The sequence below is a fragment of the Benincasa hispida genome, chromosome 3, assembly GCF_027475165.1.
Source record: "Benincasa hispida cultivar pf3 chromosome 3, pf3_genome.v1.1, whole genome shotgun sequence".
In the NCBI taxonomy this organism is placed as follows: domain Eukaryota; kingdom Viridiplantae; phylum Streptophyta; class Magnoliopsida; order Cucurbitales; family Cucurbitaceae; genus Benincasa; species Benincasa hispida.
In genome coordinates this window covers 21137308-21281486 of record NC_143480.1, presented here as the reverse complement: position 1 = coordinate 21281486, position 144179 = coordinate 21137308, and the positions used below count along the sequence as shown (strand labels likewise).

The following is a 144179-nucleotide window of genomic DNA, read 5'->3' as shown; positions in this document are numbered from 1 at the left end:
GAAACACCCAAACCTACTCAAAATTCCATTCCTTATTTTCATCTCTTTTCTCTCTCTCGGTTCTTTTCATCTACCGAGTCCCACAACTCGGGTCTGAGCCCAGAGTATAGTAGGTCAACTCTAGTGGTGGTCCAAAAGAGTTCGGGTCGAGATTCAACAAGGAGAAGCGGCTTTCGGGAACTTCAAAGGTAGCATCTCTACACTTTTAATTCACTGTTTTTCCTTTAATTGCATGCTATTTTCCTTTAATTTAGAAGCAATTAGAGTGTAATTAGGTCCCAATTCCACTGCGTATGTCTCATATTCCATCAATCGTCACCGTGATCATTCTCACTTGTCACTGTGATCACCCTGATCGTGGCCATCATCACTCTCAGCACGAGATCGTCAATCTCACCAATAGGCCTCAACGAGAGGACATGTACTTTAAGGGCAGGAACTATGCAGTGCGTGTGAGCTACCTCATCCTCTGTTGGTACCAGTTGTACCATTATAACGGGGTTTTCCTGTATGTGACTAGTTAGGGTCATAAGCAACATAAACTTAGAACAATATATCAAAAGAATTTCAAATCCATTACCTGTCGTGGATTGAAAATCTCTCTGCCCAATAAGGCGTATGTTGGGGTTTTCCTGCTTCTCCCATCGAGACAAACATGGAATGGCTATCTCACTAGTATGAGTTTCCACAAGGTTTCTGAGCGAAGAAATCGTCTCATACGCCCACACCTGTAAACAGGAAGATAGAATCAAATCATGAAAACAATTGACAATAATGGAGAAAGAAGCACACGTAGAATACGTATATGGACTACCCTGTAAGGCGAATGGGAATCTGTACAGGCTATATCCAGCTAACGTCCAGGGTTTTGCTCAATCGATAGCATTGGTGAGAGCGCTCTTAAGATTACCGATTGTCTTCTTGAAAATCACATTACTCTAGACATAGTTGCAAAAAATCTCCAAATCATCCACAATACTGAGGAGTTAAACACCTACTTCTTTCCCCTCCCCATCATGACCAACTCTGTGAAATAGGAAAGTGCCACTTTCACCGCATCCTTGTCACTACTAAAGTCCATAGCAAGAAAATGTTTCTTGGCTTGAGTCTGTTTCAATCTAGGCCTATTGTTGAAGTATAGGTTTCTAAGCCTGGTAGGGTTAGGATTATTCAGTACCACTCGTGTCCGTACCCTAAATCTAGTGATAAGGTCAAACTAATCCTTACCTAATGAAACCCTAGACCCAACCAGATTAAAGGAAATCATGTTCGGTTTATCATTTATAACCTCCCTGAGAACTAGGTGATGTATCAGTTATCCATTGAGGGAGAGAGTACTATCTAAGATGGGTCCAAATATGGTATGCCTAAACATGTCTAACTGGACCCTCGTTAACTTCATACGGATCACCATATAAGTCTTAGCGAGATGAGAACATGAAGATAATGAAGCCTTAAAGTATCCTACTGGCTCGATCCTCGACTCCGTAATAATTACCTATATGTGCCATAAAACATGATATAATGTTAAAATCCTTAGTGAAAGAATATACTCTACTAGCTCGAACTGCAGAAGAAAGAAGCCAGAGAGCCATCACCAAAGTTATTTGGATGTATTCGCAACGTGAAGTTTGTAAAATAGCTTGAGTTATGCTTTCTGTTGTTTGTCTCGTAATGTTTTAAATGTCTTGTGAAGTTATTTCACGATAAAATACAGAATCAACTCAACTTTACGAGACTATAGACTATCTTTTATCTCGTAAAGTTGAGTTTGTAAGTAAGTCTTTTCTCTCGCGAAGTAACTTCACAAGACAAACTTACAACATTACGAGAAGAACGAGATAGTCCGTCGTTTGTCTTGTAAAGTTATATATATGTCTTGTGAAGTACTACACAAGACAAAAGACATAAATCAACTCAAGTTTACGAGAAAAAAGACCGACTTTTGTCTCTCGTAAAGTTAAGTTGATTTCTATCTTTTGCCTCATAAAGTAACTTCACAAGACAAACTTACAACATTACGAGACAAATGAGATAGTCTATGTTTGTCTCGTAAAGTTATATATATGCCTTGTGAAGTTACTAATAGAGTAAACATACATGCAATGGAAGAAATCAGAATTAATAAGCACTCTAATTACACTTAATTTGAGTTTAAAAACATGCATGAAAACTGATTTCAAGGAAGAGGGTTTCAAGAATACAATACCTTTGAAGAACCACTGAAATTCTTGCTCCTCTCCACAAATTCAACCTCCAAATCAACAGTGAACCACTAAGAGGATCTTTTCTACTATCCTCTAACTTGAGTTGTGTGATGGAAACACTAAATTGAAATCAATTGAGTAAGGGAACCAAGAGGGTTTGGGAAAAAGTGGTTTCTACAAAATTCCAAAAATTCAGCACTTCATTCATTTCAATCTCTGAAATTTGATGTATTTATACATCTCTTTCATGTCAGCACTCAATGAAATAGCCAAATGACACTTCTATTGGCACTATTATGGTGGGATAGGTGTTAATCAATGGATTAATCCACTAACTTTCGTTTTTTTAAAAAAATTATTTTCAATTTCTTTTAAATTTTAATAAAAAATAAGATTAAATTTAATCAAAAAATTCAAATCGGAATTTGAATTTTATAAAATTGAAAATGTTTTATTAAACTAAACAAATTTAATTAATTAAATAAATAATAATTTAATATTAAAAATTAAATTAATAAAACACCTAATTTATACATAAATCCTAATCATGTTAATTAATATTTAAATAAATATTTAAATATTGTAAACTCTCCAATTTACGTTTAATTTTGATAAATTTAAACATTTAATTATATCAAATATAATTAAGCAAACCCTAAATTTAATTTGAACACTTCAAATTCAAAACCTTAATTTCGATTTTGAACATTTCAAATCCGCTCAATTCACTAATCCAAGAAGTAATTTTACAAGCTAGTTGAGCGACCTTATGGACCTACAGATCATGAGCTCCAACAATTTGAGATTAATTGGCTAAACTCTTTAGATTGAATTAATCAATAGTTGTTAACTATCAAGACATACTACTATAGCTCGATAGTTGCACTCTTCTCACTGTAGATATATTTCTGTCCACTTTAACCAATCAGTAAATCGATCCTTCACAGGTCGTTCGTATTTACAGTAGGTCAAAATTACCGTTTTACCTCTGTAAATACATCTTGCTCCTTAAGCTCCCAATAATCTTCCATTAAACAATTGGTTTATAGTCCAACTAATAAACCATATCCCTCTCGGCTATGAGAGGGTAGGGCCCCTATAAAACCCTCACCTTACTTTCTCCTTATTAATTATGTTTATTGTTTAAGTTAAGCAAAATATGGGGTTAAATATCTAAGTTAGATTGTATTTGTGCATCCCGTAGTAAAGGATGACTTTGAAGAAGGAAAAATGGTTAAGTAAGGAAGTTTAGCTTTCAGTACTTATTAATCTGGCTTTACAAGAGAAATTCTGGCTAAGTGTTGATCGTGCTGAAGGGTGTTTGAGCATCGAGTAAATGATGTCAAGCGTTGAGTATAAGTAATCAAGAAGGGTTGAGCATCGAGTAAAGGCTGTCAAGTGTCGAGTATAAGTGAGCGAGGAAGGAGGCGAGCGTCGAAGGTAAGCGAGGAAGAATCACGAGTCGAGTTCAAGCATCGAGTGAGGAGCATGAGTCGAGCGAGCTCCAAGCATCGAGTTTCCCCATCGAGTAGCAAGTCCTCCCATAGAGTATTTAACAGAGAAGTCTTGAAATTTTCTGTCGAGTAAGGACCCTTCTCCATCGAGTTTTCCCAGTGAGGATTGAGTTGCTCGAAACGCTCAGATTTAAATGCTCTATTTTAGACTTCCCTTTTAGTTACTTGGATAGAGGGCTTAATCTAGACATTTGATCTCCACTAGTGGGTGAGGTGGCTTAAGAAGATTTCATGTAAAGGGTTAGACAATAGTATAAAAAGAAAGAGAAATTTAAGGACTAGTTTTGGACGATTTGCTCAAGTAAACTAGATGAAATTGGTACCATTAGAAAGCTCAACGACTTTAGTTTATGAAATCGAGCCTAAAGGGGAGATTCACTTGAAAGAGGGCCGGAGAAGGAAGGAAGAGTCAAAGGTTTATTTCAGGCATTTTCGGGCACTCGATGAAGAAACATAAATCTAGACCGAACCTCTTGGATTTTCAAGCCGAGAATTTAAGGTAAGACACCATCTCAAATAAGTTTGTAGAAGGAACCTTGGAAAGAAAAGGTCTATGGTTCGAGTTATATATTTTAGGAAGTTAACCCTACGATCTTTACTCAAGTAGGGAGTTACAGTTAGGGCTATTGGGAAAGATTTGAGGGCCCAGGTTAAACCACAAGAAGTTTCACAACGAAAATTTGAGGTAACATTGGTAACGAAATTTCGAACATGTTTGGAGAAGGAACTTTCTTAAAATGGGTTCTAGTTTTCAAGTTATTTACGTTAGAAATTGAATCTGGAAAATGTTGGACAATTAGGAAACCCTTTGCTAAGTACGAGCTTAGTTAAAAGAGTAGTCTCAAAAGGGAGACCAAGTAGCAACAAAACTCTTATTCTTCTATGTGTAGGAGCTACGTCCATTGGAGAGGCCTACAAAGCTTAGGAAGAACCAAGCCCAAAGATCCGTGAGTGATTAAATGTTTTCAAATGTGTTCACAAAAAGGGACATGTGTTTCAAATGAATTTCATGCTAACGTCCATGGGTTTTCCAAACAACTAAAGTTTATACTTATATTTTAAATGAGTTTTGTTAATCCTAGCGTATGTTAAGAATGTATGAAAAGTAATGAAACTACATGTTATTAATTGTGAAGTATGCATGTTGACTGATAATGATGCTCGAATCTTCCATGGATGTTATGTTTATAATATATCGGGTACCGAAGATATAGAAGGTATTTGAGGAAGTACCTAAGGTGTTGATGATACTTAGTATACTCCATGTGCACGTAGGTAGTTCTTTATGAGAGGCCGAAGTATGGGTTGATAACATGCAGAAATGCATGTCATCTTAGGCCTTTTATTTAGAATTATGAGGGCTGTTAAGTAGAATATGCAACAATTATGTTAGGAATTCAAGAGAAAATGAGCTTGCGTCGTTCAGCATGATGAATCTCGGCTAACCCATTATTATGCGTTATTATGCATTCAATGTTCTATTTTTGTAGCTAACGTAGGAAGTGGACGCAAACGCGGAAGTCGAACCACCACATAGACGACCGCATGCGGAGAAACTCTCCATCGCAAAGGTGAACGCGTTCGATCAACACATGGGTGTTGTGGTAATCAGCCGCATGCGTCCATTGCATGGGAGTTGCGCTCATCATCGATAACGCATGGGTGTTGTGGTCATCGTGTAGAGTTGCGGTATTAAGCAAATGCGGTCACTGCATGATTGCGACTACACGATAATGCATGATAAAGGGATTAACGCAAGGTTGGTTGAATGAATGCATCAACGCATCTCTCAGGAAAATAAAAAAGATGATGTTGACATCTCACCTACCACGCCGTTAGCAGCAGAGATTTAGAAAGGACTAAACGTGCCACAAATGTCAGAATCAGAGCAGTCCATTAATGCTATCCACGATCCAGGCTCTATATAAAGAAGCCGATGAGTAGAATTTCAATTGATCCAAGGTTTTCGCCTGAGGTTCACCTAGGGCGGATCCTTGTGATCCAGAAAAATGCGTGAGAAGAAGCTTGAGAGTTCTTCACCTCCTTCCTCATTTCCGAGTGACGACCGGAGCCTTCGATTGGAGCTAGATCTCTAGAGAGTCAGCTCCTCTGCCCATCCATGAAACCACCGGCAGCCTTGACGCACATCTGCTAGAACCAGCCGGTCATTTCATTTTCTCTTCGTTTCTTATATTGTATTGTATTACATTTTATGATTAAGGAATTAATACATGATGTGTTCAATGCATTTCTGTGTTTCCTTCGACTCCATCTCCATCTTCTTTACTTAACATTTTTAACTTTCATTGCATCACTTAGTGAGATTGCTAGAGTATCGCATACTTAGTCATGCAGATTAGGGATATGAAGCATGGAGCAAACCACCAAGAGGTGTGCGTTGCGTGAGTATATGAGTAAACCTTATTTGCTTAGTGTGAAGCTGTAGGAACGCCTGTCTATAGGCGGATGCAACGCTTGTCTATGAGTAAAGTCAGCAACAACTAACTGCCTGGGAGGGTAAGTGGTTGATCACATTAAGCAATATAAGCTATTGTTCACTAGAGATAGGAATAATCTTATGTCAACAAAGTTCATGCGCTTACCTTGTCTTATGAGCACATCATTCATTATTTAGGCATACTTGAGAGAGTAGTCTAAAACCCAAATCTAAGACTCGAGAGAGCAGATTGGAACGCATAAGCAAGAATGGGGAACTTAGAGACAAGCTCCGTTTCTATCACACAACGTATGCACCCTACGGATAGGATATTGCATACGTCCAGGAAGTAGGATACGGTGGTATGCGGCTAGCACGCTCATGCGTCGAGAGCACGTGAGGTTATGGAGGTCTAGGCAGGCATAGGCTTCCTGGTAATATCGCAGATACATCGCATACGTCCTAGTCTCCTGGCTACAATCTTTATTATAGGATCGAAGTATGGGTCTCACGAACTTGAATGGACATTGGGAGCTTGAGCTATGAATGCTCGTTCTCAACTAAGATTTAGTAGCATGGTTGATTATAACACTGTGATTAATGTATGATATTATGCAAGTTTCTTGAGATAATTTTCCAGCATGTTATTTATTTTACATTAAAGCATATGAAAGGTTTGAGAAGAAATGTATTTCCATGTGTCACTCATTGGGCAACCAGCTCACAGTTTTCAAATGTTTTCTTTTTTTTCTGGGTAGCGGCCAGTTCCCTCGCGGTTGAACCCACTGCAGCTCGCAATCCAAAGTTTGGTAACCTTAGGAAGAAGCTTTGGTTAAACTTGTTTTGATGTACACACATTTGGAAAGGAGTCGGGAATTTGTGATACTTATTTTCTCCTGGGACACATGTTTATTTTGGTCATCTTATTTCGTTGGACATATGTTTGTTTTTGGAACTATAATTAAGACTTGCACTGTTTAATTTCATGGATGTGTTTTGTGCCATGTCGTTGCGTATTCAGGTTTAAGCAGATTCACTTAAGTTCGACAGTAAGTGCTGGCACCTAGGTCGGTAACTGTTGCTGTCATATCCTCTTTCGGTTTTAGAGGGTAAACCGGGAAGGGGTGTGATAGCCCCTTTGTTCAAAACCAGGAGTCGGTACTGAAGAGAACAACCTATCTGCTAACTTAAATTAGGTAGGAGTGAATTCCATCTTGCAGGACTGTGTCCTCAGCTATCTATCCAATCTTATCCCTAAAATAAGAGTCTTATTGAGCAGTGTTATTGAATTACTCTCACCTATGTAGATCAAAGGATAATCCCGAATAGACAAGAGTTCATAACTAGCTCAGGATTAAGATTGAGTTACCCTAGGTCATCGAATTTGAAATAGTCAGTTTTAACAGTAAACGGTCGTTATAAAGAAAAGTGACTATTTCGTGGTCCGATCTTATGCAAACATCCTTTGCATAGGATGCCCTCACGCGCATGTCTCCACGTGAATGATTTTAGGATCACATCATTTGTATCAGTATACAAAGTGAGCCGCATCCAATAGTGTCTCCAGGATGAGGTACCCAATCGCATCTATATACTTATAGACCATTTTGGCTATATACTAAAACTTGATGCACTTTTATGTCACCGCATAAAGTTAAATTATTCATATTATAGCCATAGATTAGTTTATTGGATTTTTATAACAGAATGCATTATCAAATAACATTTTATTGAATGAACAACTCAAAAATAGAAAATGTTTCTAATATTTACGAATTGCGAGTTTTAGGACATTTCCAACAGTTACTTCATGAGACAAAAGACAAAAATCAACTCAACTTCATGAGACAAACTTATAACATTACGAGATAAACGCCAGAGAGCTTTTAAGTTATTTACAAACTTCTCACTGTTGCAAATACTTCACGAGACAAATATTCACAATAAATTCACGAGATATTTGTCTTGTAAAGTTCAATACATCCAAAAAAAATGTGAAATCAAACATAGACGAACATTTACCCCTTTATCCCACATATTTTATAGGATGAAATGACAAATATGTTGTTGATAAAAAAATGTTTTGGGTTTCACTACACATTCCTATCATAGATCACACAGACATCCCCCAACAAACAATAGAATCGATTAATCATTTAGAAACAAAGAAGATGGAAAGGGTACTTGTGTATCTTTTGTCAAAATCCGAATTGGATGAAGGGAAAATAGAAGACGTCCAATAACCACGAAAGATGGGTCTTCTTTACAGAGGTAGGAGAGTCTAACAATGTTGAAAACTCAATGAGAAGAAGAAAAAGTAGAAAACCCTAACTTCCACAGGAAGAAGGAGAAAACCCTAACTTCCACGAGAAGAAGAACTCTTTGCGATAACATTTGTACTTTCGAATTCTATTGAGGTGCAAAATTGTATTTTTACAAGTTAGGTCCCTCCATTTAAAGTATGAAAATTTGGAAAAAAAGTTAAAAAAGTAGATTTTAAATATGAGATTACTTTTGAATGAAAAAAAAAAAAAATTGGGTCAAAATCGACAATTTTTCGCAAATATCATAACCTCAAAGGTCCCAATCAGTTTTTTCCTCTTTTTGTAAGGATCTCGTCAACTTTCGTTTTTTTGCAAATGTCTCATCACTTTTTCCCTTTCCAAGAAAACTTTAGTAAAAAAAAAAAAATTCTCTCTTTCTCCCAATTATTCACACACATAATCCATTTTCTCTTCTCTCTGTTTTCTTATCTTTTAGCCACTACTTCTCGGTTCTCTTTTCTCTTCCCTCCTCCCACTGCCACGACCTTCGCTGCTCTCCTCCTTCTTTCTCTTTGCTCTTCAGTTTTTTATCTCTTCTATTTTCCCTTTGTTCCTTTTTCCTTTTACTTTTCTTCTCCATTTCCTTTTCAATCTCGATCCTTCTTTTTTCTTTTAGTTCTCTCTTCTTCTTTTTTTTTTTTCCCTCTATTCTCCTTTTGTTTTTTTTCCCTCTTCTTTCCCATTTTTTCACCAAAGATATAAAATCGACTGATTGATTGTGTGGTCGGCTAGCCGGCATCACCAACCTCTCAAAAACCGACGACCACCAATCAAACAAAACCAACATGTTTGTGGTCGGTGCTAGTTTGAGTTCAAAACTGACAGTCGATGGATCCATGATCACCCCAACAATTTTTTTGTATGTTTAGGTTGAAAGGCCACTTAGAAGTATTTGAATTCTAACTTTTAAAACCATAACAATTCAATTCTATCTTTTTCCAAATTATATAGACCCAATTTATAATATAAACTTCAATCAATATGGTAACAATTATTTTTTGAGTAATACTTGATCTTTATATATTTCAATTTCATAACATAAAAAATAAATTAAATTTTTTCCATACTTGATCCTTACCCATTTCAATCAAATAATATCAAAATAAATTAAATTTTTTTTTATTAAGATGAAATTATTTGATAGGATGTAGAAATAGAGTTTTTTCCCATACATAACTCAACAAGTAGTTAGATTTCCATCAATCAGAAACTTATCCTTATCCCATCTTTACTGATTTCTTCTTCTTCATCATTTTCTCTGATATTCCACAGTTCACACTTCCATTGATTCTCTAAAAATGGATTCCACCATTTTTGAAACTCCTCAACTCACCCACTTCGCGGCATTACCCTACCCCGGCAGAGGCCACATTAACGCCCTCATGAACTTCTGCAAGCTCCTCTCTCTAAAAAATCCCGACATTCAAATCTCCTTCATCATCTCCGACGAGTGGCTCACCTTCCTCGCCGCCGACCCCAAACCCCAAAATCTCTATTTCGTCACTTTCCCCAATGTCATCCCCTCTGAGCTTGGCCGCGCCAAGGACTTCCCTGGTTTCTTCCGATCAGTCAACACCGTAATGGAACCTCCAATTCAGACTCTGCTCACTCACCTCCACCCGTTGCCGTCGATCATCGTTGCTGATTCCTTCCTCACGTGGGCCGTTCGGTTAGGCAACCGCCTTAACATTTCGGTGGCTTCCTTCTGGCCCATGTCCGCTACAGTTCTCTCCATTTATTACCATTTCGACCTTCTTACAGAAAATGGGCATTTCCCGGCTGATCTCTCAGGTACTGCAAAAATTTCCCTTGTTCTGAATTTTTTAATTTATGAGAAAAATCTTTGACGGAAAAAGTTGTTTCTTTTTCTTAAAGAGCGTGGTGAAGAGATTGTCGATTACATTCCCGGAGTTTCCGAGACTCGTCTTGCATATCTTCCCACTTTCTTCTCCGGCGATGGCCATGAAGTCATTGATTTAACATTGGAAGCTGCACGTTCTATTGACAAAGCTCAATTTCTCATCTCCACTTCTGTTTACGAGCTTGAACCCTTTGTAATCGATATTTTGAAACTGAAATTTCCATTTCCAGTTTACACAGTCGGACCCTGTACACCATATTTCGACGCCCCAAACGGCTGCACGGACGACTATCTTCGGTGGCTGGACTCCCAAGCAGAGGGCTCTGTTTTGTACATTTCGCAGGGGAGTTTTCTTTCAGTTTCAAGGGCGCAAATGGACGAGATCGTCGCCGGCGTGAAAGCCAGTGGCGTTCGGTTCTTGTGGGTGGCGCGCGGGGACGACGTCCAGTTGAAGGGCGTAGGTAGAGAAACGGGGATGGTGGTTCGATGGTGCAACCAATTGAGGGTTCTTTGCCATAGCGCCGTTGGGGGATTTTGGACTCACTGCGGTTGGAATTCGACTCTAGAAGGGGTTTTCGCGGGGGTTCCGATGCTGACGTGGCCGATATTCTGCGACCAAGTTCCGAACAGTAAGAAAATTGTGGAGGATTGGAAAGTTGGTGTGCGACTGAAAGCAGTTGGGGTTGGGGATTTGGTGACGGGAGAGGAAATTGCAGAGTTTGTGAAGAGATTTATGAACTCAGAGAGAGTTGAAGGAAGGAAGATGAGGAACAGAGTGATGGAATTGCGAGAAATTTTCCGACGAGCGGTGGCGAAAGGCGGTTCCTCTTATTCTAACATTGATGAATTTCTCAACCATATTACTGCTATTACTGCTTGATCTGGTGGTTCATTCGAGGCACAATTTATATCTATGTACACTCATTTAGACCTAGTTTAGTAATCATTTATCTTTTTTACTTAGTTTTTTAAACCATTAAAAATTAGATAATAAAGAAAAAAAATTGGTGATAGAAGTAATGGTCTACCTTAATTTTCAAAAACAAAGACAAAAAACAAAATAGTTATTAAATGGGATCTTAGTAAATATGTTTTCAAATTTATAATAATTTAATAAGTGAACACTAATATATGACACTAGGGTGTGTTAAAAATACATTTTTAGCTATTTAATTTAAAAAAAATTATTTTGAAAAAAATTATAGTGTTTGACAATTACTCAAAATAATTTTTGAACTGTATATTTTTTCAATTTTTATAAAAAATGTTTAAATAATAATGAGTTTTTTTTTTCTAAGTCAATTCAAATGGACTCCTAGTCCATGTAATTTAAGATTTGCAACAATTTGATCTATATTATAAAATATGTCAAGTTTTAATAGGGTTTCTTATAATTATAAATGGACAAATCGATTAATAATAAAACGTAAATCATACTAGGGCCAAATAGTTATGACCCCTTTGTAACCATTTTGATTAATTAAGCATATGCACATTCCTTCCATATCCAATTGGAAGGTCCGGATGATTGCCTTCCTTGACAGCAAGTCTTGGAAGGCAGTTCTTAGTTGGTTGGTCACATCCTACAATTACTGAGAAAGATAAAATTGTAAGTTAGAAACCTGAAAAGGATTGGACTAAAGAGGAAAATCAAGTTTCGCTTGACAAACTCGCGAACCTTAAATGCTATCTTCAATGATGTCGATCGAGACATCTTCCAGTTAATCAACACATATGTTACTACGAAAGAAGCATGAGAGATCTTTGAAGTGGCCCATGAAGGAACCTCGAAAGTAAAGATGTCAAGGTTGTAGCTCTTGAGAATCCAATTTAAGTCACTTAAGATGCACGATAATGAGAGTATTGCGGAGTTCAATGTGCACCTCCTCGATATTGCTAATGAAGTTTTTGCCCTTGGAGATGAAATTTTCAAAGGAGAAACTCGTTCGTAAAGTGTTATGATCTTTACCTAAAAGATTCGATATGAATGTTAGTGCTATTGAAAAGGCACAAGATATTAGTATCATGAAAATCGATGAATTATTCAGTTCTTTCCGAACATTTGAAATGACCATCGATGACAAACTAGAAAGAAAGGTCAAAGGAATAGCCTTGCAATCCTTGGTGAATGATGGTGAACCGTCAAGCAAAGTTAAAGAGTCTGATGAGAGTCTAGCAGAATCCATATCCCTTTTAGCTAAACAGTTTGGGAAAGCTCTTAGATGATGAGAGACAAGTATGACAAAGACAAACAACAACAACAATAACAACGCTCCAAGATAGGGAAACCAATTTCCCAAAAAGACTAAAAGCAATAAAGGAGGTAGTAGTGGTCAGGTCCTTTCGAAAGGAACTTTAGATGTTGTGAATGTAAAGGTTTTGAGCACTTCCAGACTAAATGTCCTAACTTTTTAGAAGGTAGAAAAAAGGCTTTCAACTATTTTCTCAGATGAGGAAATAGATTTTGGTAGTGAGTTAGATGAGGAAGTACATGCTCTTGTGGGACACTCACCTGCCAGTTGATAACTTGACCTTTTAATTAAAATAATTTAGGAAAATAAGAAGCAAATTCATTAACTCGAGAAGAATTCAGAAAAATAATTTAAGTTACGCGATCACATATTAACAAGAGATAATATCTTGGAAATAAAATTTTTTAACATCTTTCAATGCAGATTTGATAAAAAAAAGAAAGAAAAAAAAAAGGAGTAAGCGCCTTGTGGAAAAATGAAAGCTGCAACCCTAATAATAGAGACAAAAGGAAAGCGATGCAAAACTTGCATGCATAGAACAACCATGCGAGGAAAATTCTAGTACGCGAAGAAACCACAAAGCAACAGGTGATTGGCAAATTGTCAAATCACAAAGCAAGTTGGTAATCGACCTCAACTGAAGCAAGCCAAATCCAAATGAATCTGTGACATGATCAACCGGTGCAGTAGGGCATAGAATTAAATGTAAAAGTGTCAGATCTTCATTAGAGAGATGTTCAGGATACACTTTTAGCACCTATAAATTGCCTATGGCAGCTCATGCAATATATACGGAGGGCTCTACAAGAGATTACAAAAGCTCTGCAAAAAAAAAAAAAAAAAAAAAAAAAAAACCTCCATCTTCGATCTCATAAGTCCTAGGTGAAGATTTTAGGTGAGAGCTTAGTCTCTTCTCTAGAAGTGAGGGAGAGTTCATCCATTATCGCAAAGCAATCATGAGTAGCAGGCAGTATCGGGGCCAAAGGAAGCAAGAGATTGCAACCGATGGTTTGACATCTGTATCTATCATTTTTATTCTTGCCTTTTATTTTATGTTTTGTATTAAGAATCACACTTGATAATTTTTTTATTTTAAATATGAATATGATTACTTGACATTTCATCTCACTCATATTCTTCATCTCTTTTATCATGAGCAATTAAATTCTCAAAGGGTTGAGAAGATAACCTAACATTTTCCAAAAGTATGCATACGGAAAAAAAAAACTCATCTTGTTTAATCTACATTTATTTCAACACCTAATTCAGTGATAAATTGATTAGGTATAAGTGGTCAACTACTCGAGAGAGCAAGTGACTTAGACTTAAGAATCAGCTTTAGAGATAAAGTTAGATCTTTTGTGAAACAATCAACTCAACATGCATTTTAGATATAGAACAAATGTGGCTTCTGACATCGAGAGGTCGGTTCATTAACAAAGTTGATATATGAATGCTTACATATTCTATGCTTAAGGAATTGTTTGCAAATCTTCTTGACCCTACTTCATTCATTGCTTTTTAAGCTCATTCCATCCCTTTTTTTTTTTTTTTTAGTGCTTGCCTAGTTACCATCTCACATTCATCTCATCATCATCACCATCACCATTGTAATCATCAACATACTTAGTATAAACACATTATCATTGCTTACGAATTACACTTCACCATAAGAGATCATTAAAACATTCAACAAGTTGTGTTACCAAATTCCTGTATTTAACCCTGACTTACCAGCAAACCTTGTTTAGATTTATACTTGGGTTCAAACATAGAAAATTGTGCTATGTCATTGTATTTATTACACATTTCATCTAGGCACAACTTAAGCTTTAGGTTAAATATACATACACTTACGCACATCAAAGGTCGAATTTAAGGTGACGAATAATTTTTTGGCGTCATTGCCGGGGATTTGGAAATTAACCGACTATTGAATTTTTCCTTGATCTTTTGTAAGGCATAAATTTTTAGTTTCTACAAACGTGCAGCGAAAGAAAACATAATCATTAAGCACTCTAATTCATCAATTTTAGGTCTAAAACCAACATGCTCATTAAATAACAATAGGTTTTCAAACATACCTTTGAAGATATACTTCAAACTCAAAATTCAACTACAACGCCCTTCTTCTGGCTTGTGAACTACCACTAGAGTTTTTCTACTATCCTCTAGGAGTTTAGATTGAGTTGTGTGACTCAAAATAAGTTGGAATTTAGGGAATTAAAAATAAAGATCACTAGTCTTCACAGTTGAAGACCTTCTTCAACCTTAAGACCTTTTCAGTAAAATCCACTAGATTGCATGAGATTTTTCACTTAAAACTGAATATTTTTATCCAGCCAACCCATGCAATCAGATTGCATGCATAGATTCCAGCCCCTTCTTCAAAATTGAGCTGGAATTGGAAGGGCAATGGTGACTAAGAAGCTTGCTTGAAAGTGGGAAAATACCACATTTGAGATTTTTCCAAATTTTCAATTTCTTTTTAATTTTGAAACTTTTCAAAATTAAAACTAATTATCTTAGTTTTAATTCATTAGTTAACACTAAAAATTTATTAATTATACAAAAATTAACTCAATAATTATTTTTGCTAATAAAATTAATAAGTAATAATTAATTAAATAATTTAATCAATTCTATTAATTTAATATCAAATATTAAATTAATTTATCACCAATTCCACCATCATGAATCTCTATTCATGAAATTAATATTTAAATCATATTTAAATATTAATTGATTCTCCAATTTTGTTTAATTCCATAATTAAACGTGTAATTATATCACATATAATTACTAATTCCCTTAATTCAAATTTGAACGATTCAAATTAACTTACTCTAAGAGTATATCAACATGCAGCGGAAGCAACAAGAATCAATAAGAATTCTAATTCATTCATTTTGGCTATAAATAAAGCCTCATACAGGGTTTCAAGCCATACCTTTGTAGAACACCTTGAATCACGATTCTCAGCTGCAAATCTTCTCCAATTCTTCTTGTGAACCATCTCAAGATCCTCCCTATTATTCTCTTGAGGCTTTAGATTGAGTTGAAGGACTCAAAATAAGTTTGAATGAAGGAAATTTCGAGAAGAAGCTCACTAATGCAACTTGAAGAACACTTCTTCAACCTTGCAAGTTTTCAACAAAACTTCAGCAAGTTCATCAGCTATTGCATGCTAGATTTCTACTTCCATCTTCTCTATTTATTGCAGGATATTCATGCAAAGAAGAAGGCTGCATGAGGTGCAGCTCGTGCTTGAAGATTGAATCAAGATTCAAGTGGACAAATGAGTGAGCTGCTTGATGAAGGTGAGTGGAAAAATCCCATATTTCTCATTTTGTGTTTTTCCAATTAATTAATTTCTAAAATAAATTTATTTTTCAAAATTAAAAATTTTACAAGTTTTACGAAATTAATTTCTTAACTTAATTTTCTAATAAAATTAATAATTAATAATTAATTAAATAATTTAATTAATTCTAATTAATTTAATATCAAATATAAAATTAATTTTACACAAATTCCACCTTTCATGAATTTAATATTTAAATCATATTTAAATATTGATTAATTCTCCAATTCCATTTAATTCTAAAATTACACGCGTAATTATAACACATAATTACTAATTCCATTAATTCTAATTTGAATGTTTCAAATTAACTTATCACGCTACTCTAAAGCTAATCCATTTACGAGCTAGTAGGAGGACCTTGTGGACCTACAGATCATGGGCTCCAACGATCCGAGATTAATTGACTAAACTCTTTACACCAAATTAACCCGATTCGTTAACTAATGGGTCACTCCACTAAAGCCCATAGTTGTACTCATCTCACTATACATATATTATGTCCACTCGATATCACCATGATTAGTAAGTTTACCTTCATAGGTTGTTCGTAATAACGGCTGGGTCAAATGTCTGTTTTCCCTCGAGATTACCTCTTGTTCCTTAAGTCCCATTGATCCTCTAATGAACAATTGATTTGTGATCCGATCAACAAACCGAGTCCCCATCGGGCTAATAAGAGGGTGGGGCCCCTTGTTCAAGACCTGGAGTCCGCACTTAAGGGAAAAACCACTCTACTATCCCTAAAAGTGGGTAGGAGTGAATTCCATCTTGCACCTTATGTCCCCAACTATTTACCCAGTCTTACCCCTGAAATGGAGGTTTATTGAGCCAACGTTGTTGAGCCAACCCTCACCTATGAAAATCTAAAGATAATCCCAAATAAACAGGAGTTAATAGTTGGTTAAGGATTAAGGTCAAGTTACCTAGGTCATCGCTTTGAAATAGTCAATCTTAAATAGTAAACAACGTTATAAAGTAAGAGTGACTGATTTCGTAGTCTGATCTTGTACAAACCCATTGCACACCATTCCCCATGTCATAACATGTACTAATTAGGATATCATCGTCTGTAGCACTTTACAACTCCTTGTAACAACTACAGAGTAAGTCGCATCCGATAGTGTTACTAGTATAAGACACCCAACCTTATTCATATTAATAGATCATTTTGACTATTTACTTGAACTTAATCCACTTTTATGTCTCCATATAAAGTTCAAGTACTCATGTAATAGTCATGGGTCTTTTAGTTTACTGGATTTCTAAAACGAAATAAGCAATACATATTTCCAATAACAACTTATTGAATTTTCAGAATAAGTTTTATTGTTTACAAACCATGAGTTTTAGGACATAAAACCCAACAAACTCCCACTTGGACTAAAACTCCAGTTGTAACTTATATATCCGAATATATAAAACCGAGTTTCTGAGTTTTACAAAGAAATACAATAAACTAGGGCATCCCATACCCATGGTTTACCATTCGGTATCCTATACTTGATTCTTCTCCAACTTGCCTAGGTTATTAACCTGGTATTCTGAGTCTTACTAGGTGATTCTCTAACACTTTAGCCGAGAGAATCGTTGTAAACTTGTTAGTGTACAATAAACTTCATATTAAACTATATGGAGAATGCATCTTATTCTCAATAATGATCAGGAAGTCATACTTTCCTCCCACTACATCGAGGTACTCTCAACTCTTTGAGTAAGATGCATTTGATCTGTTTTAACAACTATTGTTAATTTATGCAAGTTTTATGGAAACAAATAATACAAGGTGATCTGGAACACCATTCCAATGATGTCGAGAAACCAATTTAAGGCAACAAGAAAGTTTATCACTGGATTTCAAGTTCTATCAAATAGATCTAGAAATCTTTAAACTTTCTATACTTTGATCTAATCGAAGTATTTCGGTTTTATTTTACCTAACAAGTTTTATACACTCTGAACATTTTAAGTATTCTAAACTTATCATTTAGGTTAAATAACTACTATCCTTTAATCGATTTCCAGCTGTTCTAAATATCTTCATATTTATAAATGGCTTTTAACTAAATTGGTTCTAAACAACATTTCATTTACAACAAAATACATACAATTTGTTCTTTACATAGTATAAAAAACAAATAACATTAATATCAAACAACAACATCTCCTACTAGTCGATCTAAGGACAACTAGCAATCTTCAGGAACTAGTTTACCTGTTTTGCTTTCTCTGCTCTCTTTTCAGCAAGGTACTGAGGGCAGTTTCTCTTCCAATCCCCTTCCTCGTTGCAGTGGAAACACTTTCCTTTCTCTGCAGCGTTAGCCTTGCCTTTTTTCCAAGCAATTTTCTTCTTCCCTTTCCCTTTGCTCTTCTTAACAGAAATACTCTTACTTTTTGAAGAGGAAGCAACAATAGGCTTTTGGGAGGACGTTCCTCTCTTTTTAACGGTAATAATATGTACTTTCGGTTCCAAACCTTTAGCTCTCACTATTGTCTGGTAAGCTTGTAGCTCATTTAGAAAAGTAGTCAAGTTGTATTCAATTTTATTTATTAATGCGTTCGTGCAGAAGTTTAGAAAACTCTTCGAAAGAGATTCTAGAATAAAATCGATTTGACTTCTCTTGTCAACGAAAACTCATTTATTTTTGCCACATTGAAATGGACATCATGTCCAGGACATGTTCACGAACAGAGGCTCCCTCTTTCATGCAGTAGTTGTAAACGACTTTATAGCATCATGCCCTAGGGAGAAGTACAGTTGTTCGAACATCCCTCGTAGAGATCCCATAATCTCTTTGAAAATACCTATATCCTCATGTTTCTGCGCCAAGACATCTGATATGCTGATGAGGATATAAGCATGGGCTTTATCATTTGCCCTGATCCATCTATCGTATGCATGTAATAGTCGTGGATCTTTTAGTTTATTGGATTATTTCTAGAGTGAAATAAGAAATTCATATATTCAATAACAACTTTATTTAATCAAACTTCAATAACAACTTTATTGAATTTCATAATAAGTTTATTGTTTACAAATCACAAGTTTTAAGACATAAAACCAAACACACACCCACTTGGACTAAACTTTAATGGTAACATACATATGAATACATAATGTTGAGTTTTGAGTTTTACAGAAAAATACAATAAACGAGGGTATTACATATCCATGGTTTGCCTTTAGGTATCAAATACCCATCCTTAGGTATCACATACCCATGGGTTTTTCTCCCACTTGCCCTAGATTATATAGCCCATAGTCCTAGTCTCACTAGGTGATCCTCTAACACTTTAGCCGAGAGGATCATTGTAAAACAATATAGGGAATGCATCATATTGAATACAATGGACTCTAACACTAAACTTTAATGGTAACATACATATGAATACAATGGACTTCTATTCAAACAATATAGGGAATGCATTTTATTTCCACAACTACTTGTTTCTTGATACTGTCACCAAGACCTTATGATTGAGTTTCCACTAAACCTAAATTATGACTAGGTTGTTATACAATCCTCCCACTACATTAATGTACCATCAACTCTTTGAGTAAGATGTATTTGACCTGTCAAAACAATTTTTGTTACAATGTCAGTTTTAATCAATAGATTTTTGAATTATGTAAACATCTTTTACATATCATAAACAGATTTTATGACCTCTCCATATCTCATGTGAAGTTTCAGAAATACCTTAAAATGGAATGAAAAAATGATTAAAGTAACTATGTGTATGTAGGATTGTATCAGCAAGCAGCAGAAGTAACAAGGATCAATATACACTTTAATTCATTAATTTTGGTAGAAACTAAAGCATGCTCTTGCAGAAACAAGTGGGTTTCAAGTCATACCTTTGTAGAACTTCTTCAAAGCTCGATTTCAGTTGCGGATTTCTCCAAATCTTGTTGTAGACCATCTCAAGATCTTCCCCACTATTCTCTTGGACTCTAGATTGAGTTGTGAGACTCAAAATAAGCTTGAATGAAGGGAACTTGGAGAAGAACTCATAGCAACAACCTACTTGAAGAACACCTTCTTCACCACGAATTTTTCAGCAAAAATTCTATAGATTGCATGCCTCAATTCCACTCCATTCTTCTCAATATATTGCAGACTATCATGCAAAGAAGATAGTTGCATGAGATGCAGCTCATGCTTGGAGTAATTGAAGCCTAAAATTGGTGGGTTTTTTGTGAGCAACAATGAAGGTGATAATGAAAAAACCGAAAATCCATTTTTGTGTTTTTTAATCTTTTTCAATTTTTCAATTGATTTCAAAGATCAATTTATTTTGTGAAATTGAAAATATTATTACTTTTACAAAATTAATTTTTCTAATAAAATTAATAAATAATTATTTAAACAATTTAAATAATTCTAATTAATTTAATATCAAATATCAAATTAATTTTACACAAATCTGCCTTCATATATTTAAATATTAATTTTACACAAATTCACCTTCATATATTTAAATAATATTTAAATATTAATTCTCCAATTCCATTTAATTCTTAAAATTAAACGTGTAATTATATCTCATATAATTACTAATTCCTTTAATTTTAATTTGAACGTTTTAAATTAACTTATCACGCTATTCTAAAGCTAATCCATTTACGAGCTACTAGGGGGACCTCGCGGACCGACAGATCATGGGCTCCAACGGTCTGAGATTAATTGGCTAAACTCATTAGACCGAATTAACCCCTATTTGTTAACTAAAGGGTCATTCCACTAAAGCCCATAGTTGAACTCCCCTCACTGTAGATATATTATGTCCACTTGATTTAACCATGATTAGTAAGTTAATTCTTCACAGGTTGTTCGTAATAACGGCTTGGTCAACTGTCTGTTTTACCCCCGAGATTACCTCTGTTCCTTAAGTCCCACTGATCCTCTAATGAACAATTGATTTGTGATCTAATCAACAAACTGAGTCCCTCTCGGCTAATGAGAGGGTGGGGCCCCTTGTTCATGACCCAGAGTTAGCACTTAAGGGAACAACCTCTCTACTATTCCTAAAACCGGGCAAGAGTGGATTCTTTCTTGCACCCCATGTCCCCAGCTATCTATCCGGTCTTATCCTTGAAATAGGAGTTTATTGAGCCGGTGTTGTTGAGCCAACCCTCACCTATGAAAATATAAGGATAATCCCAAATAAACAGGAGTTCATAGTTAGCTCAGGATTAAGGTCAAGTTACCTAGGTCATCGCTTTGAAATAGTCAGTCTTAAACAGTAAATACGTTATAAAGTAAGAGTTACTGATTTCGTGGTCTAATCTTGTACAAACCCTTTTGCACAAGATGCCCCAACTCCTCATGTCATAACATGTATGAATTAGGATCACTTCGTTTGTAGCACTTTACAACTATTTGTAACAACTATAGAGTAGGCCGCATCTGATAGTGTTACCAGAATAAGGCACCCAACCTTATTTATATACTATAGATCATTTTGACTATTTACTAAAACCTGATCCACTTTTATGTCTCTACATAAAGTTTAAGTACTCATGTAATAGTCATGGGTCTTTTAGGTTTATTGGATTTCTAATAAACAATACATATATTCAATAACAACTTATTGAATTTTCAGAATAAGTTTTATTGTCTACGAACCACGAGTTTTAGGACATAAAACCCAACAAATTTTCACTTGGACTAAAACTCCAGTGGTAACTTATATATCCAATATGTAAGACTGAGTTTCTGAGTTTTATAGAGATACAATAAACTAAGGCATCCCATACCCATGGTTTACCATTTGGTATCCCATACCTGATATATCTCCCACTTGCCCTAGGTTATTAACTTGGTATTCCTAGTCTTACTAGGTGATTCTCAAACACTTTAGCCGAGAGAATCATTATAAACATGTTATTGTACAATAGGCTTCTTATTAAACTATATGAGGAATGCATCTTATTCTCAATAAATACCAGGAAGACATACTTTCCTCCCACTACATTGAGGTACTCTCAACTCTTTGAGTAAGACGCATCTGACCTGTCTTAACAACTCTTGTTAACAGTCAAATCTAGAGATCTTTAAACTTTTTATACTTTGATCTAATCGATTTCTAGCCATTTTTAAATATCTGAATATTTGCAAATGACTTTTAACAGTTTGATTCTTAACAGGAGTTGCTATGAGATAAAACAAACATAATTTTCGAAAATGAACATTTCATTTACAACAAAAATATATACATTTTGTTCTTTACAAGATAACAAAAGCAAGTAAGATCAAGCAACAACATCTCCCCCTGATTAAGCTGAGCAAACGGTCCTCAGGAACTAATTTTCCTTTTTTACTTCTTCTGCTCTCTTCTCAGTAAGATATTGAAGGCAATTTCTCTTCCAGTGGCCTTCTTCGTTGTAGTGGAAACACTTTCCTTTGTCTGTAGTGGTTTTCTTGCCTTTCTTTCCAGCAAATTTCTTCTTCCCTTTCCCTATGCTTTTGTTGATAGGAATAATCTTACTTTGTGAAGAGGAAGCAACATCAGGCTTGGAGGAAGTTCCTCACTTCCCAGCGATAGTAATAGTTACTTTTGATTCCAGAGTTGTAGTTCTCAACATAGTCTGGTAAGCCTGTAGCTCATTCAGTAGAGTAGTCGAGCTGTATTCAATTTTATTCATGAGTGCATTCGTACAGAATTGTAGAAAACTCTTCGGAAGAGATTCTAGAATAAAATCGACTTGACTTCTCTCGTCAACAACAGTGTCGTTTACTTTCGCCACATTAAAGTGGACCATCATGTCCAGGATAGGTTCATGAACAGAGGGCCCCCTCTTTCATGCGACTGTTGTAAATGTACTTTATAGCATCATGTCTTAAGGTGAAGGACGGTTGCCGGAACATCCCTCGTAGAGATTCTATAATCTCTTTGGTAGTACCCATATCGTCATGTTTCTTTGCCAAAACATTAGATATGCTGAATATAAGCACGAGCTTTATCATTCGCCCTGATCCATCTATCATATGCATCCCGAACAATTTGGTTTGTATTAGAGCTCGGAACGGGAGGATAATCTTCTGTTAAGACGAACCATAAATCATCTATCACCAGTATAATATTCAAATTTGATTTCCATGTTACATAATTATCCCTAATCAGTTTATTCAACTCCGACAATTGTACTAGTGAACTCGTCATTCTGAAATTATAAACAAATTCTATAAGTGAATTGCTTTTAAATCCAATCAAGTTTTAGCAAAATTATAATATACCCAAGATTATTTTTGCAATGATAGTACAACAAGACATTCTTGACTAAATACTACCTCCAGAATAACTCATATTTCGATGGTCATTTAGCTATCATTTTTTGTCATAAATTACTAACACTTAATAATTCTGTAAGTGTAACCCTCCATTTTTAGACGTCAGAGGTTGGCCCCAACTATGCTACCGAAGTGAAGAGTCAAGGTTGGGAATGGACCTAAGAAATTCTATCCATCTCTGGAGCTTGAGTTGTTCCAAATCCTATGTTACAACTCTCCGTGGGGATAGCCATCGTTAAACGATTAGCAAAGGGCTGCTTAAAGCTATCCAGTAGGCGCAACATAGGAATCTCACAGTCCAAACTAATGGAAGAGACCGCATGATATGTTGACACACATCCTTCACACACTTACTATGAACTACTTCCTCCGTTCACCTTGTTATTGATTCATACAAACACTTTCCGTATGGAGGTCACTCCCAGGGTGTCACGAAGTGTCATATGAATCTTACGGTGTAAACTATGTGGAGACGTGGCGACTGAAATCCATATATCGTATACTTGATTTCTATTTGAACAACTTCCCCTTATTCACCAAAATCTAGATTTAAGCTAAAAAAAATACTTTCCGTATGGAGGTCACTCCCAGGGTGACATGAAGTACCACTTAAATCTGGATTATGAACTCCTAGGGATGTGAGAGCTAAGAACGTATCATATATGTTATTAATCTCTCACTGAAGTTTTCTAATAACTTTATCATATAGAAGTTATTGAACTCCCACTGAAATGTTCTATTAAATTGAGTTAATTTATACTTAGGTTCTTTTCGACTAATAAAAACAACCCTAAGCCTAAGTGATTTATCCAAGTATAACACTTATAAATGGATTTAAACCTACAATTTCTAGGTGATAAACCATTTTATTACCTCACATCGCTCATGTATGCTCATAAAACTGGTTACCAACGTTCAATAATACGGCCATAATCCCCAGGTAGGAGGTGTTTTGTAGACCATCAACTTAAGTATCCCCAACATTGAATAAGATTATATATCGGTTGAGTTTGTAACCTGAGTTTTACAAGTTTAACGACCTATTTTAACTATTAAAATGAGTGGTTACCTATGTAAGCATGCAACTGTTCTTTGTTATAGATTTTAAATGTCTAACCAAATTTTATAATAGCTTACAAAATTTTAGACATGCTAAACATCCATAACATACATTAAAGGCATTGAATATTTAATATGACAATTATATTAAATACAAGAAAACCTAACATGCATACTATATATTATAACTTATTATAACATACTTTCAATGCATGTAACATGCTTTCTATGGTGGGATTTTAAATCTACATTGCATACTGTATGCATATACAAGATTTATTTAATTATAACATACATCAAATGCATAAATAATTAAACACAAACTGATATGGTTTTAGTTTTAGCATAAAAAAGCAAACAAAAACCTAATTATTACAAAATAGCTTTAAAACCACTTTCGGACTGCTCGAACCGCTCCAAACTGAACCCAAACAGCTTGAGCCGGACAAGCCAAAAACCTTTTGAGGCTGAATCAGACAGGACCTCAAGAAAACTGGTCGAACCGGCTTCTCTCGGTCCATGCTCGAAATCTCGATGAGGCTCATCGTGTAGCACTGAAGACTATCGTCTAGAGAAATCGTTTAGTGTTTGCCTGATTGTGTAGTGCCATTGTATAGCGTCTGACCAAGCTACTCGTATAGTGCCATCGTTTAGTGCTGGACAATGCTACACGATCGCTTAACGCCATCGTATAGCGCATCTTCTTGATCGTTTAACGCGTGCACAGAGCTACACGATTATGTAGTGCTATCGCATAGCGCCTCTTCACATCGTTTAACTACTGCGCAAAGCTACATGATTGTGTAGTGCCATTGTATAGCACTTCAATGCATCATTTAACTCCGATGCAAAGCTACACGATCGTGTAGCATTATTGCATACGCCTTTACACATCGTTTAGCCCCTGTAGGTACACGATCGTTTAGCACACAACACGTCAACGACTAGTGCCCGTAGCTACACGGTCATCTAGCTTTTCTTCACATCATTTAGTACTCGTAGCTACACGATCGTCTAGCATTTAAACCTCAACGACGATATTTGAGCAGAGGCTGAAAAACTGGAATCTGCAACTCGGCCTTCTTCACTTGTTTCTTCAATTATAGCTAAATTTCAACTCTAATGACTCCAAATAAATTACAAACTCTTGATAACACATATAAGCTCATCAAACAAGATCCAATTACAAATTTAATAAAGAAATTAAAGAGAAATAAAAAGCCAAAACTCAGAAAACATATCAGTGCATCAAGTTCATATAACTTATGAAAAACACCCACCACGCAAAAATTAAATCGAATTGAATGCTTATATGATGCTCTGATACCAATTGTAGGATTGTATCAGCAAGTAGCAGAAGTAACAAGGATCAATAAGCACTCTAATTCATTAATTCTAGCAGAAACTAAAGCATGCTCTTGTAGAAACAAGTGAGTTTCAAATCATACCTTTGTAGAACTTCTTCAAAGGTCGATTCCAACTGCAGATTTGTCCAAATCTTGTTGTAGACCACCCCAAGATCCACCCCATTATTCTTTTAGAGCTCTAAATTAAGTTGTAGGACTCAAAATAAGCTTGAATGAAGAGAACTTGGAGAAGAACTCACAACAGCAACCTACTTGAAGAACACCTTCTTCACCACGAATTTTTCAGCAAAAATTCTATAGATTGCATGCCTCAATTCCACTCCAATCTTCTCAATATATTGCAAACTATCATGCAAAGAAGATAGTTGCATGAGATGAAGCTCATGCTTGGAGTAATTGAAGCCTAAACTTGGAGGTTTTTGTGTGAGCAACTATGAAGGTGATAGTGGAAAAACCGAAAATCCATTTTTTTGTTCTTTATATCTTTTTCAATTTCTCAATTGATTTCAAAGATCAATTTATTTTATAAATTAAAAATATTATTAATTTTACAAAATTAATTTTTCTAATAAAATTAATAAATAATTATTTAAACAATTTAAATAATTCTAATTAATTTAATATCAAATATTAAATTAATTTTACACAAATCCACCTTCATATATTTAAATCATATTTAAATATTCAATCTTCAATTTCGTTTAATTCTTAAAATTAAACATGTAATTATATCTCATATAATTACTAATTCCTTTAATTCTAATTTGAACGTTTCAAATTAACTTATCACCCTACTCTAAAGTTAATCCATTTATGAGCTAGTAGGGGGACCTCGTGGACCTACAGATCATGAGCTCCAATGATCCAAGATTAATTGTCTAAACTCATAAGATTGAATTAACCCTCATTCGTTAACTAATGGGTCATTCCACTAAAGCCCATAGTTGAACTCCTTTTACTGTAGATATATTATGTCCACTCGATATAACCATGATTAGTAAGTTAACCCTTCACAGGTTGTTCATAATAACAGCTAGGTCAATTGTCTTTTTTACCCCCGAGATTACCTCTTGTTCCTTAAGTCCCACTGATCCTCTAATGAACAATTGATTTGTGATCCAATCAACAAACCGAGTCCCTCTCGGGCCAATGAGAGGGTGGGGCTCCTTGTTCAAGACTCGGAGTCAGCACTTAAGGGAACAACCTTTCTACTATCCCTAAAACCGGATAAGAGTGAATTCTTTTTTACACCCAATGTCCCAAGCTATCTATCCGATCTTACCCCTGAAATGGGAGTTTATTGAGCTGGTGCTATTGAGCCAACCCTCACCTATGCAAATCTAAGGATAATTCCAAATAAACAGGAGTTCATAATTAGCTCAGGATTAAGGTCAAGTTACCTAGGTCATCGCTTTGAAATAGTCAGTCTTAAACAGTAAACAACGTTATAAAGTAAGAGTGATTGATTTCATGGTCTAATTTTATACAAACCCTTTTGCACAAGATGCCCCAACTCCTCATGTCATAACATGTATGAATTAGGATCACTTCGTTTGTAGCACTTTACAACTATTTGTAACAACTATAGAGTAGGCCGCATCTGATAGTGTTACCAGAATAAGGCACCCAACCTTATTTATATACTATAGATCATTTTGACTATTTACTAAAACCTGATCCACTTTTATGTCTCTACATAAAGTTCAAGTACTCATGTAATAGTCATGGGTCTTTTAGGTTTATTGGATTTCTAATAAGCAATACATATATTCAATAACAACTTATTGAATTTTCAGAATAAGTTCTATTGTTTACAAAACACGAGTTTTAGGACATAAAATCTAACAGTGTATAAAGTTGTCATTGGACTCCATGTTCTATCAAAATAGCCTTGGAAATCTTAGATTCTTTGTACTCTTTACCTTGATCTAATCGAACCGTTTCAATTATTTTCACCTAACAAGTCTTATACACCTTGAATATTTCAAGTGTTCTAAACTTATAACTTAGGTAAACATAACTATACTTTGAATAATTACTGTAACATTTATACCTTTCACAATGCCTGAACATTCACCAGACCATAAAGATATGAATGCATAAACTTTTAAGGGTTCTTTGGTTCTTAAATTTTTTTATCATCTTTTCTCTAAGATAAGACACACATAAAAGTTAAAATATTTGTCTTCTAACTTATTTAGATGACCATTTTCAACATTCTTCTTAATCTCATTAAGATATTATGTGATAAAATTTCAATTACCAAAGATAAGTACTAGAATACACCTTTTGCCTTGTTGTTTTTTAGCCATTTTAAATATCTAAATATTTGAAATGGCATTTATCTTGGTTGATTTTAACCTAGAAGTTGCTTTATGGTAGAACTAATATAAAATATATCTTTTTCTAATGAACATTTCATTTACAACAAAAGGATTTTATATAACTTGTCATTTACAAAAGATAAAACAACTTTCATTACATTGACAAAAGTACAAAAAATTATCTTTTATCAGCAACTTCAAGATCTCCCATTGGTTTTTCTGAGATACTCTCCCATGTTCACAACCTAGAGCATTATCTCATTTGTAAGCAACCCTTAGGAACTAATTTCCTTGTTTTTCTTTCTCCTCTCTTTTCTCTGCAAGGTACTGTAGGCAATTTTTCTTCCAATGCCCATCCTCGCTACAGTAGAAACATTTTTCCTTGTCTACAGCTTTGGCCTTGCTTTTGCGGCCAGTAGAAGTTTTCTTTTTCCCCTTCCCTTTGTTCTTTTTCACTGGAATACTCTTATTCTTAAAAGAAAAAGCAACATCAGAATTTTTAGAGCACGATCCTCTTTTCTCAGCAACGGTAACATTTACCTCCGTTTCTTATCCTTTTGTTCTTAAAATGGATTGAAAAGCCTACAACTCGTTGAGAAGGTAGTCGGGTTTTATTCTATCTTGTTCATTAACGCATTGGTGTGAAATTGCAAGAAGCTCTTCGAAAGAGACTCTAGAATAAAACCGACTTGGCTCTTCTCATCTACGATAGCTTCGTTTACCTATGCCACATTGAAATGGACCATCATGTCTAGGACATGTTCTCTAATAGAGGCCTCTTCTTTCATTTGATAGTTGTAAACATATTTGATAGCATCATGCCTCAAGGAGAAGGACGGTTGTCCAAACATCCCACATAGAGATTCCATAATCTCTTTGGCAGTATATATGCTTTCATGTTTCTTAGCCAAGACATTAGATATACTAGCAGGAATGTAGGCACGGGCTTTTTCATTCGCCTTCATCCATTTGTCGTATGCTTCCCGAAAAGTTCAGTTTGCATTTGAGCTATGGATGGGAGGACATTCCTTTGTCAAAACGAACCTTAAATTGTCTATCACTAGTATTGTGTTCAAATTTGATTTCCATGTATCACAATTGTCCCCAGTTAATTTATCCGAAGCCAACAATTGTTTTAATGAACTAGTCATTCTGAAAAATAAACAATTTCTTTATTAGTGAATTGTTTCTAAACCCAATCATGTTTTAGCAACGTACTAATGTACCCAAATTTCATTATTTTTGCAACGATACTATAGTGAGTCAGAATAAGTGCTACCTAGGAGCAGTCAAATACTCATTTACTAAAGCAAGACATTCTTGACTAAATACTATCTCCAGAATAACTCTTATTCCTATAGTCATTTAGTTACCATTTTTGGTCAGAACTTACTAACACTTAGTAATTTTGTAAGTGTAATCCTCCATTTTCAGACTTTAGAGGTCGACCCCAACGATGCTACCGAATTGGAGAGTCAAGGTTGGGAATGGAACTAAGAAATCCTATCCATTTCTGGAGTTTTAGTTGTTCTGAATCCTATGTTACAACCCTCCGAGGGGATAGCCGTCGTTAAACGACTAGCAAAGGCCGCTTAAAGCTAACCAGCAGGCGCAACATAGGAATCTCACGATCCAAATCAATGGAAGAGACTGTAGGATGTGTTGACTCATATCTTTCACCCATTTACTATGAACTACTTCCCCCATCAACTTTATCTTGACCCCATGAAAACACTTTCAAATAGAGAAGTCGAGGTATAATTGACACGAAGCATTGCATGGATCTCACGGTGTGAACTTTCTAAAGATGTGAGAGTTCAAATCAATATATCATATATTTGATTTTATAATGAACAAATTTCCCTTATTCACCTTGATGTTGACTCATGAAAACACTTTCCGAATGGAGGTTACTCCCATGGTGACATGAAGTGTCGCATGAACCTCACGGTGTGAACTCTTTAGGGATGTGAGAATTAAAATCAATATATCGTATATTTGATTTTACTGTGAACAACTTCCCCTATTCACCTTAATCTCGATTCATGCAAACATTTTCCGAATGAAGGTCACTCTCAGGGTGACACAAAGCGTCGCATGAATCTTAATGTGAACTCTTAGGGACGCGAGAGCTAAAAAAAACTATATCGTATATGTTGTTAATCTTCTACTAAAGTGTTCTAACAACATATCATATATGTTATTAAATTCCTACTAAAGTGTTCTAACAACATATCATATATGTTATTAATCTCTCACTAAAGTGTTTTAACATTTGTTTGAGTATATTTTTACTTATTTGGATTTAACCTACGATGTCTAGGTGACAAACTAGTTTTAAAACCTTACACTGCTCACGTGTGCTCATAAAATCAGTTAACAACGCTCAATTGTTCGGCCATAATCCCCAGGTAAAAGGTGTTATATAGACCATCAACTTAAATGCCCCCAGCCTTAGATAGAATTATATACCGGTTGAGTTTGTAACCCAAGTTTTATAAGATAACGACCTATTTTAACTACTTAAAACAAGTGGTTTACCTACATGAGCATGCAGCTTATCTTTGTTATGGATTTTAAATTAACCCAATTTTATAACAACTTATAAAACTTTAGACATGCTTTGCATCCATAACATATATCAAATATCTCATGATTTAATATATCACATATATTAAAACAATTGAAACCCTAAATATGCATACTATATATTATAACACCTTATAACATATTTTCAATGCATGTAACATGTTTTCTATAGTGGGATTTTAAATCTACATGGCATACCATATGCACATACAAGATTTATTTAATTATAACATATATCACATGCATAAATAATTAAACACAAACTGATATGGTTTAGTTTTGGCATTTTCTAGCAAACAAAGGCCTAAGTTATTTCATGAATCGGCAAAAAAAGGCTTTAAAACCCTTCTAGATCGCACGAGTCGACCCGAATCGCCGAATCGGACCTTCATATCTTCAAAAGTGGCTGAACCAAGCCCCAATTGGTCGAACCAGATCTCCCAGATCCGAACCGACTGGACTGAGTCATTTAGACCACCGGTTCGGATTCGTGCACGTGTTCTTGGCTGGGATGAGCAGTGTTGCAATGCCCTCACCCCAACATTGTGATGCCACGGGTTCAGATGAGCAACGCTGAACCGCTCTAAGGGCAGCGTTGCAACGTTGCCTGGTAGTGGCTGCTGATTTCTGCTACTGACCTTCTTCACTTCTTTCTTCAATTACAACCTAATTTCAACTCTGATGACTCCAATCGAACTACCGATGCTTAAACACACATTAAGACCCATCAATCAAGAGCCAATTACAAGAATTACATTATAATTGAAGAGAATTTAATGTCAAAACTCAGAAAAATCATATCAGTTTACTATTTCCATATAACTTATGAAAAACACCCACCAAGCTAAAATTAACACGAATTGAGTGCTTAAATCATGCTTTGATACCAGTTGTTAGTTTTTACAAACGTGCAAAGGAAGAAAACAAAATCATTAAGCACTCTAATCCATCAATTTTAGCTTTAAAACCGACGTGCTCATCAGATAACAATAGGGTTTCAAACATATCTTTGAAGATCTACTTCAAACTGGAAATTCAGTTGCAATTCTCTCTTCTTCTGGTCGTGAACCACCACTAGAGCTTTTCTAGTATTCTCTAGGAACCTTAGATTGAGTTGTGGGACTCAAAATAACCTGAAATTTAGGGGATTAAGAAGAAAGGTCACTGGTCTTCATAGTTGAAGACCTTATTCAACCTTAAGACTTTTTCAGCAAAATCCACTAGATTGCATGATATTTTCCACTCAAAACTGAGTGTTTTTATCCAGCGAACAAATGCAATCAGATTCATGCATAGATTCCAACTTTTCCTTCAAAATTGAGCTGGAATTGGAAGTGCAATGGTGACTAAGGAGCTTGCTTGAAAGTGGGAAAATCTTACATATGGGATTTTTCAAAACGTTCAATTTCCTTTTAATTTTGAAACTTTTTAAAGATTAAAACTAATTATCTTTGTTTTAATTCATTAATTAACACTGACAATTTATTAGTTTTACAAAAATCAATTCAATAATTATTTTTTCTAATAAAATTAATAATTAATAATTAATAATTAATTGAATAACTTAATTAATTCTATTAATTTAATATCAAATATTAAATTAATTTATCATCAATTCCACCACCATGAATCCCTATTCATGAAGTTAATATTTAAATCATATTTAAATATTAATCAATTCTCCAATTTTTTTAATTCCATAATTAACGTATAATTATATCACATATAATTATTAATTCCCTTAATTCGAATTTGAAGGATTCAAATTAACTTACCACACTATTCTAAGGCTAATCCATTTGTGAGCTAGTAGAGAGACCTAATGGACCTACAGATCATGGGCTTCAATGGTCTGAGATTAATTGGCTAAACTCTTTACACTGAATTAACCCCCATTTATTAACTACTGGGTCACTTCACTAAAGCCAGTAGTTGCACTCCTCTCACTGTAGATATATTGTGTCCACACGAATCCATGATTAGTAAGTTAGCTCTTCATAGGTTGTTCGCAATAATGGTGGAGTTAATAGCTGTTTTACCCCTAAGATTACCTCTTGTTTCTTAAGTTCCACTGATTCTCTAATGAACAATTTGTTTATGATCCAATCAACAAACCGTATCCCTCTCGGGACAATGAGAGGGTGGGGCCCCTTATTCAAGACCAGAAGTTAACACTTAAGGGAAGAACCTCTTTACTATCCCTGAAAGTGGGTAGGAGTGAATTCCATCTTGCACCCTATGTCCCAAGCTCTCTACCCAATCTTACCCCTAAAATGGGAGGCTTATTGAGCCGACCCTCACCTATGAAAATATAAGGATAATCCGAATAAATAGAAGTTCATAGTTAGCTCAGAATTTAGGTTAAATTACCTAGGTCATCACTATGAAATAGTCAGTATTAAATAGTAAACAACGTTATAAAGTAAGAGTGACTTATTTCTTAGTTCGATCTTATGCAAACTCATTGCATAAGACGCCCTCACTCCTCATGTCACCACATGAACGAATCAGGATCACTTCGTTTGTAGCACTTTACAACTCATTGCAACAATTACACAGTGGGTCACATCTGATAGTGTTACCAGAATAAGGAAACTAACCTTATTCGTATACTATAGATCAATTTGACTATTTACTCGAACCTGATCCACTCTTATGTCTCCATATAAAGTTCAAGTACTCATGTAATAGTCATGGATTTTTTTAGTTTATTAGATTTACTTCTAAAACGAAATAAGCAATTTATATATTCAATAACAACTTTATTGAAGTAAACTTCAATAACAACTTTATTGAATTTTAGAATAAGTTTATTGTTTACAAACCACGAGTTTTAGGGCATAAAAGCCAACGTAAATTTCAGGAGTACTAAGCACTCACCCAAGGAGTAGCACAAACAGTATATGATGAAGGCAACCAACCTAAGCTTGAATTTGACCCTAAAATTGAGCATACCTTTTGGAGAAGGAATAAAGTAAACAAAAGAAGAAGATTAATAAACCAACACATGGGAGAAAATCTCAATAACCCTAACAATAAGGCCATAGCCACAGTTCACCCAATATTTCTGGCCCATGACCATAACAGACCCATAAGAGACTATGATTCACCAAGCATTTATGACTTCTCTCTAGGAATTATGCGACTTGTTTTTTAAGGTGCTAAGTTCCAAATGAAGCCAGTTATGCTTCAAATGATCCAGTTTACTAGCCAGTTTGGTGGATTCTCTAGAGAGGACCATCACACACATCTGAAGAGTTTCTTGGAAATCTGCAATACTTTCGTCATTCTTAACATTACTCCTGAAGAGATCTGATTGTCATTCTTCTCATTTTCTTTAAAGGAAGATGCTACTTTAGAACCTGGTGAAATAACCACGTGAAAACAGATGGTGGAAAAATGATAAAAAATTATTTTCCACCCACAGAGAATGCCAAGCTACGAAGGGACATTACAAAATTTGAGGAAAGGGAGCGAGAAACTCTCAACAACACGTGGAATAGATTCAAAAAGCTGGTAAGGAATTTCTTGCATAATGTCATTCCTAATTGCGTACAAATGGAGATTTTCTATGTTAAGCTAAACAAGAATTCACAAGGTGCGGCTGCAACAAGGATTGGAGGATTGTTAGACAAAACCTACACCGAGGTGAAGGCAATTCTGGATATGATTTCGAGAAATTGTGAGGACGAGGAAGATAGTAACTTTGGTTCGAGATCAAGTAAAACGTGAAATGACCAAGGAGGAGTTGGTAAGGAAACTATGACTGCTCTACAAACTCAATTAGCTGCCATGACAAATTTGTTGCAATCAATGATGATGAATCAAGTGAATACTAGAAGTAATGACCAAGTCAAGGCGGTGAACCATATCATTGACACCAGCTGTGTGGGTTGCAGTGAATCACATAGTTATGATTTGTGCCCGTAAAACCTTTAATCTGTATGCTTCATGAAGCATGACCTTTTCTCTAACACATATAACTCGGGGTGGAGAAATCATCCCAACTTTACTTGAGGTGAAATAAGTCAGTACAGCATGACAAATTAAGCGGTCAACAAGGAAATCAAGGTGGATGATAATGGGCAGAAATACACGTTATTACAATGAAAAGATATAAAACAATGTAGGATTGCGACGGTAAAAATATGTAAAATCGTGTCTAAAACCATTAAGTTGAGAACATTACGATCGCATGCGTCCATCGCATTAAAGTAGCTAATTTACATAATTTGTGCAGGAAAATGCATTGGCGCAAAATAGAATTGCGATCTAATGAATTCAGCGTCCGAGCGCATTAAAAGATTGCGATCGCAAGGCTATGCGATCATATGCGTTCGCGAAGATCTGCTCAAGAAGGTGGCCACATAAAAATGACACATCAAGGTGAAAGCTTAATAAATCACGATGGGATAGAAAGCTGATGATGATCGAATCCGAATTTAGTTGACAAGCCGTTAACGACACACTGTAGGAAGTACACTCAACTTTTCGGTGACAATTAATCGACGCATCAGACAGAGATTTAATGACATCCCATCAGTGAAATCATTTGAGAGAAAAGCTTCTTCATCTTGATATCTATAAATACCAAAGGCCACCATCGAGAAAGAAGCTTAGCGATATAAAGAGTTCGCCATACAGAAGATAATTAGTCGTTGTTCATAGTTTTCTTACACTTAGAAGGCGGAGACGAGTGAAGAGGGAAGACGCTGGAAGATCGTACCTAGTCAGCTTGAGAGAGTGCTGGGGAGCATTGAGAACGGAGAGAGGTCCGACTGTTGTGTAAGCAAGAATATTCTTTTGGGTAGAGTAGAGAAAAACGCAGTGTAAAAGCCTTGGGAAGCAAGACATTGCTACCAGGACCCCTATCCTTACTTCCCATTGTCATTCTGTATTCTGATTTCATTTATAGAATCGAACTTGCATCTCTACATCTGTTTACTCTCTTTACATTACGCATGAGTAACTAAACTTCCAAATGGGTTGAGAAGCACTTAGCTAGCATGACCTAAGATCTTCATTTTATGCGGTCATCTTGTCTTATGTATGCGTCCTTCACCCCTTTAGAGCTACTCGAGAGAGAGTCTAAAGAAAGAACCTAGACTTGAGAGAGAGCTAGGTTAGAATCTAGGCTAGATAAATTTAGATTAGAACCACATAAGCAAGATATAGAGATTTAGAGTTAAGTTTTGTTTGTTAACATGCATCGCATGCACCCTAGAAATAGGTTATGGTAGTATGTGGTCGCCTTGTGTATAGGTGTGTCATTCATCATCGCATAAACAAGAATAGAGGCTTAGACATAAGTCCTATAGACATCATCGTATACATCGCATGCATCCTAAAACTAGGAGCTATAGCATTTGCATTGAGAGATGACCTGCTTTTGTGTGTATGTAGCATGATAGCATAACGTGAACGCAATCTTAGAAAATGTTAGCTAAATCCCTTCTCAACCCATTCCTCCGCATACTCATTGTAACTTTCATTGTTATTAACTCTTTTCTTAATTCCGCCGCATAGAATCTATACTTTAAACAAACATACCAACCAACTCATTGTTTTATTTGTCACCACAAAGAAATCAAAAATCACCGTCGCATACTGTCTCCATAGTCCCTGTGTTCGACCCTGGGCTTACCAGGAACCCTAGTAGGATTTATACTTGGATCTTGCTAAGAAAACTTGCATGCACAATGCATACATCACCATCGCAATATACACCATTATTTCATCATATTTACAACGCATCAAGTTTTTGGCGCCGTTGCTGGGGACCACGACAATACATATTGTGCTAACGGTAACCTTTTGATTTTCTTTGCAACTTTCCATCTTTATACATTGCCTCTCTTTTGGTAAGAGAAGAAGCGGGCGTCGTATGAGCGAAGGACAAATTCCTGAGCCCAATTACGACCTAGAGATTGAGAGAACATTCCGAAGAAGAAGAAGAAACAGCCGCCAACAGCAACAAGAGAAAAATCCCAACATGACGGAGCAACCGGAAGACAGAGCACCGAACGCAAATAATATCATGGAGAACCCCATCCTCTTGGCAAATGACTGCAATAGGCCCATCTGGGACTATGCGTCGCCCTATTGATAACCGGCAGAAATGCACATTATCATAGTGCTAAGTTCTTAACAATGCTGGCTTGCGTTGATGAAACATGTTAAATTGCGTCCAAAAAGCATCAGATTCATAATATAGCGGTCGCATGTGTTTATCGCATTAGAACAGTTTATTTTTATATTTTTATGCAGAATATGCAATGACACAAGGCAGAAATTGCAATCATAGGAAATCATTGGTCGAGCGCAACATTACCGCAAGGCTTTGCGGTGATCGTGTTCGCAAATATTCGCCCGAGAAGGATTGCCACAACTTGGTAAGGGCAACATGGTGGGCGCATCTGGGTGAAAGGCTAATTAATCGTGATGGGATAGAAAGTTGATGACAGTCGAATCCGAATTAAGTTGATAGCCGATAAGGATAATAAGTACATTCAGCTTTTTGGTGACAATTATTCGGCGCATCAGTCAGGAATTAAAGTCGTCCCATCTGTACAATCATGAGAGAGAAGTCGCCTTTCACCCTGGATGCTCTATAAATACCAATGACATCCTTCAGAAAAGGGGTTGATCGGTTGATCAGTTAATCAGTTTGCACGTCCTTGTTCATCGTTTTCTTTCGTTTTAAGGTGAAGCAAGAGAGAACCTTGAGGCAAAGAAGCAGAGAGAAGGTCGACTCTCGCGAGAGCGAGATTATCTTTTAAGCACGAGTAGAAAAATAGTGTAAAAGCCTAGGCAACAAGAGATTGCTACCAGGCCCTTTATTCTATACTTGCATTGTTATTTTGTACTTCATCGTTATATTTATACAATGGAAGTTCTAAACTAGTTGAATAGGTTAAGAAGAACTAAGCTAACATGACCTAGGACTATTATCTTGTTTTATGTTGTGCCAAATACCCTTTAGAGCTACTCGAGAGAGAGAGAGTCTAAAGAAAGAACCTAATGACTCGAGAGAGCTAGGTTAGAATCTGGACTCGAGAAAGTAAGATTAGAACTGCATAAACAAGAGATAGGGACTTAAAGATAAACTCTATTTATCAACCTGCATCGCATGCATCTCAGAGATGGGAATGATATTATGTGGTCGCCTTATTTATGTGTGTGTCATTTTGTCATCGCATAAATAAGAATAGAGGCTTATGTGTAGGTCCTATAGACTTAGTGCATATATCGCATGCGTTCTAGCCTTAGAAGTCGTGCATTCGCACCGAGAGGTGATTTACTGTTGTATGCATGTTGCATGAACGCATCCTAGGAAGTGTTAGCCGAAACTTTTCTCAACCTGTTCACTGCATACTCATCGCATTTCCCGTTTATCAACTCTTTTCCAACTCCGCCGCATTTTTTATTTGTTTTATCATCGCAAACAACAACCTCAACAACTCTTTATTTATTTGGTTATTGCAAAGTTTTCATAAAAATTACTAACACAATTTGTTTTCACAAGTCCCTGAGTTCGACCCTGGTCTTACCAGGAAACTCAGTGGAAGGTGTGGCGAGGACTTGCACGCCCACCTCCGAAGCTTTCAAAATCTACAATAATTTTGTATTCCCGAACATCTCTACCGAAGAAGTTCGACTAACTTTGTTCCCATTTTCTCTCTGTGATCAGGCTAGGAAATGGGCATATTCTCTCGAGCCGGGAGAGATCACTTCATGGGAACAGGTCGTGGAGAAGTTTATGAAGAAATATTTTCCACCCATTGAGAATGCCAGACGAAGGAAACGCATTACCAATTTTGAACAAGACATAGGTGAATTGCTCAGCGATGCCTGGGCAAGGTTTAAAAGGTTGGTCAGGGATTGTCCACACAATGGTTTGCCAGACTGCCTCCAAATGGAAATTTTCTATCATGGTTTGAATCCCGCTTCGCAAACCGCTGCCAATGTGGCAGTCGCCGATGGTCTGCTTGATAAAACGTATGACGAGGCGAAGAATATCATGGATCGCATCTCTAAGAACCACGGAGATTGGAGGAAGAGTGACCAGAGATTAAGAATCAAAGACAATGATGCAAGTAATGGTGCTATTGCTTCACTACAAAATCAAATGACCACAATGATGAACTTAATCCAGGGAATTGCGATCAGCAGCCCAACACCGCAAAATGGGCAAATCAATGCAATCAGTCAAAACACTGCAAGGTGTGTGACTTGCGGTAATGGGCACGAGATGGAAGATTGCCCGCAAAATTCATAATTCATTTACTTTGTGAAAAATAATCCCTTTTCGAATACCTACAACCCCAGAGGGATGTGTTAAATTTTGAGCAACAGGGTTATGAAACTTTGAGCACTGCCTGGGTGCGTTTCAAACAATTAATGAAGAATTGTCCGCATATCGGGATTCTCGATAGCATTCTGATGGAGATGTTTTACAATGGCTTAGATCAATCAACGCAAGCAGTTGTCGATGCCTCCGCAAAAGGAGGATTGATGGATAGATCATATACGGAAGCCAGGAACATATTGGATCACATCTTGCGATATTCTGATGAGTGGATTGATACCAGGTTTGAGGAAAGTGGTCGAGAGCAAGAAAGAGTAGAAAGTGCCAATGTGCCAACTGATACAATAAGCACACTAGTCGATCAGATGACCACGATTACCTTTCTCCTTCAGACAATGGCTAATCAACAGAGAAATCTCTCTCAAGGATCAACGCAAGTTAATGCGTTGACGCACGTGGCCGCAATGAATTGCGTTCAATGTAGGGAGGGATATTCAGCAGAAGTCTGCCCGTGGAATCAACAGGTCGTATACTCTGTCCATAATGAGTCATTTGGCAACATCTACAACCCTGGTTGTTGGGATCACCCAACTTTAAGTTGGGACGGGAATCACAACCAGGGGAGCCATAGTTTCCATCAGAACAGTTATCAAGGGGATCGAGGCAACTCTCTGATCTTTATTAATCAAGAATGTAGCCCAGGTAACTCTCAGAGTATAGCACCCTATGACCAACCATTATTATATGATACCTCTTGCAGTACCTCGTCTCTAGAGACTTCACTGAAGCATTATATCGAAAAAGAGCGAGGTAATTAGACAATCGCAAGCTGATTCCCTTAGAGGTTTGGAAGAACAGATTAAACAGCTTGCAATTGAGTTGAAAAATAAAGCGCCTGGTATGCTGCCTAGCAATTCAGGAGCATCGGGGTTACGAGGTAAATAGCAATGTCACGCAGTGACATTGAGGAGTGGTAAAACAACAACCCTATGCTACCAGTACCAGATCAAACAACAAGGCCAGTAGATCTAATTGTCGATGATGACCAATCAATCAATAGTGGAAAAATTACCAGTTCAGAAGTAAGTTCACCTATAAAAGATAAAGCTCCTCAAGACTTGAATTCTTAATTAACGCAACCTCCAGATAATGAAATGCAGCAAAGACAGGACCTCAGCAAACAGCCAATTCAGAGGTTCTTGGATGTTTTTCGACAGCTACACATCAATATTCCTCTAATAGAAGCTCTGGAACAGATGCCGAGCTATGTAAAATTTCTCAAGGATATTCTTGCTAATAAAAGAAAGATCGGGGAAAATAAAATAGTTGCGCTAACATATGAATACAGTGCGCTGTTTCAAAACAATATCCCCACAAAATGAAGGATCCTGGGAGTTTTACATTGCCTTGCACAATAGGAGGTAAGATGCTCGGAAATGCGCTGTGCGATTTAGGGGTGAGCATAAATCTAATGCCCTTGTCGATCTTTAAGAAGCTGGATATCAGCAACGCAAGACCAACAATGATCACACTATAGTTGGCCAATAGATCGATAACGCATCTTGAGGGCAAGATAGAGGATGTACTCGTGCAAGTGGACAAGTTTATCTTCCCAGCGGACTTTGTTATATTGGATTACGAAGCTGACAGAGAAGCACCTATCATCTTGAGTCGCCCATTCCTAACAACAGGGCGAGCACTGATCGATTGCAAAAAGGAGAACTGACCATTAGGGTCGACGATCAAGAAGTAAAGTTCAATGTTTTTAATGCGTTGAAGTACCCAAATGATATGGAGAATTATTAGTATATTGAGGAATTGTAGGAAGGACCTTGGCACGAACCCCTAGAAGAACTGAATGAAGAACATTTTGGAATCGGCGCAATGTTGGAGGAGGATTGTGCCGCAATTTATGTTGAATCAAACTTTGAACCACTCAAGTTATCTGAACGAACTTTACAACGCATCAAGCCATCTTTGGAAGAACCACCTGTGCTAGAGTTAAAGTCGTTGCCTATGCACCTAAAGTATGCTTACTTAGAAGGTAACAACACGTTACTGATTATCATTTCTGCCTCGCTGAGTGAGGAGAAAGAAGACGCACTTCTACAGATCCTGAGAAATAACGCAAAGGCTTTAAGATGGACCTTGGCAAACATTCAAGGAATCATTCCCTCGTATTGCATGCACAAGATTCGTCTGGAAGAAGGAAAGATAGGATCGGTAGAAAGGCAACGACGTTTAAACCCTACCATGAAGGAGGTCATGAAAAAGGAAATAGTGAAGTGGCTGGAAGCAGAAGTCATCTACCCGATATCTGATAGCAGCTGGGTGAGCCCAATGTAGTGTGTTCCAAAGAAAGGGGGGATGACAGTCGTCACCAACGACAAGAAAGAATTAATTCCCACAAGAACTACAACAGGGTGGAGAATTTGTATGGATTATCGCAAGTTAAATTTGGCCACTAAAAAGGACCACTTCCCACTCCTGTTCATGATCAGATGTTAGGCAAACTTGCAGGGAATGAATTCTTCTGTTTTCTTGACGGCTATTCAGGGTACAACCAAATAGCAATTGCGCCGGAAGATCAAGACAAGACAACCTTCACGTGCCCATTTGGTATGTTTTCATTCTGACGCATGCCATTTAGACTCTGTAATGCGCCAGGCACTTTCCAACGATGCATGATGGCGGTATTCTCAGATTATTTGAAGGAGTCAGTCGAAGTATTCATGGACGATTTTTTCAGTTTTCGGCAATAATTATGACTCCTGTTTATCTAACCTGGAAAAGGTTTTAAAGAGATGCGTGGCAACAAATCTTGTTCTAAACTGGGAAAAATGCCACTTTATGGTGGAAGAAGGAATTTTTCTGGGTCATAAAATCTCAAAAGCAGGATTGGAAGTTGATCAGGCGAAAATTGACGCAATTTCCAAGCTACCCCCACCAGTGAACGTGAAAACACTTAGAAGCTTTCTGGGACACGCTGGGTTTTATAGAAGATTTATTCGTAATTTCTCCCAGATCGCAAGGCCCTTAAGTGCGCTCCTTGAAGCTGACTGAGAATATAATTTTGATGATGCGTGCACCAAAGCATTCAACACATTGAAAGATACGCTCATCATCGCACCCATTCTTGTTGCGCCGGACTGGATGCAAGCGTTTGCGTTGATGTGTGACGCAAGCGGATATGCTGTGGGTGCAGTACTAAGTCAGCGCAAGGACAAGGTATTGCATCCTATTTATTATGCAAGTAAAACATTGAATGATGCGCAGAAGAACTATACAACCACAGAGAAGGAAATGCTCGCAGTGGTATTTGCACTGGAGAAATTCCGACAGTACTTAATCAGAACAAATGTTATGCTGTATACGGATCACTCTGCGATCAAATATCTGATGACAAACAAGGATGCAAAACCAAGGCTTATACGGTGGGTATTGCTCCTGCAAGAATTTTACCTCGAGATCAAAGATCGAAAGGGCACCGAGAACCAAGTCGCTGATCATTTGTCAAGATTGGAGAATTATGAGGTTCAAGGGAAAGAAAAGATATTGAAGAAAGATTCCTCGATGAGCTGCTGATGTCAGAAGACATTAATGTTCCCTGGTATGCGGACATTGTGAATTTCATCGTTTGCAGTTAAATACCAGATGATTATACTTATCAGCAGAAGAGAAGCTAAGACATGATGTCAAATTTTATTTCTGGGATGATCCATTCCTATATCGACTTGGTTCTGATCATATATTACGTCGATGCATTCCTGAGCACGAAGTCAAGCACATTCTGAAGATGTGTCATGAGTCCCCTTACGAAGGACACTTTGGTGGGGCAGCGGGCTGCTGCAAAGGTCTTGTAGTGTGGCTATTTTTGGCCAACACTGTTTAAGGATGCCCATGCCCACGTTGTGCAATGCGACAGATACCAGAGAATGGGGAATATGTCTAAAAGGAATGACATGTTGTTGACATCAATCTTAGAGGTTGAATTATTTGATGTTTGGGGAATTGACTTCATGGGCCCATTTCCACCATAAAAAGGTCATCATTATATCCTGGTAGTGGTTGATTATGTATCAAAATGGGTTGAGGCCATTGCATGTGCCAAGAATGATGTGGCCACAGTGGCGAAGTTTCTTAAGAAGAATATTTTTTCTCAATATGGGATGCCACGGGCCTTAATCAGCGATGAGGGCTCTCACTTCATCAACTGGATAATCACCAACCTGTTGACTAAATTTAACATCAGCCATAGAGTTGCGACTGCTTATCACCCACAGACTAATGGGCAGGCATAGATTTCTAACCGAGAGATCAAAACTATCTTAGAGAAGGTAGTCAATACTTCCAGGAAAGATTGGTCACCCAAGCTTGATGAAGCACTATGGGCATACAGGACTGCCTATAAAACACCAATTGGCATGTCTCCATATGTTCTGGTCTTTGGAAAAGCTTGTCATCTGCCGCTCGAGTTGGAACATAAGGCGATGTGGGCATGCAAGAAGCTGAAGTTTGATTTAGTAAGTGCGGGGAAAGTCTGGAAGCTGTAACTAAATCAGCTGGTCGAATGGCAAAGGGATGCCTATGAAATTGCCAAGATTTATAAAAAGAAAACCAAGAAGTGGCATGACGACCGCATAAATGACTGGACATTCACCAAAGGTCAACAAGTATTATTATTTAACACTCGTTTGCGATTGTTCCAAGGAAAGTTGAAGTCTCGTTGGTCTGGGCCATTTCGAATCAAGACTATCTTTCCTCACGGCGCAGTGGAACTAACAACTTTAGACGGGAACAACGCGTTTAAAGTCAATGGTCAATAGATTAAGCCTTACTACGGAGGTGACTTCAAGTGACGCATGGATACCATTGACTTGGGCAAGCAGGATTAAACCACTTGTGAGGGAAGTGATTGCGGTAATTCTGAGAACTCCTTTCAATCAACATCCCTATCTGTGTTTACTTGCTTTCTTTAAAGTTTATCTTTTACTGCTTTCTAAATTACGTAGTTACTGCATTTTAGAATTAGCCTTTAATGCTTTCTGTAAGTCTCTTCAATTTAATTTTTCATGTCATGTTTAATTCCTTTAATTTGTATGCATTAGTAGCACTATTCTTTAATTTTTGTGAATGATTTGATGAAACATTAAACACCGCAAAGTATTTTCGACTTTGCGATTGTTGATGAATTAAAAAGAAAATTAAAAAAATTGGTATGTATCGCGTTGATGGGTGCATTGTGTGTTAACAAGAGACACCTTGCGTCAATTACACTCAACTGCGTTACGTTGAGGGGTGTGTTGTACGCATGTGTGTCATTTTTCCGTCCTTAGCAAAATGCACTATGTTGAGGTAGTAGCAACACTGTGTGCCCGATCCTCCAGAAATGTGTTTAGTTAAGGGGTGTGTTGCGGGGATGCATGCATTGTTGCCCGTCCTCAGCAAAAATGCATTTGTGTTAAGGGAAGCGCGATGTTAATTTTTAATCGTGCACCTGTCTGAATCAGATTCAAAAGATAATTTCAATTCATTATTTTTCTTAGTTAACGAAATTCTTTGATTCTTTGTATAGGCCAACAATTTTTGTATTACGTTAATTTTTAATTCTTTGTATACTAGTGAATTTTCAATACAACTAAGTAGCCATTCTCTCTATTTGCCTGTGCCTTTTTCATTATCATCTTTTGTCAATATTTGTGATGTTCTTGATCTTTTACTTTTGCGTTATTCATTGCACTGCCATGATGTATAATATGTTTATACTTAGAAACATTTCCCATATTTTGTAAATTCTGACTAACACTTAGTTAATTTGTAGCTTAGCAGTACTTTACCTTTTATCTCTCAAAGTTCTGCTCAAACTTTCTTTTTGAAATTTTTTCTAAATGTTTGTCTATTCTGTCCAAGCAACGCAATGAGGACCTTGCGCATCTCTAAATTTGGGGGTGGGGAAGGTCTGAGCAGATGAGGTCAAGAATATGCGGTCATTAAGAAAATGCGTTCATTTTCTATATATATATATATATGTATATATATATATATATATATATATATATATATATATGTATGTATCAATAAATTTTCATACAGAACTCCAATGTCAGCGCAAGGGAAAACTTCAAAAACATTCCCAACCTAATAAGAGTTAGTTGTGAAAGGAACCTGCTCGTAGTTGGATGTTCGCATGACACCTGTGGGAGCAAACCAAAATGAAGGTGGGTTTCCAAGAAAAACGCAATATGAAAAAGAAAAAAAAAAGAGAAAAATGCAAAAGAAAATAAAAGAATGTAAGAGACAACTCCTCTGAAATTCATGAGTTAAAGTTGAAATTGGCACACAACCATAGTTGGATGTTCGCATGACACCCATGGGAACAAGCCAAAACGAAGAGTGTAACCATGACTAACAGTCTCTAATATATGACGCAAAATTTGACCATCGGATATAGATGTATCAAGTTGTTTGACAAAGAAGAGGTAAACATTCTATTTATAAAAACTAGAAAAGCATTTTTTAGCAGAAATTTGTTATATAGAAGAATAAAGTAGAGCTCTGATATGAATTAGCAAGGATAGAAGGAAATTGCATTGTTAAGTAATGTACCTAAGTGGAGCATTGGGAGCAACCAATCGACGCAAAAATTTAGGATAGGAACTAAGCATTTTTACCTTAGTAGAAGATATGTTTGAGGACAAGCATATATCCAAATTTGGGGGTGTGATAATTTGTAGAAATACAAGTTATTTATACTGCTTTATTTAGATATTGCGGCCAAAAGAGAGGAAAGTTGCGTCAATTATATGAAAATTAGCTAAGAAATACAATAATTACAAATTATCACAAATACACCCACTAAGACCATTAAGATGGTAGAAAAGGATATTTTAAGTCTGTTTTGCAGGAAACCAAGTCACCGTATGCGCTCATGGCTCAATAGAGAAGGCTTAACACATCTATGTCACATTGCGCCCATCAGTCAGGAATGAATAGACGATCAACGCAATGACGACGCAATGCGACAATCGATCCAGAGTTGAACTTCAACCGCATGCGATAATAGAAACAACACCGCATGCGACACGATCGGAAGATGCAAATGAGTAGCGCAAATGCAGAGGATTGTGACACGTGTATAACTAACCGTTGTGCATATTCGACGGACTGATTGCATAACAGAAGGAATATTTATTCCTCCATTTTTGGACTTTCCATAACAATAAAGTGGGGACCACAAGTCAAAGAGTCAAAGCCTTCAGCCTATAAATACCCTTAAAAAATTCACTGAAAGATATACTTGATACGAGGGATAATTGATATGAGGCTATTGAGAGAGAGCTGATCTGAGTGTTGATCGGAGGAAATCCGGGAAGAGAAGAGACAAGGCCGAGAGGTGAGTCTCATTGCAATTCTGCTAAATCCCCACCGAGAAGCTCTGTACTTAGATCCCTTCTACTGGTTGAGCAAGCTTGAGAGGGAAGCTCATCCTTCCATTCACTCCATCAATGCCGGCAAGCGATTCTCCTCCATAAGATAGCCACCACATACCATCCACAAAAAAATGGTCAAGCTGAAGTGTCCAACAGGGAAATTAAGCTGATATTAGAGAAGGTGGTAAAGCCTTCACGCAAAGATTGGGCAATGAAGCTGGACGATGCCTTGTGGGCATACAGGACCGCCTATAAGACATCGATAGGCATGTCCCTGTAGACGTTGGTGTTTGGAAAGGCATGCCATTTATCACTTGAGTTGGAGCATAAAGCAACGTGGGTAGTGAAAAAGCTCAATTTTGACTTAAAGGCCGCAAGGGAAGCAAGGAAACTTCAGTTGGTGGAGCTTGATGAATGGAGAATTCATGCATATGAGAATGCCAAAATCTACAAAGAGTGCGCAAAATGTTGCCATGAAAAACAACTATGCGAGAAGAATCTCCAAGTCGGACAAAAGGTCTTGTTGTACAATTCTCGGCTACGACTCTTTCCCGGCAAGTTAAAATCACGATGGTCTGGTCATTTCATAATCGCTTGACGAATGCAACTCCCATGTGATGGACGCATACGGCTAATTACCGCAACACCCATGCGTTGGCATTCGCCTTTGCGATGGAGAGTTTCTCCGTATGCGGTCGTCTATGTGGTAGTTCGATTTCCGCGTTTGCATCCACTTCCTGTGTTAGCTACAAAAATAGACAATTGAACGCATAATAACGCATAATAATGGGTTAGCTGAGATTCTTAATGCTGAACGCCGCAAGCTCAATTTCTTATGAATTCCTAACATAATTGCCGCATATTCTGCTTAACAGCCCTCATAATTCTAAGTAAAAGGTTTAAGATGACATGCATTTCTGCATGTCATCACACCCCCAAACTTAAAATCATGCTTGTCCTCAAGCATGCGTTATACACAAGAAATTCTAACTCACCTTCTTGCTTTCCTTTGCGATGACCAGCTTCTCAGAATATAATTTACTCATACCTCTAACCATTGCCGCATTGCTCTCCTCCACTTTGGCTGCTTGTTCAAAAAGATCTTTTCTAAGTTTAGATCCGGCAAGCCTTTGCTAAAAAACTTTTTATTCATTCACCGCAACTTTGTGTTTAGCTTTTGAGAATGCGTTCGTTCAAAACACTTCAAAACTTTACGATTTACTTATTCAAATGTGGCATTGAACCTGGTTATACCCTTCATTTTGGCTTACCCCCACGTATGTCATGTGGGCATCCAACTTTGGTTGTGTTCCATATTTAACTCAACTCTTGTCTTGCTTGACTTGGCTTGCGCCAGACAGAGGAGTTGCGCTTATGCATTGATCCTGGCGACTTACCTTCATTTTGGCTTACCCCCACGTGTGTCATGCGGACATCCAACTACGGATAAGTGCCTTTGACAACTTAACTCTTATCAACATAGGTTTCCCCATTGCGTTGACAGTGGAGTTATTATTCTAAAAAATTCTCACTTTTTTATATATATATATTTTTTTCAAATGATCACGATTTTCCGAGACCGCTACCATCCCCAAACTTAGAGGTTAGCAACGTTCTCACCGTAAAGCTAAAAGCAAAATCAACAGAAATGCGGTAATAAATGTTTGAGCAAAGGTTTGCACAAAATAAAACTTAAGACTTTCAAAAATTGAAGAAGTTAATAAAAGTAAGGAGTGCCTTGCGATGATTAATTAGAAGATGCGGTGAATTATATGTACCATCTTAGAAACATCGCAAAGCAACACAATTAGGAAAAATAGAATTTCAAAAGGATAATGCATAAAAGATAACAAGTAAAGAACCTTAGACGGAACAACGCATGCGATTATGCGTTGGAATCCACGCGATCGAAGCCATGCATTGAAGGATGAAAGGAATTCTTCCGTTGTACTGCACACCGAGGAGACTTATTGTTACACCTATAAAGAACAAATACACCAAAACCAAGGAAGCAGCCATATATCCAAAATAACAATAAAAATAACCTAAACTACAAAAGCAAGGTAAAGATAGAGTAGAAGACTTCCTAGAAAAAAATAGGAGTGTTATCACCGCAAGGAGTCTTCCATGCAGGAGATTGCTTTCAACTGCTCGGGTTAAGGACTTGCCTTGACCATTGGAACTTCCAACAATTGTTGGGGCTATGTTGGCTACCATGTGCTTAGAACTGCCTTCAGCTCATACGACTGATTGCCCTTCTATCTTGGGGTAAATACCGGCTTTCGGCGCATTTCCTACACTTCAATATTGTTTGCAACCTAGTCATACAAGTTATAATACTCCCAAGATAAAAAGGTTGCCTGTAGAGACACAAAACTCAACAAACAATTAGCTGCCAAGTCCCCGACAACGACGCCAAAAACTTGATGACGGGAAATTATATGTCAATTACTCAACAACTAAAATTTCGTGGACTCAATATGCAATGCATGTTCTTGAAGTATGCGTTGATTGTCATGCGTCGATGGTCATGCGTTGGAATGACTATGCGTTAACAAATGTATGCGATGACCATGCGTCCTAACACAAGTTTTCTTGCGCTCACACCAAGTATAATGCAAATGCAAGTTTCTTGGGTGATCTGAGGTCGAACTCAAGGATTTGTAGCTGGATGAATACGGTAATGTGCATGTGGCGGTTGAATAAAAGAATGGATGGGAGGTTGCTAAGCTAACACTACTCCTACTCCTAGCTAACAGACAATGCAATGAGAATATGAAAGAGAGGTAGATACACGATAACTCATGACATGAAATAAATGAATGGGAAAATAGATAAAATGTGGAGATGATTTCATTGCAACCCTTAAGAGTGACCGCAAGGGCAACCTTAGTCAATGCAAGTCATGCGATCATGCTACACACACTTGAGCCTAACTCTAGGACGTATACGGTGTATCTACAATATTTTCGGGAAGCTTATGCCTACCTAAACCTCTATAACCCGCTCACGTGCTCTTGCTGCATGAGCGTGCTAGTCGTATATCACCGTATCCTACTTCCTGGACGCATAAAAAATCCTATCCGTAGGGTGCATACGTTGTGTGATAGCAAACAGAGCTCATCTCTAAGTTCCCCATTCTTGCTTATGCATTCCAATCCGCTCTCTCGAGTCTTAGATTTGGGTTTTGACTACTCTCTCAAGTATGCCTAAATGATGAATGAAGCGCTCATAAGACAAGGTAACCATATAAACTTTGCTGACATAAGATTATTCCTATCTCTAGTGAACAATAGCTTACATTGCTTAATGCGACCAACCACTTACCCTCTCGGGGAATTAGTTGTTGCTGACTTTACTCATAGACAAGTGTTGCATCCACCTATAGACAGGCGTTGCTACAGCTTCACACTAAGTAAATAAGGTTTACTCACACACTCACGCAACACACACCTCTCGGTGGTGTGCTACATTCTTCATATCCCTAATCCACATGACTAAGTATGCAATACTCTTGCAATCTCACTAAGTGATGCAATGAAAGCTAAAGATGCTAAGTAAGAAGATGGAGATGGAGTCAAAGGAAACACAGGAATGCATTGAACACATCATGTATTAATTCTTTAATCACAAAATGTATACAATACAATATAAGAAAAGAAGAGAAAATGAAATGACCGGCTGGAAGCAATGACTTGCTTCCAGCGGATGTGCGTCAAGGCTGCCGGTGGTGCCATGGATGGGCGGAGGAACTGACTCTCTCAAGATCTAGCTATGGTCGAAGGCTCTGGTCGTTACTTGGAATGGATGAAGGAGGTGAAGAACTCTCAAGCTTCTTCTCACGCATTTGTTTGGATCGCAGGGATAACCCTGAGTTGCAGAGTTAATCCCCAGACAAGTTGGAATTATGCTCATTGGCTTTATTACATAGAGCCTGGATCACTGACAACATTAATGGACTGCTCTAATTCTGAATTCACGACGCGTTTAGTCCTTTCTGAATCTCTGCTGCTAACGGCACGGTATGTGAAATGTCAACATCATCTTTTGCTTTTCCCAAGGTAGATGCATTGATGCGTCCATTCCACCAACCTTGTGTTGATCCCTTTATCATGCGTTATCGTGTAGCTGCAATCATTCAGTGACCGTATTCGCTTCATACCGCAACTTTTACACAATGACCTCGCTTGACGAGCGCAACTCCCATGCGATAGATGCATGCGACTGATCACCGCAACACCCATGCGTTGATCGAACGCGGTCGCCTTTGCGATGGAGAGTTTCTCCGTATGCGGTAGTCCAGTTTTCGCGTTTGCGTCCACTTCTTGCGTTAGCTACAAAAATAGACAACTGAACGCATAATAATGCATAATAATGGGTTAACTGAGATTCTTAATGTTGAACGCCGCAAGCTTAATTTCTTATGAATTCCTAACATAATTGCCGCATATTCAGTTTAACAGTCCTCATAATTCTAATTAAAAGGCCTAAGATGACATGCATTTTTACATGTCATCATATCTTTCCTTGACTTTGTTTATTCTAAATTTTGCACTCTCGCATCTCAATTTTAACTTTGATAATTTTATCATCGCATCCTCTTTAGTCGGTGCAATCAGTAAATATTGATTACTTTGTAAGTCAACGCATTGTTTTCTATGCCAATTATGATTTCAATGATGAAACACATGCCTCTATTTTTCATCACATGTACTAGAGTCAACTTAATTTTAGGACAGTCAATTCGTGAAACATTTCTAGAAGTTAGTGGTCCACAAGGTTTCTTTTAAATTGACTTTTATGAAACCTCCTAAGCGCATCACATGAATTCTTTCAATCTTTCAGCAATGAGGGCATTGCTGCATTTAACTTTGGGGGTGCGGTATTTATTTTCAACCTTGCTACTTTTAGGCATTAAAAAAAATAAACCATAACGTTGCGATCGGATCCTGCTCGTAGTTGGATGTCTACATGACACCCGTGGGGGCAAGCCAAATCGAAGGTAGGAATTGTGATCAACGTATAAATAAAATGATCGCAACTCCGCTGCCAAATGGGCATGAGTTTAGACTGAGAAAGAGCGCCTTGCTCATAGTTGGATGCTCGCATGACACCCATAGGGGCAAGCCAAAACGAAGGCTAGGCACTTGGATCAATGCAAGGTCATAGAAATAATATCTAAACTATGTAAGGAAAATCATTTGAAAACACCCCAGTTGAAAAAGTTTTTATGAAATAAAACATGCGATGCCCTGGAAACAAGGAAAGTCTTTTTAAAGGTTAAACTTGTGTTCCCTAAATTTTAGAAATATTTTAAGAAGAGACCTGGATAGGAATTAAGGAGATTTAGGTACATAGGATTTGAATAAGGCACCTTGAGAAATCTAGGAAAGAAAAAGGCGGCTGACTTTCTAGAGAAAATATTTAGTTTATTGTAACGCGTGTGGATGGATGACATGAATTTCTCACTATGATGCGATACTACGTCTAATTATGCGTTAATTATGGATGTTCTTGTAGTATGCCATGCGTTGTTACAAGTTTCCTTACAATGGAACCAAGTGTAAATCCACCGCAAGTTTCTTGGTGTGATCCGAGGTCAAACATAGGGACTGGTTTAGGTTATTGCAGTACGTTCATGATACATGCGACCAGGTTTTCAATCTTTAAAAGTGTGTTTGTACAAGTATATAAATTGCAATAAAATAAAGGAAAACAGTAAAAATGTGATAAAAACATAAAAAGATAGTAAACCTAAGCTAGATATACAAGATACAGACTACATGTACAAGATGCTGTGAGTAAGGCTGGCTGTGAAAGTTATGCAAAGACATGGGATGCGGTGACAAGTCTTATGAACAGAATAGAAAGACAAAGACAAATAATATAAACAGCGCAAGTTCTTAATTGGATTGAAGGTACAAATACTGTTCCGCTCTTCTTTTGGCGTACACCTCTCAGTGATCGGCCGCGTTCCCACATGTCTGTGGTGAAACAGAGACTAACGTAATGAATGCAAGGTTGCTTCCATGTCTGGAAGTACTACTCACTTTAGTTAACGCATTCTCCTGACATTCTCTCGATAGATCAGAATGACACCTTCACTTCTGCTCTCACAGGTGAAGATGCCGTCTAGCATGCTTTAGCTAAACATATTTTATATCTTTAATACAGATTAAGTTCTTAGTGATTCATATTGCTCATCAGAGGATTACGAAGATATCATGGAAAAAGTGATTGGTGGGTGAACGAAAATAGACAGAAAATGGCAAATGGAATTTATCGAAACATTTAATATTTCTACTAAGCATTTGATACATGATGTGTGAATGAATAGATAAAGAAAACATGGATCACACAATGAATGAGAGAGATAGAATAGATACAAATAGTGTCAATGTCTTGACACAGATTCGATAGAGATCTGCTTGCCGGATAGGATGGATTTGATAGTAGGAAGAGCTTCCCTCTCAGGCTTGCTCTATCGGTAGCAGGGAGCTTTGCACAGAGCTTCCGTTCGGGTGTTTGGCAGGTTGGATCTGAGACTCACCTCTCGGCCTTATCTCGTCTTCTTCCCGGATTTCTTCTCTTAAGCACTTAGCTCAGCCTTCTCTCTACAATCTAGCAGCACTTAGCCCCATATCAAGTAGCATATTTTTCTCTGAAATCAATGGGGTATTTATAGGTGTAGATCTTTGACTCTGGCCTTGTGGTCCCCACTTGTGGTTATGGTAATTCCGAAGATGGAGGGATATTATTCCTTATGTTATGCAATCAGACCGTCAATTCTGCACAACCTTTATAGTACACGTGTCTCAATCTTCCACTCTTGCGTTGCTCAACTGCATCTTTCGATCATAGGTTCGCCTGCGGTGTTATTTTTATTACCGCATGCGATTGAAACACAGCTCTTGTATCGACTGTCTCATTGCGCCGCCATTACGATATTCGTCTCTTTATTGTTGATTGAGGGGCGCAATGTGACAAAGATGCGTTGATTAGTCTCTCGTGAGCCTTGAGCACAAGCTGTGACTTGGTCTCCTGCAAAACAGAGTAAAGTTTGGCTTGTCTTCCATCTTTTTGGTGTTAATGGGTGCAATCACAAACATTTATAATTATTGCAATACTAGGCTAATTTTCATACAATTGGTGCATAATTACTAACTTTTGGCCGCAATATCTAGATATGTTGGCATAAATAACTTGTATTTTTACAAGTTATCATTTATGCTTGAGGACAAGCATTGTTTTAAATTTGGGGGTGTGATAATGGGCAAAAATGCACGTTATTACAACACAAAGATATAAAATAATGTAGGATTGCGACAGTAAAAATATGTAAAATCGTGTCCAAAAGCATTAAGTTGAGAACATTGCGATCGCATGCGTCCATCGCATTAAAGCAGCTAATTTACGTATTTTGTGCAAGAAAATGCATTGGCGGAAGGCAGAATTGCGATCCAAGGAATTCAGCATCCGAGCTTTTTAAAAGATTGCGATCGCAAGGTTATGCGATCGTATGCATTCGCGAAGATCTGCTCAAGAAGGTGGTCGTATAAAGATGGCGCATCAAGGTGAAAGTTTAATAAATCACGATGGGACAGAAAGCTAATGATGGTCGAATTCGAATTTAGTTGACAAGCCATTAACAACACACTATAGCAAGTACACTCAACTTTTCGGTGACAATTAATTGGCGCATCAGACAAAGATTTAATGACATCCTATCAGTGCAATCATTTGAGAGAAAAGCTTCTTCACCTTGATATCTATAAATACCGAAGGCCACCATAAAAAAAGGAGCTTAGCGATATAGAGAGTTCGACATACAGAAGATAGTTAGCCATTGTTCATAGTTTTTTTACACTTAGAAGGCGGAAGCGAGTGAAGAGAGAAGACGCCAGAAGATCGTTACTGGTCAGCTCGAGAGAGTGTCGGGAAGCATTAAGAACGAAGTGAGGGTCGACTCTTGTGAAAGCAAGAATATTCTTTTGAGCAGAGTAGAGAAAAACGCAGTGTAAAAGCCTTAGGAAGCAAGACATTGCTACCAGGCCCCCTATCCTTACTTCCCATTGTCATTCTGTATTCTGAATTCATTTATAGAATGGAACTTGCATCTCTACATCTGTTCACTCTCTTTACATTATGCATGAGTAACTCAACTTTCGAATGGGTTGAGAAACACTTAGCTAACATGATCTAAGATCTTCATTTTATGCGATCATTTGGTCTTATGTATGCGTCCATCACCCCTTTAGAGCTATTCGGGAAAGAGTCCAAAGAAAGAACCTAGACTTGAGAGAGCTAGGTTAGAGTCTAGGCTTGAGAAAGTTAGATTAGAACCGCATAAGAAAGAGATAGAGACTTAGAGATAAGTTTTGTTTGCTAACATGCATCGCATGCACCCTAGAAATAGGTTATAGTAGTATGCGGTCGCCTTCTGTATGGGTGTGTTATTCATCATCGCATAGACAAGAATAGAGGCTTAGATGTAAGTCCTATAGACATCATCGTATACATCGCATGCGTCCTAAAACTAGGAGCCATAGTATTTGCATTGAGAGATGACTTGTTGTTGTGTGTATGTAGCATGATAGCATAACGTGAACACAATCTTAGAAAGTGTTAGCTAAATCCCTTTTCAACCCGTTCCCCCGCATACTCATTGTAACTTTCATTATTATTAACTCTTTTCTCAATTCTGCCGCATAGAATCTATACCTTAAACAAACATACTAACCAACTCATTGTTTTATTTGTCACCGTAAAGAAATTAGAAATAACCGGTGCATACTGTCTCCACAGTCCCTGTGTTCGACCCTGGGCTTACTAGGCAACCTAGTAGGATTTATACTTGGATCTTGCTAGTAAAACTCACATGCACAATGCATACATCACCATCGCAATATACACCATTATTTCATCTTATTCACAACGCATCAGTGGACCACCAGAATTCAACCAAAATTACCAATGTCATCGACTGCAACATCACCAACCTGCACAAGAACACCATCTGCATGCACAAACATCCAGTTCATCATTTTCTTCCAAAGAGAATTTGCTAAAAGAGTATATACAGAAGAATGATACTCTTTTGCAAAGTCAGGCTTCCTCAATCAATAGCCTTGAGATGCAAATGGGCCAACTCATTGGTGAATTGAAGGCAAGGCCGTATGGTTTCTTACCGAGTAATACCGAAGATTCACGTAACACAAAAATGTAGCAGTGTCATGTCGTGATATTGCGAAGTGGTAGACCCCTAAATGAAAAACCAGACTAGCAAGAATCAACAATAAGGAAATCAACTAACCAGACCAACACTAGCCATGACTTACAGATTTGGGAGCGAAAAGCAAGCACACATACCTGAGATTCAGAAAAAATAAATAAAAAAAATAACTTAATGCTTGAGACAACGGTAAAGTTTAGGAAGTGGAAGTAGTTAATCGCAGGAAATCTACTAAGAATGCTTCAACTTCAGATATTTGACCAAACCCTCCTTTTCTTCAGCGCCTAAAGAAGAAAAGTGATGAAAACTAGTTTCGTCGCTTCCTTAATGCCTTGAAGAAACTTCATGTGAATATCCCCTTAGTTGAAGCAATATAACAAATGCCTTCCTATGCCAAGTTTTTAAAAGACATTTTATCTAAAAAGAGAAGGTTGAATGAATTTGAAACAGTGGCTCTGAAGCATGAAACTAGTGCTTTTCTTAAAGGAAACATTCTTAAAAAGATGAAGGATCTTGGAAGCTTTATAATCCCTTGTTCTATTGGAGGGATTGATTTGTGTCGCACCCTATGTGACTGAAGAGCCAGTATCAACTTAATGCCACTTTTGATCTTTAAGAAATTAGGGACTGGGCAGTATCGCTCAAATTGATAGACAGATCCATTGCTTTTCTTGAAGGGAAGATAGAGGATATTCTAGTACAAGTGGAGAAATTCATATTTCCAGTTGATTTCATAATCCAGGATTATGAGAAGGATAAGAAAATGTCTATTATCTTAGGAAGACCATTTTTATGCACAGGAAAATTCCTCATAGATGTCTACAAAGGAGAGCTGACATTGCGAATGAATAATCAGAAGATCAAATTCAACGTATTGGACGCGTTGAAATATCCTAAAGAAGAAGAGACTTGTCAACATATTGATGCATTGGAATGGGAACTCGAAGAAGGTGAAGCTGAATCTGAGCATGTAAGAAAGATTTTGATCGCAAACCGAAAGAAGTTACCAATGTTATAACTGAAACACAAAGGAAGATTGAATCTTTAAATCTGAGCGATAGAGAGAAGAGAGCAAAACCATCGCTTGAGGAACCACCAACACTAGAATTGAAGATATTATCAACACATATGAAGTATGCATACTTAGGAAAGGACAACACACTACCAGTCATAATTTCTTCCTAATTGAATGCATTTGATGAAGAATCGTTAATGCAAGTGCTCAAACAACACAACAAGGCATTGGATGGACCTTGGCATATATCAGAGGTATAAACCCATCGTATTGTATGCATAAGATTTGATTAGAAGAAGGACACATAGGGATTAGTCAATGTCAACGAAGATTAAACCCTGTGATGAAAGACATTGTGAAGAAAGATCATCAAATGGCTTGATGAATGAGTCATTTATCCCATCTCCAACATCCAATGGGTTATACCTATTCAATGTATGCCTAAGAAAGGAGGTATGACTATAGTCACTAATAAAAACAATGAGCAGATACCTACCCAAACAATGACTGAGTGGTGAATATGTATGGACTATGGAAAGCTCAACATTGCCACTAACTTTCCCTTACCTTTAATCGATCAAAGTTGGATAGGTTGGCAAGTAATGAATTCTTTTTCTTTTTAGACGATTACTCAGTTATAACCAGATAATGATCACTCTGGAAGATTAGGAGAAGACTACCTTCATCTGCCTTTATGGAACTTTTGCATTTCATCACATGCCTTTCGGCCTATGAAACGCACCAGGCACATTTCAGAGGTGTATGGTGATGGTTTTCTCCAACTTCCTAAAACAATCTGTGGAGATTTTTATGGATGACTTCTCCATTTTTTGACACTTTTATGATAAATGCTTGATTAACATGGAGGCTGTGCTCAAGAGATGTGAGGAGACCAAACTGGTGTTGAACTGAGAAAAATGTCACTTCATTGGGACAGAAAGAATTTTTCTTGGGCACAAGGTCTCTCAAAAAGGTTTAGAGGTAGACCTTGCCAAGGTTGATGTGGTAGCTAAACTGCCAGTGCCTTCTGATGTTAAAATAGTATGAAGATTTTTCGAGCACGCACGTTTTTACCATCGCTTTATCAAATGATTCCCCCAAATTACCAAGCCTTTGAGCAACTTTCTCTGACCTAACCAACCTTACAATTGTACAAGTTCATGCAAACATGCATTCCGAACTTTCAAGCAAGCATTGACTTCTGCGCCTATTTTCATAACACCAGATTGGTCACATCCATTTGAACTCTTGTGTGATGCAAGTGATATGGCAACAGGCGCCATGTTGAGTCAAAATAAAGACAAAATGATTCATCCAATCTACTATGCAAGCAAAACCCTGAATGAAGCTTAAGAGAACTATACGACTACAGAAAAAGAGTTGTTTGTAGTAGTTTTTGACACAGAAAATATCTGCATGTATCTTGTAAGATCAAAAGTAACTATCCATACTGATCATTCAGCAATCAAGTATTTAGTTAATTCGATGGATCCTATTGCTTGAAGAATTTAATTTGGAGATTGTGGATCGCGGGGGCACTGAAAATCAAGTTTTCGATCTTCTTTCAAGACTTGAGAATGAGCCTTTTCAACATACTACCCAAGATATTCGAGACAATTTTATTGATGAAAAGCTATTAAAGATAAAAGAAAAGGAGTCGCGATACGCTGATATTTTAAACTACCTAGTTTTCAAGACGTGGCCAAATGACTTCAACCACCACTAGCGTAGAAAGCTAAACCATGATTGCAAATTCTATAGATGGGATGAACCCTTCTTTTACAAGTTGGGTCCTGATCACATTCTGAGAAGATGCATTCCCGAGTTTGAGATGCAAGAAATTTTAGTAAAATGCTGCGAAGCACCTTATGGTGGATACTTTGAGGGACAACAGACAATAGTTAAAGTATTGCAATGTGGTTATTAACACTATTCAAGGATGCTCATGCCTATGCAGTCAACTATGATCACTATCAAAGGATCAAAAATTTATCTTAGAAAATGAGATGCCACTCACATCAATACTAGAGATTGAGTTATTTAATGTGTGGAGCATTGATTTTGTGGGATAATTTCCCTCCTTAGGCGGCCACCAATACATCCTTTTGGTTGTAGATTATGTGTTTAAATGGGTTGAAGCTATTGCTTGTACGAAGAATGATGCAACAATTGTTTGCAAATTGCATTGTTTATCAATCACATTGCTTCTAAATTATTGATCAAGTTTAATGTTAATCATAGGATTGTCACTGCCTACGATCCACAGACCAACGGTCAGACAGCAGTATCCAACAGAGAGATTAAGTCCATCCTCGAAAAAGTGTTAAATAATTCATGGATTTAGACACTTCCTTCCTCTACTCTTCCCTCCCTCTTTTCTTTCTTCTTCTTACTTTCATCCTCATTCGTCGATCTCTTCAAGTTCGCAATAACTTACCTCCAAGTCCGCCTTCTCTTCCGATCATCGGTCATCTCCATCTCTTGAAAAAGCCACTCCATCGAAGTTTCCAAAGCCTTTCGGCCAAATATGGCCCTGTTATGACTCTCCGCCTCGGATCTAAGCTCGCCGTCGTTATATCCTCGTCGGCGGTGGTGGAGGAATGCTTCACTAAAAACGATGTCGTTCTCGCCAACCGTCCTTGTTTCCTCATTGGAAAATACATCGGCTATAACTATACTACCATGATTGTCGCTCCGTACGGCGACCACTGGCGGAACCTCCACCGAATTGGTGCCATTGAAATCTTCTCTTCATCTCGAATCAACAAATTCGTCGATATCCGGAAGGATGAAGTGAAGGGATTAGTACGAAAACTATTGCACAATTCGATCGATCGATTTTCGAAAGTTGAAATTCAATCGGCAATGTCAGAGCTGACGTTCAACATCTCGATGAGAATGGCGGCCGGGAAGAGGTATTGTGGCAAGGACGTAACGAACGAGGAAGAGGCGAAGAGGTTCAGGGAGTTGATTAAAGAGCTTGTGGCGATAGGAGGAGTATCAAATCCAGGGGATTTCTTACCCATATTGAATTGGATCCCGAACGGTTTTGAGAGGCAATTGGTTCAATTGGGGAAGAAAGTGGATGCGTTCTTGCAGGGGCTAATTGATGATCATCGCAGGAAGAAGGAAGAAGGAAGGAACACGATGATTGATCACTTGTTTTCTCTGCAAGAATCGGAACCCGATAACTATAACGATCAAATAATCAAAGGATTTATAATGGTAATAAATTTCTCGACTTTTTTGCCTTTTTCTTTTGATTATGCCTTCAACAACTTAAAGATTTTTGTTCTTTTAGTTAAATAAAATTCAAAATACAAAGTGAATTCTAAACGCCTGTTTGATAGAGAATATGGAAACATAAAATTCAGAAATTGTAATTGTAGTTAAATAGATGTGTTTGGTAAATTTGATTCTAATTTATCCACTAAATATTAGTTGACAATAAATTGTTATGAATTAATTTTACATTTTAAATTTTAAAATTCAAATATTGGTTACGAAGAAAATATAGAAATGTTGATTTCAAAATTTGCATTGTTTAGATCATAGAATCCAAAAACAGTTTTCAGAAATAGAATCCAGGTTGTCTACCAAATATATATTTGTTGAAACCAGTCAATCTGAAAACATAAAACAAAATCTAGACTGTAAACCAAGTAGAATTTTTGTAAATAGTTCTATGAAAATTTTGACAAAATTAGGGTGAAACTGAAAGAAAGAAAAACTTTACGAATGAGTAATTTCTAATATCCATAACCCATAATATTAAGGTTTAAAGCATATAACTTTGAAGTTTATTCCATTTTTGTACTTAACTTTTAAAATGTCTATTTTAATAATGAACTTTCAAATTCGTTCTATTTTAGTCCCTAAATCACTAAAATGTCTATATTAATCTCTAGAATTTACCATTATTTTGATTTTAGTAAGTCACTAACATGACTTCAAGTATGTGCACTAATATATTATTACGAACTTGTTTTAAAATTAAATAGTTGGAGACATAGTAGGTAAAGCAACTTTAAATTAGAAAAATAACATATAGATGACCATTTTTTTAAATTAGAGATTTATATTTTAAAAGTGTAAGGATCAAAATAAAATGAACCCCAAAATGAGAAATATTTTTAAAATAAACTAGTAAAAGATCATTGACTAAACTAATGTTTAAACCTAAAATAAATAACCCTTAAGAATTATATATATAAGATCTCCTAATTGATCATACATGGATACATTTTAATTAATTTAAGAGTTATAAATTTCATTATTAACAAACAATTTGAAGGTATTATTGACTGCCGGGTCTGACACATCAGCTGTGACAATGGAATGGGCCTTGTCTCATCTACTAAACAATCCCCAAGTGTTAAAGAAGGCAAAAGACGAAATAGACAGTCAAATTGGACAAGAACAACTCGTGAAAGAATCAGACATTTCGAAACTACCTTATCTTCAAAGAATCATCTCTGAGACTCTTCGATTGAATCCTGCAGCACCCATGTTAGTTCCCCACTATGCAGCCAATGACTGCACAATATGTGGATACAATGTGCCATGCGACACAATAGTACTAGTCAATGCATGGGCCATACATAGGGATTCAAACGAATGGGAGGATCCCATAAGTTTCGAACCAGAGCGATACCAAAAGTCAGAAGCCATGGAGGTACACAAGTTGTTGCCTTTTGGAGTGGGGAGGCGAGCCTGTTCTAGGTCTGCCATGGCGCATAGAGTGATGGCTCTAACTTTGGCAACTCTGATTCAATGCTTCGACTTGGAGAAGGTTCGAGAAGAAGGCATCGATACGAAGGAACGAGTTGTATATCTCTACGTACTTGCTTAAATTACATAAAATAACCTAGGGTCTTAGTTTATTGAATTGAATGTATGCTCATAAAATAACAACTATTTTATTAATAACAATTTGTTTATATAGTGTTTACAAACTACGAGAACACAAGAAAAATTTAAGACACTAATCCCAACACATTGAAGATGGTGTTATAAAAGGTCTTTAATGTCGGTTTTAAATCGACATTATAGTTTACCAAAATTTTAATGCCAATTATCTTCAATACACCAATTTTAATGTCAGTATGAAACTGACATTGTACACCATCTTCAATGTTAGTTGAAAACGATATTGTACACCATCTTCTATGTCGATTTTTTACCAAATTTTTTTCAATGATTGTCTGATTTTTTTTATTGCCTCATTTTTAAAATCGTCCAATCCATTTTTAGTGTCGATCAAGGAGTTAGAAATGACATAAAATATCTCATTTTGGGTCAGGAAATGTTTGGCATCATATTTTATTAAAAAATTTATTTATTGTAATGCGTGCCTGTTATATTATGTATGTTTACTGTTCTACGTGGCAAGCCAACTATATTTCTTTTCCACCTATAAATGTACAAAACCAAACCTAAAATATAACAATAGATACAACAGTACACTCTACCACAGAACTAAATACAAAGTTACCTAAAATACAATAACACACTTCCATAGAACTGTAATAAAGCACATTTCTATAATAATTTATCCACAAACAACAATTAGTACTTCCAATCCATTCTATAAATACTTATCAAATATGAATAAACACACAAATTAATATTTGTATATCAATGACACACTTCCATAGAACAATAGTTAAAATGACCATATCTAACACTCATATGGAACCACCTGCCTATTTAAAACTATAATAAAAAATACCAAATATTAGTAATCATTTCTCCCTTCACAAACATCAATTAGTACTTCCATGAATACTTACACCATGCCCATAAACCAAAAAAAAAAAAAAAAAAAAAAAAAAAAAATTGTACACAGATCTTCCAATAAAAAGATCATCGTTAGATAATAATTCGTCTATCCACAAATAACTATTAGTACTTCATATTCATTCTAAACTTGCATATTTTACTCAAAACTTGTCCAGATTCATTCTAAGCTAGCATTTACATTCTATCAAGACAAAAAGAAAAAAAACAATAAGTGCATCCTAACAAATCGGCCAATAAAACTTGCCCATTGTGTTCGAATTATGTCGATCTCTTCTTGGGTATATGCATTTTTTTGTATTGAACTACAAAAAGAAAAGAAAAAGATAAAATCAACATAATTTTACATCATTTAATAAATTATAGTTAGCATATAAAAAATAAATAATTTACGTATGAGGCTAATAATGGGAGTATTAGGATTATGCACTATTTTGTGTATATACTTTTGCATATAGTACTCGCACCCTACAGAATCTAATTGACAGGGGCAATGCATGTGAAGAAACTTAAAAAAATTATTCTTATGTTTGAATAAACATAATTTGTTAAAATATGAATGTAAATTTACCTTTATAGGTTTCCATTTTGAAGAATATCGATGGTGTTGGTGATCATACTTGGCTTGCCATGTTTTCAATCCACTAAATAGTTTGAAAACGTTAGTCAAACATAAATATTTGAATTAAGAGCTAAGAAAGTTCAATTACACTTACATATATATAACTCCATGAAATTCCTCTTGAACCTAATTTCGAATAGAGTCCAAAACATAAACACAATAATTTTGAAGATTGATTACAATCATTATTCAATGATAACTATAATAAGCAACAATTTTGAAATATTAGTATGCATATAATGAAAATAAAAATAACTAAAGAAATTGTAATTTACTTACTCTATGTTATATGGAATAAGAACTAATTGGTTCAAATTAGCCAATTCTAGTTGGTTGGCTAAATCTCTAGATCGAATACATATGGCGATATTTTTACTTGGTCAATTATTAAAAAAAAAAAAAAAAAAAAAAATCTTGGTAATATCACAGTCACATTCATCCCAAAGATCCTAAACAAAGCAAAATTTATTATTTAAACATGGAAAAAAAATATAAATGAAGATTGTGAATCAAGATGAGTAATATTTACACAATATATGTCAGTATACACATATAACCAATTTCAACCATACTGCAATAATGGATTAGATCATCATGATCTAAATAAAAAAAATATATCCTTTCCAAATATGTGCTTGTTCAAATTGATACGAATCATGTCTACATTGTTCATGTTGTGTATGACATGTTCATTCAAGAGTTTGAAGGTGCCATTGGTGTACGTATATTTTGGAGGAGTACCCAACACTGTTAATTATTGAATGCTCCTACAATAACCAAAATTACAAATTCAAAGTACAAAAAATAATAAATAACCAAACTCATAGAGTGATAAAGAGGCATACTTTTTTCTCATCAGCCATAATTACATGTTCACAAGGCCATGTTATGAAGTTGTCTATCACTTGATTTAAGGTCTCTATTTTTCTCTTCACAGGAATTGGTATTGGCAAATCTTCTCTCATGACAATGTGTATCAGTACTTCAACAGTAGAACATTCCACGTCATCATCAAACACTGTGGCTACTGCAATAATATTATCTAGAGATCCTATAGCCAAGTGGCATGGTGTTCCCTTCACAAACTTAAAAGAACAAATACGATGCACGGTTAAGCGCACTATGATTAAAATTTAAAGGTCACAACAAATACAATTACCTTCAAACTTTCTTTAGGCGTCTTCTCAATATTCTCTTCTTCAGATGCACTAAGTGCGACACTTCCAACAAGCGATCTAGTTTGATGAGATTGTTTGCTATTAGTTTTGTCTCTTGATACTACACGTCGAGCATTCTTTTCATCAGAGGCTCCTTTAGTTTCTTTTCATCAGAACCAACACATGAGCACGTTGACGGATCTCCCTATTGAAACCAACAAGTGAATGAGCTTGAAGCCCACCACCGAGTTGTATGATCGACCAGATCTCCCTATGATCGTCATTGAAGATTTGCACGACTGGAACCAACACGCGAGTGAGCTGAGGCAAGCTGAATGACAACGGACTATATGCGAGCGAGCTGAATGGCAATGCTAAACGACATGATGGACGACGAGCTCAATGGTGATGATTGGTACGGTCAAGGAGAAAAGGATTTGGAAGAGAGAAGTGAGAAAGAAGAGAGAACAAAGATAGTGAAATGGAAGAGAGATATTTTTTTTTACTAATGGAAATAAATAAATGGGTATCTTTAATGTCGGTGTTAAACCGATATTGTAGCCTATCTTTAATGTCGATTCCATTTTAAAAAAAAAAAAACTCAATAATATGCATCTGATTTTACTTTCTTCCACCGACATTAAAGTCCAAAATTCTTGTAGTGGATTTTAATTTTTAACCATGCATGGTGAAATTTTGTTTAAGGAAGAAAGATTTTGTTGAGGAATTTTTTCAGGTTTTCTGGAATTTTTTGTTGAGGGAGGAGAGAGATTCTCATTTCTTTTCAGTGTTTCTACCATGTTGAGGAAGGATTTATTTTTAATCACCAATTGACCCAAAAGCTTAAGCTCGTGTGTAAAGATAAATTTAATTATATATCATCTAACACTCCTCCTAATCACTTGTGGGCTTAAAATATGAAGAAGAGCCAAACAAGTTTCCACTCCATCTCACTTGTGAACTTGAAATATGAAGAAAAGCCAAACAAGTGAAAATATTAATAGAACATAGGACCTCCCTAGATTACGTGCTGTAATATCATCTTAAATCACCAATTGGCTTCAAAGATTAAGTCAGTGGGTAAAGGTAAATTTAATTATATATATAACATTTTAGTTTTTTTAGTTTTTCTAAAGAAATAGCTTAATGGAGAGAGGGAGGAAAGAGATTAAGAGAGAAAAGAAAGAGAGAGAGATGAGAGATGAGAGAAAAATTAAAAGATATGTTTTTTTTTTCCAAGTCATCTAATCACTTAAGCATCTAGTCAATTTTTTTTTTTTTCAAATTTAATGATTTTTTTTTTTTATTAAAGGACCTTCCAAACTAATCTGAACTAAATTGACTAATTTAAAACATGAGGGACTAAATGCACTTATTCATCAAAATTCAAAGACTAAAAAGATATTTTTTCCAAAATAAAATTAAAACTTGAATGAGATGTGAGCATTTTCCTTTTAGTACCTACCAACTTACACCACCAAGGTTTTACAAAGTTGGCATCTTCGACCAAAATTTGAATTTTTTTTTTTAATTAAAAATTGGATGTGTGAGATTTAAACACAGACCTCTTGGCACTACAACAAATATCACATTCGATAGTTTTAAAAAACTGTTATCGTTAGATTTAAAAAATGCTATCGTAGACTTTCCATAACGTTTTCAAAATGCTATCGTAGTCCATGTTATTGAAAGTCCTTGTTGTTTTAACGCTATAAAATTTCTATACCGTTTTTTATAACGGTAAAAAAATGCTATAAAAGACTTTTATAGCATTTTATGCATGTTGTAGCCGATGTTATTGAAAGTCCTTGACTTTCCATAACATTTTTTCAATGCTATAAAAACAGCTATAAAATATTCATTTTCTACTACATAATTCTAATGTTCTGGAAAGTTTCCATGACTAATGAAAATACTATAATTGACTTTTGATTGCAGTTTTTAGAATCGTAAAAAAATTTCTATGAAAACCATATTGCATTTTAAATCTCGCTTTGATAGTCGATTTGATCAAATTGTGTATAGTTTATATAGCACCTTATACCAGTAACAAATTATTGCAAATGAAGTTAAAAAATCAACGGTAATCATATTAATCTTTATTATTGCATGCAAGTACATTACATTAAATTAAAATTTCAATAGTATAAATATCGTTCGTAGTGGAATATTTCAATCAATACAACGTTCCATAAAAGTAACCATATTTTTTATGGGGTTGACTGTTTACAAATTACATTAAGATAAAGAAAAAAACAATGCAACTTCAACTTTCTAGTTTCCTCAAGACAAATATCCTTTAGTCTCCATCTTTTTAAAATAATGCATCCATTAGTGTATTTACATTAAAAAACAAAAAAAAAAAAAAAAATTTGAGAAGTCTCTTATTCCTACTTGCTGCAAAAAGAACATATATTTACCATTAAACTCAAAAAACTCATTCATCAAATGTGACAATATTTTTCTAGAAAAGAGTGTTGAACATGATGTAAAACTAAAATTGTAAAACACAAATATGAGGGGGAAAAATACTGCATACAACACTAAAGAAATCATATACCAAAGTTTAAAAATAGAGAAATCACAGCCTTTCCCTTCGATTCAAGAAACCTATAATATCAAGGGTTTACATAGTTTTTGACATAAACAAGAAGATTGATGCAGACATTTTACTTTAAAGATGTATTCTTGAAAACATAGATCAACACCTAAAGAAAAATCAAAGCCTTTAGTATTAGATATTTGGTCAAGCTAACAATTTACAAATCTAAATGCAAAATTAAGAATTTCCAACATTAAGAACAAAAATGAATACAAAATTAAACTTACACAAATATGTTGAGTGATATGTGTATCTCCATTGAAGTCTAACATGCCTCCTTGACCGAATGCAACTTAAATTTTCAACATTAAGAACAGTAGCAGTTTCTATATACATTCCCCCAACTTAGATTTAAAGCCTCTTAGTTTAAATTTCCAACATTAAGAACAAAAAATAATATAAAACTAACCTTAGCAAATTGATCAATTAGTAATTGAAGAGGTTTTACTCCTTTTTACCCCGTGGTTGCTCTTCTTCACGTTTGAATCTCCATTCTCTCTCTAATGAACTAAACAAAACCAAAAGAAAAAGCCTACAAAGCACCAAGATCTTTAAGTAAAGGCAGAAATTTTCACTAAAACATGCAACAATGAAGACAATGGTAAACAGAGAGAAAGAAAGGGGAAAAGGGCATGAGCTTACAATGCTTCTACTTTGCTCAACTGCAATGGCCAATCCAAAAGCAACAACATAATGTTTTTTGTAAGAGTCACAATTCCTTTCTATTTCTTATCAAATCTACAACAAAATAAATTCCAATAAATCCACTACTATATAGCTTCCTCTGAATTAGATAAATTAAACAGAACTTTTAATACAAATTTTGATCACTACGTATCAAAAATTGAAAAGGGATTTGACTTGGCTAAAACCTACAAAAGGAAGACATCTTCCAACCTGCATATACTTTTTCTTGTAACACTTAACATTTGGGAGAAATGTGTGTGAAACCTACACATATTAATAATAAAAAATAAGTAAAATTCAACTCTTTAATTTTTTTTTTCTTGTAATAGCCTATTTTACTTTTTCTCTAGTGGTGAAGGACCGATTTGAGAGACTTAAGAGAAGGCAGCTCTTACAACCACCTATAAAAAAAATAAAATTCAACTAAACTTTTGAAAACTAATTACATAGATAAAACTAAAACAATCAACATTTATTCAAAAAAAAAAAAAAAAAAAAAAAAACCAAAGAGTTTATATTCTTACAAAAAGTAAAGAAACAAAGTCATTTACCTAGTCTAGTATGACTTAAAAGTTGTAATATGAAAGAGGAAAAGGTGTTGTTTGTGCTACTTTATCTTTGTATAACTTTTGAGCGACCACAAGAAGTTCAACCGATGTGATTGACCAATATTATACCTTAGCAAAATCTCAACAATGTAGCATATTCTAAACTTTTTCGCCCCCAAAGGAACATAGTATAGTCCAACGATCATTTTTATCCAAACTTTCAAAGCTCTATAAACAGAAAATCTTAACAAAGTCAAATGTTCTAAACTTTTCATCCCCGGCCCCTAAAGAACACAATATAGTAGTTCAATGATATTTTGAACCAAACTTCACTTTCTCCCAAAACAAAAAATTTCAACAAAGACAAATATTCTAAACTTCTTCACTGTCATGCCTCCATTACCAACTTCCAACATATCCAGATCTGCCCATAAAAGGTTAAAGTAAATAACAAGCCTCATAAACGAACAAAGAAATCAACACCTTTAGACAAAATCATCTTCCTACCATTCCAGCCACCACGTCCTGCATAGGCTGCCCACTTATTGTTGATATTTGCAAGAGTAGACATGCTTGAACGAAAACGGAAAACACACAAGAAAAAAATACCAATCATGATCATAATAGACAAAAATTAGCATTAGCAGCACCTGAAAATGAAAGAGATGAAAGATATGGTAGCGGTAGAGCTTTCAAAGCAAAGATTTGGCATAACTAACAAATAGTTTTGTAAGAATTTAATATCAATACAAAGGAAAACTGTCTTAATTCTAAATCCCATAAAAAAAAACTTGAAACGCAAATCGATGCATGCAAAATAATAAAGCTGAAAAATCTTCCAATATTTTCTAACCAGTTGAACAATTTTTCTGCTAAGAAGTTCGAGCAATGTACTAAAATATGGTGTCAACATAAAATGACTTAAGGAAGATTGATGGAAAGGCCAAGAACTTGACCTTGCCCATGTATCATTAATGTCATTTGTTGTATGCCAACTGTTTCCAACCTTGCCGGTCCATAATGTTGGACCATCAACACCCCTGGCAACAGCAAAATCATACCTCACAATTTCAAAGACGATGGGAACAAAAAGATCTAAAAGAGAATTAAAAAATCAGTAAAAATGTCTACAAGAACAAGCGTACCATTCACAAATTGAATAGAAAATACTTCGGCCAGTTGCATTTAGTGCATCACGCATAAGCGGGAATCTGGAAGTCATATAACTTCAAATCAGTAAGAAGCTTCCAATTTACGATCAAATAAACTATAACGAGGTACAAACTGCTCTATTGGTTTAATTCTCAGATTGTAACAGTTATCATACTTCAAATAATCAATCCCTTGGTAAAAAAAAGAATATGATGAAAATCATGAAATCAAACATAATAAAATGAACTTAAAAACTGAAGTGAGAGTAGAATTCTATGGACAACCTAGAATTTCAAAATACATGAATGTTTATTCATTAAAAGAAGAAAACGTCAATCTAAAATCTACATATTATGCTTTAAGGAAGCACGTTCCAATAAGTAACTCAAACAAGAAAAAAGAGTACATTCCAATAGGCGAATGAGTTATGAAGAAATAAGGTTGCTATCAAATTCCATCTTGGAGGGAGAAAAGATGTCCAGCCCTCGAAAAGGTAGGACTGTGACTATAAGGAAGCATTAAAAGTTGTTAAGAATAAAACAACTGTTAAAATTCTTTACTAGTTGAGGATGATGGGGCCAGAGAAAAAGGACTGTTGTAGTGTATTCCAAAAAAAAAACTCTACATTGGGATACCAAAACCATCACACAAAGCAGAAAAATATATGAAGATGAATAATAAGTGCAAGTCCCAAATGTAGTATATTGTAACCATAGAAATTTCTCATCCAAGCGATTAGAGTACATCCATACAAAAATTAAACACCAAAACAAATTACATTAGAAAACAAGAACTAATTAGTTTCTGATTATGCAGCAAACTTAACATGAAGATTAAACAAACTACATTAGAAATCAAAAACTAGAACTAAGCAGTGAAACGTTAAAACTCTCTTATACGTAAATTTCAATTTATATTATCAAGATTCTATTACAATTGAAAGTTCAAGGACAAACCACAAAGTTAATAAAGTAGTTGTTTAACCCCAAAAAAGAAAAAGGAAAGAAAATACCGTGTCAAAGATGAGAAAAATGAGCCTTGGAGCGACTGAAGCAACTTCCATGATTTGATTCACATCCTCTGCCTAACCTCATGCTTTGCAATTTCCTATGGAATACCTATGGGGGTAAGGATTCGACCTGTCCAACACATTAAAATAAATAAAACGACTAAGAATTTAACTACCTGTACGAATGCACCAACTTGAATAGTTAAGATCAACGCATTTTGCCTTGTTTTGTCTATTCTATATTAACAAATATCCCAACAGTATCAGAGAATATTACAAGCAAAACAAAGGTCTCAAGATCACAAGAACAAGAAAGATAGAAATAAGGAAATGGAAATGAAATACTTGACTATTCAAGAGAACCGTTAGCAGCCACACAAACTAAATGTCATATGCATTACAGAGACATCTTTTATGTCATAGTCTGATGTACTTCTTCCATTTTCAAGCTACTTTCCAACATAAATTAGGCAGATTTTTCTTGGAATATAACCTTCCTTTGCCTGAAGTTTGGTTTCGGCAACATGAAAATATTTAAAGTAAGTGTCTTGCCGTCTAGTGTTTTCATGAAGATCTTCGTTGGCTTAAGATGAAGCTTTTTCCTCAATCACTTGTTTCGTACTTTTTCTTCCAACAGATATGGTATTTACACACTAGAATCTGGTCCAATTCTATAATGACAAGTTGACAAAAAGTAATATAAGAACACAACAGACATAATGATCGATTCTAATTATGTGAAAAAAAGTCTGCACTACTCTCATAAGGTGATAGATTCTCATAATGATCAAGTCTAGTCATTCATAAACTGAGGCTATCCATCCACAAATTAGAAACATGAACGACCTAATTATGTAAAGAAAAGACTGCACTACACTTTCGATAAATAAACAATCATTCGTTTTGTGAATGATTCATTTAAGACTCCATGACCTACATATAACATATAAATTGAAGAATATCAACTCTAATACAAACAAGTTTAAATGTAATTTCCTCAATATTTATGGGCACAAAATCCTAGTTAGTATTGCATCAAAAAGAAGTCAAGTCTAAAAATTTAGTTAAAAAGTATGCACTTAGAAATATTATATTATTTTTACCAGCTGACGACCAACTATATGCATAGCAGCCTTCCTTTTTCAAATGTTTCATGGGATATCACTCTCTTACCGAAGTATCAGATTTATTGAGAAAAGGAGACATCAAAACACTTAAAGCTCAAATTGAAAAACTACTTAAAAGATTTCTACATTTATTCAGTGCATGTAACACACTCTCTAAAACTACAAACGTGTCCTAAAAGTGCCTCAACTACATTCAAGACCGAAAAGTAACTCAAAATGACCTAGAAGTGCCTACATAACTTGTTGACGACTAATACGACATTGCAATGGTCAAGCATCTCTATTTTAACTGGTACACAAAGTTCTCAACCAACACTAGCATATCAAAGTAAAAATGGACCACAAGTAGTAATTTCAACGTAAAAATAAAAACATTCTACATATTAGAAATCTTTTTCCTAATCATATACTCAATGAACATTTCTTAAATTAAAATATCAACGGTCAAAATCCATAAACTATCAGACTTCACAAATGGAGATATAAAGCAAGAAACACGAACCATTTTCTCAAATTTGTGGCTTGAAATTGTTCCTACAAGATGTGGCTACCGAAACTGCAAGAAACATTGACCATGAATCTTCAATACCTCCAAAAGTAGAAAGTTAAAAGATATTTTTTCTTTTCTTTTCTAAAATAAGAAGGAAAAAAGTCTTCCTCTCTTTAAAACTAGGGTCCAATTTTGAAAAGTAATATGCATTTCTTTCTCAGGCACACTTCTAGTTTGACCCATCCATTTTTCTCACAAACCAAAAACTGGTTCCCTTATCATTTTCTAAGAGGAAGGCTAGTGTTCTGATTCTTTGAGTTTTAACATCATCATCCGCGGTCTTTATATTATATATATATAACTGACATAGTATCAAAATCACTAACCCAGCATAAATCTACCTTTTAGTCTCTTCTAGATCTATGTTTAAGTTCCACTCAATATATTTACTTTTACTAACTTATTTAAAGTCCCCGTCAACAAAATTTCTGAAACCGCCACTGATTATCGGTATATTATTCATCCTTAAAATATATAAAGAAATCAATATGTGTTTAAAACGTGCCACGTTTACTAGTCAATATTTGGGCCACAAGTTTCAAACCACAACCATAGGAAAAGTTGGAAGTTGTGGAAGGACACAAGTTGTTCATTTTATGCAAGAAACAGACTCAGGAAAGAACTCTGTTATAAAATCATCCACGTAACTGGTAACTAACTAGTATTCATCTTTCAAATTTAGAATTTTCAAAATTTTAAAACTTGGAGGATACTCAAATGTCTCTCCTTCTCCATTACATATACCAACAGAAATTTCTCGCCAAACAATGACACCCACAAAACTTTAACTAAAACGCCATGGATTTAGACACTTCCTTCCTCTACTCTTCCCTCCCTCTTTTCTTTCTTCTTCTTACTTTCATCCTCATTCGTCGATCTCTTCAAGTTCGCAATAACTTACCTCCAAGTCCGCCTTCTCTTCCGATCATCGGTCATCTCCATCTCTTGAAAAAGCCACTCCATCGAAGTTTCCAAAGTCTTTCGGCCAAATATGGCCCTGTTATGACTCTCCGCCTCGGATCTAAGCTCGCCGTCGTTATATCCTCGTCGGCGGCGGTGGAGGAATGCTTCACTAAAAACGATGTCGTTCTCGCCAACCGTCCTTGTTTGCTCATTGGAAAATACATCGGCTATAACTATACTACCATGATTGCCGCTCCGTACGGCGACCACTGGCGGAACCTCCGCCGAATTGGTGCCATTGAAATCTTCTCTTCATCTCGAATCAACAAATTCGTCGATATCCGGAAGGATGAAGTGAAGCGATTAGTACGAAAACTATTGCACAATTCGATCGATCGATTTTCGAAAGTTGAAATTCAATCGGCAATGTCAGAGCTGACGTTCAACATCTCGATGAGAATGGCGGCCGGGAAGAGGTATTGTGGCAAGGACGTAACGAACGAGGAAGAGGCGAAGAGGTTCAGGGAGTTGATTAAAGAGCTTGTGGCGATAGGAGGAGTATCAAATCCAGGGGATTTCTTACCCATATTGAATTGGATCCCGAACGGTTTTGAGAGGCAATTGGTTCAATTGGGGAAGAAAGTGGATGTGTTCTTGCAGGGGCTAATTGATGATCATCGCAGAAAGAAGGAAGAAGGAAGGAACACGATGATTGATCACTTTCTTTCTCTGCAAGAATCGGAACCCGATCACTATAACGATCAAATAATCAAAGGATTTATAATGGTAATAAATTTCTCGACTTCTTTACCTTTTTCTTTTGATACTGCCTTCAACAACTTAAGGATTTTTGTTCTTTTAGTTAAATAAAATTCAAAATACAGTGTGAATTCTAAACGTCGGTTTGATAGAGAATATGGAAACAGAAAATTCAGAAATTGTAATTGTAGTTAAATAGATATGTGTTTGGTAAATTTATTCTAATTTATCCACTAAATATTAGTTGACAATAAATTGTTATTAATTAATTTATAAAAAAACAATACATTGTTTAGATCACAAAATCCGAAAACAGAAATAGAATCCAGGTTGTCCACCAAATATATATTCATCAAAATTAATCAATCTGAAAACATAAAATAAAATCCAAATTGCAAACCAAACCGAAATTTTGAAAATAATTCTATGAAAATTTTGACAAAATTACACACACAAATAGGGTGGATCTGAAAGAGAGAAAAACTTTAAGAATTAGTAGTTTCTAATTTCCATAAACCAATAATACTAAGTTTTAAAGCATTTAACTTTGAAATTTATTCTATTTTGGTACTTGAACTTTTAAAATTTCTATTTTAGTAATGAACTTTCAAATTCATTCATTTTTAGTTCCCAAATCACTAAAATGTCTATATTAATCTCTAGAACTTACCATTATTTTGATTTTAATAAATAACTAACATGACTTTAAGTATGTGCACTAATATGTTATTACGAACTTGATTTAAAATTAAATAGTTGGAGACATAGTAGGTAAAGCAAATTTAAATTAGAAAAATAACATATAGATGACCATTTTTTTAAGTTAGAGATTTAGACATTTTAAAAATGTAAGGATCAAAATAAAACGAACACCAAAACGAGAAATATTTTAAAAATAAATTAGTAAAAGTTGATGGACTAAAATGATGTTTAAACCTAAAATAAATAAATAATAACCCTTAAGAATTATATATAATAACATCCCCTAATTGATCGTGCATGGATACATTTTAATTAATTTAAGAGTTAAAATTTCATTATTAACAAAAAAAATTGTAGGTATTACTGACTGCAGGGTCTGACACATCAGCTGTGACAATGGAATGGACCTTGTCTCATCTACTAAACAATCCCCAAGTGTTAAAGAAGGCAAAAGACGAAATAGACAGTCAAATTGGACAAGAACAACTCGTGAAAGAATCAGACATTTCGAAACTACCTTATCTTCAAAGAATCATCTCTGAGACTCTTCGATTGAATCCTGCGGCACCCATGTTAGTTCCCCATTATGCAGCCAATGACTGTACAATATGTGGATACAATGTGCCACGCGACACGATAGTACTAGTCAATGCCTGGGCCATACACAGGGATTCAAACGAATGGGAGGATCCCATAAGTTTCAAACCAGAGCGATACGAAAAGTCAGAAGCCATGGAGGTACACAAGTTGTTGCCTTTTGGCGTAGGGAGGCGAGCCTGTCCTGGGTCTGCCATGGCGCATAGGGTGATGGCTCTAACTTTGGCAACTCTGATTCAATGCTTCGACTGGGAGAAGGTTGGAGAAGAAGACATCGATATGAAGGAACGAGCTGGTGCCATAATGACCAAAATGGTGCGATTGGAGGCCATGTGTAGAGCTCGTCCCATCATCAACAACCTTGATCTTCACTGAGAAATATTTCTTACTAATAATTTGCATGTATTTGCGTGATTTCTTATGATAGTAGTTTTCTATCATGTGCATTGCACATTATACTTCAATTTTCTCTATCATATATATTTTCTTATAAAATAAGTATGTCTTAAATATTATAGTTGTTATATTTACACAAAATAATCAAAATATTTATAAATTTGTGATAAGTGAAATTTTAAACTTTTTCATACTTAACTTTTTTTTTAATTTAGATTTATTTTAATATATCTTTAAGTTAAGCTTATAAAATATTGTTTAGTCTCTATCCTTTATTTTTCTTTCACAAGAATATATCATTTTTTTTATCATAGTGATAAATGATATTTTTAATATAAATTTATATTTAGATGACATTTATTTCCAGAATTGGACCTGTAGCTTAATAGTGTCAAAACCAGTTAATTGAAAGAAGAAACTATTATCCAAAGAATTAAATAGTTAGTATATCAAAATGAGAAGTCTATTAAAGTTGTTTATGTCAATTGTCTACTATTGAATTAAACATATAATAATTATTAAAATGTATCTTTCATATTTCTAACTAATAAAATGCAAAATATTAATCTAGTATAAGTTTTTAAATTAAATTTAAATTTATTTATTTATATCTTTTCCATTTTATAATAACATATTTCAAAATTTTAGTTAAAGAATAAAGAATAATAAACTTTATCTAGGGAAAAAATGTCATAAGTTTTTTTTCTCCTGTAATATGGTATTTTATTAGAGCAATAGTCATTAAGATATTATTATTATAAATATCACAAATTGTGTATAAAATAGATACTCATTCTTAGTGTCAAAAAGCAATGTGTCTTGTAAATTCTTATTCTTAAATGTCCATGTAATCCACTCCCGACTTTCCAAATTGTCTATAAATAATAGCATTTTGTGGATTTTGAAAGACAATTTAGCAAGTTCCATGAAAATTGGAGAAAGTGAAGAATTTAGAGGAATTTCTTATTTTATTTTATTTTATTTATTTACATATTATGTTTAATTTATTTTAATATATATTTTTTATTATTTTATTATATTTATTTTAATATTATATTTTATTGGTATCTGTATTCCGGTTGTGCTCCTTAAATTCACAATACGTTATTATCACGAGCTCTTATCATTTTCCTCGATAAAGGCAGGTCCTAAAGGCATGTCGGTTTTTCTTTCTTCATTATAATTAATCAATTAAATGTTGTTTTATGTGTTTGATATATATTAAGTTCCTAATAAAAATATAATATTTTGTAATAGTGTTACTATGAAAATATTATAAAATTAGAATTTGTAGTATTTAATTTAATGGTAATAATTATTTGTCATTAGTGCTTGATGCCAAAATAGACCTAGATGCCATAAAAATGTGATCATCAGAAAATAATTTTTCTTCCCTAAAGTTCATCATATATGGATGCACTTGAGGCTCCAAAATTTTAAATCAATATGTTAGAGGAAACTTTTTTTTACATTTTGGATATGCTCCTGTAGTAGTAATATCAAAAGAAATGTTTTAAATAGTATTCTGAACTAATTTCATGTCTTTTCAAGACCAAACAAAATAACGAGTTATTGATGAAAAGTCATGAATCTCGACCAACTGGAATAATATCATTGCCTGAAGTGAATGTTGTGAATGTTAATAATCCTGGTTGAGGTCGTGACCGTAGACAAGGAAGAAATAATTATTATTTTGTGGTAGTCGTTCTAATCATTCAAATTTCAAAAGAACCACATAAAATGATGATAACAAAGGAAAAGTTCCACAAGATAAGAGTTCAAAAAGTGTTGAAAATAAATGCTTCCGATGCGGAATGACTGGGCATTAGTCACCTACCTGTCGTATGTCAAAACACTTAGTTGATCTCTATCAAGCATCCCTGAAGGAAAAAAGAGAAGAATGTGGAATCAAATTTTGCATACCAAGATAATGACATATTTGATTCATCTTATAATACAAATTTGGATGTGGTGGACTTCTTTGAATCTCCTAAGAGAAAATCAGCAGAATCAATGGAACATCAAGTGTTTCCTTTGACTTTGAAAATATCTAGACATATGTTTTTTTTTTTTATTCATCTCCATTTTTTTTCCCACTTAGTAGATGTTTACCATTGTATATTTCAATGTTGTTTTTATTATTGTAATTATTTTCTTTTAATGAAGAAATATGAATCATTTTTATATGTGGAGTGACTCAAAAATGTGTAAAGAAGATCCATGTCTGGCAGACAGTGCAACTATACATACAATACTTACAAGTAGAGAATATTTTTCCAAAACAGATAATGCTGAAAGCAAAAGTCAATACAATATCAGGTTCTGTAAACCTGATTGAAGGCTTTCGAAAAACATGTTGGGATTGGTGTCCTAATTCTCCCGGTGGTGTCATAGTTTGTAAAGATTTTGTACACATCTTGTTATCAATAAAAGAAATATTATTTTATAAGCATTTACTCAAATCTAATAAACTAAGCATGTATGTGGAAACATACAAGTGGATCATGCCTTAAGTAATAACCTAAATGATCTGTAGTAGATGGATAAAGGAGGGATACCTTATCCTGTTGACACTACGGAAACGTCCCGCTTTGTAGATGTTAGGATAGTTGTAAAGTACTACAAATGGTCTGATCCTAACCATTCATGTGAAGATATGCGAGGGGGGGTATCCTATATAAAGAGTTTGTATAAGACCAGACCACGAGATGATTAATCTCTTTATATAACGCCGTTGATAACTGAGACTTACATTTCACTAAAATGACCATAGGTGACATGACCTTAATCCTGAGTGAGTTGGGAACTCCTGCTCATGAGGGAGGTCCTTTGATTTGTATGGGTGAGAGTAGCCAGATTGTCAACTCAACAAGCCTACTATTTTGGGGATTCATCTTATTGGGGAGTTGGGAACTCAGCTACACAAGATGGAATTCACTCCTTCCCCGAAGCAAGGGTAAATAGATAAATTGCTCCCTTAAGGGCTGATTCCTGGTCTTGAAAATAGTGACTACACCATCTCTTGGCCCGAGAGGACTTAGTCATAGTAGGACTATGACTTATTGTTTCTTAGAGGAATCAGTGGTACTTAAGAAGTTAGATGTAACTACACATGGAAAAATGGTGAATTGGCCTAGTTGTACTTACAAGCGGTTTGTGAATGGTCATTGCACTGTTGATTGGTCATATGGACACATAAATATATCCATAGTGCAAAGAGTGCATCTATCGGTCTTTAGTGGACTGACCAACAGTTAGCGGATGGTGGATCTTGTGATTAAAGAGTTTAATCAGTTATTCATGTATCGTTGGAGCTTTAGGCTACAGGTGCATGAGATCCCCTTGGTAGCTCAATGAGTTCAAGTTGAGAATCAGATTTTAGGTTAATTTGAAGTGTTCAAATTAACAAGAGGAAATACAATTGTATGTGATATAATTGATTTGATGTATTAGATACATTAATTGGAGGAATTAAAATAAATAAGATTTATATTAAATACAATAAAATAGAAAAAAAAAACTATGGTTTATATGTTTCATATGATGAAATATTAAAACTATAGGTTATAAATATAATATGATAAGTTGGTTATTATATTTATTTATAACATATTAATTATATGATAATTAATTATTATTTTTCTCTAATAACCGAATTGAGTGGGAGGTTATTGGAAGTTTTACAGTAATCGTGACATAAAAAGGAAAATGGTTTTTCAAAATTAAGTTGATGATTCATTCGGAATAATCTTACAAAAAAAGGCTATCAAGTAAAAATTTCTTACTAAGCAATAGCATCGAGGGCGTACACGATCGAGCTATGAGTTTACTATACGATAGTTACTCACTTAATCCTTGCTACACGATTGAGTAGTAAAGTCTATACAATAGGCTTCCATCTTCTAAACGATCGAGTATTTCATCTATACGATAGACAGTCTTCATCTCCCACTTACTCAATTATATATCTCCTTCTTTCCTCAATCCAAAATCATATAGAGCCCACAACTCCTAGATACTCACACCGAGAATACCAAGGTAACCATTGTGGTGGTGTTCTAAATTCATTCGTGGATCGAGTTGGATTTGATTGGGTTCGAGGTTCATTTAGACGTTCATTGGGATCTTATTATGTTCGTCGCGTTCGAGTTCGTGCTGTGAACCATTTGCTGAACGAATGAGGGATACTTGAAGAAGAGTTCTTCAAAGGTTCACATACTCTATCCCTTGTATCTTCTTGTAGCATGCTGTAATTTATAATTATGCATAATCTGTTTGTTTTCATTTAGACTGTAATTATTGTGTTCATTCTGAATGAGATTTGGAACGATCCACTTCCGTTACTCAAAGGATCTTTATTTAGATTTCCTTCAAAACAAATATTATTTTACCTAGAGGAACAAAATTTACAATTGACAATGCATTGTTCTCTAGTCAATTAAAGAGAAATCTACTTAGTTTTAAAGATATACGTCGCAATGGTTATCATATTGAGACTGATAGAAACAATAATATGGAGTATCCATATATCATATCTACTGTCTCATATGAAAAATGTATATTAGAAGAGTTGTCTGCTTTATCTTCTGAATTATATTATACTCATATATAAGTAATTGAAATATATGCAACAATGAACCTGAAGTTCATCAATCCAGACACATTTACAATTTGGCATGATAGATTAAGTCATCTAGGGTCTATAATAATGAGAAGAATTATTGAGAATTTAAATGGACATCCATTGAAGAGTCAAAAGATTCTTTAATCTAATGAATTATCATGGATGTTTGCTCTCAAGGAAAATTAATCATTCGACCATTACCAATCAAGGTGGGGACTTGATGAGGGGTAGAAATACACGTCATTATAAGCTATTTATTTAGAACTATGAGGGCTGTTAGGTAAAAGATGCGGCGATTATATTAAGAATTCATGAGAAAATGAGCTTGCGTCGATCGACACTAAGAATCTCGGCTAACCCACTTTTATGCATTATTATGCATTCAATTGTCTATCTTTGTAGCTAACGTAGGAAGCGGTCGCATATGCGGAAGCTAGGCTATCGCAAAGACGATCACATGGGGGGAATCTCTCCATCGCAAAGGCGAACGCATACATTCGATGCATGGATGTTGCAGCCATTAACCACATGCATCCATCGCATAGAAGTTGCGGCTGTCAAATAAATGCGGTCATCGCACAGAGATTGTGGCTGCAGAATAATAACCATAATAGAGGGATGACCGCAAGGGTGGTAGAATGCGTTGATATTTAGGAAACCAAGCATGAACGCATACCTCGGGAGTATGAAAAGGTGATGTTGACATTTCACCTACCACGCCGTTAGCAGCAGAGATTCAAAGCAGGTCCATCATGTCCATCACGTCGTTAGCTGCAGAATTTCAGAGAAGGACTATTAATGCTGTCAGCGATCAAGCTCTATAAATAGAAGCTGATGAGCAGAACTTCAAATCATCCAAGGTTTTCCGCCTGAGGTTCCCTGCCTTAGGGTGGATCCTTGTGATCCAGACCAAAGCGTGAGAAGATAGTCTTGAGAGTTCTTCGTCCCCTCAACCATTCCGAGTGACGATCGGAGCCTCCGCCGGAGTTGGAGCTCGAGAGAGTCTACTCCACTGCCCATCCATGGCACCACCGGCAGCCTTGACACACATCTGATGGAAGCAGGACATTGCTTCCATCCTCCCCTCTATATCTCTTTTATCCTTGTATTGTATTACATTTTGGCTTAAGAGATTAATACATTTTGTGATGCATTTCTATATTTTCCTTTGATTCCATATCCATCTTCATTTACTTAGCATCCTTTACTTTCATTGCATCATTAAGTAAGACTACTAGAGTATCGCATACTTAATCATGTGGCGTAAGGATATGAAGCATGTAGCAAACCACCGGGAGGTGTGCATTGCGCGAGTGTTATGATAAAACCTTATTTGCTTAGTGTGAAGCTGTAGCAATGCTTGTCTATAAGTGGACGCAATGTTTGTCTATGAGTAAAATCAGCAACAACCAACTGCCCCAGAGGGTAAGTAGTTGGTCGCATTAAACAATGTAAGCAAGTGTTCACTAGAGATAGGAATAATCTTATGTCAACCATGTTTATATGATTACCATGTCTTATGAGTGCATCATCCATCATTTAGGCATACTTGGGAGAGTAATCTAAAAACCAAATCTAAGACTCGAGAGAGTGGATTGGAATGCATAAGCAAGAATGGAGAACTTAGGAATAAGCTCCGTTTGCTACTATATAGTGTATGCACCCTTTAAGTAGGATATGGTGGTATGCGGCCATCTTGCTTATGTGTGAGAGCACATAAGCGAGAATGTAGAGGCTTAGAAAAGGCTTCTTGACACTATCGCATATACATCGCATGCGTCTATGTCAAGTGTGTATAGCATATCGCATAGCTTGCGTTGGCTGGGGTTACCCTTGTGGTCAAGCTTAGTGTTGCAGTGAAGACATCCTCGCCTTTTCATCTATTTTTCTATGCATTTTACTACGCGTTAACAGTTTTCGTGTCTCTACCTCTCAGTCATACTTCCACCGCTTAATCTGTTAGTTAGGAGTAGGAGTAGTGCGTAGCCTTTCAACCTCAAATTCTTTTATTCTTTGCCACAAACACATTACCGCATAACATTTAGCTATAGTCCCTGAGTTCGACCTCGGATCACTCGAGAAACTTGCGATCTCATTATACTTGGCGAGAGCACAAGAAAACTTATGATAGGAACCCATGGTCATTGCATAAGAAATTAATGCATACTTTCCATTCTAACGCATGACCACCGACGCATGAGAACAAACACATAACCTCAGATATGCATCGCATAATTGCGTTACCAAATTCCCATCACCAGGACTGAATCACTTACATTTTTAGAAAGAATTCTTGGTAATATATGTGGACCTATTAATCCAGTAAGTGGACCATTTAGATATTTTATGGTATTAATAGATGCATCCAGCAGATGGTCACATGTGTGCTTATTATCAAGTTGAAATCTTGCATTTTCAAGATTACTTGCTCAAATAATTAAGTTAAGAGCACAATTTTCTTATTATACAATTAAAACCATTCGTCTTGATAATGCTGGTAAATTTAAATCCCAAGATTTTGATAGTCAATTGGGATAAGTGTTGAACGTCCTATAGCTCATATTCATACACAAAATGGTTTAGCAGAATCATTCATAAAACGTTTGCAGTTAATTGCTAGACCATTGATTATGAGAGTTAAGCTTTCTACATTTGTATGGGGACATGTTATTTTGCATGCAGCGTCACTTATATGCATTAGGCCAGTAGCTTATAATAAATACTCACCATTACAACTAGCTTATGGTCATGAGCCAAATATTTCCCATCTGAGAATTTTTGGAAGTGCAGTACATGTTCCAATTTCTCCACCACTACGTACTAAGATGGGTCCTCAAAGGAGGTTAGGAATATTTAGATATAATTCCCCCTAAATTAATAAATATCTTGAACCCTACTATGCGATGTATTTACTATACGATTTGTTGATTGTCATTTTAATGAGATAAAATTTTCAACATTAGGGGAGGAATTAAGAAGTTGGAAAAAGAAATTACATGGAATGGATCGTTATTGTCTCATTTACATCCTCGTGCAGATCAGTGTGAACTTGAAGTTAAAAAGATAATTCATTTGCAAAATATAGCAAATCAATTACCAGATGCATTTATAGATGCAAAGAAAGTAACTAAGTCACATATACCAGCTGCAAATGTTCCATCAAAAATTGATATCCCAACACAGCAAGTTGTCACTAAATGAGTCTGAAACATGCCAGAAGTGTAGTTGACTAGTGGGTTCCAAAGATAAAAATCCTCGAAAAAGAAAAATAATAAATAGTCAAGAAGACCTGGTTGAGAATGTAAATTGTCACACCCCCTTCCAGTTTACCCTCTTAACCCATAAGGGGATGTGACGGTAACAGTTACCAATCTACTCGCAGTACTTACTGCCTAACTTACCTATATAACTTGCTTAAAACCTTATTATGCAATTACGACTTAGCGGCACAATAGTCTATAACTTGAACCGACAAAAGCAACTTAATTACAAAGGCACAATAGTCTATAACTTGAACCAACAAAAGCAACTTAATTACAAACGCACAATAGTCTATAACTTGAACCAACAAAAGCAACTTAATTACAAACTCAGAAATGACAAACAAAATATACATCCAATAAAATAACACAAGGATAGATACAATGGGTCCCAAAAACATATTCACTAGTCTCGGACTCCTCTCGCAACATGTGTACATTAATTACAAGCTTTAACCTAAGCTTTCTCTTTCCTAGCCGAGTCTTGAATGGCAAGCAGCAATAGGTTTAACCTTGGGGAATCTGATTGCTACCTGAGGAAAGGAAAAATATTGGGAAACGGTGAGCTGGTTGCCAAGTGAGTGATTTATAGAAAAATGGCTCGTCTCATGCCTTTCATACAAATATTAAACATGTAAACATGATGAAATTAGTCTCAAGCAACTTTCGTAGAAAAATACATTAAATATAACATCATATTTCGTACATATTAACAAACCTTAGTTGAGAGCGAGTGTTCGTAGCTCAAGCTCCTAACGTCCATTCATGGCTATGAGACCCATACTTCGGTCCCATTATAATGAACTGTGGCTAGGAGACCCATACTTCGATCTCTCATACTGAACTACCTACGTGCATGTGGAGTATACTAAGTACCATCAATACCTTAGGTACTTCCTTAGATACCTTCTATACCCTCAGCATCCGGCTTACTAGAATCATATCATTCATAGAAAACATGTGTAAATAAAGCTTTAAGCATAACACTTACCTAGCTTTCCTCATAAAAGCATTGTCACATTTCAACATGCATGCTTCATGAAATATAAACGTTTAGCTTTTACAATACTTTAACATTCAACCCTGACTTGCGCTAAAACTAGTAAAACTTATTTAAATAGTTTGAAGCATCATACTTAAAAAATGCTATGAAATATTTAATATCATAGGTATAAACTTTAATTGCTTGGAAAACATATAAACCTTAGTGTGAAATTCATTTGGAAGACATGACCTTTTATATATAAAGTTTTGAATACATTTAGTCACTCACGGGTCTTTAGGCTTGTTTTCTTAGGCTTGGTAGGCTTTTCCAATGGGCGTTGCTCCTACACACCAAAATAATAATTTAGCTACTACCTTGGTTCCCTTTTGAGACTACTCTTTTTAAACCAAGCTCACATTTATTCCTTTCGCTTTCAATTCTTCGTAACTTACCTTAGGGTGTCGGGTACCAAGTCAAATTTAAAAGGCTTAAACTTCAGATGTCGCCTCCTTTCTAATGCCCACACTCAATACTTAGTAGGATTTTTCGGGTGTCAAACTAGCATTTAGCAAATAATTGCCTATTTGTCCAACAAATTCCAGATTCGGCTTCTAATGTCCATAACTCGAAATCCATAACTAATTTTAGGAAAATTCCTTTTTCAAACATGCTCAGAAATCTATTAATAACGTTACCTAAAAAATTCAGCATAAAACTCCTCGTGGTGTGATCTAGGGCTTTAAACCTTCTTCTATGGCCCTAAACCGCATAGCTGCCTACTTGTTCAATAATTTCTAGGTTTAACTTCCAAAATATATAACTCAAACTCCAGACCTTATCTTGTAAAAGTTCCTTCTACAAACTTACTTATAATGGTGATAACAATATTACCTTAAATTTCAGTTTGAAATTCCACATGGTTCGACCTAGATCTTAAATTCTTCGTCGATGGCCCGGATTCGCCCTAACACAAAACCCTTGCTACTTCCTTTCTTCTCCGACCTTCTTCCAGCAAGACCTCCTTCCAGCTTGGTTCAGAAACTAGACTCACAGTACTTTCCAATGGTACCAAGATCGCTTGATTTGCCTGAAGGAATAGTCCAAATCGAGCTCTTGGAATTTCATTTTTTTTTAATACCACCGCCCAACCTTCTGCATGAAATCTCCTTAAGCCACCTCACCCACTAGTGGAGATTAAGGGCCAAGATTAAGCCAACTGTTCGAACTAAATAGGGTTTAAAGTTGAAAGCTTCGTGCAAAACTTGATACTCAAAGGAATACATGATGGTATTTTGGTAATTACTCAATGGAAAAGTCAATGGTATTCTGAAAAATACTCGATGGAAAAACTTGATGCTCGATGGCTTGCTCGATGCACGATCCTTCCTCTAACACACATATTCGATGCATGATCCTTCCTCGATCACACATACTCGATGCTCGATGGCATTTACTCGATGCCTGCCTTGTGTTACTCGATGTTCAAGCACCATTTTTCACGAAAAACACTTAGTCAAAATTTCTTTTTGCAAGGCTAGCTTAATAAGTACCCGAAGCCAAGTTTCCCATAATTAAACATTTTCCTTCTTCAAAACCTATCCTTTACCCATTTCCCACAATTCTAAACTAACTTAAATATTTAACACCCTTACTTTACTAAACTCAATAATAAACATATTTAAAAAGGGAAAGTAGGGTTCGGGTTTTACATAAATACCCATGAAGAAATTCATGTCATGATTAATGAGCAAGGTGAAATACCTAAACATAATAATGAGATTTCAATAAACTATGTCATGACAGGAAAAAGATGGAACTAAACTCATGTAGTTATTGACAATATTTTTGCATATAATGTTGCTCTTGATTTTATGTATGAAAATGAGAATTCTAAACCAAAATCTGTTGAAGAATGTCAACATAGAAGAGATTGCTTTAGTGGAAAGAAGTAATCGAGGTAGAATTAAACTCATTTTCAAAACGTCAGGTTTTTAAACCAGTAGTTCGAACACCAGAAAGTGTCAAACCTGTGGAATACAAATGAGTGTTTATGAGAGAAAAAAATGAAAATAATGAGGTCACAAAATATAAAGCAAAACTAGTTGTACAAGGTTTTTCATAAAGACCTGGTATTGATTATGAGGAGACGTATTCTCCTGTGGTGGATGTAATTACACTAAGATATTTAATTGATCTGGCTATATATGAAAGTCTGGACATGCAACTTATGGATGTAGTCACAGCATAATTATATGGAGCTCTTGATAATATATTTATATGATAATCCCAAAAGGATTTAAGGTACCTGGAATTTATAAATCAAATTTTCGAGAATTATAATCAATAAAGTTACAGAGATCGCTATATAGATTGAAAAAATTAGGACGAATGTGGTACAATTTCTTGAGTAGATATTAGTTGAAAGAAGGATATCAAAACAATCCAATATGTCTATGTGTTTTTATAAAGAAATCACAGTCAAGATTTGCTATTATGACTGTATATGTTGATGATTTAAATATAATTGGAACTCCTGAAGAGTTTTCAGAGGCAATAGAATATCTGAAGAAAGAATTGAGATGAAAAATCTCGGAAGAAATTTTTTTTGCCTTGGTTTGCAAATTGAGCATTTAGTAGATGGGATATTTGTTCATTAATCAACTTATACAAGAAAAAATTTGAAAAGGTTCTATATGGACAAAACACATCTATTGAACATACCAATGGAAGTTCGTTCACTAGATGTGAAGAAAGATATATTTTGACCTCGAGATTATAATCAAGAACTACTTGGTCCCGAAGTACCATATTTTCATGCAATTGGTGTACTTATGTATCTTGCTAATAATACAAGATCAGATATTACATTTTCAGTAAATTTATTAGCTAGATTTAGTCATTCTCCAACAAAAAGACATGGAATGAAGTTAAGCATATACTCTATTATCTTTGAGGAACGATCGACATGAGTTTATTTTATTCAAATAAATCGAATTTTGATCTAGTTGGTTATAAAAATTCTAGATATTTATTTGATTTACACAAAACTAGATCTCAAATAGATTATCTATTCACATGTGAAGGAAATGGTGTATCGTGGCGATCAGTGAAATAGACCATAACGACTACTTCTCAAATCACTGTATAAAAAATTTGTTCGAAAGATAACCTAACAGACATATTTACAAAAGCATTAACAATCGCAACATTTAAGAAATCAGTGTACAATATTGGAATGCGGCAACTCAAAAATCTCAAGTGATGTTTTCATGAAGAGGAGTAATACTGTATTCTTTTTAAGAGTATTAGATTATATGAAATACTCTTTTTCTTTCACTAGATTTTTTCCCAATGATTTTTTTCCTAGTAAGGTTTTAAGAGACATATTTCATATATATATAATGGGTATTTAAGGGGGAGTATTATAAATATCACAAATTATGTATAAAATAGATACCCATTCTTAGTGTCAAAAGGCCATGTGTCTTGTAAATACTCATTCTAAGTATCCATGTAATCCACTTCCTACTTACCAAATTGCCTATAAATAGTGGTATTTTGTGGGTTTTGAAAGACACACATTCGATAAATTCCATGAAAATTGGAGAACGTGGAGAATTTAGAGAAATTTTTTATTTTTTTTTCCTAATTTATCTTATTTTATTTATTTATATATTATGTTTAATTTATTTTAATAATTATTTATTTTATTATTATATTATATTATATCTATTTTAATATTATATTTTATTGGTATCCGTGTTCCCATTGTGCTTCTTAAATTCACAACGGTTATTGAATTCTATTGTTAGTGTATTTGATATAAATGAATTATGGCAACTGAACTAAAAAAAGGACTACAGCAACTTAAAAATGTTAATATAATTTTTTTAATTAAAATAAAAATATTAGTATAAATCTATATATAAAAATCACAATGTGGAGAAACTTTTTGTTTCTATTTTACTCTTTCATTATAAGTCTTCTCTTTATTAATTTAGTGGCAAGTTTATCATTCAATAATTTATTGTTTCTTCTTACTATTGATGTGAAAGGTTTCTTCAATAAATTTAACCTTAATAAAAAGAAAAATTATTTTAAATAAAAAAACTACTAAAAATTTTACAAAAATTAACAAAATATCGCTCTATATGTGATAGATTGCAATAAACTACTATATGTGTCTATCATGACACAGATAGACACAAATAGTAGTCTATTGCGATCTATCGCAGATAGAGTGAAATTTGTTGGATATATATAGTGAAAGAAAATGAAACAATTGCATATTTAAACATAAATTGTATTTAATTGTGTAGATTAAATTCATTTTTTAGAAACTTTCAAATTGGATTGAAACTTCAAATTAAAATGTTGTTTCTTGTATAGATTTAACATGTATAAAAATTAATTTATGGTTTCTTTAGTTTGAATGAGTTGTGTTTGGTTTTTGTCAAGTAGCAACTCAATTGAATTAAATTTGACAAATATTTAATTTTTTCTATTTATTTTATTTTATTTTATATTTTGGAGAGTTACTAAGTTCTTGGCCTATAAATAGCAACTTGGTTCTTCATTTGTAGCATTCCATTTCAAATTGAAGAGTTATCTCCTTTCTTTCTTTCTTTCATTTGTTCTTGAGTTAAGTTGAGAGTTCAGACCTGAGCCCTCACAGGATTCCTTAGGTTAAGAAAAGAGTTCAGACCTAAAAGCCTTGAAAGGAAAAGATTGGCTAAGTACCTAAAGTATGCCTTGAAGGAAGTATTAGTACTTGGGAAAATTTCTAAGTATTGGAAACATATGGTTGATCTAGGAGTTGGAAATCAAGTGTTGGAATGACAAGGTGAATGCCTAGTCCAAGGAAGAAGAAGAAATTTAGAATAAATACTAAGTATGGGATGAGTCACCCTAGAGTTGGAAGCATACTGGAATTGTAGGAGTTTTGGACGCATTCTTGGACAAGAATACACTACAAGAAACATCATCTTTCTTGACGTTTGCAATTTTAAATACTTAATGTTTTTATGAAAAAAAAAGTCAAGAAATAGGTGAACTTAAATAAAAAACATCAATTTGATTTTAAAAAGCGGGGGTTGTGCATTTTTTCTGGAAAATACAGTACTTGACGTTTTAAAAATGTCAAGTTCAATTAATTGATTCTTGACATTTTAAAAACGGCAAGAATTATAGAATATACAGGGTAGCCTTGCAATCCTAAAAAGTAGCATTGCAACGCTACGTATTTTGATGAAAAATGAAAAACGTGTGCGCCCCATGCACGCAGTGTTGCAACGCTATGGGTTTTGACAAGAAAATTTCATGCTCTTCAACAACGTTGCAACATTCTTTTAGTAGCGTTGCAACGCTATCAGATAGATTTAAAAGAAATTCCAGCAGATTTAGTCGATTTTATTCCAAATACACTCGCAATCTTCTTGGTTTTTCACTTCCCTTTGATGCATCTTTGTTATTCCATCAATCTTGAATAGATTCTTCATTGAGGTAAGTAGATTTGAGGCATGAACTTTCAAAGTTAGGGCTTAATCTTGATTTTCTTGTTTATATTAGGTTTTAATCTTAATTTTCTTGGTTTGATTAGGCTTAATCTTGATTTTCTTATTTAGATTAGGCTTAATCTTGTTTAGATTAGGTTTAATTCTTAATTTTCTTAGTTTGAGGCATGAACTTTCAAAGTTAGGGCTTGATTTTTTTGGTTGGAGGCTTGAACTTTCAAAGTTAGGGTTTAGTCTCTCATGTATATTCTTGAATCTCATAATAAACTCTTGTTTCATATTGTTCTTGAATGAGATTGAATTTTAGAGAACTTGCCAAAGTTGGGATTGCCACTTTGCCAAAATTAAGGCTTTAATTTTAGAGAACTTGCAAGAACTTGCCACTTTTCTTTAATTAAATGCTTGCGAAATTTAGATATGTCAATGTGTCTAATTTGTTAAGGCTTTATGAACAAAGTAATGCTTTGCCAAACTTGGGTTAAATTTTTAATTATTGGAATTAATATATGTTTAGAACATTAGAGCACGTGCACACCTTAGGTTCAATTTTTTCAGGTTCGATTACACCTTGGGTTCAATTTTTTTAGATATGTTTGTCTTTGTTCTCTGATTTGCCTTGAGGTTCTCTGATTTGTCTTACTTTCTTGAGGTTGGAATGTTGTAGAGCTAGAAATGACAATTTATATGTATTGGTAACTTGTTTGTTTTCCACAACTTGTTTTTTTGAAGTTGATCATTGTTTATCATCTTTTCTTACTAGATTTACAATCATGGATAAATCATGGATGCACAAGAGTAGATTATCCAAAGATTATGAACTGGGTGTGGAAAAACTTCACAGAATTTGGATTTTCTAATACAAATAGCTCCTATATTCATTGTCCTTGTTTGAAATGTGGGAATTGTGAAAAGCATAGTAGCAAGGTTATTAGAGATAATTTATATGTCAATGGGATTGATGAAAATTATAAAATTTAGTTTTGGCATGGGGAAAAACTTCCTAACTCATCATTTTATGGAGAATCTTCTAAGTTTGACACCCATATGTATGAAGAGACTGATGTTCGAAGTTTAAAAGAAATGGTTTAAGTTGCTCACGAGGAATATTTAAGAGATCCGAGTGGATTTGAGAAGTTGCTTAATGATGCTGAAAAATCATTATACGAAGAGTACAAAAAATACACTAAATTATCTACATTAGTCAAATTGTATAATTTAAAAGTTAGATATGGAAGGAGTGATACTAGTTTTTAAGAACTACTAAAAACCTTAAAGGAAATTTTGCCCACTAGCAATGAGCTCCCAAATTCAATGTATGGAGCAAAGAAAACTTTAGGTGCACTAGGAATGGAATATGAAAAGATTCATGCATATCTTAATGATTGTTGTTTGTATAGAAAAGAATGTGTAGATGCAATTGAATGTCCTGAATGTGGTGAATCAAGGTGGAAAAACGAGAAGGATACAAAATGTAGGAAAAAACAAATACCTTCAAAAGTGATATGGTATTTTCCACCGATTCCATAATTCAAAATGCTTTTTAGAAGTATTGATTATGCTAAAAACTTGACTTGGCACATTGATAAAAGAATTGTAGATGGTAAGTTACGACATCCAGCAAACTCTCCAGCATGGAAGTTAGTAGACTCTAAATGGCCAGACTTCGGTTCTGAACCTAGGAATCTTCGTTTAGCATTGTCAGCTGATGGAGTAAATCCACATGGAGAAATGAGTTCTAAATATAGTTGTTGGCCTGTAGTGATGGTTATTTATAATCTCCCACCATGGTTGTGTATGAAAAGAAAGTACATGATTCTATCAATGTTGATTTCGAGTCCAAAACAACTAGGGGACGACATTGGCACATACTTAGCACTACTAATTGAAGATTTAAAACTTTTGTAGGAAAGTGGTGTTCAATGTTATAATGCTTATCGAGAAGAACTATTCAACTTACGTCAGTTTTGTTGTGGACAATCAACGATTTTCCTGCATATGGTAACCTAAGTGGATGTTGTATGAAAGGGTATAAGGCGTGTCCAACTTGTGGATACAATATGTCTTCTATAAGATTGAAATATGGGGAAAAAATGGCATACCTTGGGCATCAAATATTTCTAGCACGAAATCATCCATACTTGCACCAAAAAAAGCCGTTTAACGATCAAAGGAACTTAGTACAATTTTAGAACCACTGTCTGGGGAGGCTATATATTTAAAAATCAAAGATCTTGAATTTTCTAAAGGAAAAAAGAACAATTAAAAAAACAAACCACGAAAGGAAGTTCAAAGATTTGTTGGAACAGGTTGTCTTCTTTTTTTTTAGCTGCCATACTGGAAAGATCTTCATATCAGACATTGTTTAGATGTGATGCACATTGAAAAAATGTTTGCATGAATATCTTAGGTACGTTTCTTGATATTCCAGGAAAAAGTAAGAATGGATTGAATGCTAGACGTGATTTAGTTCATTTAAAATTCGACCACAGCTTGTACCTGTTAGCGGTGACAAAAAAAATTTCATTCCTCCCGCGTGTTATACATTTACAAAGGAAGAAAAATATTGTGTTTTAAAGACATTGTCAGGAATAAAGGTTCCTGAAGGTTACTCTTCGAATGTTAAAAACCTTGTGTCGATGAAAGATTTAAAGCTTAATAGTTTAAAATCTCACGATTGTCATGTGCTCTTACAAGAATTATTTCCTATTGCAATAAGATCAGTGCTACCAAAACATATTCGGTATGCCATAACTCGATTGTGTATATTTTTCAATTCGATATGCAACAAGGTCCTAGATGTGTAGCAATTAGAAAAGTTGGAAGAAGATATTGTGCTTATATTATGTTTATTAGAGAAGTATTTTCCTCCTTCATTTTCACAATTATGGTGCATCTCACAGTACATGTAGTTAGGAAAGTCAAACTTTGTGGGCCTATATATCTACGATGGATGTATCCCTTTGAAAGATTCATGAAAGTCATTAAAACGTGAGAAATATATATCATCCAAAAGGTTGTATTGCTGAAAGTTATATAGTAGAAGAAGCCATTGAATTTTGTTCTGATTTCTTGTTTGGAGTAGATCCTATTGGGGTTGGCACTCATAATTCACAAGACTGTTTAGACAATTGTCCAAAGGAGTTTCTTTCAAACCTGAACAAGAACTTTTATATCAAGCTCATCAGTATGTTTTGGAAAATACAATTCATGTTCAACCATATTTAGAGTAAGTGTTTTCAATGATTTTGGTTAAGTTTTTTCAATGATTTTGGTTATATTTTTTCATTTAGTTTTATGATATAAATCTTGTTGGGGTTGATGCCCTAAATCTCGTAGAGTTCTATAGTTTGTAAACCTTGTATGAACAAACATTTCTGTGACTAATAATATTTGATATTTTATTCACTTTATCTATGAAATATATGATATTTTAGTTGCATTAACCACAAACCAATAAACTAACATCCACAGTTATCATTATAACTTAAACATGTATGTAGAGACATACAGGTGGATCATGTTTAAGTGATAACCTAAATGGTCTGTAGTATATGGATAAGACTGGGTACTTTATCCTGGTGACACTCAGAGTATGGCCTACTTTGTAGATGTTACAAATGTTGTAAAGTGCTACAAATGATTTGATCCTGATCATTCATGTATTGAAATTCGAGCGGGGATATTCTATACAAAAGAGTTTGTATAAGATCGGACCACGAAATACTCAGTCTCGAACATCGTTCATAATAGAGACTTTCATTTCACTAGGATGACCATAGGTAACATGACCTTAATCATGAGTGAGTTGTGAACTCCTGCCTATGATGGCGATCCTTTGATTTGCATGGATGAGAGTGGCCAGATCGCCGACTCAACAAGCCTACCATTTTGGAGATTCGTCTGATTGGGGAGCTGGGAACTCAACTACACAAGATGGAATTCACTCATTCCCCGAAGCAAGGGTAAGTAGATAAATTGTTCCCTTAAAGGCTGATTCCGGATCTTGAACAATGTGGTGTCACACCCTCTCTTGGCCAAAGAGGGGTTTAGTCATAAAAGGACTATGATCTATTATTCACTAGAGAAATCAATGGTACTTAAGAAGTTAGCTGTAACTATAGGGGCAAAACAATAATTTGGTCCAGCTGTACCTATGAGCAATTTGTGAACGGTCATCGTATTATTGATTGGTTATATCCAATGGATACAGAAATATATCTGTAGTGAAAAGAATACAATTATCGGTCTTTAATGGAATGTTCGAGAATTAACAGATGGTGGATAATGTGATTAAAGAATTTAATTAGTTATTCACATGCCGTTGGAGTTTTAAGCTACAAGTTCATAAGGTCTCTTTGGTAGCTCAAAAGAATTTAGTTGAGAATCTGTTTTTGGGTTAATTTGAAATGTTCAAATTAATAAGAGAGATATATAATTATATATGATATAATTGATATAATTTATTTGATACATTATAGTTGAAGGAACAAATATTTTAATATGATTCAAATATATTTTTTATGAATAAGATTTATTGTTGTTAAATTTAATATAAATATTATTTATATTAAATGCCATAACATAGAGAAAAAGAACTATAGTTTATATTGTATATGATACAATATTAAAACTATAGGTTATAAATATAATATGATAAGTTGGTTATCATATTTATTTATAATTATTAATTATTTGATAATTAATTCTCTTTTTTCTCTCTAACCACCTTAGTGGGAAGTTAAACTGCATTTATGGAAAAATGTAATAAAATAAATTTTGATTTTATATTCCATAGAAGTAGAGTTACACGATTTGAGAGATTCTACACGATAAGATTGAGAGACTATACGAAAACCTCATCGCCTAAATGATTGAAAGATCTCTCTATGCGATAAAGTTGTTCTTCCTTCAATCGTCTTCCTCCTCCAAATCACAAACATCCTCTAACCAAAATAGCCAGAGCCCACCACTCCTGGGTTCTCACCCTGAGAATACCAAGGTAACCAAGTGGTTGTGTCTTCCTGTTCGAGTTTAGTTGCTGCAGTTTGGAGAATTCGTATTGTTCGAAGTGTTCTTCAAAGGTATAATCTCTAAACTCTTGTTTCTTATTTAAAAACATGCTGTAATTTATGTTTTATGTATAATATGTTATGCTTATTGTAAATTTTTGTTACAATCGAAATAGGATTTGGATTATCTGCTTCCACTCAAAAGTTCTCTGTAAAATGAGTTCCTTCAAATCTAACTATATAATGTTTCAATGTTCACTTCAAAGAAAACATATGATGGCTTTGAAATTGCAACATCAAAATAAGTCCAAAAATCATATATGGATTCAAGAAGAATATATTCAGACTTTTATATCTTGGCTACGAGAAGAGGTAAAATGTTCAACCTATTATTTTGCATACACTTTTTAATGCCTGGGTTGGAATGAAAATTCTCATGGTAGGTTGCAACTAAGCTTGAAATGGGAAATACTGAAGTTTCAAACAACTTGAGGGGGATTGCTCATGGTCCTCATTCTTTTGTGATTACGTATGGCAATTACGTAATTAATGGATGTTGTTATTACACAAAATCTTGTGATAAGGATTGAAGTGTACAAAATAGTGGAGTTAGTTTAGTTGCAAAAACAATGCAAGTGTCTAGTTCAAAAGATAAAAATCCCATCATTGGAGATATGTCTTTTTATCGAGTGATACAAGAGATATGAGAACTAAATTATCATACGTTTAATGTTGATGTGTTAAATGTGATTAGGTTGAGACGATGAGCTCAATTTTGTCTTAGTTGATTTAAAAGAATAGGTCACAAGTTCGATTTTTTTATACTAGCAACCCAAGCAAGACAAGTATTCTATATTAAGGATCCAAGTGATGTTAGATGGTCAATTGTGATTACCCCACCACAAAGGGACTTTGAAGACAGATATAATGACAACGAACTTGGATATACAATATTACACTGTCAAGGAATACCCAATGATATGTTGAATGTTGATGTACATAATGACTTGGATGAGAACATGTTAACATATGTCTGATCGAATTGTGAAGGCACATGAATACCTACATAACATTTTATAGGTAGGTTATATATTGTGTAATATGATAATTGTTTTTTTAATTTAAAATTTTTATCAATCACATTTGATTTTTTGTTCGCTTAATATGTATACAATGTTAATTGTTTCTTAAATTTGATTGCAGTTCTTGATTTATACACTAGATGGAGCATAGTACAGTGGGTGACGAAGATTTAGAGTTTGGTGACAAAGAAATAGTAGTTATTAGGACAAATGAAACCACCAGAAGAAAGAACGGGGAGCTACTATTATATTTGATATAACACGTATTAGGAGTACGGGAGAAAAGAAGCTTGTGAAATACAATGAAGATGGCATACCCATTGGTGAAAAAGGATCTAAGTTAAAGCCTTTCATTGGGTCCTCTACGCATTGTCATGTACCTATTATATATATATCTTGGAAACATGTGCCTACTGAGTTGAAAGATAAGATATATAGTACAGTTGAGGTATATATATTCAACTTTTTATCTTGATAATATTGTAGATGTATATGTAATGTTTTCACGAACTTTTCAATGTTTAGGCCGCCTTTGTAATTGATACAAGATCTAGGAAGAACATTATGAAAACTGCAGGTATAGCTTTCCGTCAGTTTAAGAATTGGTTAACAACAAAATATATTATGCCATTTAAAGATGAACCTCAACTTCTAATAAATCCACAAGAAAAGTATTCATTTATTGATCAAAAGCATTAGGAAGAGTTTGTAAGATCGAGATTGTGTGTAAAGTTTCAGGTAAATTATTAATTTAATTTTATAAATAATTGTTATGTCATTCCCTACTAATAATCATTATGTTTGTATAGGAAAAAAGACGCTTGCAACAAGAACTTCGTTCTAAGAATAAGTACAATCGTCGAATTTCAAGGATAGGTTATGCTAACCTTGTTGAGGAGATGGTAAAATTTAGTATATGTTCCCATGATTCCTAAATTTATCACAATATTTAATTTTTTTCTTCATTTGAAAATAGAAGAAAGTATCTTCAAATGAAAGTGATTTTGATCGAGCTAACCTGTGGAAAAAATCTCGAGTTAAGAAGCCCTAGCTCCAAAAGTTTGGTTGTTTTCAGCCATACGTGAGATTAATTCCTGGGCCTCCCTGGCGTCTTATCAGTAAGAGTGACTCCAGTAGCTGAGTCAATGGAGCTCCTGTCATTGGCAAGTAAACCACTATAGAAATATTGAATCAACAATTAGTCAGAAATCTGGTGATGGGGAAAATTGGCATATAAACGTTTGTATCGTCCCAATATTCAGACAATGATTTACCAACAAATTGTTTAATCCCATAAATATCCTTTCTTATTGAATGGGCCCTAGAAGTCGGAATTTTTTTTTTTCAATAAATTTCTTTTTAAGTTCATTCCAAGTAGTTATCGACCCTGGAGCTAAGTAGTACAACCAATCTTTAGCGTCATCCTGTAATGAAAAAGGAAAAGCCTTAAGGTTCAGCTGTTCTTGTGTAACTCCATGGGGTTACATACTCACATGGACCATATGGAAGTCTTTGATGTGTTTATGGGGGTTGTCCCACACATTCTCTCTGAAGGTAGGCAATAGATTGATTAGCCCTGGCTTAAGTTTGAACGATACAATCATAGGTGGAAAGACGATGCACAAAGGTTATTGGTTCATGTCTGGCTCTGCCAGTTCCCTCAGAGTTTTCTCATGAACTTCCTCTCCCATTGCTCTTGTCGTATCGTCAGCAACTTCTTGGTTTCCTTCTTCTGGTATTTCTCCTCTGCGCCTTCTTCGAATTCTCCTCTCCTCTTGGTCAATATTTGTAATAAAAATGAAATTTGGACTCCCAGAGGAGCAGGACATAAACCAAAAGTAAGCAGTAACACACACTTTTATTATTATTATTATTTGCAATCGAAAAAATTTCCTAGGCTAATTGCCAAGTCTCGCTGATAACAGCGTCAATTTATTCCCAGGGTCTATCCTGAACCTAAACAAAGGAAGTTTTTGTTTCTCCAACTCAAGGCTTATACCACAAACACAGTAAAGCGATAAGATCGGGGTCGAGTCCATAGAGAGACTAATGATTAGCTAGGATAATCAAAGAATTCCAGGTAATGGGGGTTGGTTGGATTTGTAAATCAATTAACAAGCAATCAAAGAAAATAAGAATGAGTGCGAAAAATGGATTAAATTCAATCGATGGAAAAACATCGGGATTAGTATGTATGTTTTTTATTTCTATCATCAGGCACTAGTTAATGATACTAATTCCATATACCCTTCATCCTATTAGAAAATCTAATAGCCCAATTAGCCAATTTTGATAATAAATAGCACTAATTCAATTTAAGACTCTTCCTTCTTAGCGACATACAAGTAAAAATTGAATTGCTTTACGAAAAGGTTCATTGTTGAGACATACCACAAGTCGAAAAAGTCATATCTTATACTATGATTAATTGGGAAAGATTTAATATGCACAACTTAATCAATCAATATATGCATAGGCTATAATGATTTTGCAAACAAGAGTTTCGATAAATTAATTTGTCAAATCAATTCATAGAAATTTTAATAAGAATCAATTAAATCTTCCCAAGGGTTCATAATAATTAAATACATCAACTAGAGGACCTTCAAGAATCAAGGCATACTACTAATCCTAAGAAAATTTACCTAGCCTTGCATTGGTATAACGGAATTACAATGATTAATGGAGAAATGAGGCTAACTATATGAAATATTGTACAACAATACGACTGAAATTGCTCCAAAAAACGAACTAACTCTTAAATTTCTTCACACCTTCAGCTAGAACCCAAAATACAATATTTATAAGTTTTTCGCAGTGCGTGACTCTGGAAGAGCGTTAAAATGCTGTGGCGGCACTGTGAAGAACATTGAAGAAGCGTCACAATTGTAGTCTGACGCTCAGTTGCGCATGCGCGAAAGGGGAAGTCCGTCAAAGTCCGTAGCATTGTGACGCTCTATGGCAGCGTTGCAACGCTACCTATTCTACTTTATAGCATTGAGTAGAGGCATTGGGCTGGCGTTGCAACGATGGTGTTGTCAATCTATGGAGCATTTCAATGCTCGGAGTAGCATTGCGACGTTGCCCTACACTCAAGTCTACTACCTTCAAGCGTCGAGTGAGCATTGGACTTAGGCTATTGATGAGCATTGCAATGCAAAACGGTGTGATAACGGGTAGAAATACACGTTATTATAGCAAAAATAAGTAAAACAATTAGGGAATGCGACGGTAAAAATATACAAAATCATGTCCAAAAGAGTTAAATTGATAATATTGTGATCGCATGCACCCATCGCATAAAAGTAGCTAACTTACTTATTTTGTGTAGGAAAAATGCATTGGCGCAAGTAAAGTTGCGATCCAAGGAATTGGACGTCTGCGCACATTGAAAGATTGTGATCGCAAAGTCATGCGATCGTAAGCGTTCAAAAGAAGTTGCTCGAGAAGGTGGCCGCATAAAGACTGCACATCAAGGTGATAGCATAATAAATCATGATGGGATGGAAAGCTGATGATGTTCGAATCCGAATTTAGTTGACAAGCCGCTAACGACACACTGTAGCAAGTACACTCAACTTTCGGTGACCATTAATCGACGCATCAGAGTAGGAGATTTAATGACCGCCCATCATTGCAATCATTAGTGAGAAAGCTCCTTCACCTTGAGCTCTATAAATACCAAAGGCCACCATTGTTAGAGGAGTTTGCCATATAGAAGTTAGATCATATACAAAGTAGATAGCCATTAGTCTGTTCATAGTTATTCTTAACTTAGAAGACGCCAAGAGATCATTCTCGAACAGCTAGAAAGACTGTCAGGAAGTGTTACAAAAGGAAGAGAGGGTAACACTTGCGAAAGCAAGGATATTCTTTTGGGCAGAGTTGGAGTGAAAAGACAGTGTAAAAGGCCACGGGAAGCAAGACATTGCTATCGGGCTTCTTATCTCTACATTCTATTGTTATTCTGTATTCTGCAATTAATTTATAAACAATGGAAATCACATTTCAACTTATGTTCAATCTCTCCATACTTCGCATGACTAGCTAAATTATCAAATGGGTTGAGAAGTACTTAGCTAGCATGACCTAAGATTTACACTTTATGCAATCATCTTGTTTTATGTTTGCGTCATTCACCCTTTAGAGATACTTGAGAGAGTAGTCTAAAGAAAGAATTTAGACTTGAGAGAGTCAGATTAGAATCTAGGCTTGAGAGAGTTAGATTAGAATCTAGGCTTGAGAGAGTCAGATTAGAATCTAGGCTTGAGAGAGTCAGATTAGAACCGCATAAGCAAGAGATAGAAACTTAAACATAAGTTCTGTTTGCTATTATGTATCGCATGCACCCTAGAAATAGGATATGATAGTATGCGGTCATCTTATGTATGTGTGCATCATTCATCATCGCATAGACAAGAATAGAGGCTTAGACATAAGTCCTATCGACATTATCGTATACATCGCATGCGTCCTAGAAATAGGAACTATGACATTTGCATTGAGAGATAACATGTTGTTGTGTGTGTGTAGCATGATCGCTTAACTTGAACGCAATCTTAGGAAGTGTTAACTAAATCCCTTCTCAACCTGTTCATCGTATACTCATTGTAATTCTTGATTTCATCAACTCTTTACTCGAATCCGTCGCATAGGAAATATACTTAAACAAAATACCATCCAACTTATTTGTTTTTGCCACCACAAAGGGATCAAATTTACTGTCGCATAGTAACTCAGTAGTCCCTGTGTTCGACCCTAGACTTACCAGGAAACCTAGTGAGATTTATACTTGGATCTTATTAGGAAAAATTTCATGTGCAACGCATACCATATTCTTATCACATTTACAATGCATCAAGTTTTTGGTGCCGTTGTCGGGGACTACGACAGTACATATTGCACTAACAGTAAACCTTTTGATTTTCTTTGCAGCTTTCGACCTCTGTGCACTACCATACATTTGGTAAGGGAAGAAGCAGGTGTCGTATGAGCGAATGACACGTTCCTGAGCCCAACTACGACCCAAACATCGAGAGAATGTTCCGAATAAGACGAAGAAACAACCATCAACAACAAAAAGAGAGAAATCCCAATATGGCTAAACAACCGGAAGAAAGTGCAGCAAACCCGAACAACATCATGGCAAACCCCATTCTCCTAGCAAAAGACCGCAATAGACCCATCCAGAACTATGCGTCGCCCAACCTCTATGATTTCTCCTCAGGAATCATGAGGCCAGCTTTGGATGGATTGAGGTTTGAGATGAAGTCGGTTACGTTACAGATGATTTAGACAGCGGGACAGTTTGGTGGAAGGCATGGTGAGGTTCTGCACGCCCATCTCCGGAGTTTCATCGAAATCTATAATACTTTTTTGTTCCCAAACATCTCATTTGAGGAAGTTTGACTAAAGTTGTTCCCATTTTCATTATGCGACCAAGCAAGAAAATGGCCTTATTCTCTTGAACCAGGGGAGATAACCTCGTGGGAACAAGTTGTAGAAAAGTTCATGAAGAAATACTTCCCTCCTACAGAGAACGCATGAAGGAGGAAGTTAATTACAAATTTTGAATAGGAAATTGACAAATCTCTCAGCGATGCCTGGGCGAGATTTAAAAGATTGGTACAAGATTATCCGCACAATGGCTTACCTGACTATCTCCAAATGGAGATATTTTATCACGGTTTGAACCCTGCATCGTAGACAGCTGCCAATGCGGCAGCAGCTGGTGGTCTGCTTGACAAAACGTATGATGAGGCTAAAAATATTCTTGATTGCATATCAAAGATTCACGAAGATTGGAGGGAAAACGATCAACGACTAAAAATTCGAGAAGGTGACATAAACAATGGGGTCATCACATCTCTATAGAATCAAATGAATGCGATGATCAATCTATTACAGGGCATCGCAATCAACAGCTTTGGAATGCAAAGAGGTTAGGTCAACGCAATCGAGTAGATAAGCACAAGTTTTGCTACTTGTAGAGATTCGCATCCAATGGAAGAATGTTCAAGGAACCCACAATCAGTATAATTCGTAACGAACAATCCTTTCTCTAACACATACAACCTCGAGTGGAGAAACCACCCCAATTTTCATGTGGAAAAATAACCAACAAAAGAATTGCCAACCTATGGTGCAAAAGGATGGGCCGCCAGGATTTTTCCCACGAACGGTCAATGCAAAATCAAGCCAGCAGCTCACAAGCACCGCCATTTTCCTCCCTGGAGAGTTTATTAAAGCAGTACATAGAAAAGAACGAGACAGTACTCTAGAGTCGGGAAACTTCAATCCACAATTTAGTGATCCAGATAGGAAAAATTGCGGGCGAGCTTAAAAGTAGACCACAAGGGACGTTACTGAGCTCAACTGAGCTCCCTCGCAACTCGGGAACACAGGAAAGAAGCAATGTCAAGTAGTGACCTTACGAAGTGGAAAGACAATTGTGGATGATAAGAAGGAGCGAAGTTGGACTAATCCAATTACGATGGAATCCAGGACCTCGTTGACACAGAATGAACTAGAAGAGCCTGAGACGATGGAACCAGAAGTTGCGTTCACTTTTAAGCCTATAGAACAAGGAACCGTGAAGGTACAACTGCCACCATTCTCGTAAAGACTTAAGAAGATGCAAAATGATAAAGTGCAGTATCATCGCTTTATGGAAATGTTAAAACAATTACATACCAACATCTCTTTTATAGAAGCGATTGAACAAATGCGAAAATATGCGAAGTTTTTAAAGGACATGGTGACAAAGAAAATAAGCACAGGAAAGTTCGCAACGGTGGCGTTAATGCAAGAGTCAGACACCATAATCCCACCGAAGATGCACGACCCCGGAAGTTTCACGATACCCTGCTCAATTGGCGAGATATATATCGGCCAAACGCTTTGCGACCTTGGGGCAAGTATAAATTTAATGCCCCTTTCAATTTTCAAACAGTTAAATGTGGGGCAGTTGACGTCCACGACGGTGACTCTCCAACTGGCAGATAGGTCCTTAGTTCACCCAGAGGGAAAGTTGAAAGATGTCCTGGGCTCAATTGATAAATTCATTCTACCGGCAGACTTCATCATTCTCGACTACGAAGCAGACAAAGATCTGCCCATCATATTGAGACAACCATATTTATCTACTAGTCGCGCTCAAATTGATGTGTACAAGGGAGAGATCACAATGAGTGTAAATGGGAAGAAGCTCAGGTTCGACATCATTAAAGCCAGAAGATGAAGACTTATTTGATTCTGACAATAAACCTAGTTGTAATGAAGAAGAGGAGTTTGAAGAAGAAGATGAAAGAGAGAATGTGACCGCATCCATAGAAACCTGCAATGTGATCATGGAAACAACAAACAAAGAAGAAAATTTGAATTTGAATGGAGAAAGAAAAACACAAAAACCTTCCTTGGAACAACCACCTACCGTGGAATTAAAAACTCTGCCAAGTCATCTGAAGTATGTTTTCCTCGGGCAAAATAAACTTTGCCAGTGATAATTTCCTCTGCGCTGCAAGAAGAACAAGAAAATGCACTGCTTAGCATCCTGAAGAAGTACACAAAAGCAATAAGGTGGACGTTAGCAGATATAAGGGAAATCAGTCCAACATACTGCATGCACAGGATACGTCTCGAAGAAAACCAAAAAGGGTCTATCGAACCTCAATGTAGACTGAACCCTATGATGAAGGAGGTTTTGAAAAAGGAGATAATCAAATGGTTGGACATAGGCATCATATAGCCAATCGCCGATAGCACGTGGGTCAGCCCCGTGCAATGCGTGCCCAAGAAGGGAGGAATGAAGATAGTCCCAAACGCAAATAATGAATTAATACCAATGAGAACCGTCACTGGTTGGCAGATTTGCATGGACTACCGCAAACTCAATGCAGCAACAAAAAAGAACCATTTCCCCTTGCCTTTTATTGACCAGATGCTAGACCGCCTAGCAGGAAATGATTACTTCTGTTTTCTGGATGGGTATGCGAGCTACAACCAAATAATGATCTCTCTTGAAGACTAAGAGAAAACCACATTCACCTCCCATACGAGACGTTTACTTTTCGTCGCATGCCGTTCAGATTATGCAATGCACCGAACACATTCCAGAGGTTCATGATGGCTATCTTCTCCGAATACCTAGAGGATTCAGTGCAAATTTTTATAGACGACTTCTCAGTTTACGGGCAAACGTATGAAGTCTGTTTGAACAACTTGGAGAAGATATTGAGGAGATATGAACAGATAAATCTTGTGCTGAATTGGGAGAAGTGCCACTTCATGGTAAATGAAGGCATTGTGCTCGAGCATAAAGTTTCCAAGGAAGGGCTGGAGGTGGATAAGGAAAAAATTGAGGCCATTGAAAAGCTTCCACCTCCAGCAAATGTGAAGGCTGCCAAGAGTTTCCTGGGCATGCAGGATTTTACCATTGTTTTGTGAAGGACTTTTCAAAGATTGCTTGACCATTGAGTGCATTGCTGGAGGCTGACAGAACGTTCGACTTTGATACACAATGCCTCAACGTATTCAAGATACTAAAGAACGCATTAACTACCGCGCCTGTGTTGATCGCACCTGACTGAACAAAGCCATTTGAGCTAATGTGCGATGCTAGCATAGAAGAAAAAAACAATACTACACCCCATCGCATATGCGAGTAGAACATTGAACCCTGCCCAAGTTAATTACACTACCACTGAAAATGAACTTCTTGCAGTGATCTTTGCGCTGGAAAAATTTAGAGCTTACTTGTTGGGATCCAAAGTGATAGTTCACACTGACCACTCGGCAATCAAATATTTGATGACCAAGAAAGATACAAAGTCGAGGTTGATCTGATGGGCTCTCCTCCTCCAAGAATTCAACATAGAAATAATTGACCGCAAGGGGATGGAGAACCAGGTTGCGGACCACCTATCAAGACTAGAGAATTCGAAAGTAGACCGCAACCAGTCGGAGGTGAATGCAACCTTTCCAAATGAGCAGCTGTTCAAACTTGAAGAATTACCATGGTACGCAGATGTTGTCAACTACCTGGTCTGTGAGCAATTTCCAGAAAATTATACAGCCCACAAAAAGAGGCGACTTATGCATGAATGTAAATCATACTATTGGAACGAGCCAAATCTTTACAAGAGGGGGTCAGACCAGATCTTGCGTCTATGTGTACCAGAGACTGCTTATCAACGCATACTGTCCTAATGCCATGACTCACCGTATGGTGGACACTTTGGAGGTCAACGCACAGTAGCAAGGGTGTTACAAAGCGGGCATTTTTGGTCGACTCTATTCAAGGATGCGCGAGACTATTCTATGAGATGTGACAAGTGCCAATGCACGAGAAACATTTCATGGAAGACTGTGATGCCAATGAATATTATATTAGAATTGGAACTCTTCGACATGTGGGGCATAGACTTCATAGGACCATTTCCACCATCAAATGGTCATAAGTACATTCTGTTGGCCGTCGATTATGTCTCCAAGTGAGTTGAAGCGGTATCATGCGTCGCAAGTGATGAACGATAGTCTCCAAATTCTTGTGCAGAAACATCTTCACTCTTTTTGGCACCCCACATGCCATAATAAGTGATGAGGGATCCCACTTTGTTAATAGCGTCATCAATAAACTGCTGCTCTAGTAAAATAAGTCGCCATCGCACATAATCCACAGACAAACGGCCAAGCCGAGGTGTCTAATAGGGAAATCAAACTGATCCTAGAGAAGGCGATGAATCCTTCACGCATAGATTGGGCCATGAAGCTGGACGATGCCATGTGGGCATACAGGACCGCCTATAAAACACCTATAGGAATGTCCCCATATGCGCTGGTGTTTGGGAAGGCATGTCACTTACCGCTAGAATTGGAGCACAAAGCACTGTGGGCAGTGAAGAAGCTCAATTTTTATTTAAAGACTGCAGGGGAGGCGAGAGAACTTCAGTTGCTCGAGCTCGACGAATGGAGAATTCAAGCATATAAAAATGTCAAGATCTACAAAGAACGCGCAAAACGTTGGCATGACAAACGGCTATGCGAAAAGAATCTCTAGGTTGGACAGAAGGTCTTGTTATACAATTCACGGCTACGACTTTTTCATGGAAAATTAAAGTCCCACTGGTCCGAACCATTTATAATCAAAGAAGTATTCCCGCACAGTGCGGTCAAATTAACCAATGAAGAAGGGACCAGCGCATTCAAGGTCAACGGGCAAAGAGTCAAGATATATCACAGAGGAGACTTGCATCACAAGAAAACCTCCGTGGACCTGAAGAATTCCTGACTACAGAAGAAATGAGCAGTCCCTGCGATAATATGCGATAAAAACTCATCAGGGACGCATTTTTTGAAGTATGCTTTTGATATCTTTATTTCATTAACTTACTTTACCTTTTTTTAACAAACACTACTCTTTAAAAGTATCAACTCTGTCTTTCATATTTTTTACCCTATTAATTTTTTAGCAATGATCGTAGTAAACGATTGCAGTGGAGCTACGTGATAACCTAAAAACACGCGACCAGTTCGTTTAGCCCATCACAATCGAGGAATCAACCTGCCGCAAAGAAGGATGCGATTATAGATGATGCGAGCAACAAAGCAAATTTGGGGGTTGTATTTTTCTTTGACTTTTTTTATTTCAAATTTTTCACTCTTACATCGTTTGTTGACATTTCTAATTTTATCATCGCATCCTCTTTAGTTTGGCGCAATCATTGAATGTTGATTACTTTATTCAGTCACTGCATTTTTTTCCATACCAATTATGATTTCAATGATGAAACTCATGCCTTTATTCCTCATCGTATGTACTAGAGTCAACTTAATTTCAGGATGGTCAATTCATGAAACATTTCTAGAAGTTAGTGGTCCACCAGTGTTCTTTCAAAACAATTTTTACGAAACATCCTAAGATCATCGCATGAGTCATTTCAGTCTATTAGCAATGATGACATTGCTGTGTATAAATTTGGGGGTGCCAGTATTTATTTTCAACCTTGCTACTTTTAGACATTTTAAAAAAAATCATAATGTTGAGATCGGATCCTACTCGTAGTTGGATGTCCGCATGACATCCATGAAGGCAAGCCAAAACGAAGGTGGGAATCGTGATCAATGCATAAATCAAGTGATCGCAACTCCGCTGCCAAATAAAATGGGCATGAGTTTAGACTGAGAAAGAGCCTCTTGCTCGTAGTTGGATGCTCGCATGACGCCCGTGGGGTCAAGCAAAAATGAAGGCTAGGCACTTGGATCAGTGAAGGTCACAAAAAAGGAATATCTAAACCGCACAAGGATAAATATCATTTGGAAACACCCCGATTGGAAAAAGTTTTGAAATAAATCATGCAATGTCCTGGAAACAAGTAAAGTCTTTTTAAGGTTAAACTTGCGGTCCCTAAGTATTAGAAATATTTTAGGAAGATACCAGGATAGAAATTAAGAATATTTTGGTTGATAAAATTTGATTAAGAATCAATTAAATTTTCCCAAGGGTTCATAACAATTAAATACATCAACTATAGAACCTTCAAGAATCAAAGCATACTACTAATCCCAATAAAATTTACCTAGCCTTGCATTGGTATAATGGAATTACAATGATTAATGGGGAAACGAGGCTGACTATATGAAAAATTGCACAACAATTCGACTAAAATTTCTCCAAAATACAAACTAAGTCTTAAACTTCTTCACACCTTCAGCTGGAACCCCAAATGCAATATTTATAAGTTTGTCGCAGCACGTAACTCTAGAAAGAGTGTTAAAACTCTGCGGCGGCACCGTGAAGAGCGTTGAGGAAACGTCACAATTGTAGCTTGACGCTCAGTTGAACGTGCACAGAAAGGGAAGTCCATCAAAGTCCGTAGTGTTGTAACGCTACATATTCTACTTTATAGCAATTAGTAGAGGCGTTGGGTTGGCATTGCAACGGTGGTGTTGTCAATCTATGGAGCGTTGCAATGCTCGGATAGCGTTACGATGCTGCCCTACACCCAAGTCTACTACCTTCAAGCATCGAGTGAGCATTGGGCTTAGGCTATTGATGAGCGTTGCGATGCAAAACGGTGTGATAATTAGTAGAAATGCATGTTATTACAACGTAAATAAGTAAGACAATGAGGGAAGCGATGGTAAAAATTTACAAAATCATGTCCAAAAGCATTAAACTGAGAATATTGCGATCGCATGCGCCCATCACATAAAAGTAACTAACTTACTTATTTTGTGTAGGAAAAATGCATTCGCATAAGTAAAATTGCGACCTATGTGTTACGAGCAAAGGAAAACTGCCCTTCAAAGAGAATTAGAAGAAGATGCCAAGGCGTTAGCACGTGAGGCAAAAAGTTATGAGGCTAGAAAAGGAAAAGTGACAACTGCATCACCAAGGTAAGTAAAAGGAAAAAAGAGTCAATTCAATGATATACTGACTAAGAAATGATTCTTCCCTGAGCACAGTCCATTACCCGAGTACATCACAGACACGATCGACGTAATGAGTTGGTGTCAACTCTGTGTTGGCCTCACATAAACATGGCCTAACCTTATCTGTCGCTTCTATGGAAGTGAGTTTGATGAGAATAAGAACGCGGCACTTATAGATGATACATTGGTGCACTTCTCTTCTAACAAAATCAATGAAGTCTCGATGCAGTCAATAATTCGAACGTAGAGGGTAATCGCATCCTGAAACAACCAACTCCAGATCAACTAGAGGATGCGTTAAGAACCATGGCCAAGCCTAGAAGCACATGGTAGATTTCGATAACGGGTGTCATGATGATGGCTTCCAAGAATCTTTTACCAGACACAAATATGTGGTTATACTTGTTTAAAATTCATATCATGCCTACAACACATGATGAGATGGTTTCAAGAGAACGCGTCTTGGCTATCTATTGCATCATGTAGCACATCCCCCTTGACATTAGAAAAATAGTAGTGGATTAGATCAAGGCTGTCAAGGGGAAGCCACGCAACCAACTGTACTTTTCGTGGCTCATTTGCGTGCAATGTGAACACGTGGGCATTCCTCTGGAGGATGACTACGAGGAAGTTGACAGTCATATGGATATCAAACTGATCATGCGTCTACTCCATGGCTTGCCCAACCAACCTGTCTTACCTTCTAAGACCACGACAGCTAGACCCTAACCCACCAAACGCACAACAAAAAGAAGTTGCGTTGAAGATTCTAACAATGAACACAACGATGATGCTTCTATAAACGAGCAAGAATCAAAAGCAGAGCTAGCGTTGGAGCATGAAGAAGCCCATCTTGACCTAAACTTGCCTCTTTCTACCCTAACTTTTTCTTTGCCAGTCAATGTCCTAATTCATCCAACGCATCAAACTGAAACGCATGAGGATCAAGTTGGTCAGACTCACTTCCCCTACTTCTCTCCTCCAAGATTCCCAACATTAACCTCCTTCATCCCTCCAACCACCATTATGAACTAAATGGGTTAGGAACAAGCAACGCCCAACATACAGAAGACCTAGTTGGGGAAACGTAAGAAACCCAACAACTCTCTATTAACGCAGCCTCACCTCCAGTACAAGCCAACATAGATAAGGTAAAAGAGTTCATCCAAGACCAAATCAGACCATTGGCCACATCCATGGAAGCACTTCACATGAAGCTGGCAACATTGCAATGCCAGAATATAGTGTTAAGGGATACATGCGCCAACAAACGGAGAGAAGCCAGGACTAGTTTAACTTCACAACTCAGTATATCAATCAGGTCCTAATAGGGATGTTCATGTTGCCTCCTCTACCAGCCTACTTGGTTAATCCCCTACGATTCATGGATGAAGACTCTGCACCTGACCACAGGGATGATGCGCCAGTGCAATAAAGATTTAGGGGTGTTAGCTTGTATTTTGTTGTTTTAATTACTCTTTTATGAGCGTTAGTTTTTCTTTTGTGTGTTTGATTCCAATAAATTCTCATCTATATTACTAAATGAAACATTTATTATCAGAGCATAAGTTTCTGGGACAATTGAGGGATTAGTTTATACCAGCTTAGTATCGAAGTATAAGTTTCTGGGAAAGTTGAAGGGTGAGTTAATACTAGTTTGGTATCAAAGTATATGTTCTTGGAAACCAGAGGGTTGAGTTAGAAAAACTTGAAGTTTGAATACAGTAAAACCAGAGGAAAGATTGGTAGAGTAAAGATTTAAAAAGAAACCGAAGAGTTAGTCATGATAGACTAAGAGGAATGGCAGAAGTGGCATGACCTAGCAGGCAACCGGAGCTGGAACTCACAACGCTACCTGAGATCTACCAAGGAAGGTAAGTATGAATTTAAGTTATTCTCATTTAGTATTTGAGATAGAAATGATTATGTTTCAACATCTAGCTTAGAGATGGCTAGATGAGGTATTGTTGGACAAACTAAGAAAGTTGATATCAGAGTAGCGCAGTGGAAGCGTGGTAATAGACGAGGTTATAAGAGGTTACAACAGTGGTAGTTGTGAAACCTTAAACCAGAGTTAGTTCGAGTAAATTTTGAGGACAAAATTTTCTTAAGGGGGAAGTAAATGTGAAATCCGGATTTCCATTTTCCTTACTTAAGCAGGTGATTAAGGGAATTAACTAAGTGAAAGTTAAATCCTATGTTGAAGTGAAGGAAATTTCTAAGTGTTGAATAGATTTTCCTTGAGTAGTGCTGAGTTAAGCTTTAATTGATGAAATTTGGCTAAGTGTAAGGTCAAAAGAACCCATGCGTGAAGTATTAGGAGACATTAACACATAAGTTGAAAAGGCACTCATGCGTTTGTAAGGTTGGACGCATGATTGGCCAAAATATTGGCAAGAGGCATTGCTAAGAGTTGTCATGCGTTGGAAGCCAAGGAGAAATTTGGCTAAGTGTTGGACTAGGCATTACTATGCATTGGATGCGTTGGATGATGGATGCGTTGGATGCGATGAATGCGATGGATGCGTTGGAAGGGTGGTATGCATCCATATGGCTAAAGGAAGAAAGTTGAAAGTGATGCGTTGGAAGGTTGGGATGGCACGAGGGTCGGTGGTGTAAAGGGCATGCAGACACAAGGGTGTGCGAGAATGCGGGGCCAGGCATGCACTGGAGGGTGCCATGCAGCCGTCCCATACGTCGATGCCAAGTGCCTATGCGTCGATGCCTTACAGCCGAGTGTCTTATGCGTCGATGCGGCCAAGCATTCTATGCGTCGATGTTGCCGAGCGACCTATGCATCGATGATAAGCGAGCTATGCGTTGATGCTAAGCAACTGTCCTATACGTCAAGGCCGTGCGACCATACTATGCGATTGGAAGTTGATGATGGCATGCATGATGGATACGTTGGACATAGGCCATGCGATGGGCTAGGTTGGACGCATGGTGGTTGGCTCTTGCAATGGTTAAGGCTTGCGATGACTGAGTAAGTTGGGTTGCGATAGTGCTGTGTTGAAAACCAAGGATTGCTATGTGTTGATTGCATACTATGCGTTGATGACCCACTATGCGTTGATGATTACACTATGCGTTGATTATAGACTATGCGTTGATGGCCAACTATGTGCTGATGGCATACTATGCGTTGAACATCCAAGGGTTTGTGGACGCATATGAAGGATGAGCTCATATCAAAGATGTCATCCAGACATGTGGCTTGTTAGGAGGAATTCTTAAGCCTTAAGTAAAAGAGGTGGATGCATAAGAAGGTATGCAAAGTTGAGGGCTATGCGTTGTTGAAAGGAGAAAAAGACACTTTGGCTTGCGCTGATGTAAGAATGCGTTGATGATGTGAGGAAAAGACACTTGGACATGCGGCCAAGTAGAAGGTGTCGGCCATGGAGCAATCTTGGACGCCTATAAATAGAGCCAAGGACTTATTTTTAGATCACAAAATTCAAAAGACATTAAGAAGAGTGGGAAAGCTGAGAAAACATTATGTTGATAGCAAATCCATGCGTTGATCATAAAGCTTCAAGGGGGACGCAGTAGACAGTGAAGTCTGGAAAACAGCTTCAACTTGAGATGGGGAGTTCTCCCAGTATACTTGTGCGTTTGGAGTGATTTTAAAGCCATCTAAAAGCTGTGAAAGTCTAGTTTTTAGGGTAGGTCTGCCGGAGAAGAAGCTTTAAGGGATCGGGCTGGAAACTGAGAAGAAGACAGAAGGGTCAGGCTGTTGGGTAAGCTTGAGCCAGTCTTGGAAATTTTGTGATTTCGGCCAAACCATGAGGAATTCTGAGCTCAGATTTTAGGTAAGCTTCCTGAGACATTTTAGAACATGTTTGCAGAAGAAAGTATCTTAAAATAAGTTCTGGAACTATGAGTAATCTAAGCTGATAATTGAATCTGGAATTTAGGATTCAAAAGGGAACCAAGGAAAACTAAGGAACTTCGGAAAGGAAAGTTCCTAACCAACCAAGGTGAGTGGTTATTGTGTTGTTATATTGTTGATGTAATTTCTGTATATAGGTAAATATATATAGGGGATAATGTTAAATTGGCATGATCAGGGATATATATATATCTTGTTACTATGCTTGTTAAGATATTATTTGTATGTTTGTTTTGGAAACTGAAATTGTACCTGGGATATATAGTTAGCATGCTTGAACAGGTACTTGGCGGGAAAATATAGTCGGCTTCGGTCAGTGGGAAATGATAGTCGATGACGACCGACGGGAAATATAGTCAAGTTACCTAAGCATAGCTAGCGGAAAAATAGTCGATGTGTACATTAGCGGGATAATAAGGTACAGGGAAAGTTTCCACAGGAAATTGTTGTTGTCTTAGTATACGTGTGAAAGTACTAGGGATGTTTTTATTATGTGATAACCAGCGGTCAAGCTGGGGTTGATTGTTTTAAACAGCGGTTGAGCTGGGGATTGTCCAGCGGTTTGGCTGGAAAATAATATTGAACTTGTGGTAATGTTCTTGTTGACTATGCATTGCTTTCCAAAAGTATATTTTTGTTGACAAAGTTATTTGGTTATCTAAAGACACCACTCACTAGGCTTTATAGCTCATGTTTTCCATGTTTTATGTTTTACGCCCCCCCCCCCCCTCCAAAGTAGCGGAAGGTGAGAAGTTTCAAGGTGCTGCTAAGGTTAAGGTCTGCCACAAGCCACAATTACACTTCCGGAGGATTTTACAGTTGTTGTTGTAAACTTTTAGTTAAGTCTTGGAGTTGTATAAACGTTACGTTGTTGTAATAAAATGGGCCTACCTAATCAGATGTTGTTTGCCTCCTTGACTTAATCCATTGGTTGTTGAATTTGTTCATTGGTATCAGAGTTATTTTCGTAAGAGTTATTAGGCAGTAAGTGTGAACAAAAGGGTTGATAACTGCTGCATTCACTCCCTTTCTCACGCTAAGAGGGTAGTCTGGGGCGGGGTGTGACATTTACCAATTTTTATCCTTGCGTTTGTCCTGCGGAATGCCTTTCTTGATTCCTTAATTATCTTTTTGTCTTGTGCTTTAAGTTGATACCTCGATGATATTAACAATATAAAACCTATAAGTCTGAAGTTAGGCATTAGAAGTATCAAGTTTGAAAATTTTCTAAAAAATCAAACATATGTTTTTTAAAATCTTAAGGCATTTTTATAGTTCTCTTTCAACAATGAGGACCTTGTTGATCTCCAAAATTTGGGAGTGGGGGAGGTCCGAGTTGATGCGTCTATTTGTGTGTAAAAGTTTTACATTTGATATATATATATATATATATATATATATATATATATATATATATATCGACGTAATAAGCAAACTCCCCTGTCAATGCAGTATAAAGAAAACTTCAATTGATAAGAGTTAAGATTGGGAATGGCACTTAGCCGTAGTTGGATGCTCACATGACACCCGTGGGGGCAAGCCAAAACGAAATTAAGTATCCAAGACGAACATATCCTAACTCCACTATCTAAACTTAAGAAAAACTCAGTCATCTTGAAATGCATAGATGCTTAGATATGAGTTCAGTTGTGAAGGGCACTCGCTCATAGTTGGATGCTCGTATGACACCCGTGGGGCCAAGCCAAAACGAAGGTAGGTCACCTGAATCAACGCATAAGTGGTTTTGAGAATAATAACTTGCATTTTTTTTAAAGTCTTTTTTTTTACAAGAATAGCGTCTAGTGCATTACTGGTTTAGAAAGATGAAAATTTTTTGGGAAACAAAAAGAGTTGTTGACAAAAAGGCTTGCCGCATTCAAGATGAGATATATTCTTTTAGAGAAGGAACAAACCTGTATTTTCAAAAACCATCCTTAGAACACTTATAAGTTGGCATAATGAGAGGTGAAGCCAGCACATCAAGATGATGAAAGTATGATAAGGAACTATTTTAGGAATGCTCGAGGACGAGCATTCTTCAAAATGTAAGGGTGTGATAACTTGTAGAAATACAAGTTATTCTCTTAAAGTTGAAATAATTAGGATTCTTAATGATAAAAACACATTCATCTTAAGGGAAAAAGCATGGAATTATTCAAACACATCACTAACTCTTGCAAAAGCATACTTCTTGTTAAAACTACTTCACTAATGCATCTTATTACAAGATTTCAAGAAAATTCACTAAGTGTTGCAGGCCAAGCTAACGAAAGGGCATGCATTCGAAGTTTTCCAACACAAAAAAGATAAATTGGCTCGTGCTTTCTTCTATCAAATCACCACTTGCAGGTATTAGCATCTGACTGGTGGCGTTTGAAAAGAATGTGAACTAGCAAGCGTCTGACCAGGGCATGGAAATTAATGTTGTCTTGTCACAAGTTTCTAAGGAAAACGCCTATAAATAAGAAGACCTGCATCCAAAGAAGGGGGACATTCTTAGAGAAACCATAGAGCTTAGATCGTAGCTGCTCTGCTGTTGCAATATGGAGATAAGAGGAAAAGAACCGTTGTCATCGTTGATCAAGAAGAGTTATTGAAGACCAAGCTCGAGAAAGAGTTCATCATTTCTTCACCAAGTTGGTTGCACACGCATTTTAATCAAGCTAAAAAGGATTAGAGTTGAACTCTGCAGCTTGACTTCTTTCCTTTCTTTTATTTCACTTCTGTTTTCCATTCCATGCGATTAAATGTGATTGTTGTTAAAACAGTTTCTATATTTAAAATTCAATCTTACATTTGATCCATTTACTCTTGTCTCTGTTTACATTCCATTGTATATGATTTCCACATTTCTGACTGGTTGCATACTTAAATTTCAAGCTTTAATAATCTTGATCAATTGGCTGAAGTTATAAAGTAGTTAAACTATTCGAGAGAATAGGATAACTAGAGAATGCATTGAGTCGGAATGCCCAGTATATTTAGAGATAAAAATACTTATATTTTTACTACTTTTTGTGACCAATGCATGCACCTTAGAGATAGGAATATATGTGACATTCGCATTGAGAAATGTTAAATAATATGATCTAAAGAACAAAAACCTAACGCATCCATATACACTTGGTTTGTAAACAAGCATTCATATCATATTTACTTCACCCTTACACCTTCACACACGTGTTCATCTTACTTGGAATCAATGCATATCCCAAGCATTTAGCACCATTCATTCATAAATCCCTCTATTTCACTTGAACTCCTATGTCCTCTTATATGCGTGCACTGAGAATATGTAAATAAACCTCTCCCTCATTAATCTAGGACATTTCTACAACTGAAACAACACAAGGTCTGCGTTAGTTTGTCATAAAATCCCTGTGTTTGACCTTGGACTTACCAGGTACCTGAGTTATATTTATACTTGGATCTGATTTAGGTAAAGTTTGTACGCATTATACAAAGTGCATCGCATAATCTCAACGCATCGCCTAATCCTCTCACCTAGAGAAGTGATTCATCATTCATTTCCATCTATCTCAACCTCACTTTTCACCCTTATTTACACACACTTTTAGATACAAATCATGAGGCAAAAAGAAATAAATATTTGAATATGATTCAAATATTAATTATATAAATATGATTTATATAAGTACTGACAGACCCAAAACTTACATTGTTAATAAGCTTCAGACTTAACCAAAAAAAAATTTATAAAATCGAACTACTCCTATCACTACAAAGACATAGCAACAGTGGTAAGTCCGAGTCGATTCGCAAGGAAGCGCGATTTGTTTCATTAAGTTAATTTTCCAACTGGAGCGGTAAATGGGGGGTTTTATGTGGAAGAGATATATGCGTGAAATTAAAATAAAAAGGTAAATGTAATCTAGAATAGGAGTATATCTAATTTCTAGAGCAAGAGAGAGTTTCCTATGCAATTTCTTTCATTAGGCATCAATTAATTACACTGAATCTGTTAATCTCTCAACCTATTAGAAAATCTAATAGTCCAATTAGCCAAATTTGATATTAAACCAAATTAACCCTAATTAAATTTACAACTCTTCCTTCTTAGCAACATACAAGTTAAAATTGAAATGCATTACGAAAGAGTTCAATTGTTGAGACATACTACAAGCCGGAAAGCCATATCTTATAGTATGATTTATTTAGGAAAGATTATATTAAGACATACATGCATTTGGCCAGAAAAAGTCTAGACCCTAAATATGCAATCTAAATATGTGCAACTAAATCAATCAATATATGCATAAGCTATGACGATTTTGTGAACAAGAATTTCGATAAACCGATTTGTCGTATCAATTTATAAAAATCTATCCATGCTTAAAATACTGACATGAAAAGGAAAAAAAATCAAAAAGCAAAAGAATACTCTAACTATAAATTTAACTAACGAAACGTCAATGGATTCCCCGACAACGGCGTCATTTTTGTTCGATTAGAATCGATGTCATTAATTTGACTCCAAACCGAAACAAAAAAAAAATTATAAAAATTTAACTACTCCTATCACTACAAAGATGTAGCAACAGTGGTAAGTCCGAGTTGATCCGCAAGGAAACGCAATTTGTTTCGTTAAGTTAATTTTCTAACTAGAGCGGTAAATGGGGTATTTTCGTGTGGAAGAGATAAATATGTGAAATTGAAATAAAAGGGTAAATGTAATCTAGAATAGGAGTCTATCTAATTTCTAGAGCAAGAGAGAGTTTCCTATGCAATTTCTTTCATTAGGCATCAATTAATTACACTTAATCTATCAACCCCTCAACCTATTAGAAAATCTGATAGCCCAATTAGCCAAATTTGATATTAAACCAGATTAGCCTTAATTCAATTTACAACTCTTCCTTCTTAGCAACATATAAATTAAAATTAATTGCATTACAAAAGGGTTCAACTATTGAGACATACTACAAGTCGAAAAGCCATATCTTATAACATGATTAATTTGGAAAAGATTATACTAGGGCATCCATGCATTTGGTCAGAAAAAGTCTAGACTTTACACATGCGATCCTAATATGCACAATTAACTCAATCAATATATGCATAGGCTATAACGATTATGCAAATAAGAACTTTGATAAATTAATTTTTCAAATCAATTTATAAAAATTCCATTAAGAATAAATCAAATCCACCCAAAGAGTTCACAATAATTCAATTAAATTAATTAGAAAACCTTCAAAAAATAAGTATAGGGCTCTTGCTCAAAAGAAATTAGATAGGAGTTACCTCTTAATTCATAAAAAAAATCCGACATACATGTCTGATCCATCGATTACAACCCAAAAACAAAAGAAAAACTAACCTTAAGAATCTGAAGGGAAAAGAAGAAGATTGAAGTTTAACTTCGGCCTCCATCGGTTCGACCTCCAAAATTCAGCATGTTTCAACCTAAAACGAAGAGGAGTATTTATAGAAAACGAGGTAGCGTTGCAACACTTGAAATAGCATTGCAACGCTGATGCGGCTGAAGGGGAGTGTAAAAACTTGTCAATCATCGTAGCGTCACACCGCTCTAGAAGAGCGTTGCAATGCTGGGCATTCTGTCAAAAACTCGATACTCGATGCACGATGCTCCTTTATTCAATGCTTGATGCTCGTTAACTCAACAGCCTTTTACTCGATGATACTCAATGATACTCAATTGCTAATTATACTCGATGGAACTCGATGGCATCTTGGTAATCTCAACTTCTTTGAAGTCCGAATGGTCAAATCAACTCCATATTGCTTCAAATTAACCCCGTTCTTCACCAAATGATTAATTCTACCTCCTGATTGCTCAGTACATACAAAATAGGAAATAAACACGTAAAATCTGATAATGAGCCTGAATTAAGCTACAAAAAATAGCTCTTTTTGAGAGTTATCAAATACTACAGGTTAAATTTAATATGAATTTGATTCATATTAAATACTATAGGTTAATTATGAGAATATTAAACTATAGGTTATATTATATGTGATATAATATAAACTATAGGCTATATGTTATATGAGATATAACATTTGGTATAATATATAGTATATATATAATAAGGTAGTTGTTTTATATATGTGGATATCTTAAATTAATTTAAAATTTAAAATTAGTTTTAATTTTAAATTGTTTGAAAAAGTTTTAAATTAAAAACGTTATTGGAGAGAGTTATTTTTTATAACTCTCTCCTCTTAATTCTCCCTGATCGTGTGAGTGGGGAAGAGAAAGATAAAAGTAGTTTTATCTTCTTCTTCATTGGTTAACGGGGGAAAAAAACACAATGATCAGCCCAATTTTTTGTGAAAATCTTTCTACAAATTTCCTCTCAAAATCTTCTCTCCCCCTCTACAAAATTAACATGAAGCCCACACCTCTCGTGGATTCTCAACACGAGACAGCAACTGAATTTGATTTGAGGCATATGTTTTGTTAACATGTCAATAGCATTATCTCAGGTATATATTTTGATTACCTCGATTTTTCCTTTTCCAATTTCTTCTATGATGAAATGGAATTTAACATCGATGTGCTTTGTCTTGCAGTGAAACTATTGGTTTTTAGATTAATATATTGTGCTTTAATTATCAAAATAGATCATTCCAGTAGATTGAAGAATTCTAAAAATATTGAGTAAGCCCTTCAACCACAAGCCTTTCCAGTAGATTGATGAATTCCAAAAATAGCATAATAAATTCTGCTTTTGTTGTGGATATGACAACAACTGGTTGTAGACTTGCCTTCCAACTTATTAGGTCATTTACCTAAAGGAAAATGTAACATGATAATGATCGTCTTTTGTCTAAGTCCCAAGGATAGTCAGCATCCACATAGCCATAGATTTCATCATTAGACAATTCATTCTATTTGTATAGAACTCAGGCATCTTTAGATGAACATAGATAACTTAGTATCCATTTAATTGCCTCCCAATGACACTTGCTTGGATTAGACATGTACCTACTAACCAAGCTTATGGCATAAGGCAGGTCAGGTCTTATAGAAGTCATTAGGTACATCAGGGATCCCAATGCTTGTGAATAAGGAATTGACATCATGAAGTTTATATGTTCTTCATCAGTAGCTTTAGGGTTATTAGCTTCTGATAGTTTAAAATGATGTGTCAATAGTGTCTTCACTGGTTTTACACTACTAATTTTAAACCTCTGAAGTACTTTGTCACAATAATCAGATTGGCTAATATAGAGATTGAATTTACTTTTGTCTCTAGTACTTTCAACACCTAAAATTCTTCTTGATTCCCCCAAATCTTTCATGACAAACTCTTTCTTTAGAAGAGTTTTGACTTGTTTAAGGACTTTTTGAAAGCTTCCTACAAGCAACATGTCATCCACATAGAGAAGTAGATACACAACTGTTGGGGTTGATGCCCTAAGGTCTTGTGTTCTATAGTTTGTAAATAGTTTGTACGAACGCTTGTGATGTATAATATATGATATTTTACTTCATTTCTTGATTTTGCTCCGTTGTATGTTTTATTTGCTTTACCACAAACTAATAAACATAAAATCCCTGGTTATCTGTATGTAACTTAAGCATATATATGGTAACATACAAGTGGATCATGTTTTGAGTGATAACTAAAATGGCCTGTAGTATATGGATATAGGAGGGAAACCTTATCCTGTAACGCTACGAATGTGGCCCGCTTTGTGGAATGGTCACAAGTGTTGCGACTTGTCACAAATGATCTGATCCTGATCATTCGTGTAGAAGACATACGAGCGGGGGCGTCCTATACAAAGAGTTTGTATAAGACCTAATCGCAAAGTGTTAACGTATTGTTATATAACACTGTTCATGACAGAGACTTCACTTTATTAGGATGACCATAGGTAACATGACATCAATCCTGAGTGAGTTGGGAACTCCTACCATTGAGGGCGGTTCTTTGATTTGTATGGATACGAGTGGCCAGGTCGTCGATTCAGACCTACCATTTTGGGGATTCGTCTGATTTGGGAGCTGGGAACTCAGCTACACAAGATGGAATTCACTCCTTCCCAGAAGTAGAGGTAAGTAGATAGATAGCTCCCTTAAAGGCTGATTTTAGGGCTTGAACGATATGGCACCACACACCTTTTTTTGGCCCGAGAGGTGTGTTTACACATAGTTGGACTATGTTGTATTGTTCATTAGAGGAATCAATGGTACTTAAGGAGTGAGACGTAACTATAAGGGCAAAATGGTAAATTGGCGCAGCTGTACTTATGAGCATCTGTGAAGGGACATCGTACTCATAATTGGTTATATCCGATGGACACAAAAATATATCTGTGGTAAGAAGAGTTCAGCTGTTGGTCTTTAGTGGAATGTCTGGCAGTTATCGGATGGTGGATCTCGTAGCTAAAGAGTTTAGTCAGCTATTCACGTACCATTGGAGCTTCGAGCCACAGGTCCATAAGGTCCCCTAGGTAGCTTGGATAAAGTCGAGAATCAGTTTTTGGGTCAGTTTGAAATGTTCAAATACACAAGAGGGAGTTCGATTATATATGATATAATTGACTAAATGTATGAGATACATTATTTTGGAGGAAATTAGATATAAATATGATTTATATCAAGTGGAGGAGAAATTACTATAGTAGAAATATGATATCAAACTATAGGTTAAGAATATAATATGATTATATTCATTTATTAATTAAATTGGTTAATTATGTGATAATTGGCCAAAAACCTCTCCTCAATCGTGCGTTAGTGGGAAAATTCTTATTCGGTTATTGTAATTGAAGAATAAAATGAAAATTTGTTTCATTTTGCAAGTAGTTAAAAAGAATCGAAAAATGTGTGAAAACATTTCGATCGCTTAGCTGAGAGCCTATACGATAGCGCCCTATCGCTTAAACGATCACAAACCCCACGTCTAAACGATCGCTTAGCTTTTCTAAACGATCGCTACCTAACTTTCTAAACGATCGTTTACCTATTACTAGACGATCGCTTAGTAAAATCTACACGATCATGTAGCTTTCTCTAAACGATAAGCATCCACTATACGATAGCTTCTCTCCCACTTACTTATCGTTCTACACGATCAGCCCTTTCCTCCTTCCTCTACCAAATTCAACAAAGACCACTATTTGGATTCTCACTTCAAGAATACCAAGGGCTCTAAGTGGTGGTGTCGTTCTCACTCCTGCTTGCTCGTGCTTGTTCATGTTGCTACCACTCGTGTAGATGATCAAGCTGCCGTAGCCGACTGTTTTGTTAGGCGATAAAAAACGTAGAGGTTGCTTCCGCTGCGTTGAGTTCGAAGTGAAGAGAGTTTTCAATTGGTATGTGAACTCAATCTTTTCTAGTTTATTTGTCAAAGCATGTCGTTAATTAGTGTTAAATTGCAAAACTATTTATTAGAATGTGTGTGTGGTATTTCGATCACAATGAAATCGAAAAGATCCTTATGCGCTCATGGATACTCGTCGATAAGATAACCTTCAACAACATCCTCAAAACTCTTAGTGTTAGTGTAAACACACCAGTCATAGGAACTTCTGTTGAAGCCAATCTTTGACACCGCCTCATCAAATCTGTCATACCAGCATCTAGGTGACTACTTCAGACCATAGATTGACTTATTTAACAAGCAAACTACGTCTTCTTCTCCTTTCTTCACATAACCCTGAGGTTGTTTCATATAAATGGTTTCACTCAAGTAGCTATGTACGAAGGCATCCTTAACATCTAATTCGTCTAACTCCAAGTTCTTTTGTACAACTAATGATGGGATTAGCCTAATTATAATCTATGCCTTCTTTTTGTGTGAACCCTTTAGCTACAAGTCTTGCCTTGATCCTAGACTTTTGGTCTCTTGGAATCTTTTCCTTGAATTTGTAAATCCATTTACATGAAATATGTTTGTATCCTTTAGGTAAGGGTACTAGCCTCCACGTATAATTTAGATTGAGTAACCTCATCTCATCATTCATGGCCTCAATCCATTGTCTAGCATTAAGACTATTAGTAGCTTCTTCAAAACTCATAGGTTTACTGTTGCGTAGTGAAATGGCAGTACTCAAAGCATCACTAGCAAAATCTGATTTAGTATATCTAGCAGGGGCATAATGGTTCTTCTTGTTCTGTCTCTTACTAATGAATAGTTTTTTAGATCCTCTTGTGCCTCTTCCCGTTCATTGGTCACTTCTTTTCCAACTTCAACAGTCTCTTCATCTTCAATTTCTAAATTCTATTGAGAAGTAGAAGATTCAAGGTCATTGAAAGGCTCCACCTCAAATCTTGTACTACTGATCTTAGGCATAGTTGTAGGTTGTTGTGCAGTCAACATAAACATCTCATTTTCTCAAAATAAAACCTCCCTACTAATGATACACCTCTTTGGGTGCCACAACCTATAACCTTTAACTGCTTGTGTAAAGCCTAAAAACATACACTTTACAGCCCTAGGTTTCAGCTTACCTTGGCTTTGATGTACATACCCTACACTCCCAAATATCTACAAATGATCCAATTTGGGAAGATGTCCTGTCCACTTTTCATCAGGTGTTTTTAGCTCAATAGAATGGCGTGGGCACCTATTTAGAGTATAGATAGTATAAGAGATAGCTTCTGCCTGTTATTTTTCAGATAAGAGTGCATTTGACAATTGACACCTCACATTTTCAAGCACTGTTCTGTTAAGCATTCCAGCTACCCCATTTTGTTGAGGTGTATACTTCACTGTTTTATATGTTATAATTCCATTTTCCTTGTAAAACATGTTGAATAATTCTCCACGATACTTAAAACCATTGTCAGTTCTCAATTGTTTAATATGTTTAGGTATTTGTTTTTCAATTGAGGTCTTCCACTCTTTAAATTTCCTAAAACCTCATCTTTATTTTTCAAGAAACACCCAGCTTTTCCTCGAATAATCATCAACAAAAGATAGGAAGTACCTTGCACCACTTAGAGAGAGAGAGTGAGCTAGACCCTAAAGGTCAGAGTGCACATACTTTAAAATTTCCTTGGTAGTATGTTGCCCCTTCGGAGAATTCTGCCTTTTTGCCTTTCCAAGTATGCAATGCTCGCAAAAATGTAAATTATCTCCATCCCTTTTAAGAAATGTGCCCTGTTTTGGTAGGACTTACAACCTGTTCACACTGATATGTGATAATCTTTTGTGCCATAGTTAATCTTCTGTAGGATCTCAATCTGAAGTAAGAGTTGACTATGTCATCTGAACATCTTTGATGACATATAAGGATTGATCTTAGTAGCCACAAGAACCACTTTTGAGTCTTTTATTATCTCAAAAGTTCCTCCAACTCCCCTATACTCACATCCTATGGAGTCAAACATTCCCAATGATAGAAGATTTCTCTTCAAGGGAGGAACATGACTCACATTCCTAATGAGCGTTATTGAACCATTTTTCATCTTTAAGGAAACAGAGCCAATCCCAACAACCTTACATATGTTGTTATTTCCCATGTAAATCAATCCTCCATCCCACTTCTTGTGGGTACAAAACTATCCTTTAGATGGTGTCATATGGATTGAGCATCCGAATTCTATAACCCAATCTTAGGTCTCCATAGTGTACTAGCTTGTAGACTTATCTATGGCTGCCAAAGCATCCGAGTAAACAAAGGAGTTTTCCCCCACTGCTGCCTCTGTCTGTTTTCCACTTTTATTCTTTTGATTCATCTTCCTCTTCAAGTAATAACAATCCTTCTTCATATATCCCATTTTATGGCAAAAATGGCACTTGATTTTAGATTTATCTTCACCATTCTATTTTCCTTTACCAAGGTTCTTTGTCTTCCCTGTAGAAAACAGTCATTCAGCTCTTGTTGTTCTTTCTTGGTCATTTGCAATTAAAGTTCTCAAACTGTACTTGCAGTAACAATTGTGCCACACCCCTCCCAGATTACCCTCCTAATCCAAAAAGATATGCGAAGACAACAATTGTCAACCCTCTTGTGACAACTACTGTCCAACATACTCTAGAAAATCTATCCTTAGCACCTATTAAACTTGATTATAAGTTATATTTCTCTATAACTTAACATATAAACTCAGCAAAGCTCAAAGTATACAAACTACTACTAATCAGGATATCAACTTTAACATACTTAACAGTTTCAGAGAAACCAAACTTATTTACAACATTTGTTCAACACAATTCTACCCTGTTTCCATGACATGAACATAAAGACTAGATTAATATATGATGAGCCATCTAAGCCTCAAATTCTCCGAAGTTGTGAAAAGTGTCTGAGTGGCAGAACTACTAGGCCTCGGGACGTCGAGTGCTACCTGGAGAGGAAACATTTAAAAGCAGTGAGCTAGAAAGCCAATAAGTAGCCTTTTTTAAGAAAACATTCTTTCATAACTCATAGTATAAACAACTTAATAACAAAACATTCTTATTAATATACCAAGGTTCATAAATAATAATTAGGAAATAAAGAAAACATAACATGAAAATCCTAGTTTAAAAACTCATCAACATATCTTGTAGAATTTCTCTACTCCCATGTTTGAATATGCAGGAGAGGCCTTTTGCTAAACCCCTACTAACCTTAGTTGAGAGAGAGTCCTTTTCTCGATCTCATCAACGTCGATAACATAAATCTTATGTGCACATAAAAGTGAATAGGATCCTGCTTACCTTACCATACCTTTGGTAGCAAGGATCGTCATATAACTAGGTACCTTACATACCTTCGGTACCAAAGCTTAGGAGTAGGTTTTCATATCGTCATACATGTTAACATCATTAAATAGCATGCTTGTCATACTTATAAGAATTAGAAATAACTCATTTCAATGCTAAGTCGTGGCAACAAGAGGAACGCATAGAGCTTTTGTGGTAAAAGTGTCTTTTAAAAACATCAATCATGTGTTAAACTCAATCCCATTGAAAGCATGCATTGAACATTGAAGTAAAAGAACCTATGCATTGAAACTCTTAAGTAAAACACTTAAAAAACATATTGAAAACTAGTCACTCACTGTCTTAAGTTATTTATCCAAGGGGTATTTATCATTTTGTCCACTATTACCCAAATAACCGTTGTGTGTCTTGGGTAAACCAAATAGAAAATCCATGGTCACATGCTCCAATTTCGATTCAGGTACTGGAAGTGGGTTCAACAAATACCTGTAGGTCTTTGACACACTGCTTAACTTACTGATATATCAAACATCTATCTACATAACTAGCTCTGTCTCTTTTCATTCGGCCACCAATAAGACTTCCTCAATGTCCTGTACATCTTAGCAGTACCTAGGTGCATAACATAGGCTGAATTATGTGCTTCTTCTAGCACTACATTTCTTAGCAACTGATCGTTAGAGACACATAACATGTCATCTTTCATCAAAGCTCCATCTTGTCTTAACACAAAATTGATCTCTACTGTTGTTTAACTTCTTCGATCAACTTGCTGAGATTATCATCTGCCATTTAAGCCTTGATGATATCATTTACTAATGTAGGTCTCACCTAAAAATGAGCTATCATTTCTCCCAAACGACCTACTGTCAAAGCCACATTAGCTCCTTTGAACTCCTATAATAACATGTCCCTTAAAGTACTCAACATATCTCTAGCACAGCTTGAATTCTTGCTCAAAGCATCTACTACCATATTAGCCTTACCTGGGTGGTAGTCAATGGTGCAATCATAATCTTTTATCAACTCCATCTATTGTCTTTGTCTCAGATTTAATTCCTTATGATCAAAGATATATTTTAAACTCTTATGATCTGTAAAGATATGACATTTCTCACTGGACAAGTAATACCTCCAAATCTTTAATGCTAGTATAACAGCTGCTAGTTCTCGATCATGAGTAGGGTAATTACTCTCATACTTCTTCAGTTCCCTAGATGCATAAGCTACAACCTTATCATTCTACATCAACACACTTTCTAATCCCTATCTGGATGCGTCACAGTAAATCTCGAACTCTTTCCCAGGCACTAGAGGATTAAGATTGGCGAAGTGCCCAATCTTTGCTTCAAGTCTTGAAAACTTCATTCGAACTTATCTATCCATTCAAACTTGGCATCCTTTCTGTTAAATTGGTCAATAGAAAAGTTGTTGGGTTTTATGTCCTAAAACTCGTGGTTTGTAAACTATAAACTTATTATGTAAATCAATAAAGTTGTTATTGAAGTTTGATTAAATAAAGTTGTTATTGAATATATGAATTGCTTATTTCGTTTTAGAAATAAATCCAATAAACTAAAAGATTCATGACTATTACATGAGTACTTGAATTTTATGTGGAGATATAAGAGTGGACAAGTTCAAGTAAATAGTCAGAATGATCTATAGTAAACAAATAAGGTTAGGTACCTTATTATGCTAACACTATTGGACGTGGTTCATTCTGTAGTTGTTATAATTTGTTGTAAAGTGCTACAAACGAAGTGATCCTAATTCATTCATGTAGTGACATGAGGAGTGGGGACGTCCTGTGCAATTGAGTTTGCATAAGATCATACCAAGAAATAAGACACTCTTACTTTATAACGTTGTTTATTGTTTAAGACTGACTATTTCAAAGCGATGACCTAAATAACTTAACTTTAATCCTGGGTTAACTATGAACTCCTGTTTATTTGCGATTATCCTTAGATTTTCATGGGTGAGGGTTACCTTAACAGCGCCGGCTCAATAAGCCTCCCATTTCAGGGGTATGACTGGGTAGATAGCTAAGGACATAGGGTGCAAGATGGACTTCAATCCTACCCGCTTTTAGGGTTAGTAGAGAGGTTGTTCCCTTAAGTGCTGACTTTGGGTCTTGAACAAGGGGTCTCACCCTCTTATTGGCTTGAGAGGGACTCGGTTTGATGATTGGATCTCAAACCAATTGTTCATTAGACGATTAATGGGACTTAAGGAACAAGAGGTAATCTCAGGGATAAAACAGCTATTGACCTAGTCGTAATTACGAACAACCTATGAAGGGTTAACTTACTAATTATGGTTTTATTGAGTATAGTGAAGGGAGTACAAGTACTGGGCTTTAGTGGAGTGACTTGGTAGTTAACAAATTAGGGTTAATTCAGTTTAAAGAGTTTAGCCAATTAATCTCGGATCATTGGAGCACAAGATCTGTAGGTCCATTAGGTCCATTTACTAGCTCACAAACGAAATAAACCTTAGAATAGTGTGATGTGTTAATTTGAAATGTTCAAATTCGAATTGAGGGAATTAGTAATTATATGCGATATAATTACGCGTTTAATTATTGAATTAAATGAAATTGGAGAATCAGATAATATTTAAATATGATTTAAATATTAATTTCATGAATAGAGATTCATGGTGGTAGAATTGATATTTAATTAATTAATTCAATTATTTTTAAAATATAAAATTTGGATTTTGTGAAAATTCAAATTTACAAAAGCAATTTTATTTAATTTAATTTTGGGAGAATTAGAGTAAAATTGGATTTATTTGAAAATTCAAGAAATTGGTTTTTAAATAAATTTTAAAATAATTTATTTTTAGAAATTGGAGAAATCCAATTTGGTTGTTAAAAATTGAAAATTTGAAAAAAAACCTATTCAGTGGGTTTTTCCAATTTTTGAGTCATTTGACTCATTCTCTACCCAAATCCACTTAATTGTTTTAAGTAGGAGCTGTAGCTTGAGTATGCAATCTAATTGCACGTTCTCGTGGTACAAAAGTAAAGATTTAATGTTGAGAAAAGGCATGCAAACAATGGGTTTCTACCGAGTTTCCATATTGAAGAAGAAGTTCTTCAAGTTGCTACAGAAAACCTGATTCTCCTCTCAAATTCTTCCCAAATTTCATATTATTTTGAGACTCACAACTCAATCTAAGGTTCCCAGAGGATAGTAGGGAAGATCTAGTGGTGGTTCACGACCAGTAGAGAAGTAGATTGCAGCTGAATTCTTGATTTGAATTGAGTCTTCAAAGGTATTTCTAAAACCCTTTTCTAATTATATGAACATGCTTGATATTGTGCTAAAATTGATGAATTAGAGTGCTTAATGATTCTATTTTCTTCCGCTGCATGCTTGTTGAAACTAATAATTAGTATCAGAGTATGATTTAAGCACTCAATTCGTGTTAATTTTAGCATGGTGGGTGTTTTTCATAAGTTGTATGAAAGTGCTTAACTAATATGGTTTTTCTTAGTTTTGCCATTAAATTCTCTTCAATTATATTGTAATTCTTGTAAGTAGCTCTTGTGATGGGCCTTATTGTGTCTATAAGTGTCTGTAATCCAATTGGAGTCATTAGAGTTGAAATTAGGTTGTAAATGAAGAAAGAAGCAAAGGTGGTAAGCAGCAGAAAACGAGACCTGAAGCCACTGCCAAGCAGCGTTGCAACGCTACCCATAGAGCATTGCAATGCTAATCATCTTGAACCCGAGGCGTCACAACATTGGGATGGAAGCATTGCAACGTTGCTCATCCCAGCCCAGAAAGCGCGCGCGAACCCAAACCGATGGTACAAGTGAACCGATTCGAGTCTGGGAAGTCTGGTTTAACCCATTTTGGTCCGGTTCAGCAACTTTTGAAGCTCTTGAGGTCCAATTCATGTGGTTCGGGTCAGTTCGTGCGGTTTAAAAGTGTTTTGGAGCCAGTTTTGCTGATTTTTGTAATAATTTAGACCTTTTGTTTGCTTAAAATCCCAAAACTGGTCCATATCAGTATGTGTTTAATTATTTATGTATGTGATGTATGTTATAATTAAATAAATCTGGTATGTGCATATAGTATGTCATGTAAATTTAAAATCCCACCATAGGAAGCATGTTACATGCATTGAAAGTATGTTATAAGGAGTTTAATATATATTATATTTGTTTAAGGTTTCAATTGTTTTAATATAAGTGTTATATTAGATCATGAAATATCTGACATTTGTTATGGATGCAAAGTATGTCTAAAGTTTTATAAGTTGTTATAAAATTTAGGTTAGACATTTAAAATCCATAACAAAGATAAGTTGCATGCTCACGTAGGTTAACCACTTGTTTTAATAGTTAAAATAGGTCGTTATCTTATAAAACTTGGGTTACAAACTCATCCAGTACATAATCATGTCCAAGGCTAGGAGTACATAAGTTGACGGTCTACGGAACACCTCATACCTGGGGATTATGGTCGAATAATTAAGCATTGTTAATTGGTTTTATGAGCACACATGAGCATTGTAAGGTTTTAAAATTGGTTTATCACCTAAACATCGTAGGTTAAAACCAAATATAATCGTTATACTTGGATAATCACCTAAACTTAGGTTGTTTAATTAGCCGGAACATACCTAAGTAAAGATTATCCCAAAAAAAAAAAGAACACTTCAATGGGAGATTAGTAACATATAGGATATGTTGTTCTTAGCTCTAACGTCCCTAAGAGTTCACACCATGAGATCCATACAACGCTTTATGTCGATTATACCTCGACTACTCCATTCAAAAAGTATTTGCATGGGTCAATAACAAGGTGAATAGGGGAAGTAATTCATAGTAAGCAGGTGAAGGATGTGCGTCAACGTGTCTTGCAGTCTCTTCCATTAGTTTGGACCGTGAGAGCCTTATGTTGCGCTTGCTTGTCATCTTTAGGGCGGCATTAGCTAGTCGCTAACCACGATTATCCCCTTGGAGGGTTGTAACATAGGATTCAGAACAACTCAAACTCCATAAATGGATAGGATTTCTTAGGTCATTTCCCAACTTTGACTCTCCAATTTGGTAGCATCTTTGGGACTGCTAATCTCTGAAATCTGAAAATGGAGACGCCTATAGAATTACTAAGTGTTGGAAGTTCTTTTAAAAACCAATAGCTAAATGACTATCGAAATATGAGCCATTCTAGAGATTGTATTTAGTCAAGAATGTCTTGCTTTAGTGAAGGTGTATTTGACTGCCCCTCGGTAGTACTTATTCTAACTCACTATAGTTTTGTGTACAAATAAAATAATAAAATTTGGGTACATTATTACTTTGCTGAAACATGATTGGGTTTAAAAGAAATTCACTAATAGAATTTGTTCATATTTTCAGAATGACTAGCTCATTAGTACAGTTGTTGGCTTCTGATAAATTGACTGGGAACAATTATGCTACATGGAAATTAGATTTGAACGCACTACTGGTGATAGATGATTTAAGATTCGTTTTAACATAGGAGTGTCCTCCCATCCCTAGCTCAAATGCAAACCGAATAGTTCGAAAAGTATACGACAGATGGACGAAGGCAAATGAAAAAGCCTGTGCCTATATTCTTGCCAGTATATATGATATTTTGCCAAAGAAACATGAAAGCATGTATAATGCCAAAGAGATTATGGAATCTTTATGAAGGATGTTTGGACAACCGTCCTTCTCCCTAAGGCATGATGCTATTAAATATGTTTACAACTACCATATGAAAGAAGGGGCCTCTGTTAGAGAACATGTCTTAGACATGATGGTCAATTTTAATGTGGCAAAGGTGAACAGAGTTGTCATAGATGAGAGAGCCAATTCGGTTTTATTCTAGAGTCTCTTCTGAATAGCTTCTTGCAATTTCACACGAATGCGTTAATGAATAGTAGAATATAACCTGACTATGCTTTTCAATGAACTGCAGGCTTTTCAATCCATTTTGAGAACAAAAGGATATGAAGCAGAGTTAAATGTTGCCACTGCTGATAAAAAAGGACCGTCACTTAAGATAAAGTTTGACTCTTCTTTTTCATCCAAGAATAAAAGTATTCCGATGAAACAGAGTAAAGGGAAAAATGAAGCTTCTACTGGCCACAAAGGCAAGGCCAAAGCTGCATATAAAGGAAAATGTTTCTACTGCAGCGAAGACGGGCAGTGGAAGAGAAACTGCCCGATGTACCTTGCGGAAAAGAGATCAAAAAAAGCAAAACAAGGAAATTAGTTCTTGAAGGTTTCTTACAGGAAAATATCTAAAACCAATGGGATACCTTAAAGTTGCTATCAGAAGATAAATCTATATATTTTTTTTAAAGTAATGAAAGGTTTTTGTATTTATCTTTTGTAAAGAACAAGTTATACAGAAATATCTTTTTGTTGTAAATGAAATGTTCATTAACAAAAGAAGTATTTTAATTTTTTTTTCTATAAAGCAACTTCTATATTAAAACCAACCAAGATAAATGTTGGAGTTGATGCCCTAAATCTCATAGAGTCATATAGTTTGTAAACATTATTGAATAAACTCATTGTGTATTTAATAAAATATATGATATTTTATTCATTGTCCATAAAATATATGATATTTTAGTTGCATTAACCACAAACCAATAAACTAACATCCAAGATTATCTTTGTAACTTAAACATGTATGTAGAGACATACGGGTGGATCATGTTTAAGTGATAACCAAAATAGTCGATAGTAGATGGATAAGGCTAGATACCTTGATCTGGTGACACTACGAGTATGGCCTGTTTTGTAGGTGTTACAAATGTTGTAAAGTGCTACAAATGATCTGATCCTGATCATTCATGTATAGACATGTGAGTAAAGATATTCTATACAAAGGAGTTTGTATAAGACAGGACCACGAAATGTTTAGTCTCATTATATAACGTCGTTCATAATAAAGACTTACATTTCACAAGGATGACCATAGGTAACATGACCTGAATCCTGAGTGAGTTGTGAACTCCTACCTATAAGGGCGATCCTTTGATTTGTATGGGTGAGAGTGGCCAGACCGTTGACTTAACAAGCTTACCATTTTGGGGATTTTTCTGATTGGGAAGCTAGGAACACAGCTACACAAGATGAAATTCACTTCTTCCCCGAGGCAGGGGTAAGTAGATAAATTGCTCTCTTAAGGGCTGATTTCAGGTCTTGAAAAATGTGGCGCCACACCCTCTTCTGGCCTGAGAGGGGTTTAGCCATAGTTGGACTATGATCTATTGTTCATTAGAGGGATCAGTGATACTTAAGGAGTTAGATGTAACTACAGAGGAAAAACGGTAATTTGGCCTAGCTGTACATACGAGAAATTTGTGAAGGGTCATCATACTGTTGATTTGTTAGATCCAATGGACATTGAAATATATCTGTAGTGTGAAGAGTGCAGTTGTCGGTCTTTAGTGGAGTGCCCGACAATTAATGGATGGTGAAGAATTTAATTAAGAGTTTAATTAATTATTCATATATTATTGGAGCTTCAAGCTACAGGTCTATGAGGTCCCCTTGGTAGCTCAATAGAATTAATTGAGAATCAGTTTTTAGATTAATTTGAATTTTTCAAATTAATAGAGGAATTTAATTATATATGATACAGTTAAGTTCTTTCAATTATATGTGATATAACTGTTATAATGTATTTGATACATTATAGTTTAATGAGAGGAAATAAACATTTGAATGAGATTCAAATATAAGATCTATGAATTAGATTCATAGTTGTTAAATATAATATAAATATGAGTTATATTAAATACCATATAAGAGAGAAAAGAAACTATAGTTTATCCGACACCAAAAAGTTCCATAAAGGTTCGACCTCTGAAATTAAGTCTCTACCTTCTTTCTCCGACACCAAAAAGTAGAAGAAGAAGAATGGTGGAAAGGGGAAGGCTAACCTCGTAGTTGCTACTCCTAGGGGTAGAAAACCCATCAAGGCTGACAAAGGAAAATGTTTTCATTGCAACCAAGATAAACATTGGAAAAGGAACTGCCACAAATATTTGGCAGAAAAGAAAAAGACCAAACAAAGTAAATGTGATTTGCTTGTATTGGAAATCTGATTGGTGGAGAATGATGATTCTTCCTAGATTATTGACTATGGGGCCACTAACCATGTTTTTTCTTCATTTTAGGGAATTAGTTCCTGACAGTAACTAGATGCTGGTGAGATGACGATGCGGGTTGGAACTGGACACGTCGTCTCAGCGGTGGCAGTAGGAGGTCTCCGGTTGACTTGACAGAACATATTTCTTATTTTAAAAAATGTATATGTAGTTACTATTTAAAAAGGAACTTAGTTTCTATAAAATGTTTGCTTGAACAATGTTATAATATCAACTTTCTTTCTAATAAAGCATTTATTTCAAAGAATGGTATTGATATTTGTTCTACAAAACTGGAAAATATTCTTTATGTGCTAAGATCGTTAGCAACTAATACCCTCCATAACACTGAGTTGTTTAAAACTGCAGTAACTCAACATAAAAGACTTAAAATTTCTCCTAAAGAAAATGCTCAACTTTGGCACCTAAGACTAGGACACATCAATCTCAATAGGATTGAGTGGTTGGTGAAGAATGAACTTCTAAGTGAGTTAAAAAAAATTCTTTACCTGTGTATGAGCCATACCTTGAAGGCAAAATGACTAAGAGACCTTTTACTGGAAAAGGTCACAAGGCCAAAAAACCTTTAGAGCTAATACATTCAGACCTCTGTGGTCCGATGAATGTAAAAGCTAGGGGATGTTATGAATATTTTATCACTTTTACTGATACTTATTCAAGATATGGGTACGTTTATTTAATGCAACGTAAGTCTGAATCTTTTGAAAAGTTCAAAGAATTGAAGACTGAAGTTGAAAATGCATTAAATATAATGATTAAAATATTTCAATCTGATCAAGGTGGAGAGTTTATGGATTTAACATTCCAGAACTATATGATAAATCATGGAATTGTATCCCAACTCTCAGCATCTTGTACATCTCAGCAAAATAGTGTATCAGAAAGGAGAAATCAAACCCTGTTGAACATGGGTTGGTCTACGATAAGTTACGCTTCCTTACTGATTCGTTTGGGGTTATACAGTAGAGACTACAGTATACATTCTGAACTGTGTTCCTTCCAAGAGTGTTGTCAAAGCACCTTTGGAGTTATAGAATAGTCGTAAAGCTAGTTTACGTCATTTCAGAATCTGAATTGCCCAGCACATATGCTTGAGGCTAATCCTAAGAAATTGGAATCACGTTCAAGAGTATGCCTATTTGTAGGCTACCTCAAAGGAACAAGAGATGGTTACTTCTTTGATCCTAAAGAAAATAAAGTATTTGTATCGACTAATGCTACTTTTCTTGAAGAAGACCACATAAGGGAGCACATACCCAAAAGTAAGATTGTATTGAATGAAATTTCCAAAGAAACTACTGAATCTTCAACAAGAGTTGTTGAAAAACCTAATACCTCAACAAGAGTTATTGAAGTAGGATCATCTAGCAGGTCAAATCCACCTCAAGTGTTGAGGGAACCTCGACATAGTGGAAGGGTTGCGAACCCACCTATTCGCTATATGGGTTTAATTGAAATCCTGGCTATGGTAGTTGATGGCGAAGTTAAGGATCCATTGTCTTACAAGAAGGCAATAGAGGATATTGACAAAGATGAATGGATCACAGCGATGGAACTCGAAATGGAGTTTATGTACTTCAATTCCGTATTAGATCTTGTAGATCAACCTGATGGGGTTAAACCTATAGGTTGTAAATGGATCTACAAGAGGAAACGAGGTGCTGATGAGAAGGTGCAAACCTTCAAGGCGAGATTGGTGGCAAACGGTTATACCTAGGTAGAGGGAGTTGACTATGAGGAGACTTTCTCGCCTATTGCCTTGCTTAAGTCTATCTGAATCCTCCTATCCATTGCCTCATATTATGACTATGAGATTTGGAAAATGGATTTCAAGATTACTTTTCTGAATGGCAATCTTGAGGAGACCATTTATATGGTGCAACCCAAGGGATTCATAAGCCAAGGTCAAGAGCAAAATGTTTGCAAGCTTAATTGGTCCATTTATGGATTGAAGCAAACTTCTCGATCTTGGAACATAAGGTTTTATACTGTGATCAAATCTTATGGCTTTAATCAAAACATTGATGAGTCTTGTGTCTATAAGAAGATCATCAACAATTCAGTAGTTTTTCTAGTGTTATATGTAGATGATATCCTACTCATTGAGAATGATGCAGGTTTACTGATTGCAGTTAAGAATTAGCTAGCGACCCAATTCCAAATGAAAGATTTGGGAGAGGCTCAGTTTATTCTGGGTATTCAGATCTTTAGAGATCGAAAGAACAAAATGCTAGCTCTATCTCAGGCATCATATATTGACAAGATGCTTGTCAAATATTAGATGCATAACTTCAATAGGGGCTTATTGCCTTTCAGGCACGGAGTTACATTGTCTAAGGAACAGTGTCCTAATACACATCAAGAGGTTGAGGAGATGAAATGATTCCCCTATGCATCTGCTGTGGGCAGCTTGATGTATGTGATATTATGTACTAGACCTGACATCTGCTATGTAGTGGGGACAGTCAGTAGATATCGATCTAATCCAGGATTAGATCACTGGACCGTTGTAAAAAACATCCTCAAGTATCTACGGAGAACGAGGGACTACATGCTTGTGTATAGTTCTAAGGATTTGATCCTTACAAGATACACGGACTCTAATTTTCAGACTGATAAGGATTCTAGGAAATTCACATCAGGATCAGTGTTCATTCTTAACAGAGGGGCAGTAGTATGGCGAAGCACCAAGTAAGGGTGCATCGCTGATTCCACCATGAAGGCTGATTATGTAGCGGCTTGTGAAGCTGCTAAGGAAGTCATTTGGCTCAAAAAATTCTTGATTGTTCTGAAAGTTGTTCCAGATATGTCAAATCCCATTACACTTTATTGTTATAATAGTGGTGTTATGACTAATTCCCAAGAGCCTAGGAGTCATAAGCGTGTCAAGCATATAGAGCAGAAGTATCATCTAATCCGAGAGATTGTGTATCGAAGGGACGTGATTGTCATACAGATAGCTTTGGAGCACAATTTGTTGATCTGTTTACAAAATCCCTCATGGCTATGGTGTTTGAGGGTCACTTGCAGAGTATGGGTCTATAGGACAGGCCATATCTGAACTAGGGCAAGTGGGAGATTTGAACTGGGCGCGTGTTATGCCTTAGTTTAATAATTTTGTATTTGTATTTTGACTATATTGTATACCCCACTAGCTTTTAGTCAAGTGGGAGATTGTTTGGGTTGATGCCCTAAATCCCGTAGGGTCCTATAATTTGTAAACATTATTTAACAAACTCATTATGTATTTAATAAAATATATGATATTTTATTCATTGTCTATAAAATATATGATATTTTAGTTGCATTAATCACAAACCAATAAACTAACATCCAAGGTTATCTTTGTAACTTAAACATGTAGAGATATACGGGTGGATCATGTTTAAGTGATAACCTAAATGGTCTATAGTAAATAGATAAGACTGGGTACCTTATCCAGGTGATACTAAGAGTATGGCTTGTTTTGTAAGTGTTACAAATGTTGTAAAGTGCTACAAATGATCTGATCCTGATCATTCATGTATAAACATGTGAGTGGGGATATTCTATATAAAAGAGTTTGTATAAGACCGGACCACGAAATGATTAGTCTCATTATATAACACTATTCATAATAAAGACTTACATTTCACCAGGATGACTATAAGTAACGTGAACTGAATCCGTGAGTTGTGAACTCCTGCCTATGAGGATGGTCCGTTGATTTGTATTGGTGAGAATGGCCACATCACCGACTCAATAAGCTTATTTGGAGATTCTTCTGATTGGGGAGCTGGGAACACAGCTACACAAGATGGAATTCACTTCTTCCCCGAGGCAGGGGTAAGTAGATAAATTACTCCCTTAAAGGCTGATTTCGAGTCTTGAACAATATGGAGCCACACCCTCTCTTGGGCCGAGAAGGATTTAGTCATAGTTAGACTATGATCTATTGTTCATTAGAAAGATCAGTGGTACTTAAAGAGCTAGATGTAACTACAGGGGAAAAACGGTATTTTAGAGCAATTTATGAAGGGTCATCGTATTGTTGTTTGGTTATATCCAATGGACATAAAAATATATCTATAGTGCGAAGAGTGCAGCTGTCGATCTTTAGTGGAGTGTTCGACAGTTAATGGATGGTGAATAATTTAATTAAGGAGTTTAATTAATTATTCATGTACTGTTGGAGCTTCAAGCTACAGATCCATGACATCCCCTTAGTAGCTCAATAGGATTAATTGAGAATCAGTTTTTGGATTAATTTGAATTGTTCAAATTAATATAAGGATTTAATTATATATGATATAATTAAGTTGTTTCAAATTATATGTGATATAATTATTATAATATATTTGATACATTATAGTTTAATAAGAGGAAATAAATATTTGAATGAGATTCAAATATAACTTCTATGAATTGGATTCATAGTTGTTAAATTTAATATAAATATGATTTATATTAAATACCATATAAGAGAGAAAATAAACTATAATTTATATTGTATGTGATACAGGATTAAAACTATAGGTTATATGTTATATTTGATATAACATATAATTTATATATATAATATATATATATATATATATATATATATATATAAGTTAGTTATCATATTTATATTTATATTATTATTATTTTAATAATAAGGGAGGGAGTTATAACTCCCTTCCTCTTCTTTTCTCTCCACCCACATAAGTGGGTGGTGGTTATATTTAACATGTAGAAAAGAAAATGTTTCTTCTTCTTCTTGACAAGATGATTGTTTTTTGATACAGAGAGAAAAAAGACAGAAGAGTTCTATGAATGTGAATTGAGTTTTTTTTGTGAACATTTTTCATTTCCTTCTTCCTCTCCACGAGAATTCCCTCAAATCCAAAATAGCCAGAGCCCACCACTCCTGGGTTCTCACCTTGAGAATACCAAGGAAATTTTCATGGTCGTGTTCGAACTCGTTCGAGTTATTTCTTGGAGAAAGTCTTCAAGTGGTTTATGTTCTGGTCAAGGGAAATCTTGAAGAAATGTCTTTAAAGTTGAGGTTTCTAAAACCCTTTCATTAACATGCTGTAATTTATAAATAAATGCATATCTTGCTTCTTATTTACTGTAAAAATTATATTTAATGAAAAATGATTTTTGGTCGATCTTGCTTCCGCTCAAGGTTCTTTTCTCACAGAATTCCTTCAATAAAATCATTTCAAATATTTATATATTTAAAACAGCTGAAAAATAATAAGGCAAAAGTTTTCTTCATGTACTTATCTTTGGTAATTAAAATTTTGTCACATAAAAGTCTTAATGAGATTAAGAAGAAGATTAAAAGTTGTCATCTAAATAAGTTAGAAGACAAATATTTTAACATTATATGTGACTTATCTTGGAGATAAGATGACCAAATATTTTAAGAACCAAAGAACCCTTAAAACTTAGACATTCATATCTTTATGGTACTGTGAATGTCAAGGTAAGAGTATGGATATTACAGTAATTATTCAAAGTATAGTTATGTTTACCTAAATTATAACATTTGAAAGGTTCAAGATGTATAAAACTTATTAGGTAAAATAAATTGAAACACATCGATCAAATCGAGGTAAAGAGTACAAAAAATCTGAGATTTCCAGGACTATTTTGATAATACATGGAATCCAATAATAACGAACTCTTTACACCTAGTTGCCTTAATTGTTTTGGGGATACATAGTAGTGACTGTTGTATACTTTTTTTAACATCATTCCATTTCTAAGGTGTTTCAGAAACTCCATATGAGATGTGGAGAAGACATAAAGGTTGTTTATGACATGTAAAGGGTGTTTACATATTTCAGAATTTTGGGAAAAGATCAACATATGTATTAGTGTCGAACCCTAAGAGTGTCGAATCCTAAGGTATTGGAACATCGTTCAAATAGCATGCCTATTTGTAGGCGACCCAAAAGCAGTGTACTCTTCAAATTTAGAAGAAAATCGAGTATTTGTATCGACAAATGCTAAATTTTCTGGAAAAGTACACGTGTAAGAGATCATCATGTATTATATCTAATTTCCATAAATGCAAAATAAATATCAATAAGAGTTATTGATTAAGCTGACCTTGTAACAAAAGTTGTTGAGATAAGTTAGATGCATCTTCCTCAAAGAGTTGAGGGTGCCTCGATGTAGTGGGAGGATTGTAGCTAGTCATAATTTGGGTTTAATGGAAACTCGAGTCATCAGTTTTGGTGATGGCATTGATAAACAAGAAGTTGTGGATATAAGATGAATTACCTAGTTTTTGTTTGAATAAGAAGTAGACTGTATGCTGATATGTTTACAGCGATCCTCTCGGCTAAAGTATTTGAGGGTCGCCTAGTAAGACTAGGACTGCGGGTTGTATTAACTAGGACAAGTGGAGAAAAACCCATGGTATGTGATACCTAAAGCAAACCATGGGTATGTGATTCGCTAGTTTATTGTATTTCTCTCTAAAAACTAAAAAAACTCAACATTATGTTTACATATGTTCGTCACCACTAGAGTTTTAGTCCAAGCGGGAGTTTGTTGAACTTTATGTTCTAAAACTCGTGATTTGTAAACGATAAACTTATTTTGTAAATCAATAAAGTTTTTATTGAAGTTTGATTAAATAAAGTTGTTATTGAATATATGAATTCCTTATTTCGTTTTAGAAATAAATACAATAAACTAAAATATCCATGACTATTACATGAGTACTTGAACTTTAGTTGGAGATATAAGAGTGGATCAGGTTCGAGTAAATAGTCAAAATGATCTATAGTATATGAATAAGATTGGGTACCTTATTCTGGTAACACTATTGGATGCGGCCCATTCTGTAGTTGTTACAATTTGTTGTAAAGTGCTACAAACGAAGTGATCCTAATTCGCTCATGTGGTGACATGAGGAGTGAAGGCGTCCTATGCAATGAGTTTTCATAAGATCGGACCAAGAAATGAGTCACTTTTACTTTATAATGTTGTTTACTATTTAAGACTAACTATTTCAAAGCGATGACCTAAGTAACTAAATCTTAATCCTAAGCTAACTATGAACTCCTGTTTATTCGATATTATCCTTAGATTTTCATGGTTGAATGTCGCCTCAACGGCGCCAGCTAAATAAGCCTCCCATTTCAAGGGTAAGACCGGGTAGATAGCTGGGGACATAGGGTATAAGATGAAATTCACTCATACCTGCTTTTAGGATTAGTAGAGAGGTTGTTCCCTTAAATGCTGACTTTGAGTCTTGAACAAGGGGTCCCACACTCTCATTGGCCCGAGAGGGACTCGGTTTGATGATTGGATCTCAAACCAATTGTTCATTAGAGGATCAGTGGGACTTAAGAAATAAGAGGTAATCTCAGGGGTAAAATAGTTAATGACCCACCGTTATTACGAACAACCTGTGAGGGTTAACTTACTAATTATGGTTATATCGAGTGGACACGATATATCTACGATGAGAGGAGTGCAACTACTGGACTTTAGTGGAGTGACGCGTAGTTAACGAATGGGGGTTAATTCATTTTAAATCGTTTGGTCAATTGATCTCGGATCATTAGAGTCCATGATCTGTAGGTCCATTAGGTTTCCCTACTAGCTCACAAACAGAATAAACCTTAGAATAGCATGATGAGTTAATTTGAAATATTCAAATTCGAATTGAGGGAAATAGTAATTATATGTGATATAATTATGCATTTAATTATTGAATTAAACGAATTGGAGAATAAGATAATATTAAAATATAATTTAAATATTAATATCATGAATAGAGATTCATGGTGTTGGAATTGGTATTTAATTAATTTAATATTTGATATTAAATAAATTATTTTTTAAATTGAAATTTTGGATTTTGTGAAAATTCAAATTTAGAAAATCAATTTTATTTAATTTAATTTTGAGAAAATTAGATTAAAACTGGATTTATTTGAAAAATCAAGAAACTTGTTTTTAAATCAATTTTAAAATAATTGATTTTTAGAAATTGGAGAAATCCAATTTGGTTTTTTAAAATTGAAAAAACCCATTTAGTTGGTTTTTCCAATTTTTGAGTCATTTGACTCATTCTCCACCCAAATCCACTTCATTGTTTTAAGTAGGAGATGTAGCTTCAGTATGCACTCTGATGACATGTAGGGTTTCTGCTAGGATTCCATATTGAAGAAGAAGTTCTTCAAGTTGCTGAAGAAAACCTTATTCTCCTATCAAATTCTTCTCAAGTTCCAGCTTATTGTCAACAACGTTTTTCTTCTCTTTTTCAAATATTATTTCTAAATGATTAAAATGAATGCCATTAGAAAAAAAAAAAAATTTAAAACAAACTTTTTACATTACATTAGTGAGTATTAACTAAAGGTAGTAACTTGTAGTTGAATATACTCTTTTTTCTCTATCTTACTTGTATTTGTAGCATCAAGTTTAAACACTTATTTTGTAATTGTTGTTTTTTTTACAGATAGTTAAAAAAACATGGGGTGAAAAGATTTGAACTAGATGGATGATGATTAGAATTTTGACATTTCATTATTATGTGATTTATGTTGATGGAAAAAACAGAAAGTAAGTTTTTCAAAATTAAAAAGAGGAACTCAATTACATATTTAACTAAATGTGAGTGGGTGTGCTTTGGAACTTAATTTGTTTATAGATTGTGGCTAGAGGGACTCCAAGAGCATTTGCTAGAGTTCAAAAAGTTTGTAGAAAATATCGTATATAGAAAGCATGTCAAAAACTTTTCTTGTGGACATGGAGTTACAAGATGAATTTCAATTGTTATCTAGTTTCTTTGGGTGATATGTTTGTTATTCATACTTTTTAGGAACTTTTTAGGTTGTTTTAAGAGTCAAAGTACCATTTGAGTACTTTTTAAGAGTTTTTTAGTTTGGCTTTGAGAGTGAAAGTACCTCTTAGATACTATTTAGGAGCTTTTAAGTTAGTTTTGAGAGTCAAAGTGACTTACAGGAACTTTCGAAGTTTTTTTTAGAGTCAAAGTGTCACTTAGACAAATTTTAGGACTTTTTTAGTTGGAGTTGGAGAGTGAAAGTGACACTTGAGAACTTTTTAGTTTGGGTTTGAGAATCAAAGTGACACTTCGTCATTTTTAGATTATTTTAAGAGTGAAGGTGCTTCTTAGACACTCCTTAGAAGCTTTTTTAGTTGGTTTTGAGAGTTAAAGTGACTTTTAGAAACTTTTTTAGGTTTCTTTTAGAGTCAAAAGTTTCACTTAGGTACTAATAAATTTTAAATTTGTGTAGCAAAAAAGAAGACGAATAAGAAGAGTAGAAAATGTCTCGACTTCAACCATTGTTGGGGGTTAAAATCCTTTCTACAAATGCAAAATGAATTAATATGGTGCAAATTCATTATCTCATTATGTCTAACTAATAATTTTTTTATTGAACTATAGACAACAAAAAATGGTGAAGATGTCGGCCCAGTGAAATTTTTTCACGAAAGTCACTCCTCAGAGAAGGATGGGTGGGTAAGCGAAGCTGCTAAAGATGCATATGTACATTGTATTATATTATACATGTGTAAATTTATGTTTAATATATGTGTTTTAGTGGATTTAATTAGGAACTTGTTACATTGTTATGTGGCTATCCTGTAGCTATGGTAGCCAATATAGGTACTTTTATTTCAACATTCTCTATGTTTTAGGTGTGTTTTTAAGACAAGTTTGTAGTTTTGTAGAATTTTTTTTTTTCTTTTGTTACTTTGTAGGTTTTGATAACGGGCAGAAATGCACGTTATTACAACGCAAAGATATAAAACAATGTGGGAATGCAACAGTAAAAATATGTAAAATCGTATCCAAAAGCATTAAACTAAGAATATTGCGATCACATGCGCCCATCGCATAAAAGCAACTAATTTACTTATTTTGTACAGGAAAAATGCGTTGGCGCAAAGCAAATTGCGATTCAAGGAATTCAGTGACCGTGCGCACTAAAAGATTGCGACCGCAAAGCCATGCGATCATATGCGTTCGCGAGAAGTTGCTCAAGAAGGTGGCCGCATAAAGATGGCGCATCAAGGTGAAAGCATAATAAATCATGATGGGACGGAAAGCTAATGACGGTCGAATCCGAATTCAGTTGACAAGCTGTTAACGACACACTGTAGCAAGTACATTCAATTTTTTGGTGACCATTAATCGGCGCATCAAACAGAATATTTAATGACCTCCCATCATTGTAATCATTAGAGAGAAAAGTTCTTCACCTTGAAGCTCGAAGGCCACCACTGTTAAACGAGTTCGAGTTCGACACAGTTTGCCATATACATAGAAGATAGAATATACAATTAGTTAGTCGTTAGTCTGTAGTTGTTCATATACTTAAAGGCGGAGCCGAGCGAAGAGAAGAAGATGCCGAGAGATCATTCCTGGTTAGCTCGAAAGACTTCCGGGAAGCACTGCAACGAAGAGAGGGCTGACACTTGCGAAAGCAAGGATATTCTTCTAGACAGAGTAGAGTAAAAAGACAGTGTAAAAGCCTCGGGAAGCAAGGCATTGCTACCGGGCTTCTTGTCCCTACTTTCCATTGTTGTTTTGTATTCTGACTTTATTTATAAAATGGAATTTTCATCTCAGCATCTGTTCAATCTCTTCACATATTGCATAAGTAGCTAAATTTCCGAATGGGTTGAGAAGTACTTAGCTAGCATCACCTAAGATCTTCACTTTATGCGATCATCTTGTCTTATGTATGCGTCTTTTACCCTTTAGAGATACTTGAGATAGTAGTCTAAAGAAAGAACCTAGACTTGAGAGAGTCAGGTTAGAATCTAGGCTTGAGAGAGTCAGATTAGAATCACATAAGCAAGAGATAGAAACTTAGAGATAAATTCTATTTGCTATTATGCATCGCATGCACCCTAGAAATAGGATATGATAGTATGCGGTCACCTTGTGTATGTATGTATCATTCATCATCACATAGAAAAGAATAGAGGCTTAAACACAAGTCCTATCAACATTATCGTATACATTGCATGCGTCCTAGAAATCAGAACTATAGCATTTGCATTGAGAGATGACATGTTGTTGTTGTGTGTGTAGCATGATCGCATAACTTGAACGCAATCTTAGAAAATGCTAGCTAAATTCCTTCTCAACCCGTTCCCCGCATACACATTGTAACTTTCGTTGTCATCAACTCTTTACTCAATTCCATCGCATAGAATTTATACTTAAACAAAACACCAACCAAACTTATTTGTTTTGTCACCGCAAAGGAATCAAAATTTATCGTCACATATTGTCTCGGTAGTCCCTATGTTTGACCCTGGCTTACCAGGCAACCTAGTAGGATTTATACTTGGGTTTTACTAGGAAAACTTGCATGTGCAATGCATAAACCATCATTGCAATTATACACCATTAT

The 144179-nt window shown here is 35.7% G+C and overlaps 4 protein-coding genes and 4 pseudogenes across 5 annotated transcripts; 6 read left to right on the top strand and 2 right to left on the bottom strand.

The window, feature by feature from the left end:
- Positions 1-9142: 9142 nt before the first annotated feature.
- LOC120073911 (UDP-glycosyltransferase 87A1-like) lies at positions 9143-11300 on the top strand. The gene is made up of 2 exons (XM_039026825.2): positions 9143-10273; positions 10358-11300. Exons 1-2 carry the CDS (start codon positions 9781-9783, stop codon positions 11221-11223), a joined length of 1359 nt encoding a protein of 452 aa, XP_038882753.1. The 5' UTR covers positions 9143-9780; the 3' UTR covers positions 11224-11300.
- A 47612-nt stretch (positions 11301-58912) lies between these two features.
- On the top strand, positions 58913-61430 carry LOC120073472 (cytochrome P450 81E8 pseudogene; annotated as a pseudogene).
- A 1107-nt stretch (positions 61431-62537) lies between these two features.
- On the bottom strand, positions 62538-66088 carry LOC150037124 (uncharacterized; annotated as a pseudogene). Its single transcript, XR_016528463.1, has 6 exons — positions 63531-66088; positions 63279-63448; positions 63094-63198; positions 62949-63021; positions 62604-62682; positions 62538-62561 (listed from the first exon to the last, which is right to left on the bottom strand). The product of XR_016528463.1 is annotated as an uncharacterized LOC150037124 (transcript).
- A 557-nt stretch (positions 66089-66645) lies between these two features.
- Positions 66646-72873, bottom strand: LOC120073304 (alpha-galactosidase 3-like). The gene is made up of 7 exons (XM_090312448.1): positions 72733-72873; positions 71784-71837; positions 70158-70284; positions 69139-69204; positions 68950-69033; positions 68501-68565; positions 66646-68417 (listed from the first exon to the last, which is right to left on the bottom strand). Exons 4-7 carry the CDS (start codon positions 69192-69194, stop codon positions 68323-68325), a joined length of 300 nt encoding a protein of 99 aa, XP_090168574.1. The 5' UTR covers positions 69195-69204; positions 70158-70284; positions 71784-71837; positions 72733-72873; the 3' UTR covers positions 66646-68322.
- Positions 71902-75358, top strand: LOC120068873 (cytochrome P450 81Q32-like). Its single transcript, XM_039020518.2, has 2 exons — positions 71902-73520; positions 74553-75358. The coding sequence occupies exons 1-2, from the start codon at positions 72630-72632 to the stop codon at positions 75165-75167; spliced, it is 1506 nt and encodes a 501-aa protein (XP_038876446.2). The 5' UTR covers positions 71902-72629; the 3' UTR covers positions 75168-75358.
- A 9647-nt stretch (positions 75359-85005) lies between these two features.
- Positions 85006-92795, top strand: LOC150037123 (uncharacterized; annotated as a pseudogene).
- Positions 92796-94855: 2060 nt separating this feature from the next.
- Positions 94856-96712, top strand: LOC150037122 (uncharacterized; annotated as a pseudogene).
- A 5703-nt stretch (positions 96713-102415) lies between these two features.
- On the top strand, positions 102416-102901 carry LOC150037121 (uncharacterized). The gene has a single exon (XM_090311883.1). The coding sequence runs from the start codon at positions 102416-102418 to the stop codon at positions 102899-102901; it is 486 nt and encodes a 161-aa protein (XP_090168009.1).
- Positions 102902-144179: the final 41278 nt, after the last annotated feature.

Coding starts and splice junctions, on each gene's coding strand:
- LOC150037121 (XM_090311883.1), top strand. CDS start 102,416: ATGGTGACAAAGAAAATAAGCACAGGAAAGTTCGCAACGGTGGCGTTA.
- LOC120073911 (XM_039026825.2), top strand. CDS start 9,781: ATGGATTCCACCATTTTTGAAACTCCTCAACTCACCCACTTCGCGGCA. Junction 10,274..10,357: donor TTTCCCGGCTGATCTCTCAG/GTACTGCAAAAA, acceptor TTTTTCTTAAAG/AGCGTGGTGAAGAGATTGTC.
- LOC120073304 (XM_090312448.1), bottom strand. CDS start 69,194: ATGCGTGATGCACTAAATGCAACTGGCCGAAGTATTTTCTATTCAATT. Junction 68,566..68,949: donor ATTAATGATACATGGGCAAG/GTCAAGTTCTTG, acceptor TTTTCGTTCAAG/CATGTCTACTCTTGCAAATA. Junction 68,418..68,500: donor AGGACGTGGTGGCTGGAATG/GTAGGAAGATGA, acceptor TTTTATGGGCAG/ATCTGGATATGTTGGAAGTT.
- LOC120068873 (XM_039020518.2), top strand. CDS start 72,630: ATGGATTTAGACACTTCCTTCCTCTACTCTTCCCTCCCTCTTTTCTTT. Junction 73,521..74,552: donor TAATCAAAGGATTTATAATG/GTAATAAATTTC, acceptor AAAAAATTGTAG/GTATTACTGACTGCAGGGTC.